Source organism: Mytilus galloprovincialis, chromosome 5 (assembly GCF_965363235.1).
Source record: "Mytilus galloprovincialis chromosome 5, xbMytGall1.hap1.1, whole genome shotgun sequence".
Classification (NCBI taxonomy): Eukaryota; Metazoa; Mollusca; class Bivalvia; order Mytilida; family Mytilidae; genus Mytilus; species Mytilus galloprovincialis.
The window spans coordinates 81,295,077-81,439,255 of record NC_134842.1 but is presented as its reverse complement, the minus strand read 5'-3'; the positions used below and the strand labels follow the sequence as shown (position 1 = coordinate 81,439,255).

Below are 144,179 nucleotides of genomic sequence, written 5' to 3'. Positions count from 1 at the left end.
AATTAAACACAATAATAACATATTTACCTCCATTACCAGTCGCACATACAAATATGACCCAGGCTAGAGCAATACTCCAACCAAATCTAGTACAGCCGATGTAAATTATACTTTCTGATTTATTTCCGAGATGTGTGACTGGGAAATCTTTGTAAAATCCATACAACCCGTAGATAATAGAAATTCCTATTGTTATGGCTACACACCATCCTACCAGTAACTTCAGCTGAAATGGTTAATAGTATTGATTGATTGTTGGTGCTTAACACCACTTTCAGCACTCTAATATATAAGTTTTTATTGTTTGTGCCTTTGTAACAGTAAGAGAGAACAATAAAACTTGATAAGGGAAATTGCAATCCTAGTCAATTCAGTTCAAGATGAATGTAGGCTGCAATAAGTTGAGTTAAAACTCAAATCTTGTAAATTTTAAATGGCCCAGTAAATATTCGGTGTTTTAGTTATCAATAGATATAAGAAGATATGAACTGAGTGAACGAGGCAACTCTCCATTCAAGTCACAACTTGTAAAAGTAAACCTTTATAGGTCAAAGTACGGCCTTCAACACAAAGCCTTGGCTCACACCATACAGCAAACTATAATATAAAGGGCCCTAAAAATTACTAATGTAAAACCATTCAAGCATCATAGAAATTCTTTTCTGGCATTTTAGCATTGATGATACATACGGTAAATATAAATATTTGTAAATTTATCTTTCTTGCTTCTGATGAAAATTTCTATTTACAAATTTTAATTTTTTTTTAATTGGATTTATCATAAATAATCTATTTGACATGATGTCAATGCTCTTGTACAATTTGGAAATTAGTATGGCGTTCATTGTCACTGAACTGGTGTATATTTGTTTAGGGGCCAGCTGAGGGACGCCTCCGGGTGCAGGAATTTCTCGCTACATTGAAGACCTGTTGGTGACCTTCTGCTGTTGTTTTTTCTATGGTCGGGTTGTTGTCTCTTTGGCACATTCCCCATTTCCATTCTCAATTTTATCTTCAATTTTGTGATTTAATGGGATTTTTAGCTTTTTTGAATCAAGCATCACTGATTACGCTTTATGTATAGAACTAGTTCATTTTTGTATTGGTATCTCTGATTGTTTTGAAAATCAGCTGAAAACATCCTTAAAATAAGTAATATGCAAGACACATTTAATATATATATACCTTCCCTAATCTGACTCTGTTGCTGTTAATCACCAGTAAATATCCCAGCCACATGCCCACTAGATATGGTGCTATTCTGGTGTAGGGTTTGTTATACAACGGGGACGAATCAGCCCAAGCCTCATGGGTGTGGTTCAATGGTGTGTTACTGCAAAAATCATAATAATGTTCATTTCGGAATAACCAACTTTAAAGCTATTCAACAATATCATAAATACATAAATAATATTTATTTTTTAACTTAATTGCCTTTTTCAAAAACAGTGCTATGTGAAGCATTAGTTTTGCAGAAATTTTGGGGAAGAGGAAACATTAAATGTCAAAAAATGTAATTTATTGCACAAATGTATACATCTGTTAAAATACTCTGCAACTCCAGGTTCTTACAGTTTAGTTTAAACATATTTATTTATATTGGATTGGGAAACAAGTTTTGCAACTTATAATAATCCCTTTCCACTTTGCGGATGTGAGTGCTGCCTTGTAGCGGCATTAGCCTGCTCTTTTTCAAAATCTACAAGGGTGTCTTTAATGAGCAAGAGATATGACTCTCTCTTAACTCGGGTCAGCCATTTATCGTCCCCATCTGACGAACTATCATCCTTTCCTCAAGACCATAGTCGCAAATGGTGTCAAGGGACGCCGAAAATTCAGTCCCTTAAATTTTCATACCGAAACGGGAATCGAACCATGAACCTTTGTGTTTTAACTACTACACCACGGCTCTTCTTACAGTTTGAAACATTATTGGATTGGTAGATGTATTTTGCTTCTTTTTTTGTGTTGATGGGTAACAGTCTCTTTAACATTGAGGTAAAGTACAAATATAAAACCAATCCTAAATGCTACATGTTGTCAGGAGATTCTCAAACCATCAATTTCAAAGCCTGTTGTTTGACCCTTGCAGTGATTGACCTTGTGAATAATAACTTTTATTGTGGAGAATCTCAAAATACCAATTTTAAAGTCTATTATTTGACATTTGCAGGTATTGACCTGTGTGATTATTGACTTACATTCCTGGTAATCTCATCCCATAGTAATCAGCTGTAATCATTCTTGATGTCAGACACCCAGTAAGGAAAAACAACATAGCACCATGTCCAACATATTTCATTCTGAATTAAAAACTACATCATTACATATTGAATAACATTTTTAACCTGCATTGGATATTTATTAAGATAGTAATTGTAAGATCACCCTATGCTCATGACACATCCAAGGTTATTCTTATGAGTCTATATTACATTAAAAAGGCCATTCACCACTTGCTTTACAAAAGGCGGCTCGGCTGTCTTCCTCTATCATGGATATTGAAAAAACAGATAACAATCCGTCTAAATCTTTAATGAAATGTGCCAATTTATACCCTTACTTTTACATTTTGCAAAAATTTAAATAGCTAGGTAAACAACTGATTCTGGGGAAATGTTTTATTTCCTTTACAATATATGTCATATTGTTAACTCAGAAATGAAAAAATAAGAAGATTGATCAGTTTTAAAATATAAAAAACATCCCAACTATATTACAGAAATTATGGGCTAACACTCATACAAGTGAGAGATTTAGCTAGCTATAAAACCAGGTTTAATCCACCATTGTATACTTAAGAAAATGCCTGTACCAAGTCAGGAATATGACATTTGTTATCCATTCGTTTTTGATGTGTTTGAACTTTTGATTTTGCCATTTGATTAGGGACTTTCTGTATTCAATGTTCCTTGGAGTTAGGTATTTCTTGTGCTTTGACTTTTCATTGCCTGCCTACATGACTAAGATTTCTAATTCTAACTCTTTGTAAAAATTCAGATCTAGCCAGGTAAACACCAACTGATTCTAGGTAAAGGTTTTATTCTTCCTAACTATACTACTTACTTGTGTAAAAGTATCAGGAACAATGGACTCAAAATGTAAAACTGCATGTCATTAGCCAAGTACCATCCCCACCCCATACACTGAAATAAATAGATACATAGGTTTGTCATTAGCCAAGTACCATCCCCACCCCATACACTGAAATAAATAGATACATAGGTTTGTCATTAGCCAAGTACCATCCCCACCCCATACACTGAAATAAATAGATACATAGGTTTGTCATTAGTCAAGTACCATCCCCACCCCATACACTGAAATAAATAGATACATAGGTTTGTCATTAGCCAAGTATCATCCCCATCCCATACACTGAAATAAATAGATAGGTTTGTCATTAGCCAAGTACCATCCCCACCCCATACACTAAAAAAATAGATACAGTTAGCTTACTTAACTTCATTTTATGTTAGAGTACATTTGACATGATTTTTTGTGCCCTACCATATGTCAGTCTATGTCTGTCACCTCAAATTTGTTGCTTTTTCTTTAAAATTATTGAATTCAAACATTAATGAAGTTTTCTAATGTTAAGTTGTCAAGTAAACTCTCATGATAAAAGAAAAGAAAAATAATGTGAAATCTATAAGATAGGCACATGGGACTGTCTACAGAAGGCGGTAAAGGGTTATTTTCGTGCAACATGTTTTGCCATTTTTATTTCACTTGCAGCCAGGAAAAAGGTATGTTATTCACCGTGTTTCATGAAATCAGTAAAAAGATCAACGTGCAAGAAATGTTTAATTGTTAGTTTTGTTCTTAAATTGTGAAATGGCAATTTTATTTTGCTTTCTTCCACGCAGATACCCCCACTTTTACACCCTTCTCTACATGTTTTCATCCATGCTTTGGCCACTACAACTGTGTACATGTGAAAATGACTTTTTTTTTAATTTCGTGATGTCGGGATTTAAATTTCTTTAAATTCAGGACCTCAGGATTTTCTGTTTTTCACCCTGGGATTTCGGATTCAGGACCCCTCCAAACCCACTAGTGCTGTGAAAGTGACATTACACACCAATCAATCAATACTTTGGTGGTTTGAGAAATGAAAGCCAAATTTGAAAGATAATTTAGTGTACTATGAGTTCAGAGTATTATTTTTATATTGTAATACCTGTTTATTTAGGTTTCCATAATTTGGATGGAAATTGTTGATATAAATAATATTTGTCCACCAATAGTCATCACAGGGATCAGTTTGTCTCATGGACATTGCAAATGTCCCATTCCATATCCAATGTTTATATAATGTTGTCCATATCAGAATAGCAAAGGCATATACTGGAGTTAATCTACAAAACACAATGTTTATATAACGTTGTCCATATCAGAATAGCAAAGGCATATAATGGAGTAAGTCTACAAAACACAATGTTTATATAACATTGTCCATATCAGAATAGCAAAGGCATATACTGGAGTTAGTCTACAAAACACAATGTTTATATAACGTTGTCCATATCAGAATAGCAAAGGCATATACTGGAGTTAGTCTACAAAACACAATGTTTATATAACGTTGTCCACATCAGAATAGCGAAGGCATATACTGGAGTCAGTCTACAAAACATTATGTTTATATAATGTTGTCCATATCAGAATAGCGAAGGCATATACTGGAGTCAGTCTACAAAACACAATGTTTATATAACATTGTCCATATCAGAATAGCAAAGGCATATACTGGAGTTAGTCTACAAAACACAATGTTTATATAACGTTGTCCATATCAGAATAGCAAAGGCATATACTGGAGTTAGTCTACAAAACACAATGTTTATATAACGTTGTCCATATCAGAATAGCAAAGGCATATACTGGAGTTAGTCTACAAAACACAATGTTTATATAACGTTGTCCACATCAGAATAGCGAAGGCATATACTGGAGTTAGTCTACAAAACACAATGTTTATATAACGTTGTCCACATCAGAATAGCGAAGGCATATACTGGAGTTAGTCTACAAAACACAATGTTTATATAACGTTGTCCATATCAGAATAGCAAAGGCATATACTGGAGTTAGTCTACAAAACACAATGTTTATATAACGTTGTCCACATCAGAATAGCGAAGGCATATACTGGAGTTAGTCTACAAAACACAATGTTTATATAACGTTGTCCATATCAGAATAGCAAAGGCATATACTGGAGTTAGTCTACAAAACACAATGTTTATATAACGTTGTCCATATCAGAATAGCAAAGGCATATACTGGAGTTAGTCTACAAAACACAATGTTTATATAACGTTGTCCACATCAGAATAGCGAAGGCATATACTGGAGTTAGTCTACAAAACACAATGTTTATATAACGTTGTCCACATCAGAATAGCGAAGGCATATACTGGAGTTAGTCTACAAAACACAATGTTTATATAATGTTGTCCATATCAGAATAGCAAAGGCATATACTGGAGTCAATCTACAAAACATTATGTTTATATAATGTTGTCCATATCAGAATAGCAAAGGCATATACTGGAGTTAGTCTACAAAACACACAGTTGCTGTACATTTACTGTATGGAAATACAAAGAAGAATATTTTTTAAAATGACTGTGTCAAAATTAAAATTCTAATATGACGTTCTTCTTTAGCTTTGGGTACAAAGCCATGTTCTAATTCGAATAGAACATGGGCTGCACGTGATTGACGTCACAATTGAAATTGCAACGTCAGGTGAATTTTTGAACAACACCAGAGATCAAAATGGACATTTTTGTTGGTGTTGTTCGCTAGGAAATTAAAAAAAATAATTCTAAAAGTAAGTTTAAATGTTTCTGATCTTTTTTTATTGACAAACTGTTGATTTTTCTTTAACGTTTTTGTTCATCAAATCAAAATGGCGACATTTTGAGCGTCAACTATAGGTCCGCTTCGAAGTACAAAAGTTCAAAATATTCCTATTAGAATCGAAATAATTCTATCATGCCATGCTCTATGCTCATTTTAACATTGGTAGGCATTATATTTGTAAACATTTAATACCTCGCTAACGCTCTGTATTAAGATATTAACAAATATAATGCCTACCCATGTTAAAATGAGCATAGAGCATGACATGAAAGAATTATTTCTTAATTGAACATGGGGTATGTGTCAAAGAGACAACAACCCGACCAAAGAGCAGAAAACAGCCGAAAGGCCACCAATAGGTCTTCAACATAGGGGAAAAATCGAATAAAGTGGCACCCGGAGGCGTGCTTCAGCTGGCCCTTAAACAAAAATGTGTATTAGTTCAATGATAAGAACACATTAATTTAATAATATTCTTAAATTTCATAAATGCATAATGTTCATAAGTTTTTCTAGTTTTTCCATATATATTAGACCGTTGGTTTTCCTGTTTAAAAGGTTTTACACTAGTTATTTGGGGGGATCTTCATAACTTGCTGTTCGATGTAAGGCAAGGCTCCGTGTTTAAGACTATACTTTGACCTATAATAGTTTACTTTTACAAATAGTGACTTGGATGGATAGTTGACGCATTGGCACTCATACAACATCTTGTTATATAGATAGATAGATAGATAGATAGATAGATAGATAGATAGATAGATAGATAGATAGATAGATAATTTTATTAACCAATCATGGTGCCCAAAATTTGAGCTCTACAATCAAATGAATTACAAAATAAAGCACAGAAAATGATTAGAATGATTAAAGTACATTTAAACAAAAAACCACATGAATACACATTTACACTAATTAACCTGATATAAACCAAGTTATTGACAAAACATAGTTGTTATGGGTGCCACTGTGACCTGGAGAAATTACATAAATCTTTATAGTTCTAGGTCTATGGGAGACAACTCCTGATCAATTTTATTTCCTATATATATATCTATGTATATTTTTCTTCTATTTTTTTTTCAAACAACAATATCATATATTTATCAAAGTCTTACCTCCAAAATCTATGAATATAAAACATAGCCCAGTTGATATTTGCTCCATCCCGTAGCTTTTTCATCACAGTATATGCCACAAGTAATCCACTCATGAAGAAGAAAGTATCCACAGAATATGTGGCATTCATTATTCCTTGAAAGGAGAACCTTTTAAGTAACTCCACGAAGTCCAGCACATTATCTGTAAAGAAATAAAAAGTTTAGTGTACAAGTTTATTTTTTATTCTGAGAATTCTTGTGATGAAGCATACCTACCAACATTTCCAAATGCCAATGGGGGTTTTTAAGTGCAAAATCACTCTCTTTGTCCTACAAAACCTATGAAAGGGCCTCCAAATTTATCTTAATGTGTTTGGTTTTTTTAGCTTCTATATAGTTTTTCAACCCTAATGCCATGGAAAATTGATTGTTTTGTTTTAAATTGTTGACAAAATTGTTCTTTCAAAATTTCCATTTGAGAGCTTTCATGGGTGAAACCGCCCAACTTAAAAAAAAATAGTGACAGTTGGTAGGTATGATGAAGTCAAAATAATTTTATAATCTAGCTGTGAATTATTGTCATTAATATGCAAGTAAGATTTACCACTATGTATCTATGTATAAGAAACCCCAATAAAATTAATCAATTGTTTTTGCAGATCCATTAAAGATCCATTAAAGCGTGTACTTATAAAAAAAAAAAAAAAAAAAATTGTGAATATATTTAGTATAAGGATATTCATTTAAAATCTGCTAATTCTCATTTATTCAGTTCTTTTACCTTACCTAACAGTCCTATGTTAAAAACATAGGTGTGGCCTAAAATGACCCACCACATGCTTATAACTCTCATGCCATTGATCGCTGTAAGGTTGCCTGATGATGTTGATGTACTGAGCAATTTTCTGGTATTCGTGATCAGGGAAAATGCAATCAAAATCTGTTTGGGAACGGAACCACCTGCAAATATGACAGGTGATAAAAATTTAAAATTCTAAAATAAAATTGACATGACTTACCTAGAGAAAGGAAAGGTAGAAATCCATAGACATGACCTAAGATCACCCACCACATGCTAAGGACTCGCATTCCGTTGATAGCTGTGAGTGATCCAGAGGCTGTGGACGTGTTTAGGAGTTTTCTGGTGTTAGTTATTAACGAGAGAGAAAGAAGGATCTGTTTCAGTACAGAGTTACCTGTAATTAAATGTAGTTTCAAAACAAAGTAAGTTTACCTAAGTACTTCTTTAAAACTTAAATAAAAATAAATAGACATGACAAAATCTATGTATTATAGAAAAATTATTACATCAGGGATTTTGATATCACAATCTAGTCAAAACATTATCTGTATTTCATCATCTGTACAAGGAAATCAATCATAAATATAAATCGACATACAGACATCTTATACGTTCAGGTATTTCACATTGAATCTTTTATGGTTTATTCTTTACAAAGCACAAAAATGTCAGCAATCACCTCAAAACCTAACAAAACCTTTAAGCAGTCAACGAATAATATATTTTCTATAGGTTTGTATGCAGACTTTGCCAAAACCACGAAATTAAATATCAACGAACATGTGATTTTTTCTCTATCCACGAAAATTGGTACCCACGAAAATAAATGAATCCACAGTAATTAAAGATGGCATATTTTGGCTTTAAATTTGATTTGCCTATAGGGTCTTTGCATCGGAAATAAACACATTTTTTCAAAACAAGTTGTTGGCATGATATGGGTTATGTTCTTCGCATATATTTTATGATAGTATGATACTTAACCTCTAACAGGAGGGATTGTGCTTGATATTCATATGATGAAGACATAATCTTTCAATCAGTTTAATTGAGGTTTGTAGCTAACATGTCAGTCAGTGTTAGTAGTTCTTTGTTAATTTATGTATCATTGTCATTTTGTTGGTTTCTATTGTTACCTATTCTGACATTGTCATTGGACTCAGACTTCTTTTAAACTGAGTTTTACTGTGCGTATTGCTGTGTGTTTTTTTTTTTCTATAGGTTTGTATGCAGGCTTGTAGTAATGGAGGAGGGTTGAGATCTAAAAAAAAAAAACATATTTAACACCACTGCATTTTTGCACCTGTCCCAAGTCAGGAGCCTCTGGCCTTTGTTAGTCTTGCATGATTTTTAATTTTAGTTCTTTCATATATTTTCAAGTTTAGTATGACGTTCATTTTCACTGAACTACTACACTTTTATGATACGGGGCCAGCTGAGACACGCCTCCATGTGCAGGATTTTCTTGTTGTATTGAAGACCCATTGGTTGCCTTCGGCTGTTTTCTGTTCTTTGGTCAGGTTGTTGTCTCTTTGACACATTCCCCATTTCCATTTTCAATTCTATGACAAAAGTGATGCAAAAAACACTAACAAAAATTTGGATTACATTACACATTCTAAAGATTTTTTTGTTATCCCTTGTTTTCATGGTTATCAGACAGTAAATTATAGTTTGGTAGTAATAATACATAGGTCTATTCTAGTAGAGGGAATATGGCAATGTGGGAACAAATATATATTTTAGACAAAGGTTCTTGGTCGTTAATCGTTGTATTTCCATTGGATAAAAGCAAAATAACTCCAAGAAAGAAACATTCACAGCATTTGGTTGGGGTAAACTAAAAGTTATAGAATGAAAACCAATTTTTGGACGTAGGTTGGTACAGACAGAAAGAGGGATGGTAATTGGACGAAGTAACACTTAATTTCCTCTATAGTGATGGCTGGGGCATAAAAATTAAAAGCATTTCCCCAACAAACAGACGCTAAGGTTTGTATGTTTACATTGCCTGGGGCACCTATATTGAGGTCTTCAAAGAAGTTTTGTAACAAACTGTGTAACCCAATTCAAAAAAAGATTTATTATTTTTATTGTCAATATCATAATGCTTACATGAACTTTGTGGATTTTCTCCATAAAGAACTTCATTTTTGGGTATATTTGATAGAAGTCCTAATCTCTCTGTAGTATCGTTTACACTAGAGGCAGGTATACTGTTGTAATTCGGTGGACTATCAGATCTTCCTTGGATGTTGTCTTTGTCACCACTACTGTCTAAATAAATGTAAACAATGTCTGCCAATGTTCCCATGACAACAGCAAAGGCTATGATACTGGAAACTACTCTGAAATGTAATTAACTAGAAATGTTAAGTAGGGTTCTAAATGCTTGCAGGTATGCAACTCTTTTTAAGGAGGTTTCTAAATGCTTGCAGGTATGCAACTCTTTTTAAGGAGGGTTCTAAATGCTCGCAGGTATGCAACTCTTTTTAAGGAGGGTTCTAAATGCTTGCAGGTATGCAACTCTTTTTTAAGGAGAGTTCTAAATGTTTGCAGGTATGCAACTCTTTTTTAAGGAGGGTTCTAAATGTTTGCGGGTATGCAACTCTTTTTTAAGGAGGTTTCTAAATGCTTGCAGGTATGGAACTCTTTTAAGGAGGTTTCTAAATGCTTGCAGGTATGGAACTCTTTTTAAGGAGGGTTCTAAATGCTCGCAGGTATGCAACTCTTTTTAAGGAGGATTCTAAATGCTTGCAGGTATGCAACTCTTTTTTAAGGAGAGTTCTAAATGTTTGCAGGTATGCAACTCTTTTTTAAGGAGGGTTCTAAATGTTTGCGGGTATGCAACTCTTTTTTAAGGAGGGTTCTAAATGCTTGCCGGTATGCAACTCTTTTTAAGGAAAGTTCTAAATGCTTGCAGGTATGCAACTCTTTTTAAGAAGGATTCTAAATGCTTGCAGGTATGCAACTCTTTTTAAGGAGGTTTCTAAATGCTTGCAGGTATGCAACTCTTTTTAAGGAGGGTTCTAAATGCTTGCAGGTATGCAACTCTTTTTTAAGGAGGGTTCTAAATGTTTGCAGGTATGCAACTCTTTTAATAGGAGGGTTCTAAATGTTTGCAGGTATGCAACTCTTTTTTAAGGAGGGTTCTAAATGCTTGCAGGTATGCAACTCTTTTTTAAGGAGGGTTCTAAATGTTTGCAGGTATGCAACTCTTTTTAAGGAGGTTTTTAATGTTTGCAGGTATGCAACTCTATTTAAGGAGGGTTCTAAATGCTTGTAGGTATGCAACTCTTTTTTAAGGAGGGTTTTAAATGCTTGCAGGTATGCAACTCTTTTTTTAAGGAGGGTTCTAAATGTTTGCAGGTATGCAACTCTTTTTAAGGAGGGTTCTAAATGCTTGCAGGTATGCAACTCTTTTTAAGGAGGTTTCTAAATGCTTGCAGGTATGCAACTCTTTTTAAGGAGGGTTCTAAATGCTTGCAGGTATGCAACTCTTTTTTAAGGAGGGTTCTAAATGCTTGCAGGTATGCAACTCTTTTTTAAGGAGGGTTCTAAATGTTTGCAGGTATGCAACTCTTTTTTGTAACATATCAGTTAACTTACATGGCTACTATATCTTTCCTAGCATATTTCAGATCTTGTGGACATGACACTCCGATAGGGTATATTAACACTTTTAACTGGGCATCAATTACTTTCAATGCTGCAAAAAAAAAAGATCAAACCATAAGAAAATAAAGAGAAATAACAATAAAACATTTTTGTGACTGACTATGCTGTATGGGTTTTATTCATTGATGAAGGCTGTAGGTGACCTATAGTTGTTAATTTCTGTGTCATATGGTCTTTTGTAGAAAGTTGCCTGTTGTAAACTATACCACATCTTCTTATTTTTATATTTGTATATTTATTGCCTTATTAGTGACTGTAATTATAAATAGATTAGAAAACAAATGTGTGTTGCAATTTGTTCTTCAATGTTGAAGAAATGCATAGTCAAACTCCATCAATAAACAAATAAAATATTTAAATATTCTTTTGTTTAAAACATGAAAATGTTAAATATGTGTCTTTTGGTTTTATTGTGTGAATGCATCACATTGTTATCTTCTAATTAAGGTGGTACTTAACACTACAGGGAGATAACTCTGTAATATCAGCTTAACGTTTTAATCACATTGAATAGTTAAGGAAATATTAAGCTTCTCAATGATGAAATAAGTGTTTTTTAAACTGCTATATATCCAACCAAATTTTTCTGAGAAAATGATTGGTTGAAGTTTTTTGAAATTTTATATTTTTGTCAAAAGATCAAAGTAAATAATTTGTCAAAATTTTTTGAAAATTAAACAAGCCAAATTAATTTTAGTCAAGGTGTTAATAGGTACCATCTTAATTACTGTCAAATTTCATCTTTCTTATCCAAGGCATAGATAACCTTAGCTGCATTCAGCACAACTTTTTGGAATTTTGGGTCATCAACGCTTTTCAACTTTGTACTTTCTTACTATTTTGATCTGAGCATCACTGATGAGTCTTATGCAGAAGAAACACGCTTCCTGTTGTATCAAATTAATTCTGGTACCTTTGATAACCATATAATACATATATCCATCATATATCAAAATATTGTGCCAAAATTCCAGCCTAGCTGGAACATTGTTCAAACAAATATTCTCATTTTAAGTTCTTTAGACAACCAGCTACTAAAAATTCATAAATAATCTATTATTTTTGGTGGGATATCAGTTTTCATGGATATCAATTTACATGGATATCGTGAGTACAAAAGAACCACAAATTTTATGTTTAATGAAGATAGAAAAATTATAGAGGGGCCTGATGGGTTATTTTCATGATCAGCACATTTTCTCTATCGTGATCCTTTTTTCTTCAGATTTTTTTTCATATATTTTCGAGATCCGTGATCATGGATATTTATTTTCTGTGAATTGTGATTGACAAAAAAATCAACCCGTGAATCGTGATGAGACCCCATCAGGCCCCTCATTATAGGCTTTCACACAGTCTGTACAAAATTAAAGTTTAGCAGACTGAAAGAGAAATTTGAACATTTCTACTGTACAATCAACCAAAAATTGGCAAAAAATCTTAAAACTTCTGTCTGACCAAATGATTTTTTGGTCTGACATTTTGTCGCTCAGACAGAGTTCAGACAGACTTTATGATACACTTCTTCCATGCAGACTAGTAAAATCATGAAATCAAATATAATGTAAAATCATTTTTCCCTTAATCCCCTTAATTGGTCCCCACTATAATAAATGAATACACAGTAGTTATTTATAGATTCCACAACTGCAACAAGTGTGTTACAATATTTCTACACTCGAGACAGTTTAATTTTAAATTTTAAAGCGCGAGGCTTGCCAAGAGTGGAGAAATATCGTAATACACGAGTTATAGTGGTGGAATCTGTTTCTCTTATGATTTTTATTCTTCTGTTTCAAAGATTTGAAGAAAGTTGTGTACTTTTTATGTGACGTCATCAGACATGGTCGCCTTTTTTCATGATGTCACAATAGGAAAATTCAGAAGAAACCACAAGAAAATTTAACGTCACAACTTAGATTCGACCAATCATTTGCCGAGAACAGATTTTTTACTAGTGATGAGAAATATTTTTCTCCCACTGGTCAAGAAATGTGAAAACAGCACAAAAATTAGAGAAAATCTTATAATTTTTATTATAATAACTACATTACCATCCCAAACGATTAGTCCAACATCTGTCTGAGAACAAGAGTCTGGTAGGCATGCTCCAAAACTTAAATGCAAATTCAACTGTAAAAATAGAAATAACAACTATAAATAACTTTGGGAATTAATAAATAAAGTAAAAAAAACATACTTTAATAATTTAATTCTGAATGTAACGCGTCTTCTGATTGGCTGAAGTCATTTTGTTTATCAGCTTATAGACATGATTTTGTCATGAACTTTTTTCATGATTTACTCCGGTTAAAAATGGAATAAAGGATTTACACAAGTTATTTTAAAGTGTGCACTATTCTTTATGTTATTTAAAATAGGCAGAAAAAACATTACAGTCATTTCTTAAATAATGTTTGGAGATAACAAGAAAAAAAAGTATAAACATGAAAAATGTAAGTTTTGAAATTTAAAAAAATTGGAACTAGACAACTATAGATAACTTTTAAAGAAAATACTAATATCTTTAGAGATCTTGGAACTTTCAACAATTTTGTTTTAAGAAACATAAAAGGCAGACATGATCTGTAGCTCACATAATACACTGAACAATTATATCAGTTAACTATCCACAGGTTAACCCAAAAAGTCTATAGAAATAAAATTTCTAACATGTCTAAAGGATTTATTTTTGTGAATGTTAGGGCGTCTGAAAAAAAAACGTTTGCTGCAGAATTACATGAATTAATCATTACGAGGATATCCTGAAGATTTTGTTATTGATGGTCAGTTTGTTTAGAATATCTTTTGTCAAAAGACTCATCAGTGACGCTCATATGAAAATATTTATAAAGTCAAACAAGTACAATGTTTAAGAGCATTGAGGATCCAAAATTCCAAAAAGTTGTGCCAAATACGTCTAAGGTAATCTATGCCTGGGATAAGAAAATCCATAGTATACACTTTAATCACACTAGCAACTTTTTTCATAGACAACAAAAGCCAAAGGACGATAACCATGAGGGGGTGTCGGAGGGGTCTGGGGTTGGAGGGTTCGTGAAATCCCGAGATCACTAAATTTTTAAAAAATGAATAACGACATCCTGAAATTGGAAAAAGAAATCCCGAATCCCAAAAGGGTCAATCCCAAAATCCTGAAATTTAAAACACCTGATCCTGATGTCCCGGAAAAAAGTCCTGCCCCCCTTGGATAACCTAGTCTTCAGACCATTTACCTGGCTGTAGCCTGCATTAGTGACAACAGAACACATCTGCCCATTAAAACCTGGTCCCCTGGCTTGTTTACACTGTGGATGGTTACCAGTCCATATCAGGTTTCCATGCTTTATACCACTTCCAGGTTTCCCATCAGAGTCCAGCACTTAAAGAACAAAGTAATAATTAGATAGATAATAACAAGAATGTGTCCATAATACATGGATGCCCCACTCGCACTATCATTTTCTATGTTTAGTAGATCATGAAATTGGAATGAAAACTCTAATTTGACTTTAAAATTAGAAAGATCATATCATATGTTTAAACTAAAACTACCTTGACCAAAAACTTGAACCAAAAACTGTAACCTAAAACTCGCACTATCATTTTCAATATTCAGTGGACCACAAAATTGGGGTCAAAACTCGAAATTTGGCATTAACATAAGAAAGATCATATCATAGGGCACATGTGTACTTAGTTTCAAGTTGTTTGGACTTCAACTTCATCAAAAACTATCTTGACCAAAAACTTTAACCAGCAGCGGGACAGAGGGACAGGCAAATGATGGAATGGACGAACGAACGGAGGGAAGGACTAACGGATGGAAGAACGGACGCACAGACCAGAAAACATAATGCCCCTCTACTATTGTAGGAGGGCCATAAAAATGTTCAAGGAGTCCACATTATCAGATTATGGGAATAAACGAATAGCTTACATGTAGATAAATAATAATGATCATGTTCAGGAGTCTATACACTGTAACATCATTTCCAATCATTAACGTAACTAAACAGTAACCATGGTAACCTTCCTACTATCTTTAATTCAGCTTTGGCTTCAGATCTTGCTTAGAACTTCTGAGATAGCAATATATAGTGAACTGGACTTCTAATTGAATTATTATTTTTTTTTATTTTAATTTTCTTTTTTACTTTACATATTTTTTTCAATTTTACCTTTAATTCATTTTAAAGTGCGAGGTCTGGCATGCCACAAAACCAGGTTCAACCCACCATTTTTTTCTATAAAAATGTCCTGTACAAAGTCAGGAAAATGGCCATTGTTATATTATAGTTCGTTTCTGTGTGTGTAACATTTTAACGATGTGTTTCCATTGTGTCGTTTGTTTACTCTTACATGTATATTTGAGTGTGAATTCACATTACTATAAGACGTGTCACGGTACTTTTCTATCCCAAATTCATGTATTTGGTTTTGATGTTATATTTGTTATTAAGTCTTTCCACTTTTCTGTGGAAAGACTTATTGTTTTTCTTCTGATTATTTTTTTTTTTTTTCTTCCGCCAAATTTTGTTCTTGCGATAAATGTTTGTTTCGCAATATCTTGCTTAGATATTTCTCATATGGTATTTATAGTTTATGCGCTTTTAAATTTCACCCTGCTAAGGGGAACTTTCTTTCTTTGTAAGAGTTATCTCCCTATTCACTGTTTATCATGTGTGTGCATCTCCTTCGTAACAAAAAAAGATAGCGATAAAATTCCTTTTACAAATTGTTCGTTACATCCTTTGGAATTTTTGGCTAATTTGGATTGAAGCGATTCGATGAAATTTGATAGGAGTTATCTACCTTTACAAAATAAATTTGTCGGTATGTTTTTTTAACTCATAAACAGTTAACCGTATAACCCTGGAATGTTTTTATTAGAGGCCCCTAGGTCCTAACTTAGAAAATGAGGTCAAGGTCGAAGGTCAAGGTCAAGTTCTCAAATGTGACTTTTGCTTGTATTTGCATTTTCTCCGACACTTTGAAAGATACACATAAAAGAACAAGTGCAAAATGTCTGCTTTATTGTAATGAAGATATGCTACATTTAGTCTTATACAATTTAATGGCATCTTATAGGAGTTAGTGCCCTTGAAATGTCTTGATATGAGGTTATTTGATTATAACTTCAACTAAGTTCATTATAAAGGCATTTGACCTTGTACAAAAGGTTAGGTGACAAATGACCTTGAAAAATGACTACCGGAAGTGGCCTTGAGAAAACCGGAAGTAGCTATTTTTGCAACTTTTTTTCATATAAAAGTACTCAGAATCCATATATTTTGTCATATAGATACATAAACTGATTACTGAAGACTAAAAATGACTTCCAACAAACCAGAAGTGGCCAATTATCTCCCATTCTACATACAAAGTATATAGAAACTATATATTTTTGGAATCAGTGTGAAAGAAGCTATCATATGAGACCGGAAGTGACATTCATTTCACCGGAAGTAGCATATTATCTCCCTTACATCACCATGATCACACAAAAATAAACTTAAACCATTATTTATTGCATTAGAATGAACAAACTATCTTCTTATCAAAATTTCTTTAATGTGGAAAGACTTTCAATTGTTCTCTGAACAATTGGTTTTTAATTCTCATTGGATTTTGTCTAATGCTTAGTCCGTTTCTGTGTGTGTTACATTTTAATATTGTGTTGTTGTTCTCCTCTTACATTTAATGCATTTCCCTCAGTTTTAGTTTGTTACCCCTATTTTGTTTTATGTCCATAGATTTACGAGTTTTGAACAGCGGTATACTATTGTTGCCTTTATTTAACATACAACTGTGTACTATACAATGTACATGGCTAAATACAGTATTCCCAAATTACACATAGATATATATGAGACAATGGCTCAAGTAATGAGCAAAAGGATATTTCGTCAACTTCACGGTTGTTTAACAAGCACATTTTGCCTATACCATGTATACCGGTAATTCACAGTTTTATTAAACGAAAAGGCCATAAAAGACACAAAACCCCATTCATATTCATAATATTGAAAGTGATTAAATGTTCATCGAGCTTAGCTTAAATGATTATGATGATGCAAATTTTCATTAATATTTTTTTACCATATACGAGGATAGTAATCATGGTAATGGGGGTGCCTTCATGACATACATGCATATCGGTAAAAATTCTTGCCAAATGACGGTAACGGTAATTTTTAGAGCATGATGATAAAATGTGCACTTTCTTTCATTTTGAATTTTAGACAACAAGAATGTGTCCATAGTAGACGGATGCCCCACTCGCACTATCATTTTACATGTTCACTGGACCGTGAAATTGGGGTCAATACTTTAATTTGGCATTAAAATTAGAAAGATCATATCATAGGGAACACGTGTACTAAGTTTCAAGTTGATTGGACGTCAACTTCATCAAAAACTACCTTGACCAAAAACTTTAACCTGAGCTTCACACTAATGACTATCTTCTTCTTTGTTCAGTGGACCATGAAATTGGGGTCAATACTTTAATTTGACATTAAAATTAGAAAGATCATATCATAGGGAACATGTGTACTAAGTTTCAAGTTGATTGGACTTCAACTTCATCAAAAACTACCTTGACCAAAAACTTTAACCTAGCTGAGCTTCACACTGACTATCTTCTTCTTTGTTCAGTGGACCATGAAATTGGGGTCAATACTTTAATTTGACATTAAAATTAGAAAGATCATATCATAGGGAACATGTGTACTAAATTTCAAATTGATTGGACTTCAACTTCATCAAAAACTACCTCGACCAAAAACTACCTCGACCAAAAACTTTAACCTGAAGCGGGACGAACGAACGGACGAAAGAACGGACAAACGGAGGCACAGACCAGAAAACATAATGCCCCTCTACTACATGTATCGTAGGTGGGGCATAATAAAAAAAATTCAGCTGAATTTGTCAAATCACGCTATCTTTTTCGCAAATATGACAGTAACAATAATTATTTGAGACCTCTGACCAATCATGATAAGGATATTTTGACGAATCACAGTAAAATTTTAACCAATTTGACGCTAACGGCAGCCAAAAATGACTGTTTGACGCCTGACGGTAAAGGGCATTATAATTACCACCCTCATATACCTACTATCAAATGCATAGGTTGTTCCATTGATTATATCCTGAATCATCGTTAATGTGTCGTTCATACAGACTGCAGATACTGTCATGTTTGGATCCGTAGCGAAGTCACCTTTCAGGTATTGAGATTTCTTCACAGCAAAGTCACCTGCGACGTATTGAGATTTCTTCCCAGCAAAGTCACCTGTTAGGTATTGAGATTTCTTCATTAGGAGAGATTTTATTCCATTTCTAAGTAACAGATCTATAGCATCATTATATTCCACTGTCTTTTGCTGAGATTCTGGTTGATATTTCAAACCATAGCCAAACTGATGATAAGTATTCCTCCAAATCAGGTTTTCTTCACCTGCACTGACATATGCAGAAAATGGTGCAAGGATCAGCAGGCAAAATATGTAGTAATCTGTCATTTTGGTCATTGTTAGATGTACATTGTTCCAAATATCCAAATAAAACTGCAGTTAAAAATACTGTCTATGGCAATGACAAAACAAACATGTGATATTGAATCACTATTAATAGATTTGTTTGTACATGGTTAATCAACTTTGGGTCTAGATAAAATAAGTATCATGTTGTTCTTATCACTTGAGTGTGGTCTTGTTATCTGAAAAAAAAATAACAAAGTAACAATGTAATAGTTGTTTTCAATATTATAATTTATTATTTATCTAGTCAGATCCTATTATAGGCAATTTACTTCACTTGTATTTTTATTTAATATTTGAGAAGTTTCTCTAGTGGAAAATTTTAAAACTTAACATTAGTAATTATTTTGGGCCCTTTATAAATTGCTGTTCAGAGTGAGCCTAGGCTCCGTGTTGAAGACAATACTGTGACCTACCATGGTTTACTTTTATAAATTAAGACTTTGATGAAGAGTTGTCTTATTGGCACTCATAAAAAGTACAGGTTCCAGCTCCAGGAGGTTGATTTTCGAGGCACTTTATTAATAATATTACATATATATTTCATAAATTCATTATTTTTGGCATAGACTATGGGGGATTCACTATATATGAGTGGAATAACTTCCCTTAGAAATGTTTTGAGTGTGAGAGACCTTAATTAAAGACTGAAAATCCCTCAAAAACTTGCTGTCCTGCTTTCAAACCGTAGAAGTTTTGCCATAAATAATTCATTTAAGCAGAATTTATAAAATTACTATCTTACTAATAACTGGTTTAGTAAAAATTTGTGTTCATTGTATAGGGAATCACTAAAGCATGACTGAGCACCCCCCCCCCTTTTTTTAGGTCAGTCAGTGCCCCCCCCCTTCTTTATGAAAAATTCTGGATTTGCCACTGATAATCTAATGTTACTGGTCTGTTTTAATGATAGAAACTACCAAAAACAAAGCCATAAAAGGCGGTTATATGTATTAACCATAAAAATAAAACTTTCTTTTTCTTAATGGTTTTGAAAAGGGGGGCTCATAAAAATAAAATCAACTAAATAAACAACTAAATGTTTTATCTATATTGAGCGTATATGAAAGGGTAACCTTTTGAAAACACAGACAACATAAGTTATTACAATTTTCACAGATATCAAAAACATGGTTCATACTCAGTCCACAGTGGCGTAGCCAGGGTTGGAACGATGTGGATGCGAACTGTCGCCGAGCGGAACGATGCGAAAAACTTTTGGGACTTTTTTATGCAGAAAAGTAAATTTTCCTGTATGCATGTCAGTGTATTCCCCTAGAATCTGACACTGGTTAGATTTTCGTTTAATTTCAAAATACCCATTAGTATAAATTATATTTCCAACAGAATTTTATGAACAATACTACCATCACTAAATTCAGAAATATTTAATGTAAAGTTTCACACCAAATCTTATATTTGACATCTCAAAAACAAACCCATTTAATACAGCGGCACTTTCGTATATGGAACTTCGGGATATAGGAACCGAAGTGACACCCCCTCATTTCCTGGAATTTGAGCTTCTCAAAGAGGTTTTTGATTACTTGTCTTAACTCATTGCTGCGAGAGGATATGGAAATACCGGGCGTCCGTCCGTCCAGTCTTGTTAGCGCTGTCCTTTGTACAATTCTTGCCAGATTTTTGTGAAACTTACATCATCACGCAGCAATGTCTTTCACACATGCGAGTATAAACCTGATCAAATATTTTTAACCAATACATGCCCGTTGGAAATATAAATTATAAATGCAAATCTCATTGTATTTGTTTGGAAGCTTTTTCTCTCGAGATATAAATTTAAAAAAGAATAAGTGCTTTGTTTAGTTTTTGCCCTCTTGTACATAAAAATGTATCTTGGATGCAGGGGACATTGGATCTCTGATCTTTTATTGAAAACAACATTAATATTTGTACCTAGATGTAAAAGGGTATTTGTGAATCCTGGAATAAAATAACTTCATTACAAATAGAGTCGTCGTCTTTCGTGCCAAAGAAAAAAGTAAAATAACAAAAATACTGAACTCCAAGGAAAATTCAAAAAGGAAAGTCCCCAATCAAATAGGGAAAACGATATTAGGATATGATGTTTCAGATTATTTTTATCCATCTTGTTTACATAAGGGAAACCCCACGCATACGGCTTCGGAAATGATTGGAAGCTATTCTCATATTCTCATATATACATTCGGATACCATCATGTGTATATGCTGTCAACTGTCATTATATAATTATTAAACAAAAAACTTTTTTTTTGTCAAATTGATGTGGATGCTTGAGCATCTGAGCATACATGCAAGCTACGCCACTGGTCCACTGTGACTCAGTCTTATACTCATAGAAAATGATAGAAAAATTCTCAGTGCAATTTTTTTTTTTTTTTTCAATAACACAAAATTGGTGATCCTCGTGGAAATTTCTGAAATTTTTTAATACTATTATGAGTCTATTATTTGCCTATTCTAACTCCCTGACACTGTAAACAGAGAATCAACATTAAATGCTCAACTTCGGACAACTCTTTTTGTTCTCCCAAAAGTGTAAAAGAATAATCTAGACTTTTGTGCGAAACGAACAATACAATTATGGTACTGGCTACGGTTACATGGAAATGTAACAATAATAAAAATATTATTGCTACATCGGAGACTATAGTTGCCGGAAAGCAAAGTTGGGTAAGGAACCGATTAATTACGAATGTAACAATAATTATTGAGGCTACGGTTACATTGTGTTATTGTTACATGAAAAACAGCAATGTACACTAGATTTAATAATTAAAAATCTAAATCTTCTATAGTTGTGTTGCTTATAATTCTTTCATATGTACTAAATACTACTTGTAATATTATACACAAAATATTATACTATTATACACCGTTAACTTAAAAGTTTAACATCGAAGTTATATTTTTTTTAACATTCAAAACTGTTAAATGTGTTATCAAATTTATATTGAGAGTAGTTCTATTACGTGTTCGATCATGTTTAGAATTCAATCCTTAGAGGAAAAGATGCATCTGTCAGAACATGTACCGGGGCCTTTTAAAGTTCCTTATATCAGAGACATTTAATACCAATTTTGTATTGTAAGTCTCTAATTCTATGCACGTCAATGAGATAGTAAACCATCAACACAAATAACAAAACGACGCTTGTAATCTTGAACTCTGCACACGATCTCTGTCAAACAATGAGAAAATCAATTCGAAAACTTTTGAGGTGTGTCGTACAAGTGAGAGATTTAGCGCTATAAAAGCAGGTTCAATCCATCATTTTTTACATTTGAAAATGCTTGTTTAAGTCAGGAATGTGACAGTTGTTGTTGTCCATTAGTTTGATGTGCCAGTGATTTGATAAGGGACTTTCCGTTTTGAATTTTCCTCTGAGTTCAGTATTTTTGAGATTTTACTTTTTAGATATACATTGAGGACGATAGCCCGAATATACATGTATATCTAGACCTATTGGTGACCTTCTGTTGTTGTCTGTTCTGTGGTTGGGTTGTTGTCTCTTTGACACATTCCCCAATTCCAATCTCAATTTTATGTTAACTAGTTAACACCGAGACGATAATTTTCAATGGAGAATGAAAGTTTTCAATAATTTAGGAAAGGGGTCATTCGCTAATTTGATCATAGATATTACGGAAAAGCAGGATAACTGCAGGGTATACAATTTCATATAACGAAAAGTCCCTAATCAAATGGCAAAATCAAATGATAAAACACATTAAACGAATTAACAACTCCCATATTCCTAAGAGGAATGAAATATACCAAAAGGGCATACAAACTCATAAGTCACAATAAACTGGCAATTCCATGTAAAAAAGGCAAACAGACAAAAAACGGCATCAAAAACACAAAATAGAATAAAATTGAGAATGGGGAAATGGGATATGTGTCAAAGAGACAAAAACCCGACCAAAGAACAGACAACAGCCGAAATCCACCAATGGGTCTTCAATACAGCATGCTTCAGCTGGACCCTAAACAAAAATGTTTACTATAGTTCAGTGATTATAGACATCATACTAAACTCCGAAATATATAAAAAGAAACTAAAATTAAAAAGAATACAAGACTAACAAAGGTCACAGGCTCCTGACTTAGGACAGGCCCAAGAATGCGGAGGGGTTTAACATGTTGTTTTTTTTTTTTGTTTTTTTTTTTTTTATATATCTGAACCATCCTCCTATACCTCTAGACGAAGTAGAAAAACAAGCACACAACAATGCGCACAGTAAAACTCGGGTTAAAAGAAGTTCGAGTCCGATGTAAGAATAGATATTCTAATATGACGTGCTTCTTTCGCTTGATAAATAAACCCATGCTCTATATCCAATAAAATTTGCTCGCACATGCGTATATTGACTACTGCAGAATAATGAATTTTACCAAATTGATATAGGAAGATGTGGTGTGAGTGCCAATGTGACAACTATTCATCCAAATAACAATTTAAAAAAGTAAACCATTATAGGTCAATGTGCCCGCATTTAATATATTTCATTAACTTAAACACTTCCTCCCTCCCTCTGAAAAATTACATTGCTAATCGTTCGCTTTTTTACAAACAAAAAAGGGAGGTTCACGGAAGCGCTTATACATACGCTATACACTTATATACATCGGACATAGATATTACCCTAATTGTCCTAATCAGAATCGAAATAATTGATGCAAGCAATTCTTTATTGTAGTTTTAACATGTGTAGGCATACTAATCGTGGTATTTTAGCCCTCACTATCGCTCGGGCAAAAATAATCACAAATATAATGCCTATCCATGTTAAAAACTACAATAAACTATAGCTTGCATCAATTATTTCTTAAACCAAAGAAACTATTAAACAAAATAACAATGATTCATAAATGACCAAAGGACTACAAGAATTAATAACAAAAATCTCTAGTTTTTGTATCGTAGATTTTTTTTATCGTAGATCTTTTTTATCATTGAAGTCTGTTTAGTTTCTCAAGATCTGTTATTTATATTTTGCTCTAAACACAGAAGAAAGTACACAAAATTCTTAATTTAAGGGAAATAACTCCAGAAAGAGTAACAGTCTACTTATTTATATCACTGAGCAGAATTTGACTTATTAGTAGGTCTTGTCTTGCATATAGTAGTTTATTTTTATCTTGTATATATAAGTTTTAAGATATAAGACAAAAACGACAAATATATATATATATATATATATATATATATATAAATCGTCATCAAAGGGCAATTACTCTAATAAGGAGTCAACTAACGATTTCAGCCATAAGATTTATTTGTATAGAACTTGTCCTTCTGGTAATTTTTTATTCTAAAGTTTCTCTGTATCTATTATATTTTTCAAGACAAGATGCAAAAATCGAAGAAGTGGTAAAATTTGTCATTTTAGAGCAATAACTCCAACAAGAAATCGTCTGACAGTTTTGACGTTAAATAGAATTGGTATAGCTTAGCAAATTCTGAACAATTTTACTTTTTTCAGATTTCCTCTATTTATAACGGTTATATCAGAATAATAGATTCAACTTGCATTTTACCTCATATGTCCTTTTCTAAGCCACATCGGTCATCTTTGTTGGCAGGCGACTCATTTTTTTTTAAACAAATATACCGTAATGATGATTGTGTCCAAGTTTAAGTCTATTTTGCCCATAAGATTCAGAGGCGAAGATTTGTGTAAATGTTAACGACGGATGACGGACGACGGACGCCAAGTAATTAGAAAAGCCTAAAAAGAATTATACAAAAATTATACCGTGAGTGAAAGGCCTAACTTAAGCGCAAAATTATTTGGATTTTAATGCCACCTCTAGCACAACTGGTCACAATGCTCTGAGACACAAAAGTCCGTGTCTATTGTTACGGCTCTGTTTAAGTTAAAGGATCTGATATTTCATTCTTATTCATACATAGATATACTTATTTTTGTCTTATTCTGTTTTTTGATTTCTCGATATATCGCCTTATTGTTCGCTGGCTTATTGTTCGCTAGCTTCAGCCTGGTCACTCATACCACATGTCTTTCTTCTTCTTATTCCGAATACGGGAGTAGACTCCACATGTATGTCTTCTTATATCTTTGTCGTGCTTGTAGCATTATAGATTGTGACTGTTCTACTGTATGTTTTAGATGATTTAATTGCTACAAATGGTGCTGACTATTTTCATTTTTCACGTTGAATGATACTTTTATATGGCCTCGCAACGAAGTTGTCGGTGCCATATAGTTTTACCCTTGTCCAAAATTCCGTAATTCCGTCATTCCGCAACAAACCATTATACGGAGTTTTTTTCTAAATACCTTCAGAAATTTGGGCTTATTTTTGGTATGTGAGTTAACCATGATGAGTTACAGATCAAGTTCAATTTTCGTTCCGCTCCGCTAATTTTTGCCGAAATTACGGGCTTTGGACTGATAGATTGTAAAAAATCCCAGTTGTACGGACTGCCTCCAGATTTTGAATATCTGAGACTACCATCATGTTTGTGTTCATATGTGTTACTGTATAATTGCAGATTTTTCAACTTTGTGGGAAGGGGCCATTCCGTTGTCGCTTTGACACATCTAGTTTTTATATATTGTTATTGTTAACTTATGTAACTAGTATAAATGAGTAATAATTGGATTTTTTATGCCAAGTTGACAATGTACATTTTCGTAGTGCTAAGAACCAGCAAATATACAAATTCACAATATTTCTGGCGCCGGCAATATAGCCCGGCATTATTCAAGAAATATGCAATTTTCCGGCTATAATTAAGATATTTTGATGACAGAGCCGACAAAGTAGATGCTGCCGAAAAAATCACCGTAGGCCCTTAATTGGAACACCGTGGGCCAAATAACTTTATTTGTATTAGATGGAATTGATTGAATATTAATCAATCAAATAAAAAAATTATCACACATCATATACATGATATGCTAGCATTTATATACTGAGCACTGGCTACGGTTTCATGGAAATGTAACAATAATAAAAGTATTATTGTTACATTGGAGACTAATTGCCGGAATGCAAAGTTGGGCGAGGAACCGATTAATTGTGAATGTAACAATAATTACTGAGGCTACGGTTACATAACGTTATTGTTACATAAAATACAGCAATGTACGCTAGATTTATTAAACACAAATCTTCTATAGATGTATTGCTTAATTCTTTCATATGTACTAAACAATACTTGTAATACTGATAAACAATAAATATTATTTTTCAACAAATGGTGTATAACTTGAATAGTTTTACGTATTAATGGTTTTGATGTTCTTAATTAAAGATACTACTCAAGATTAGGAGTGTCAAAGGCGAACATATAGTTCAATGGTTCCACTTTTTAAAAGTATTTAACTGCACACCTACTCTTATTACTGTCTTTATACTTTGAACCAATTTCGTTTTCCATCGTACACAATTTCTACATTGCTGTTTTTCATTTAACAATAAGGCAATGTAACCGCAGCCTAAAAAAATATTGTTACCGTGATTCGTAATTAAACAGGTCCTTACCCAACCATGTATTCCGGCATTTATTCTCCAATGTAACAATAATATTTTTATTATTGTTACATTTCCATGTAGCCGTAGCCAGTGCCATTTATATATTAGTTCGAGAAATACTTCGATTATTCTACTGAAAAAAAAAATCAGAGTATTTTTGTGTTTGAATATTGATTGCATGATTTCGATCATTGTATGAATCGTGAGTAAATGGCGAATTCACGTCCTTTTTTGTATAATAAATGTTAAGTATGATAGTTTTTGTTAATACTCTCAAGTGTCCATTGAATTGTCGATTAATTAATTATTTCGTTTTGTCCGATATTCTTAAAGATTTTACTGACCTTGACCCGTTAGTCATATGATTACATGACGTCACCGTCTGTTGACATTCTCCGCCATGTTAAGGTTTAGCCGGGACACAGGGCTTTGTTTACTTGTTTTCATTTCTTAAAATCATAGATAATTAACAAATGCAATCTATAAGCATACAAAAGATCGAAGATTCGTTTATATAATTACCTAAAAAAGAAGAAACAGAAAAGAAGGAGTGAGTAGATTTACTCTAAAACATATGATGCACTTCAAAATTTGGTTTTGACACTTTCGCTTTTATTTCCCCCTTTAGCTACAGTGTCATTGTATTTCTTGAATGTCGTTTTGATTGTTACTGTTGTTTTCTTTATAACGTTTTGTTTGCCTACAAGGTCAACACCAAAGTAGATCATCCCAAAAAAAAATTAACAGGAAATCTGTCAAGTGTGCATGAGTGTTGTCTGTTGACAGAACTTTGTGACCAATAAACTCGTCATAGATACCAGGACTTAATTTTGTATATACGCCAGACGCGCGTTTTGTCTACAAAAGACTCATCAGTGACGCTCAAATCCAAAAAAGTTAAAAGGCCAAATAAAGTACGAAGTTAAAGAACATTGAGGACCAAAATTCCTAAAAGTTTTGCCAAATCCAGATAAGGTTATCTATGCCTGAGGTAGAAAAGCCTTAGTATTTCAAAAATTTTAAATTTGGTAAACAGTTAATTTATGAATATAACCATATCAATGATAATTCATGTCAGCACAAAAAGTGCTGACTATTGGGCTGGTGATACCCTCGGGGAAATAAATCTCCACCAGTAGTGGCATCGACCCAGTGGTAGTAAATAAACTCATCATAGATACCAGGACTAAATTTGTATATACGCCAGACACGCATTTCGTCCACAAAAGACTCATCAGTGATGCTCGAATCCAAAAAAAGTTTAAATGACAATATGTGAGGTTATCATGGTTATCCTAAACTCAAAGTCATCATTAAAATCAAACATGTTCATAAACTTGCCTGTTTTATTTGTGAATTTCAATTATTTGATGTGAAGTGTTATAAAGGTTTGTAAAATTCGTAGTTACTGGGAATGCCATCAGCAGACAGCACCAATTTTAGTATTACCTGGTATGTATTCTGTACCCTTCTGTGATTTAAAAATGAATGCTATTATGACAAATTTGAGGTGACAGATGACAAGTTTGATACACTGGCATCACTTATTACTTAGTTTGAATTTCATTGATAAATATTATCAGAAATGATTAAGATAATTGCGAGTATTTATAGATACTGGTTCTGTATCATATTATGTCATTTATTAACTCTGCCGCAAGTATAAAATCGGCTAGGATTTGAAAGTGTCAAGTCCCGTCAATATATATTTTCCTGCATTACCTAAATGTAAGTTACCGGATATAAATATTGATATAAATAAATAGTGAGCATGTGTAATTTGTTTTAATACATCCACAAAAATATTTTTGAGATCGTATAATGGTGTGAGGTCATCGTCCAAAGACACATTTGGTTTCCGGACAATTACTTAAGTTTAAGGCTATGTATCACTATGAAATTTAAGAAGAAGGTTCAATACCACGAAAGGAAGGTTGGGATTAATTTTTGGGTTGGTGGTCCCAACCATTTAGGAATTTGGGGCCCAAAAGGGGCCAAAACAAGCATTTTTCTACTTTCTGGTTAATAACTTGTGTATAAGTATTTCAATTGCTCTGAAATTGTACCACAATTTTTAATACCACAAGTAGAAGGTTTGGATACATTTTTGGGGTTATGGTGCAGTGTTCTAGGATTCCCATTACCCGTTACCCGGGGTAAGTGGATTAGGACAACGGGTAAGTCATTTTTAGCCTTTGTCACCCGGTGGTAAGTCAATTTTCAAGTTCGGGGAAGCCGAAAAACTCTTGAAATTTCCCGGTCCTCTTCAATTTTCCCATATCTGCTTTTTATTTTTATTAAATCACGAGAAAAAACTTTGATAAAAGATCGAAGATTTTGTCGATGTCTATCGGCACTTTTATTCAAGCACTCGTTTACTAGGTGTAATCAAGCGCAAAAGAGACCACATTCTTCTCCTATCATTCTAAAAGTCGGTCACGGTGTCGGTAAAATCGGAAAATCCGGATTGATAACTGGTGCTTAAATCGGGACATAAACGATTTTTTTTCTTGTCATCGGAGGAAAATAAACTTACAGTTGCATTTATTATAGCTTTTAATAAATGACATAGTAATAACTATAACATATTTGTCAAATTTAGTAAGAAATCGTTTTTTTTTAAATTTTGTACAAAATTCAATCGTATCCAGCTTTGTTCAGTAAATTACAATATTCAAAGTTATTATGGCGGAAAATTCAAACTGAATCTGTAGATCATGAGTTTGCATAAGTTTGGATTTACTTCAAAAAGGCTAAACGATATAAATCAAGCATCACCCCCACCAAAAAAGCCCAAACTTGACAAAAAGCAGAGAGACAAACTGTATGATGTTGAAAAAAGGACCAGGGGGTATGTGCCCTCCTGGAAGGATGAATTTCAATGGGTAGATTATGACTCCGAGAAACAGCTTTTGACCTGTTTATACTGCAGGGACTACCCATTTTTGGCCGGGTAAGTAATTTTTTTATTGATCTTACCCTTGGTAAGTCAAGGTGCCAAAAAAATCCTAGAACACTGTGGTGCTAACAGTTTAGGATTTAAAAGGACCAAAAAGGGGCCAAAAACAAGCATTTTTGTAGTTTCTGGACAATAAGTTGTGTGTAAGTATATGGATCTCTCTGACATTGTACCACAAGGTTCCATATCACAAAAGGAAGGCTCAGAATGAGTTTGAAGGTAATTGCCCAATTCATGCAGGGGCCGATAAAAAAGGGCCAAAAACAAGCATTTTTCTAGTTCCGAGACACTAACTTTTGTTCAAGAGTATGGATCTCTCTAAAATTGTACTACAAGGTTCCATACTTCAAAGGAAAGGCTGGGATTCAGTGTGGGGGTAATTGCTTCAAGGGGGACTCTAGGTTTGGGGAATTCTAATTTATTTAAGGTGTTCAAATTTTTTTTTCAAAATTTCAAATTTTTGAAAATTTTCAAGAAGAATCTTTAATTGCACAGTACTACGCAATAGATTTGTAAGATCTTGACACTTATTTTGTGTCAGAAACCTAAACTATGTCAAAAATTTGATCACAATCCAAATTCAGACAGTATAAAATTTGAAAGCTTGAATATTGTGTTCAAATTTGCCCCATCTGTTCAGGGTTTTACATCTGCAGTTGTATCAGGCTGCGTTCAACGAACCAATTTATTCCACTTTGGTTTTAATTCATATGATAGGTTAGAAAAATATGTGAATCATTGTTCAGACTTCTTACTAAGGATTTTTTGAAGGAGATTCATCGTTTTTGGCCAATTCAAGTCCCAAAAGTAAGAAGTTTAGTTTCTTTTGCTATATAATGTATGTTATTTATTACATGTATTTCAGTCCCCATGACATGAATAACAAAACCAATCAAGGAAACTTTGGTCTAACTGCTCATTTGATACAACATTAACAATGTTGATGAATCTTTGAAGTTTGGACTCACCAGTTCTGAAAAATGATATGTCCAGGACTCATGCTTATAGTCACTTCCTGTTTACATATTATATAAAGAATTTTTTTGTGGATGGCAGTGTTCTCCCCAGGCCGTTTTAGCGCCGCGATTTTCAGCGCTATTTCAATTTCCCGCTGTCCTATTGCACTGACCGCGTCGCTATCCCGTTCAACCGCGTCGCTATATTTTTTTCCGTATTTTTTAAAAATTTCCCGCTTATTTTTCTTTTTGGATCACGTGATTGACTGGTTAACGATTTTTGAAAGAATTATTTCCGTTGTATTAAAGTAACTCCGCGGGACCAGTCTAATAAATTTTACAAAATGGCGTCGTTGAGAGATCAAAATAAACAAAGATTTCAACATTGACATCTATTTAATGAATATATAGAGGCATATATGAATGAAATGAGAAGAAATAAATTGACCGCATTTCCCAACGACATTCACAAACTTGTTTAACGAACTTTGAACAAACACTGATTTTAACAACGATCAAATTGGCTTCAATGAGCTAGTCTTTGAAGTATTAATTATCACCCAATCGAACTAATACCTGTTTAATCAGCAATTCTACAGTAATGAATTTTACCCTTTGAAAACAATTAAGAGGATATGATTAGAAAAACAAACCCCAAGCTGATACTAGACTTGAGAAATTCACTTTCTCGATGTCCAGCTTGGGTGAAGCCAAGTTAAACGTCGTAAGGTTAACAGAACACTGCTACATTTTTTCGCTTTATAAAGATGCCGAAACGTATGAAAGGAATGGACAGTGCTAACAGAGACATATAATACATGTCTCGGGTGCTGAAAAGTTCATTTCTAAATTTATAAGGGAAGTTTTACCCCCTTCTCTGACAACGTTGTCTCGACCATTTTTTGAACCATCTACGATTATATCATTACTTTTTTTGCGTTTACAACCGAACTGTCGAACCTGTATTGCTTGAAAAAAGCATCCCTGTTATCAAGGGATTCATTATAAGTCCGTAATTTACGATTACTTGACCATACATGGCTCTTTTTCAAATGGATAAGGGAATAAAACAAAACGAAAATTTTGTGTAAATATATATAAAATATCGATATTTGTCAACCAATCATCAATATATCTTAATTAAATATTGCTTTAAATTTAATGTAAACAGAGGATGGCTTGGATAAGGAATAGTATTTAATGCTAAAAAAAGACACAGGTGTAAACAGGAAGTTATGTCAGCCAGTAAGGGAGATAATATGGGAGGGAAAGACCTAAAAGAAGTATTGTCAAATCTTGACAAACTTATCTGGTGGCATGTATTCAAATGTTTATAAAATTATCAAACAAAACCTTTAAAGGTGGTAGTTGTTTCAATTGGCATACATAATGTATTTGATTGGTAATTCACCTTTGAAATAAAAAAATATCTTTAAAATAGTTTTAAAGGATTTCTTTCATATTCATAATTGGAATATTTTAGCCTTTTTTTTAAGCAAGTCTTTGATAAGATTTGAATATTATTAAAAGGGCAATTTCATTTCTTCCTTTGAAATACTATACTCATTTTTATTGAAAAGTTGTACTTTGCTAGAAATGTTAATAAAAGTAAATGTAAAAAAAACTGATCTTGTCATTGAAAACTTTCTCACAGAAGCTGACAATGACTTTATTGTTGGTCCTACATGTTCTGCAACATCACCTGTTAGTGATAAGAAATCTTCACATCTAGGCAGTCTGGTATAGACCCACCATGGAAAAGACTTCTCCTTGGGTTTTATAGACAGATAATATGAGGATTATATGTATTTACAATGGAGACAAAATGACTTTTCTTCTATCATGTCTATATCCAGACAATAACATTAGCAAACAAAGGGGTAACTTCCATGAGCATGATGAGGACATCATTACAAGAGAAAACATCAATAGCATTATATAAGAAAAACACATAACAAATCAATTACAAACCAACCGCGCGCCGCGACAAAGTTACTGAGAATTGTCGAAAATCACGCGCTTACCACAGCGCTATCCAAAAATCCTGGGGAGAACACTGGATGGAATCAGCCTCATTTCCTTTTCAATGTTGACATTCTTTTCCTATTGCAGCTTTCACTAACTAAGCTGAACGCACTAGAAATGAGTAATCCATTATTGTAATGCAAATTCTTCCATAACTGAAAATTGAACAGAAATAATCAATTGTTTGAATTTTTCAAAAGAAACTACAAAGATTCTGACAGAAAATTTCTCTCACATGTCAAATATCCATATTTATTCAAAATGTTTTGGGAAATTGGATGCGTGGGTATGTATTTTGAAACACAGACTTAAGGGGGCACTAGCAACAAAATTTATTCAAAATTAAAATTATTTTTTTTTGTTCAATCATCATAATCATTAATGCAAGTGAAATAATAATTCACTTTTAGCAGCCAGTGACAGTGTATGGTTCAACTTTGTCAAAACAAGTGAAGAAACATCGATAATGAATTATTCACTTGCAAGTGATTAATATGACCTCAATGAATCCGTATTCATGTGACCTGATATTATTCACTTGCAAGTGAATATATATGAACTCATTGAATCCTTATTCATGTGACCTTCAATTTAACCTCTTAGCTAGAGATGGTTTATGAATCATGTGACAGTGTTAGGTCATTGAAGCATCTGTTATAAGATAGGGATTATATTTTCTCAGATTAAGGTATTTAAGTTATACCCTTGCATTGATCAGTGATCAGGAAGGACGTGCGCCCTGCACCTATAGCGCATATCGACCAGAAATGGTGCATTATAGAGTGACTTATGTAAGCGCCAACGTGGCGCACGATATTTTTCACTTAGTTTCGATACGTTTAGATATCGTCAAATGGATTTCCGATTGTGTTCCGTGCTGCCATGTGTGTGTACACAACTGTGTAATGTTCCTCCAATGATAGGAGCACCTATATATTTTTGGGACGTCTCAGGTGTTTTCCTATGGAAATAATAGAACCATGGGGTGTAACCGACTACCCAAAAAACGTTATTTACCATTATTCATGATATGATTTTTTTACAAAGTTCTTTAAATTTGTGAAATTTGGTTATACTGACGAGATTTGTCTCTATTTAACATTTTGTAAACATGCCTTCAGTGAATTGTTGTTTTGTTTTATCAATTAATGATACTCTCTACTGTTATTGTTGTCATCATGATGAAGTAATAATAATACAAGAAGTGCAGAGGAAATGCCAGAAACGTCCTCTAATACGGAACGTCAGGAATAAGTATGGTATCGACGAAGACCCAAATTTAATGTAAAAAAAAACATGAACATGAACAAGACAACAGTACCAGTAGAAACATTGTAAATTATTTTACATTATTTGAAATTGAAATAACAAAATCATAAGGGTAAGTACCACCATCTCTTTGCAGAGATATACACTTTTTTTCCACTGTAGTCAATTCAAATGGCCCATTCATTTGACAACATGGCCCATTATTTTTTAAAGTGGCCCCTTGAATTTAATTTTGAGGGGCCCTGGGCCCACAGATCACTGATTGATTGAACAAATTTCCATCAAACATTTGTAGAACAGTCAAAAAGGAATTTCCCTTATATTACAGATGCATTTATTGAAAATTTCAAAGGTGTAATTAATCACACCGGAGGACGATTTCATATATGCGAACCATTACGATTTTTGCGTAGTTTTTCCGATTTTGCGATAAAAACTACGCTGTTACGGTCAAAGTCGAATAGTTACGGATTACCAATCATTGCCGTTCAATTTTGTAAAACGCGGATTAGTATCATTACTTTTCCGTCCTCGTCCGGTATTTAGAAAACGCCAATGTAATGCTTCCGGTTCCTCGGGAGTTATCAACCTATTGTTGAGTAACTAACTGACTTCCGAAAAGGCAAACTTGCATTTTATGAAGGAGCTTTCCCCCTTTCTCTACTTCTCCTTGACAAAACGAAAATGTACGAGTCGAGAACATCTGAACAATTAATGAATGGAATACATACTACAGACAACATTTTAAACGACAAATTTTAGGGCACATCACTTTGCAACCACTCGTCAGTAATTTTTATTGGTAAATGCACGTTTATAGATGATTACTGAAAACTTTTCAAAAATACGGAAAATTTGATAGTTTGTTACTGATTGTGTCAAAAGGGGGTTGGCATCTATGCGATTTCATGAAATTAAAGTATGCCATGCATTTTTTCACAAAATATTAATTGATAATGCTGCTATTTTAGTATGTTAAAAAAATTAGGAGTGCAAAATTATTCAATGAAAAAGTTTACAATTCTTTAAAAGTCTTTAACAGAAATATAAGATAAACTTAAACCTTGGAATCAGATAAATACATATTCAAAATAGAACAGAGTTCTGTGAGATGTGTTATAATACTGTTATTGAACATTTTACTATAAACTCTACCTGATTTGGGCCCATACATATGGTTACCAGCCAAACATATGATTATTTGATGGGATGTCAAATCACAATTTTTTAACAGATCATGGTATTGGTTATTTCAACTATCGAATATTTTCTAAACTTAAAATAAATTCCTAAATTAGGATCAAATGTAGCAGTGTTCCAGCTAAACCATTTTACGTTATGTAGAACCAGGCCTGTATAATCTCTTGGAATGACACCCCAATCTTTTACTTATTATTTTACTACAAAACTTAAATAAAATGATTTTAGGTCCAGTTTGTCATTAAATTTAAATTCATACAAAATCAACTTGGACAATTGAATGGCTATGCATTTCAGTTTAGACATCAAACTGTCCATAAATTAACATCTATTAGTATTACCTCATCGTTTGTTAGACTAATATTAAATAAACCCCTGATCATCTTATGTCTTCTGATGCTTAGTACTACATGTATATAGACATTTTCCCCTCCATTGGACCAAGATAAAAGAGGAAAATAAATCATCTAGCAAATTAATTTAGAAATATGCATTATAAACTGATAGTCAGGTTAAGGTGGTACCCAACACTTTCACTAGAATTAATTTGGCTCGTTTAATTTTCATAAAATTTTGTCAAAGTATTTATTTTGACCCTTTAACAAAAATATAAATATTTCAAAAATTTTGAACCAACCATTTTGTCAGAAAAATTACACTGGTGATATAGCAGTTTGACAAACCCCAATTTTAATCGTTGAGAAGCTTAATATTCCTTCTACAACACAACATAATTAAAACGTTTAGCTGACTTTACAGAGTTATCTCCCTGTAGTGTTAGGTACCACCTTAATAAACAATTTGATAAGGCATTAATATCTTGTTTATCCTTCCATATTTGATTTTACTTGTGCTTATTAAGTGAATCTTCTTTGGTGTTAAGTTCTTCATTTGTATGTCCTTTTCAAATTGTGTTCGGAAACACTGTGTTGTGTATATGGATATGTGATAATTGTTTAATGTGGCTGTCAAGGCCATTCATTAGGAGGCGGTACCCGGTACTTTTACCCTCCTATGCTATTGACAAGTACCGCCTAAATGTAGCAATTTTTATATAAGATATTCATGGAATAAATTGAAAAGTACCACCTAGATTAACGTGGAAAGTACCAGTCAACATGAAAGATAATGAAACCCCTGGGCTGTGGCAGTATGTCCTATATAGTATATGTGGACACACATATATATTCTTATTTCATTTTACAGTCAGACAAGATAATTGTCATTTCCTTTATTTATACATGTAGGTGTATGAAACAAGGAACAAATTTAAACTTAAGATATAGTCAAGATAATAAACAGATCAATTTACAGGACTTTTGTTTCAGTATTGTGTTGTTATTATTAAATTTGTGGGTGCTTTTTACTCAAAGTTAGGGAAGAGAGTTTAAAACAACTGCAAAAAGTGAAATTAGATTAAGTGTAGAACGTACTACAAATGTAGTCGATGGTAGTAGATACATGCATATAGGTCAAGACAAGTGGGAACATACTATTATTCTTCTTAAATTGCAATATATATGCATACTTATGCATGAAGTGACCTTGGAAAAATAGATTATCTTTATTACATACATGAAGTTGTCTACCTAGTCATGTATTGATTTTTAGTGACAGGAAATTGAATATTTGTTGTAAGCTAAGTTTATAAGGACACAATGGATATTATATAACGAAACCTGCATGTCATCTCACTATAATCATACCTTGATTAGAACTCAAGGCTCGCTGAGTCAATATTGTCTACGATATAGACATTATGTCACGTCAGCAATAATTTTTAAATGAGTTTAAAAATACGAATCCATTGATATAATACCTGGGAACGGCTTCGAACCGTCCAAGTAAATCAATATCTAGTGTGGAAAGATAAGTGCAATAAATGACTGTTTGTATACTTATATCTCAACCTTGGTAATAAAAAATAAATAGGTGAATGACTATCTGGTTTTAAATTTCTTCATAGACATAATAGATATTGCACACCAAGTCTATACTACATGTACTACTGGTGCTTGAGGTTTTGCAATTATTTACAGATACATGTACTATTGCACATAAAATTTGACAATACAGTTTGAACTTGTTTTAACGGATTGCATCATTCAGTTGAAGAATACAAGGTAATCTTGTAAGTTAAGTTTTATCATTTCAAAGAAAAAGTTATAGAATGATGTTGCCGTAGTATAACTAATCATCTGACCTGTGTACTTATTTTTTTTACTATAACATCATTACATGTATTATGTACACATGTTTATTGATCAAATTTTGTCATGTTTCTTATAACTTTAAAAATTCTACTAACATAGATGTTGCTAATTTAATGTCTACTGGCATATATTTCATGCATGTTCAGGTCCAGAACAAATAAAATAATAAATGCAATGAAAAGGAAAGTTCTTAGCAATAATTTGACTAGTTCGAAGCACTGGAAGTTTGAAGTGCCACTGGAAATGAGGGCATGTTAGATAGGGGGTTAAGGTTTTCTCCTGCAACAGATCTGATTCTGTAAAGATGAATATGTGTGAAAGGTATGTCTGCATCAAGATCTTTTCCATCTACTAGTCCAAAGACCAATATTTAGACATTTTCTTTATGTGTCTAACTGTCTAAATAAAGTTTTGCAAAATATAACTAGTCCAATTAAAATTTTACTAGTCCAATTAAAATTTTACTAGTCTGTGTCATTGGAATAGTAGCTAACTGTAAAGGCGGTTGATTGAAAGTGATTTTTGAGGCCAAAGTTGTTTCCTTCAGAGTGTTTTAATAATCAAATGCATTTAATTTTTACTTATAATTCAAAATGTGAAGAGGACTAGAAAAAAAACATGGCCTTTCTGCATGTACTTTTCTTACAAATGCATTTCACACTGATCAACCTAATATTGATTTAGATTGATTGATTGTTGGTTGCTTTACGCCGCATTAGCACAAAAAGGCTATATCGCGGCGAAATATTGATTAAGAATATATTTTAAAAGTTCATTTGAACTATACTCTTGCTAGACAACCCTATAAGTATTTTACATGCTTCACAGAGACTCTATTGATCAAGAGACTTACTTTGTATAATACCCTAGATTTTTATCTGACAAGTTGCATGTTTTTAAAAGCTTTAATGATTTTACATTGTTTCATATGTATACATGTATTTGAAATTATATATTGAAATTAGAATAGACAGACCTTAACAATATTACTATAAAAAGGTGTGAAAATTAAATAGTTGTATCAATTATTAAAAAAACTTCTATATAATCAATGGCCATCTGGAAAGAAATAGTCTCTTTTTTCAATAGATTACATAGAAGTACAAAAAGACACCTTTTTTGGCATCCATTCAAACAATTTAAAAAATTAGAATTTTTAAGAAATATTTTTAGCCATATATATGCACTGGTATGTAATTATATTCAACATGTAACCTTATTTCCAAGGAAGTAGGTAGGGTTTAGATATTTGTATATGTCAGCATTTTTCTTTTTGTTTGCAAGAGTACAATAACTAATTTTTTAAAGTCATTCTTTTCTCAGAAAAAGTTGTATATATCATGTAAATATTCACGTGATTCATAAAACGAAAGTAGTATCAAAAAACCTTATTTGATATGATAAAACTGAAGATAAGCTAAACATTGTATTTTCTGTCAGTCGTTTGAAGGTACTATACACCTGTCAAGTTAGGTTAATGCTCATAATATGGATTAAGACTTGTAAATTTGATTACTGAGTAAATGATTTATTGGTCATTTCTGTAGTGGGTTGTCTCATTGACCATGTTGACATTTACATTGTTGAGTTGCAGTTCTAAAGGACATATTTTGGGTGCACACACATTTCTCGATGCTCCTGATATATACCTCGTCTTTCCTTTTATTCACATGTTAAGTGACTAGATTTTCAAGAAAACACAGTTATAGGTATACATATTACATTGTATATATATTGAATAGAATTATATGTAGTATTCATTAGATTATGACCAGTTAATTGAAAATCTATGATTTGGTGTCAGAGGTTGTCTGGAGAATCAATTGTCTATTACAAGACGTTAAAGAACACATTAGGCCTATAATTCATATATAATTCTGGAACAAATGCTATTACAGTTAGAAGATCAATTCAACATTTGAAAATTTATTTTTCAGGTGATTAAGGAAGTAAATTGGTAAATAGACAACACGTATAGAAGTTTTGAGACAAACTCGTTAGCTAGGGAAGTTACACAGTAAGGTAGTGATACCAGTTGTTGCATACTCTCTCCTAGATAGGATACCAGTTCTGGTGTTGTGAACAGTTTTCCTGGCTGGTTTGTGGTCAGTCTGTGAGCCAAATGCATGACAATATGGTATGTATCACATATTGTTATTATAAAAAATACCAAGTTAATATGAAAAAGAAGATGTGGTATGATTGCCGATGAGACAACTCTCCACAAGAGACCAAATGACACAGAAATTAACAAATATAGGTCACCGTACAGCCTTCAACAATGAGCAAAGTCCATTCTGCATAGTCAGCTTTAAAAGGCCCCGAATTGACAATGTAAAACTATCAAGGAGAAAACTAACTTAAGTTCATGTTTGGCTAATTATATGTGTTTTGTTGATATAGTCTCCACACTGGATTTCAGGCCCTGCAGCCCAGGCTTGTAAAATGTACTGGGGCCTTGAAAAAAAACTATCTACAGATCAACAGAATCTTCATATCTCAACCAAAATTTTCCCAAAATTCAGCATCAGGAGTCGGTTTTCACATAAAAAAAACTTCCAACTAAGATTGGTCTTCAGTCATGAACAAATCAGTATACTTACGATCAATTTTAGTCGAAAAGTTTTTTTTGTGAAATTGACTCCAGGTCTGTATACATGGTATAGTAGATATATAGTTCATCGTGCAGACTGAAATCTGTATGATTTTTGTTTTGGCTTTTCTATATTTGCGATTTAATATTTGTTCTTTTTCTCTTCCTTTTAGTGGACTTTTTTTTGTGATTTCATTTCAGAGTCTCTCCATCTAAAACTATATTTACCATGTACATGTAATTTTCCCTTTATGGTGTTGTTTATTAACAGAAACAAATATCATGTTAACAAGATCAAATTTCTATTTCAACTTTATTGTATATTCAGTGATGTACGCACATTAAGCTCTCCTACAACCATTAATTTGACGGAATAGTAAACACCAAAAGTTTACATATTATTATTAAATTGTGTATTTATGTTGTACAATACTTTATCCCTGGAGGTAATTTTCTGTGATAAATAGATGGGTCACAATTTCTTGTTATCTATGTCCAAACATTTGATTTAGGTCTTATTTCATAACCCGGTCAGTGACCTTGAGCAGATATAATATAGTTTTTAACAAGATTTAAAAATATTTTAAATACTTTGTAATAATTCAAGCATGGATTATTTATGTATACTTAGTTAAGGATATACCTACTTACACAACACAAACATTTTAAGATTATTATATGGTAATAATATAATGTATGTTAGGATATATATACAAATGTTACAATACAGAAAGGAAGTGTGCAATACTTATAATAAACATATTTTGTTAACCAATTGAATTACACTACTTAAATATTTCATTAAAACACGTACAAGTTAAAAAGATACTATTGCAAATTTACATATATATAGGTATCATCGGATATTTGTGGAATTTACTGAACAGTTTGCATAAAAACTGCAAAAAGGGTTGGAAAAAGATTTTTTTTCCAGTACAAAAGTTACTCATTCTTCATGGTTGTATTCCCATTTGACAAATCTTTTTCCAGATAGGTTGTTCTGAGCGACGCTCTTTAAAATTTATTAATTCTTGATATTGTTGATTTAGATTGTTGCAGTCAATGCAGGTTTACTCCAAGGATTTTTTTTAATGCACTAAGTGATGTTTTTTTTTTACATTGCTCCATAATTGTATGAAATTGAATTAGAAATTAACTTTTATAAGTCTAAAAGGACAAACTAAATGTAGATTATAAAGTATGAAAGGAATTCCCAGCTGTTTCATTACATACAAGTATACAATGAGTATTGATCGTATATATGTAAATGTAGGCATGTCCTTGATTGCATTGTTGTCTTTTGACCGATAAACAAAGATAGTATATTAACGTAATGCATCTCATTGTCTGTGTCTATATAAAGTCTGGTGTATGTATTGACAAAGATGAGGGGTTTAAATGAGTTTTGAATTACTATACACTGGTTACACTCGAAGGGTGACAAATGTATATTGTATAGGTTTGATCATTTCCCATTTACTGCCAGTTTATGATCTTTTACCTATGTAGAGTAAGAATAATAAGGACATCTACAGTAAATTCAGAAATTATTCTGATGTTTTTAATTAAGGGGGAATAAAGCAAGTGAGTGAGTATCGCAAGAATAAGAATTTGCATTTGGGTAACTGAAACATAGACCTGTATGCAGTTGTTTTTGGGATACGATTGCTTTCAAGCAATCTGTAGACTTATACCGGTGGCTCAGGACAATGCCCTCACGTCAACCGTTTTATTCTAAACATTAAGGACCATCTCAGATTGTTATGATTGTCTTGGTTTAAAAGGTAAAAAAAAACAAAGGGATTGAACTTAAACAACTTTCCTATAATGTTCTTTTTATAATCTTCTTGTTTGATATAGGGATACTAGGTTAAATGATTGCTCTGGATCCCCACTCAATTGATTGATTTAAAACTTATGGGATCCTGTCTATGTATGTCTGCTATTTAGGGTTGTTGTTGTTGCATAATTTTAAATCATATGCATCATTTAAATTAAAATAAATGTAGTCCACATCGTGAAGGTTTACTTTCAACACCCCTTCAGGCGAAATGGAGTCTTCCATATTATCGTTTCGAGTTGTCTCCCTTCCGGAAGTCACTTCCGTAAATTCTGAATCAAAATTACACATTGAGAAATATTAACTCATTCTGTCAATAAACGTCGTATTTTATTAAAAACGGTCGCAATTTAAACCAATGAATGTGTAAGGAAAGGAGTCATGATCACTGACCCAAAGGAAATTAAATATTTAAAGAGTTAGGAATGGGGTTCCTCCTAGAATTAACGTAGGAAATTTTTCCGAAAATAGGTGATAAGATATGAAGTGAAATACTTCTCTCACTCTGAGTCTCAGTGACTGCTGTGGAAAGTAAACTTGGAACTGATAGTATAAAAATAAAACACAATAGACCTAAGTACATTGTTCATACACATTTAACTGGGATTGGCTATTTTGTAACTATTCAGATTACGTAAATTACATTTTACATGTGCAGTTGAATTTAATAGTTTTGAAAATAATATTATCCAGCTACATGTATACATGTGTCAATGAAAACAATGGCAATCGTATCCCTCAGAGCAATCTGCTCTTTGATTTGAAATAGCAATAATTGAACACACATTTTTGTCCATTCTTGAAAAACGGCAATACTTAAAATGCACGCAATAATTTCTAAATTTGCAGTATGAAAAGATTTTTTATGTCCCATTTATGGGCATTATGTTTTCTGGTCTGTGTGTCCTTCTGTCTGTCCATCTTCAGGTTAAAGTTTTTGGTCGAGGTAGTTTTTGATGAAGTTGGAGTCCAATCAACTTGAAACTTAGTTCAGATGTTCCTTATGATACGATCTTTCTAATTTTTATGCCAAATTAGAGATTTTACCCCATTTTCACGGTCCACTGAACATAGAAAATGATAGTGCGAATGGGGCATTAGTGTACTTATGACACATTCTTGTTTGACCTTAGAAAGACATACGATAACATATATTTTCTGATGTAACTCTTACTAACCCATTAAGATAGTCAGATTATGACAATTTTTAAAACTGCATATTTCATTTACAAAAAATGAAAATGATCATACATTAAAAACAAAAAAAAATAACAAATTCACTTCCTCACTGTATGAGAATTCAGAAAAATGACTGAAGCTTGCTTTAATCCATATTTATATTTATATTTCTCAACAATTTAGTCCTTACAATTAACCACAATGACAGCGCAAGCCTATGGCAATAAAAATATTCTTGAACCAGTGAAATTTTCTGAAATAAAGCCTCCCCAAGTCATTTGAAATTTAATGATCAGGATATTTTATAAATAAAAGACCAATTTTAAGGCTGGTATTAGAGTCAAAAAGTTTTGTGTTGAGACTGCACACATGTATGATGATACATGTATACTTTATTATTAGATATTATAAAATTAATGTTTGAATCAATCTTCTTGACCTAGCTACTTATAAGTTGTAAATACTATTTCCTTCCTTAAATCTTAGTCAAAACAAAACATCATTGTGATAATTGTCGTAGACATTGTAAGTGGATCAATAGTATGTTATTTATAGATTATCTACAACATGTACAAGTGTCTCTTTTCCTTATATATACATTATCTATAAGTGTCTTTTGTACTAGGCACTAAATCTGCTGTGTAAGGATTTTATAACTAAAAAATGTATTTATGTGTCCTTCGAAATTTATTTATTGGTTCCAGGTATGTCTATAAAATAAATATGTGTATATGCTTATGCCAAATAGTTATAGATTTTGGGCAGTTAGTCCTTCAGTATATTTTGCTGAAAATATATTTTACGTGTATACATGTAAAAGACAAAAATTTGAAGTCAAGGTTACTAATTTTATTAGATGGTGGTTTACTGATTGTAAAAAGAACTTGTTTTTGTCGTACAACTGAATTTCTATATTCTTCATGTTCTTCAATCTCTGAAACTTTTTGTCTTTAGCACTACAGATTCAAAGCATGTTAAATGTTATGTACCATCATCTGTCTTTTTCTTATATATTTTCTTCAAGCATTGTAGAGATGGCAGAAGAAAAAGCCTTAATCCATCCTTGCTTGGGTATATAAGGATACTTATACACTTCATATTGTACTTGAAGGAACAATATGAAACTGAATATAGTTTTTTTCTAAATCAAGTTATTAATTTCAGGCCTCAGCTGACGAACCAGCCAGTATGGAGTGTATACTGAAGTCTGAGTTGTTCCCAAAGAAATCTTTGGTGTGTGAGGATGATTCTCTACAGGTACCCTTCCCTCTGCTGTGTGGAGAGGCTGTGGAGTACCTAGGGAGGACAGCTGATGGGGTCATTGCTCTCTCCAACTTCAGGCTATTGGTCAGGTCTAAGGACAGCTTTATCAACATACCTCTAGGGATGGTGGAGTTGGTTGAGTGTAGGGAAATATTCTCTGTTAATATCTACTGCAAGGATGCCACCGTTGTCAGGTAAGCCTATAACCATATCCACCAGTTATTAGTGCTGGTGATATACATGTACAGCCTGACAGAATGAGAAGGCTGACAAAATTTCAATCAGTCAGTTAGGAACAAATTATTGGCACTTTCCATTGGTGAAGTGGAATAAAATTGCTGTTCTCTCTGTTTACTCATGATAAAAAAAATATACCTTTAGTGAATAAAGAATTCCTAGCCACAATTTTCTTAATAAGGAAACCCTCAAAAAAGTCACATGTTTTTTTTATCATGAAGATAGAAACAATTTGAAATGTAGATCTACAAGGATATAAACTCCTATACTACAATACAATGCACAACTATTTGTTAAGCTGATTTATATCTGTCAGTTTAATTTCATGTAATAAAACATTTATTATCTGTTGATCTGTAGGCTGTGTCCTTGTAAGGTTTATTTTTAGAAGACAGAGATATGATATTACATAAAATACAAGAGAAAAATTTAAATCTTCCTGTATCATACAAATTTCTTTTGCTTACTTTACATAAAAGTGCTGAATATTCAATGCAAAGTCTAAGATTTAAGTTTAGCCAACAGTATATTCTAACTATTCATAAATTATATATAACTGCCATTTTGATGATGGTCCTAATAACCATAACATAAAATGTCTATTTAAGTAGAGGGGACTGGTAACAATTAAAAAACCTGGAGTCTTGATTGTTTAAGAATTGTGAATGAAATTTAGATGATGGTCTGATTACTGCTATGATTTTTTTTATTTTTCTTGGAAAAGCTATTGTCTCCTACAATAATGGCCGACAGGTTTTGAGTAACGATCACCAAGTCAAAATTTAGTGAAATCTTGGCTGGATTGCTAGTTAAACATTTTGTAAGATAAGATAACTGTCAATTATGTCTGATCGTAAAAGTTTATTAAATTGATTTGAGAAATATAACCAGAGGCCACAGACAGATATATAACAAGTGATATCAATTTTGTGGCTTTCTTTTTAATTGCCTGACATTTTTAGACGTTTAAAGAAAGGTATAAAATATTTAGCTTGATATGCTGTAAATTCAGAAATTGATGTGAGGTTTTTATTTTTGCCAAAGATGCGACAGAGTTGTTAATGCTATAATTCTTAACCCGCATTTAAAAAAAATTCATATGATTTACAGCTAATTTCCTAATGCATGTAAAGCAAAACTTTGGTTGGCTTGCTTGCTTTGTTTGTATAATTGTTTATACAAGCTTTGTAAATAAGATTGACATTTTTAAACAAGTTTAACCTGTATATATAATATTTGAATTGAATGGGGTGTTATCCTAATGATTGTACAATATAAAAAAAAGCAAGAAAGCTAACTAAAGTCTTGCTCTACATGCTGTAGGAAATTAGCTGTAAACAGAATTTTTCTCAAAATCGTAAAAATTGAAATCGCATTTAAGTCTAAAATGACAAAATCGCAATAATAAATGCATGCAATAATCTCTGAATTTACAGTACTTTATTGAGGATTGCCCTAAGTTCATGAAGTTACCATTGGTCACAATTTGGGATAACTATAAAATATGTTGCATAATTAACACTTTTACATGTATATAAAATGGGGGGGTGGTGAGTCAATCTTAGTCATTTGATTCAAATGAAAGAGTACAACATATATATATCATGTACCCTTCATCTCCTTTTAGAAAACAAAGAATGTCTGCTCTTGTTCTCATGAAATCACTAAATGATATAAGATGAAAGAATTTTCCTGATTCAACATTCTTACTATCAACTTGATCAACTTGAATTTAATATGATTGTATTGTATAAATTTACATGTATGCGTTACACCAGACTGATCTAGTGTAGATAATTACCTATTCACCAATCATTTCTTACTTTCTGTTATAAGATCGGATTAAAGTTATAGGACTAATTTTTGACTTTATATTTATTTGAACAGATTAAATCAATTATAAAATGTCTTTGTTGTTTTATCTTTAAAAGTAGATCTCTCGTCTCTATTAAAGGAAAGTAATTCAGAAATCCTTCATTAAAATATTATGTAATATGAATAGATATACATGGTCTTGTTGGTTTTTTTTTTTTTTAAATCAAATTATATTAGTATATAATAAGGAAAATACAGCCCTAGTTATTAAAAGGAAATCTTTAAAGTATTTTGAATTGGCAATTTGCAAGGACAAATTCTTTTCAACATATTGAAGAAAGAATTATTCAATAGTAATTGGGTGGAGTTTATACTTTATAACATAGAAAAATGGAATGCGATATGAAAACCTGGATATCTAATTGCTTGACTGCTTAACAAATTAATTGCTCGAAAGAGACCAATGTACACAATATAAGTTATATGGTTCGCTACTAACTCCCTTACGGATCCATAGAGGGTTAGTAAAATCCATAGGAGGTGAGGCCGAAAAAATAAACAATGAAACAGAACAACATTAATAGATGACGTCACAATTAACGCTTCATGAACCCCCTATGAAATTTACTAACCCCCTACGGCCTCATAGGGGGGTCACCATATGACGGCTTTAAGCCAATCACAAAGTGATAATTTACCCATGGTGCGATGATTGACAAATATGCTGACAGTAGCAAAAGAGTTTATTTAATTTTGTACACTACTTGCTCCTATATGTGATAACCAACTTGTAGTAAACAGAGACATTTATCCCTATTCTACAAGTGCATTATTATCTTGTCTATCCATTCTTTTGTCCAATTAATATTTTCATCGCATTTTTTCTTCAAATCAACTAAATAGAATAATTTCATATTCGATCAGCAACTTGACACAGAGAAAAATTCAATATAGTTGGGAAATAAAATGTTGTCTGGTTTAACTCCATGCCCATATTATCCTTTACCCCAAATGTACTAAGTGGTTGTCATTTATTTATGAGTTACATATTTGGTTTTTTTTTGGTTTATTTTTTTAAAATAAATAAGGTTGTTAGTTTTCTCGTTTGAATTAAGTTTTACATTGTCATTACAGGGCCTTTTATAACTTACTATGCCGTATGGGCTTTGCTCATTGTTAAAGGCCGTACAGTGACCTATAGTTGTTTATTTTTGTGTCATTTTGGTCTCTTGTGGAGATTTGTCTCATTGGCAATCATACCACATCTTCTTTTTTATATAAATGTATGAATTAGAATTTCTGTAGTTCAGAGTTATTCATGTTATCAATCTTTGATGTTTATTTTTCAGGTGTGACTTCAGTACCAACGATTCTTGCCAAGACTGGTTCAAAAGGATTACACAAAGGACCAGTATACCTAAGGAATTAAGTGGCCTGTTTGCCTTTGCCTTCTTTGCCTGGTGCCAAGACAGAAGTCCATGTCCATCTGAACATGAAGTCTGTTACCAACTATGTCAGCAAGGTGAGAATAGCATAAATAGATAATATATGTAAATCCAGAAAAGGAGGAATTTTCATTGGTTCTGTTCAAACAAACATATACCAATTTATTAAAAATATGTTAGTATTAGTACATAGGCAAAACTTGCTCATGTGAATTTTCAGATTGACCTCTAACAAGCTTATGCATGAAATTCACATCAAAATTTCCATGTGCATTCCGTAGGAATTTTATGAAAAAACTTGATATAGTCATGATTTTAGAAATCTGATTGATTATGAAAACTAAGATGTTATTTGAATTACTATATAATTAAAAAATTCATGTGCAACTCAAATGAAAAAAAATCATGAAATGGTAGCATGAAACTCACATGAACTGATTTCACATGAGTTTGAGGTGAAATTCATGTACAATTGATATGAGTGAAAGGAGTAGGTCCTGTAAGGGCCAATTTTGGCCTCAAATTTCAGGTCCATCGGACAAAAGATTTTGGACACTTTTTAAACACTTAAGTGTCTATTTCAGTTGATTCAAGTAGTTTATGTGAAAGATTTTAACTGATTTACTCATTGAAAACGCTCTGATTCAAGCTTAAATATGAAAAATTTATCAAATTATGCCAAAAAACATCACTTTTCAGATAGTTTTTGTCAAAATTGAAAGTGGCCGCATCCGTGTTCATTCTCAACCTCAACAGCCCATATTTATGTAGCAGAAGCATTCTACTTTCCAATAAAGAACTAAAAGTTTACATCAAAAACTCTGATTTTAGTGAACTTCATTCGTGCGTTTAGTGGCATCCTCACTTCTGTTCCAATGTTGAGCCAGTGGTTGGCAAATTATAATACTATATTGCAGGATTTATTCACCAAACTAAATTCTCATAATTGACAATCAAGCATTGCTGTCATAAAGGAATTGTGATTAAGTACTTTCAAAACAAAAAATATTTCTAGTTTATCCTGCACAATGACGATCAATAAGACGCTTGATGAACGTTAATAGTGCAGGGATACAGGCGATCCCCTTTATCTGGTAAACGACATCACTAAGGCGTGCCTAATTGACAAGTTTTTTTGGTGACGGATGAACTCGATTATGTTCTATTTTCATCAATTTAATATGAATGACAGAAGATAAGGTATAAATAGATGTCAATGAGACAGAAACTTAACAACACAAAACAGCAATAACACATCAGTTTTAAAAAAAACACATTTCAGATCTATAGACTTATAACTGTATCTTTTCAGATTAAATTTATATTATATTGTATACATGTCAAGGTATTAATGTAATCATGAAAATGGTCTTCAACATAATATAATGTACATTATTATAATATTTAAAATGTAAATTTTAATTTATTTTTAGTAGAAAGATTCACTTTTAGCTTTGGGAAAGAAGTGGAAAGGATGAAATTTGATCTGAAGAGTAAATCTTCCTGGAGGATAACTTATATCAATGAAGATTTCAGGTAAGCTAATCAAGAAGGTAGAAAATAAAAACATTATTTAAAAATGCACCTAATAATTTCCCTAAAAATGATCCATGGGACTGTCTGGAATACTCTAATATCATAGTTTTAATAAGGAAGTAGCGAAATTTCTTATCTTTCTAGATACAGTAATGAAATCAAGTTGTATAAAGAAATGTTTACTCTGTAACAAAACAACGTAGTGTAAAAGTTTGAAATAATCTTGTTAGAATGGTTCAAGCCAAAGAATTTCAAAAATTTCTTGAAAGTTGAAAAACAAATAAATTTAATAGAATGTAAATCACCTTGTGCATTTCTGAAATAAATCTACATTTTTTATTCAGTATATACTTTTTATAATGTTTAGAATTGTTATACTTTTAGTGTGTGTTCCTCCTATCCTAAGTGTCATATAGTACCAGCCTGTATTACAGATAAACATTTAAGGGATGTGGCAGGATTTAGAGCTCAGAGGAGGTTTCCATCTGTTGTATGGAGGTATGTTTTAATACTGGGTTTAATTAGTACTGTCAAGTGATTTAAGCAAGTATTTATGGAACTTGTATTTCCTAAAACGCTCAAAATAATTTCAATGCAATTCACATCTGTGCACTCAATTTAAATAATTATAGAACTTTTGTTTCCTCATGCACTCCAACTAATTGAAATTCACATTAGTGCACTGAAAAGGTAAATTTTAGATATAAGTCAGATGCACTATTGAGTTAAATACTGCAAAATTAGAAGTTAGGCAAACAAAGTTAATTAAAGTGACGAAGTTTTAACAATACGTCTAAAATTTAAAACATGGAATAACTAAATAAATTAGTGGTGTTTTTTTTTGTCCATATAAATTTGTAAACATGCATTCATATCTTGCATTATTAAAGTTAACTTTTTCCAAATATTGTAGAGACCAAAGAAATGGTGCAGTGTTAGTAAGATGTAGCCAGCCTGAATTAGGTTGGCTAGGATGGAGGAGTACAGAGGACGAGAAAATGTTAGAATCTGTTCCTATAGCTTGTTCACAGAACCCAGGAACTTATACCAAATATCTTGGTATAAATGATGATTCATCTGGCTCAGAGTCTGGTTCACAGAACGGTGGTAGGTAGTTTGTTAAAAGTACCCATGAACTTAATCAAATATCTTTCAGAATCTAATTTAAATTCACATTATGGAGGCCTTTATTAATCACAGAACATAGTATTATCTTGCAAATATCCTGTTATAAGTAGTGATTAGAAACCCTCTTAGATAGGTTCACATATTAATGAAGAATTTAGCGTAATTGTTCAGGGTTTTAATCATGTTCACATAAGGAAGATGCATATCAGTCGACTTCTACACATATTTCTATCTTGTTCACAGAATGGAAATATAAGTACATGTATGTGTTTGGATCTTATACCTGTTTGTTAACAAAGCTGACTAGCTAAAGAATTTATTTTATTTTATATTATGAAAAGATAATGGAAGATATAAATTGGTGGGCAATCCAATCATATGCATCTGGTATTTACTGCAAAATACATTAAACATTTGAGTAACATCACTATAAAGATGAAAACGTAATTTGCAACATATATAAAATATAATTATAGATTATCGTTGATCATCTCAACGAGATTAATTTTCTCGCTTGAGCTGGTACAGCGAAAGTGAGAAAAGCATCGAGTTGAGATGACCAATGATATTTTGTTTATCGCTATTTTACCTATGACGACGTTGTCAATTTCATGTCGATTTGGCTAGCAACGCCACGTGGCCTCCTTAGTTTCTAGCGATAACTTTTCCATCTCAAGCGAGAAGCATGATATGAAAATTATCACAAAAAAAGATCAAAAGAAAAATACACAAAATAGCGATAAAATAGAATATTGAATATGTACTGTACATGTAATATTATTATTAAAGCATGTATTGTTTTGATTGCAGATGTAGGAAATGACATTAATACAGAGAATAAAAAGATGATTATAATGGACTGTAGATCTTACAGTGCGGCTGTGGCAAACAGGGCAAAAGGGGGAGGTGTGGAGTGTGCAGGTAATGTCCTAACTTAAACACTAAAAGTCATATACATTTGATGACAGATTTATATAAGACCACTGCTCTTTTTTCTTATCCCAATTAGGGCTGTTCCAGAAAATACTGTTTCCTCCCAGGGAAGACACTTTTTTTACCCCCACCACCCACAGAAATAAAAATAAGTTAGAACAACACTCCCTTGGCATTTTGGTATTTCAAATACAACCACCCACATAAAATTTTAAAAAATTGCCTTCCCTGGGGAGACCTAGTATTTTCTAGAACAGCCCTTTTTAAATTTCTTGTATATTTATTATTTATTTACACATAATTTAATTTTGGATGTAACACGTCTTCTAATTGGCTGACGTTATTTTGTTATGAGCCCATAGACATAATTTAGTCATGTGACCGTGATGTCATCAACGTTTTTTCATGGTTTTCTACGATTTAAAATGGAATTTAGAATTAAATTATAAGAAATGACTTTAATATTTTTTCTGTCTATTTGAAATAACATAAAAAAAGTGGTGCACACTGTTAAATAACCCGCTAAGCACGTTATTCAGTGTGCACCAAATTTTTTATGTTATTTCTTCATAGACAGAAAAAATAATACAGTCATTGCTTAATTGTAGCTATACATACAAAAATTTCAATAAAATATGTTCACACATTTTCACTTTGTAACATTTATAATGTGATGGTCAGAATTGTACTAATGTTACAAACTTAACAATAAAGAGCATAAAAGTACAAAAATTCAATAAATATTAGAAAATAGATTATTACCCTTCTGGAGCACCTGAGATCACCCCTAGTTTTTTGGTGGGGTTCGTGTTGTTTATTCTTTAGTTTTCTATGTTGTGTCGTGTGTGCTGTTGTCTGTTTGTCTTTTTCATTTTTAGCCATGGCATTGTCAGTTTCTTTTAGATTAATGAGTTTGACTGTCCCTTTGGTATCTTTCGTCCCTCTTTTATTGATAGAACTAAATTCCATTAAACACTTCAGCATAATATACCATATACTGTGGATTCATTTATTTATGGGGATACCAATTTTCGTTTGTGTTAGGTTTATACCAAAATTTAAATGTTCAGTGAAATACAAATTTTCTATAGGCCTGTTTGCAGATTGTTGAAAAATCAGGAAATCGAATGTCCATGAAAATGCAATTTTTTTTAGTCTTATAACCAGACTTGAGCAAATCCAGGAAATCAAATATCTATAAAAATACATATCTTCCTCAATCCATGAAAAATAAATGAATTCTCCATATTATATTTGAATTATCGTAAGTAAGAAAATGTTTATATAATTGAAAGACATATAAATTTTGTATTATATCTGAACGGGCGAAAGTAAATAAATGTTTATAAAATTGAAAGACATATATTCCAATAAATTGGGTAATATCTTTAAAATTAGGTAGCATTATTCAAAGTCATCAGTATATCATATTTATTTATTTTCAGAGTATTACCAGAATTCAGAGATACAGTTTATGAATTTGGCCAACATCCATACTATACGTAAAAGTTACGTAGCGTTGAGAGCATTGTGCAGTGGTGGTGCTGATCAACCAGCGTAAGTCAAACTCATTTTATACCAAATTTTTATAAATAGATGGTAGTATAATTTAATTTTTGGTTGTAACACGTCTTGATTGGCTGACATTGTTTTGTTTATCAGCCCATAGACATAACTTGGTCATGTGACCGTGACGTCATCAACGTTTTTCATAGTTTTCTCTGATTTAAAAGTATTTGGAATTAAATTATAAGAAATAACTAATATTTTTTCTGTCTATTCGAAATAACATAAAACATGTATGTTTAATGATATTGAATGCAATATGATTAAATTAAATCTCTACTAAGAAGGCTTGGAATTGCTAAACATAAATAAAAGTAAGTATCTGAAAATAATAGAAAAACAAAGGATATGGGGTATCTATTCATGACCCAAAATCAGCACAACAGCAGCAACAAAAAACACACAAAAAGCTAAGAAACAAATAAGTTTGTTTACAGTAACTGATTTTAGAATTCTGATTAAATGATGTACCATCTATTTTATGTTTCTGTTTTTATTACAGTTGGTTATCAACATTAGAAACTACGAAATGGTTTACCTATCTAAGTGCCATACTGAAGTCAGCTCTTGTGGCAGTTAACTCTATAGACAAGGAAGGGAAACCTGTACTGGTTCACTGTTCTGATGGTTGGGATAGAACTACACAGATTATAGCCTTAACAGAATTACTACTGGATCCTTATTATAGGACCTTAGAGGTTTGTTAAATAATAAAGGGTTTGGTTGGATTTATAGATGGATGTCTTTGAATCTAATGAATATCTTGCTGTGAGATTCATAAAGTAGCTTGAGCTGTCTCATGTTAAAATTGTATTCACAATGCTTAAATTGAAATATAACTGAATGATGAAAAAATACCACAAATTGGACAATAAAAAGACTTTTTATGCCCCCATGGTAGCAGAGAGGGCATTAAGTTTTGCCCTTGTCCGTCCATACACTTGAACGTCACTTAGTTGGTTTCTGTTCTCTAACTCTAGTTTGCCTCAACCTAATGTTATAAAACTTTGCTCATTACCACTAAATCCAGATCAAGTTTGAATTTTGGTGACATCACTTTAACCCATCTAGAGTCATGTCCCTTTACAAATGTTCCGTTCACTAACATAAGTCTTCCTCAACCAAATGTTATGAAGGTTATACATAGAACTTATAACCGCAAAACTCAGATAAAGTACAAATTTGGGGAGCGTCACTATTACCGTTCCTCAGTTATGTCCCTTTATTACTTTATATGTTATGCAAGAGGTGGCATCACCTTTAGTCATGGACACATTTCCCACTTAATTTTAAGTGAAAAAAAAACAGAAAAAAAAGTGTAATAAAAGCTAAAATACAACTGCACCCAAAGTTTAAAATACTAGTTATTTCCATTCACAAGTTATTATTAAAAAATTTGAAAATGAAAAAATATTCCCATATTTTCAAAAATATGGTGTGTACATTGTCATAATGAATTAAATTATAAAATGAAATTATTGTATTGTTTTAGGGATTTCAAGTATTAGTAGAGAGAGAATGGTTAGATTATGGACATAAGTTTGGTGATAGATGTGGTAACGGTATCAATACAGAAGATTTAAATGAAAGATGTCCTGTGTTTCTACAATGGTTAGACTGTGTTTATCAACTGTATCATCAGTTCCCTTGTGCATTCCAGTTCAATGAAGCATATCTGGTAAGATTATAGATAAAAAATGCATGATTTAAGTTTTTGTTTTGTACCCCACCAAAAAAAGAGTTAATAGACATAAGAAGATCTGGTATGAGTGCCAATGAGACAACTGTCCATCCAAGTCACAATTTGTAAAAGTAAATCGTTACAGGAAAAAGTATGGGTTCCAACACAGAAATGACTCACACCAAACAGCAAGCTATATAGGGCCCCAAAATTGATTAGTGTAAAACAATCAACCAGGAAAACCAAGGTTCAAATCTATATAAAAAAGAGAATTTACTGGTTTACCCTTTGAATTTTGGTGACTTGAGTTATGTCCCTTTGTAAATTGAAAAAATGCAGAATTTGCTGTATATATTTTCAAACATGAACATTTGTTTCTCATGGACATATTCTTCAATTACTTAAATATCAATCATTGTATCATTAACAATATATTACTTTTACAGGTGAAGTTGATGCAGCATACCTATTCTCATTTGTTTGGTACATTCCTCTGTAACAACACACGGGAAAGAGAGTCAAACCAGCTCAACCTTAGAACAGCTTCTGTATGGTCGCTACTCAACAACAAAAATAATAAATTTACAAATCATCTATACTGCCCATCACTAGAACAACAGGTAAGAACAACTTCTGTATGGTCCCTACTCAACAACAAAGATAATAAATTTACAAATCATCTATACTGCCCATCACTAGAACAACAAGTAAGAACAGCTTCTGTATGGTCGCTACTCAACAACAAAGATAATAAATTTACAAATCATCTATACTGCCCATCACTAGAACAACAACCAAGAAATACAGTTATATCATTAAAAAAAAACACCATCTCCATTATCACTTCTCTATTACTAAAATTATCAATTTTCAAATTTCATTTACCTATATTCTTTTTTGTCCTTCTCCTCAAATCTCTATCAAAATATGAAAATACAAATGAAAGGACATCTGGAGTTAATGTTAGTAAGACAGTAAGTCAATAATACAACACAATTTTAAAGATTTAAAGATTAATTTAGTTGTAACGGTTCAATGTTTCCATCAGTGAACTCCACTTCTTTCTCATTAGTTACTTTACAACGTCTCAGTGCATGGCCAATCAAATTGTTTAAGAGTAATTCCAATACTACAAAATGAATGGACTGGCAGCAGTTACAAACCATTTGAAAAAGAAAACCCAGATAAATAAAATGAAAAACAGTACAACAGATCATATATACCAACAACCAACACCAGACTCCTTAGTAAGTGGCCTACCACTTCAGTTTTGCCTTGCTTTAACATATGTTGTAAATTTAATTCTATTCAATGTGATTGAGTAACAAAGTTTAAAAAAGAACCAAATACAAGATACAAACTCGAAAAGGACTGAATTATAATGATGTGTCCCTTAAAAATTGCTGCAACCCATAAAAACAATGATAATTTGTGTTTTCTTTTCAGGTGTTGTATCCATCATACAATGTGAGAAGTCTACAGCTTTGGGCATCAGTATATCTATCAAATAATTTATCAAGGACAAGTTCTGAAGATTTATCTGCAGACAAACAGGAACAAGAGCCTTCTTGTATGACTTGTAATTTACATAAAACTAGGTCATGTGAAAATCTTTTGGCCAATCAGGAGGCTCCAGTTCCAAGTCCAAGTCGACGCAAAAGTGATCCTAGCATTGCGCTAGAAAACTTTGATCAGGCTGTTCATCAGACCAAAGACACAAGTCATCACGTCCTGTCAGACTTCAAAGACATTGTTGACAGGCGGGACGTCAACGATTCCAAAATACCAAAAAGTATTCCACTAGAAAATGGACATGGACCTTTAATGGGAAATGGAGTGGTCCAAAACGGGAATAGTAATGACCTTAATAAAAGTGATAATTTAGATAATCAGATTTTAGTGAATGGACATTCTGAATTGACTCCTGACTGTGATGATAAACTAGGTAAAAACAGTGTTCAGAATGGACATATGAATGGGAATACTTCCGATTCAGACAACGAAAGTGGCGGGAGTCCAGTTAAGACATTAGGCAAAACAAATAGTGAAAAAACATTATGTGATAAAAATGGAATTGAAAGCTCAACAGATACTTTAGTTGATGAAAACGATTTGTCAAAAATTAATGGACGACTTAAAATAGTGTCGAGGAGTGTAGAAAACTTAATCCCTGCCAAAACAGCGATAGACAAATTAAAATCTTTAGAAAGCAGTTCTACGATCAGCACCAGTACAAGTGAAATAAGTAATTCCAGTATTGAATTATCAGGTTCGACTTCTGATGGAGACAATCTGCGTAATCTGACGTGTTTACTGCACCAATCAAATGCTCTGAAGTTGTCGTATAAAACCAATGGCTGTGTTAAACAATTAACAAACGGGTCGTTGTCTCCGAACAGATTATATCCTACTCCAGCTAGTTCAAGAACTCCTAATTCTACATGTCCGCCTACACCTGGAGCTGATAGTAAGGTAAAATACTTGTGTGAGCTTCTAGTTATTATGGGAGATAGTTTTTTTTGTAAATCTGAGATATTTAATATGTGTAGTATTAAGACTATTTTAAAAATGGCAAAATCGATCACAATGGATGGGATTGGGCTCTTAAATTAGTTAATTGTACTGTGTGGTTGCATTATCGTTAAAATTTTGTACAAATTGAAGTGTAATGAAATTTTCTGTAATGGCCGTTTGGGGTCTCTTAAAAGTGCCTTACATGCCACTTATGCAAAATTTAGTTCTTGAACAGCCTATGTTTAATATTGCAAATATCACTGAGTTCTAGAAAAGTGTCGGTTGATAGAATTCGACCACCAAAACAGATCTAGACCAATAAAATGTAGTTACAGTTAACTCTTGTTGTCTCGAACTCGGTTGACTCGAAATTTCGGATGAGTCGAAGTTTTCACGTGGTCCCGAGTTTTGTTCCATATAACATGCAGTGCTCTAGCTAGAAATCAAAAGGGGCAGGGTGCCAGTGGAGGGCAGGGCACTTTTTATGATAAGAAAAGGCACTGCTAATTTTTTGGTCTACGTTTCTGTGTGTATCACGAGTTAACAAATCTCTTTTGTTTTTACTGTATATGTTGGTTTTTTTTAAATAAAGATGCATTTTAACTATAGTCTTTATTTCATTGTTTGTGTAGTTATGAATTATATAGTACATCTTCATCAACATATTATGTTTTTATAGCTTAATTTCACTCTACCCATTGTCAAAGAATATTTTTTTTTATCTATATGCAAATGTATTAACAATTTCAGCTTTTTATACCCCCGCTTTAAAAAAGGGGGGGTATACTGTTTTACCTCTGTCTGTCAGTCCGTCCGTCCGTCCGTCCATCAGTCCGTCAGTCCGTCAGTCCGTCAGTCCGTCAGTCAGTCCGTCCCATGAAACTTTCGTCACATTTTTCTCAGGAACTACACATCCACCCTTTCTGTAATTTGGTATCAACATTTATATATGTCAGCCATACCGTGTGATGCGTTTTCATATTCATCACTTGACAACTTCCTGTTTACCGAACACTTGTCTGATTTTACACATGATAACCAAGTTGAAAATTTTCGTCACATTTTTCTCAGGAACTACAATACAAGGATTTCTGAAATTTGGTTTCAGGATTTATATAAGTCAGCTATACCGTGTGATGCGTTTTCAGATTCATCACTCGACAACTTCCTGTTTACCGAACACTTGTATGATTTTACACATGATAGCCAAGTTGAAAATTTTCGTCACATTTTTCTCAGGAACTACAATACAATGATTTCTGAAATTTGGTTTCAGGATTTATATAAGTCAGCTATACCGTGTGATGCGTTTTCAGATTCATCACTCAACAACTTCCTGTTTACCGAACACTTGTATGATTTTACACATGATAGCCAAGTTGAAAATTTTCGTCACATTTTTCTCAGGAACTACAATACAATGATTTCTGAAATTTGGTTTCAGGATTTATATAAGTCAGGTATACCGTGTGATGTGTTTTCAGATTCATCACTCGACAACTTCCTGTTTACCGAACACTTCCATATTTTTACACTATTAACACAGTCCGTCAGTCCGTCAGTCCGTCAGTCAGTCCGTCCCATGAAACTTTCGTCACATTTTTCTCAGGAACTACACATCCACCCTTTCTGTAATTTGGTATCAACATTTATATATGTCAGCCATACCGTGTGATGCGTTTTCATATTCATCACTTGACAACTTCCTGTTTACCGAACACTTGTCTGATTTTACACATGATAACCAAGTTGAAAATTTTCGTCACATTTTTCTCAGGAACTACAATACAAGGATTTCTGAAATTTGGTTTCAGGATTTATATAAGTCAGCTATACCGTGTGATGCGTTTTCAGATTCATCACTCGACAACTTCCTGTTTACCGAACACTTGTATGATTTTACACATGATAGCCAAGTTGAAAATTTTCGTCACATTTTTCTCAGGAACTACAATACAATGATTTCTGAAATTTGGTTTCAGGATTTATATAAGTCAGCTATACCGTGTGATGCGTTTTCAGATTCATCACTCAACAACTTCCTGTTTACCGAACACTTGTATGATTTTACACATGATAGCCAAGTTGAAAATTTTCGTCACATTTTTCTCAGGAACTACAATACAATGATTTCTGAAATTTGGTTTCAGGATTTATATAAGTCAGGTATACCGTGTGATGTGTTTTCAGATTCATCACTCGACAACTTCCTGTTTACCGAACACTTCCATATTTTTACACTATTAATATTATCCACTTGCGGCGGGGGTATCATCAGTGAGCAGTAGCTCGCAGTTTCACTTGTTATACATAATGTCTCTAAGACAACAAATGGAAGTTTTTAACGACCTTGACTGGCTATACAGCCCTTGCACGGTCAGCCCTGGCTTGCGCCTTTTTGGGCATTAAATAATTTATATTTTTACCATGTGGTAATTTAAATAATTTATGTCTCTAAGTTAGTGTGTATTACTAATTTATCAATGTTTAGAACATGGATTGCTAAAAGTATAATTATCAAACAGAAATTGCAATATATTTTTTTTTAATATGTTCAAAGACAGTTAATATCCTTAAGGTAACATTATTATGTTATTATATATTCAATTGATTCTTTATTCCTTTTTTTGGTACTAGATAATATTTTTAGAGCACAAATTTGTAATAAGCTAAAACAGGGGAAGTAACTCCAAAATTAATTTCCAACACGTTTCCGTTAATTAAAAACTGTGCTTGTCGCTAACAAGTTGAGATGGAAGGCATTTCTGTGAAGGCATAGTTTTATTTTGATTACTTAAATTCAATTCTAAAGTCATGAAAGTCTTCATTTATACACTCTTCCATTGTGACTTGGAAATCGAAAATACCGACCCAAGCTAAACACACTCGCTGACACATTCATCAAATGTATGACAAAAAGATACATTGTCCTAATTAAATTACCTAGATATTAACACCTTTGAAGTCTTTATCATTGTAATTGATTGTAATGACATGATTAACCTGGGGGCAATCACACAGGTGTCATATATGTAATTAACTTGGAGATCAGAAATCGATGAAACAAAAGGCAATTTTACCAAAACGGCACAAGAGAATTTTGGAAAAAGACGTCAGGGCAGAAGGGCGCGGATGAAGGCACCCAGGGCGCGGCTGAGGGCACCCAGGGCGCGGCGCCCTTCTATTTTGGGCTAGCGAGACCACTGACATGTATGAATGTACGTAATTCAACTCCTGATGAGTCGAAATTGGATGAGTCGAAATTTCGGTTGAGTCGAACTAAATTAACGATCCCAAGGTTAACAAAAGCATTCAAAATTCATTATTTATCTCGAACAAATACAGATATGTCAAAACATAACCTCCAGCATTTAAATGGATTGAAGAGTTAATCTGACAATACACGTGTAATTAAATTTCCAGTCACTGACCACTGTATTGATTTATGACATGCTATTTCCACGAGTGTTTACCTAAGATTATCTTTTATAGAATTTTTATTAATAATTAGTGATACATTGTTAATGTTCATGAAAAAGTATTTAAAATGTTTAGAAAACAATTAAATGTGATTTACACTAATGAGCTTGGGTGTGTATAAAGTAAGGATGACTTCCGTTGATGATCACCTAAAAACTACTCAATCGGCGTCTTTAATCTTGTTGTATTTTCTTTTGAAAAGAAAGAGTGAGATAAAACAAAATGAAGAGGAATATAAATTTTCTAAAGTCTCTTGTATCCGAGAATAAACAATTTTGTCAACAATAAACCGACCTGAATAACGAAACTATCGATTGGAAATTACTCTCTCGGATAAACGCCATAGAAAAAAATTGTAACTGAAACAATTGAATAAGTAAAAATAATGTTATTATAATGATGAAAGACCATGACATACAAATACATCGATCTGATACCAGAATATCGATCCCCTTCCCATATTCATCCGGATTTATTTTAGCTTTACCAAGCTAAGCAAGAGTTGTGTCCCTTGTTCTGTCAAACTTTCGGTTATCGTTTGAGTCGAACTACGTGTATCTCGGAATATTTCTCTGGTCCGGCTGACTTCGAGACAACGAGAGTCGACTGTATTTTGCAAAACAATTAAAAGTGAGGACCAGCATGTTTTCTTTCAAGAACCACCAGGGAAAAAAACATTTTGAGAACCGAAATCTTGACAGAATAATAAAAACAAATTTTATATTTTAAATTATGTTCATGTTGGTAACACTATTTCGATGCACCATTTTCTCAGTTTTCTGACATTGCAATATTTAAATCAATCTCATATTTTTGTCAATTGTTCTATAATCAAAATAAAAAAAGTTCAGCTATACTACACGTAAGCAATGGTACACCAACATATACATGATATACATATAAGCAATGTTTTTACGTTATATAATTCTCTAGAGTTGTGATATAAAACTAATTTGACCCATTTACCACTGAATATCTGAATTTATGCTAATTAAGTATTATTTGAATGTTTTATTTTTAGTCAACAACAGAATCACACATCCATAGACAGTTAAATGGTATCAGTCGCTATCTTGACGTTGATGGATTGACAATCTTCAATGAACCTGTACAGCAACGAATGTTACAGGTGAAGTCTGACTACGAAAGACAGATTCAGCTTCTGAAATCACAGCTAGAGGAGACAAGAGCAGCATTGATACACCATGCCTCAGCATGTAATGGGGCAGGCAGATGTTTGTTAGATAACTTAAGAGATGACTTGGTGAGTATAAATGTCATGTAAGTTAAGGCTGGTATGAAGCAGGGAGAGTATTATTATGATTTTAATGTTTTCTTTTTTGGTAGAGAGGGCTTTATCAAGGACTATGTATGCTCATGACCAAAAGTTTGAAAGCTTAGAATACAAAGAGTTGGATAGCACAAAAAACTAAAAGATCAAAACTAGAACAGGCCAAACCCAAGATTTTAATTTAAGCTTCCTGTATTTTAAATTCAGAGATAAAATACATCATTGAAATTATGAAACTATAACATGAATGAGTTAGAATTTGACTGGTCACATTTACAACATAATATTTGCCTCACACTTTTCTAAAAAATAAAAAAAAAATAAAAAATAAAAATGACTTTATATTTGGTAATAAGCTTGGCATATAATGTGGGAGAACTTTCTTTGAATCTGTCAGACACCTACTTCCTGTTGTCTGATACCAAAAAATACCATTATTACGATTATGGGTTCTCACTATTATTTCTATTGCAAATATCAAAACAAAATCAATGCTAACATGCTCGTTATATTTTAGAGTGAATTTATGTTCACATTATATTTGCATCTTGTACTATTTTTACCTATGCCAATGATTTATATTGAATTGTAGTTGATGTCACCTGATTCCAATGGAGAGATGAATTCCTTAGGAGGGTGTAGTAATGCATCAGACGTTAGCTGGGAACAGCTGGACGAATCCGATGCTAAGATTGTTAAGTGGGTTCCTGACTATGTGGCTACACATTGTGCGGGATGTAATAGTGGGTTTAATCTCGTGAAGAGGAAACATCATTGCAGGTATACATTGGCATTTTTGTCCCCTGCATAACAGGTTGCAAATGACATGAAAATACCTGGCATCTTTCTGTCCGTCCGTGTTTCAGTTTGTCTATCCGGTCTTGTTAATAGTGGTCTCAAGGGTACAATTCTTGGTATATTTTTATAAAACTTATACTGTAGGTTGATATCAGCAATATCTCGGACAAGTTACATAATGATGGACGATCAACTTTTTTTAAAAGAGTTATGTCCTTTGTAAATATTAAATAGGTCCAACACGGTGGACATTGGAACTCTGTTCTTTTATATAATTTAAAGATTGATATTATTAAATAGGTATTGTAAGATTTACTGTTGAGGGATCTTCCATTAAAACACACATGGTTTAAAACTGACATATTTACACTTGTATGGAAATTTGTTTTAAAGTAATTATTTCTTAAAATCAGACACAAGTTCCCACACAATCCTATCACAAAAATATCTTAAGGTCATTGAGAGACCAATTTCAGCTGAATACCAAAACCGTAAATACATTTATTAATTTATTTATTGGTCTAATGATTTTGTGCAGAGTTATTGTCCTTGTACTTGAATTTATTAGAAAATCATTGAAGTATAATCAAATATTTTAAAAATAATATGAAAATAAAATTTAAGATAGTTGTTTGTATATTTATTAAAAAATTAATAATCATGATAAAAAAAAATTGTTCTTATCATTGGCTGTTAATTTTGTCCATATGAAATAGAGACATAATAAAGCAGCTGATATTAAAAAGGATTAAAAAAAATGATGCAAATACAAAGTATATTATATTATACAGACTCATAAACACTGCATAATAAATGTAAGTAAGAAAGAGTGATGTCACATTAGCTTTTAATAGCTTAAGGTATTCTTGAATTCTATGCTAGAATATCCAAATTATCTCCCCTTCCACAAATAAAACCTTTTTAGATTAGGTGTTTCAGTGCCTTATTTGATATATACATTGGCAGCTTAAAATTCCATTAAATTCAAATATTTTTGCCATGCTTTTATGGTGCATTGGTATAGCAATAATTAGAATTATTTAAAAATAAATGTCTTATTTCTTAGCTATACTGTCTGAAGTTTTAATAATTAGTATTAGTTTAAACATATTTATTTATAGTGGATTGGGAAACAAGTTTTGCAACTTATATTAATCCCTTTCCACTTTGTAATAGTTAGTATTGCTTTTTTCTTGTGATACTAACACAATCAGTATAAAGAAGCAATATCTAAAAAAATCAAATATGGTTGTCGTGTTTTAGATGTAATAATGTAGAGGTTAGATTAGACACTTTATGTTAATTTGGGGTAGTTGAGTGGTAAAGAGTAAAAAAAATATGACAAACAGTATGAAATTTACATTTTCTTGTATATTGCTGTATATTTGATCCTTTATAAGTCTTGTATTATATAGAGACTACACTACACAAATTATTACAAGATATGTAGTAAGACATGTTTTTTAATTTCCTTTTTAATTTGTTTCAGGAATTGTGGAAATATTTTCTGTCATGAATGTAGTAATAACTACACGCCTATCCCTCATCAGAACTTAGCGGGAGAGGAAAGGGTCTGTTTTAAGTGCTTCAGTTTTCTTCAAAAACTGCCATTTAATGGAATGATAGATGAAAGACCATTGGCTGCTGCTGCTTCCAACTGACAAATCAGAAACATTGGTACTAAAAGATGAAAAAGTCACACTGTGAAAGCAAGAAAGATAACTTTCAGTTTCAATTTTTCTTGTACAGATATTCAGTAACTTGTACTTATCTTTTGGGTTCAGCTATCAATTAATTTTTTTCAATTTGTATATTATTTATTTATTTTTATGTAAAAATAATTTATTTAATTACTTTTCTAAAATATGTTTGTATTCCACCAAGTTTTGTTTTTTCATAAATTGATTTCAATGAGAATAGGACAGTGGGGATAACTCTTGTTTCTACTTGTACTAATTAACTATTAAAGTCTGCAGATTTCTGTTAAAACAGCTTTAATTTATGGATTCTGAACCCATAGATATAGTATACATTACTGTATATCACATCTAGTCTTTTTAAGTTATATAAAAAAAAATTGAGAATTATTTTTTTGAATTTTATGTCTACTTTTGTTAACAAGGGCAAATTTGAATTTTGTATTTCCCTTGGTTTTTTTGATTCCATGTAATGGATCTGTGGACTTTAAAAGGATTGGATTACGTAGCTCAAACTTATAATTAATTAAATCATTGTTGATGCCTCAATGTAGGCTTTTAATTTAATGAATGTCATGCTTACAAAAAGAGGTGGTTAGCCAGTCATTATTTTCTGTGAGAATGTTTTATAGATTTTTGATTTTAAATAATTTTGATATCATATGATGGTGTTTTGAAATTTTCACATAAGGGGGTATACCTTGTCCAAGGATATAACTCTTTAAATCAGTTTGTAAAAGTCAAGTTTCATCAATGTATTTTAAGCATTTACCTGAAACAGTTTGAAGAATAATCAATGTAACCTAGAAGCTTAGAATATATTTATGAAAATGGTTGACACAAACATACACATGATTTTAATAGTTCTTTCCCTTGACCTAGGTTTACTTCTTCAAGACCATTCCATAATTTAAAGTATGTTGGTTTGTTGGGCCTCATTCAGAATTTCAAAAACGTTATTTTTGCTTTAAACTTCTGTAAAATGATTAATAGATTTCTTGAAAACCACCCCTCATCACTTATTTATTTTCAGCTCCACTTGACCTCCCAATAGTTTCTGGAATACTATTTGTTTAGGGTACACCAAATACACAGTTTGTCATATTTTTGTTTGAAAAAATATCCAAATAGCATTGAAGGAAAATATTCTGTATATTTTCATAAAATTTCACCAGTTGCTTAAACATAGTTTGATCATGATAAACATTTTATTTTATTTCAAAGAACTTTAGAAGATTATGGGACATCTTCATGGGGCTTGAATCACTTAAAAATGATAGCTCCTAGAAATTGTTTAAAACTGAAACAAACTGTTGTTTACATGTTTTGTATGCTCAAACTTAACGAATAACGGTAAAAACTGAAAACTCACTTGTATACAAAATAGATTCGTGATAAAATGATTGAAAAATAACTAAATGCTTTTAATGTCAGTTAAAGGGTTGTTTTTTTTTTATAGTAAAGGTAGAAAATGTATGTGTGGATGAACAAAAATCCAAAGTAATTCTTTAAAATAAATGATTAAAAAAAAACACCTTCAGAGACTGATACTCCTTGGTTTAAATTGGAATTCCCAACAAAACATTACATGTATCTCAAGTTTTCATTGCAATGACTGTAATATTATAGCAAGACCTAAAACATAGAATGTACCAAAGTTTGAATATTATATTTCTAATCATAATGCAGTAGAACAGTAGTTCACTTGAAATTTCAAGAAAAAAATAAAAAGCAAATGGGGACAAATTTGGAAGAAAATCAAAATTCAATAAAAAAAAAAAAAGTAGGGGAATCGAGAATGAAAAAAATCCTGTTATTGCAGTGAAAAGAGATTCTTTTATGTATGTAATCTTTTGCTCAAATAGCATTAAAAGAGTACATATATTTGAAGTATTCGAAATTTGCAACAATTTTTTGGGTAAAATTTAAAAAAAAAAAGTTAAGCTTTTGGTCTATTAAAACTTCATGTGGTTCCGGATTTGTCTCTGAAAAGTTTTATTAACTCTTAAATATTCCTAAAACATAATACTATACTTCTTTTACCTATGAAATGCAAATTGTTAAAGATTGAATGTGAAAGAAAATATATGATAAGGCAAAAAGGGGCTTTTATGAACACCTTCTTTGTCAAAGACTGTTTACCTCAAGCATGTCTAGATGTGTTTTGCTTATGTGTGTCATCGGGTTCAATTTCATTGATGTAAAACTCTTTCAATTATAATATTTAAAAAAAAATGACCACCTAATTTTTTATGCACAATTTTAACAGCATAATTTTACACCTTCGTATAAAAAAAGCCTTTAATATGAATTACAGATGCAAATATATTTATAATAAAGATTAATTGCTTAATTTTGGATTAAACCCTAATTGTAAATAACATATATCCACTTACAAACATTCCTTTTCCATGTTTTTGTTTGTTTGTTAAATTCAAGTGCTACATATACATATACATAAATGTTTTCATTGACTTTATTTTATGTGTTTTATATATTCTACAAAGACAAGCACCTGCTGTTTTTATAAGTGCATCTATAGTATTGAAATTATATTTATATTTTGATATCTACTCAGAATGACATTAAAAAACGTTTGTTTGCTTCCTATAGGTTCCATTATGTTTTTTTAAAAAGCAAAGCTTACAGTAATTTTTAAAAGACTAAAGGGTAAAAATTCTACACATTTTCATTTTTTTTCTGGCACAGTCTTCTTTGATTGAAAACAATAACAATGAAAGTGAAAGTGAAAGTAGAGTTATGATTGACACAGTAATGATTTGTGATATGATTTTGTAAGCTGACAAATCTTGTTATTAAATGTTATAAACAGCTGATGTCTTTCTTATTGCCAAATTCTATGTTAATAGATATAGGAAGATGTGGTGTGAGTGCCAATGAGACAACTCTCCATCCAAATAACAATTTAAAAAATGTAAACCATTATAGATCAATGTACGGCCTTCAACACAGAGCCTTGGCTCACACCGAACAACAAGCTACAAAGGGCCCCACAATTACTAGTGTAAAACCTTTTAAACGGGAAAACCAACGGTCTAATCTATATAAAAAAACGAGAAACACGAATAAATTACATAAACTAACGACAACTACTGTACATCAGATTCCTGACTTAGGACAGGTGCAAACATTTGCAATGGAATTAAACGTTTTAATGGTACCAAACCTTCTCCCTTTTTAAACTTTAAAAAAAAAGTAAACCAGTTTTTAAACTTCTTGTACCCCTACAAAGAGGGGGTGTTAAAAGTGGGGTATATCTATTTGCATGGAAGAATTTCATTTCACATTGAAAGAACAATTAAAAGATTTGTGCACATTGATCTTTTTACTTATTTCACAAAACACGGTGAATAACAAACTTTTTTCACAGTTGCACGTGAAATAAGAAAATGGCAAAACATGTTGCACGAAAGCAACCTTTAACCACTCTCTGCAAACAAAGTTTCAGGGGTAAATCACCTTGTCTTGTCAGTCTATCTGTCTTTCATTCTCAATTCTTGTCTCAGCATCACTTTCATATTGTAGAACTTAGGCTAGGGTGTGGCACATACTAAAATTAGGTCCCTTTTACCTTCACTTTGACCTCTATGGTTGTTAAACCTTGGTGGATTCATTTAAGGGGCAGTACTGTTGTAACATAGAATTTAGGTTGACCAGAACTGGTATGTAGATGCATAAGGGGAAGGTGGTGTGTCCATATCAAAATCAGGTCCCTGTTAACTTTGACCTTTTACCATAAAGATAGTAAAACCTAGTCTGTTGTGCAATAGAACTTAGGTCAACTAAATTTGGAATGTTGATTCATCATGTGATGGCAGTTTGCCAAATAAAAAAAATCGGGTAACTGTGACTGGTTTCTCCCTTTTATCCCTATGATAGTAAAACCTTGTCTGATTCATGTTCACAGGAATTGGGGCATTCAAACTCATAGATCGAAAACAAACTGATAATGCCATGGCTAAAAGGGAAAAAGACTAACAGACAAATAATAGTACACAAGACACAACATAGAAAACTAAAGACTAAGCAACACGAACCCCAACAAAAACTGGGGTAATCTCAGGTGCGCAAAAGGGTAAGCAGATCCTGCTCCACATATGTGTTGTACTATAAAACTTTGGTTGATCAAACTTGGTATGTGCATGCATCAAGGGAAGGCCAATCAGGTCACTGTGACCTCTACTGATAGTTCACCCCATGATAGATATACCATTTCTGGTTCATGTCCTAGGCATAACTGTTGTTCTGGAGAACTGAGGTTGACGAACCTTATTATATGGATGATTTGTGGGAAGTCATCACAGCACTTAAATCGTGTCACTGTTCCTGCATCAATTATATTAATTCATATTGACTTACTTGTACTAGTAACCATGTGACGAACCAACACAAAACCAATTACTATAGAATGAACGTGCTATTGCTGTCAAAATCCATTTGTTCTCATTGATGAAAGTAGAAAAAGACATGGAATCTCACAGTATATTGACTTTTTTTTTTGTTCAGTTAACACACGATCTCACAGTATCTTGACTGGTGGTCTGTTCAGTTGACACACGATCTCAAAGTATATGGACTGCTTTTCTGATCAGTTGACACAAGATCTCACAGTATTTTTACTGGTTGTCTTTTCGGTTAATACACGATCTCACAGTACATTGACTGTTTTTTTGTTCAGTTGTCACACGATCTCACAGTATATTGACTGGTTGTCTGTTCAGTTGATACACGATCTCACAGTATATGGACTGTTTGTCTGCTCATGTGATACACGATCTCGCAGTATAATGACTGGTTGTCTGTTCAGTAGACACAAGAACTCGCAGTATATTGACTGTTTGTCTAGCTGTTCATTTGATACACGATCTCACAGTTTATTGACTGGTTGTCTGTTCAGTTGATATACGATCTTACAGTATATTGACTGGTTGTCTGTTCAGTTGATACACGATCTCACAGCATGTGGACTGGTTGTCCGTTCAGTTGACACACGATCTCACAGTATATGGACTGGTTGTCTTTTCGGTTGATACACGATCTTACAGTATATTGACTGTTTGTCTGTTCATTTGATACACGATCTCATAGTATTTTGACTGGTTGTCTGTTCAGTTGACACACTATCTCACAGTATATAGACTGGTTGTCAGTTCAGTTAACACACGATCTCACAGTATATTGACTGGTTGTCTGTTCAGTTGACACAACATATCACAGTATATTGACTGGTTGTCCGTTAATTTGATACAAGATCTCACAGTATATTGACTGGTTGTCTGTTCGGTTGATACACGATCTCGCAGTATATTGACTGGTTGTCCGTTCAGTTGACACAAGATCTCACAGTATATTGACTGTTTATCTGTTCATTTGATACACGATCTCACCGTATATTGACTGGTTGTCTGTTCAGTTGACACACGATCTTGCAGTTTATTGACTGGTTCTTTAAACGGTTGATACACGATCTCACAGTATATTGACTGGTTGTCTGGACAGTTGGTTCACGATCTCACAGTATATTGACTGTTTTTTTTGTTCAGTTGACACACGATCTCACCGTATCTTGACTGGTGATCTATTCAGTTGACACACGATCTAAAAGTATATGGACTGCTTTTCTGTTCAGTTGACACATGATCTCAAAGTATATGTACTGCTTTTCTGTTCGGTTGATACACGATCTCACAGTATATGGACTGGTTGTCTGTTCAGTTGACACACGATCTCACAGTATATGGACTGGTTGTCTGTTTGGTTGATACACGATCTCACAGTATATTGACTAGTTGTCTGTTCAGTTGACACACGATCTCACAGTATATTGACTGGCTGTCTGTTTAGTTGACACGATCTCACAGTACATTGACTGGTTGTCTGTTCAGTTGGAACACGATCTCACAGTATATGTACTGCTGTTCTGGTCAGTTGACACAAGATCTCACAGTATATTGACTGGTTGTCTTTTTGGTTAAAACACGATCTCACAGTATATGGACTGGTTGTCTGAACGGTTGATACACGATCTCACAGTATATGGACTGGTTGTCTGTTCAGTTGATACACGATCTCACAGTATATTGAATGCTCGTCTGTTCAGTTGATACACGATATCACAGTATATTGACTGTTTGTCTAGCTGTTCATTTGATACACGATCTCACAGTATATTGACTGGCTGTCTGTTCAGTTGATACACGATCTCACAGTATATGGACTGGTTGTCCGTTCAGTGGACACACGATCTCGTAGTATATGGACTGGTTGTCTGTACGGTTGATACACGATCTCACAGTATGTAGACTGGTTGTCTGTTCAGTTGATACACGATCTCACAGTATATGGACTGGTTGTCTGAACGGTTGATACACGATCTCACAGTATATGGACTGGTTGTCTGTTCGATTGATACACGATCTCTAAGTATACAGACTGGTTTTCGTTCAGTTGATACACGAAGATATTGACTGGTTGTCTGTTCATTCTACACGATCTCACGTGACATTGACTGCTTGTCTGTTTGATTGACACTAGATCTCACACTAGCATGAACTGGTTGTCTGTTCGTTTTACACTCGATCTCAAACTACGTACTAGTATATGAATGGTTGTCGGTTCGATTGACAAACGATATCACACTTTATGGACTGGTCTGTTTGATTGACGCTAGTTCCACTACTTGAATGTGTCTGTCACCATGAATGCTGTTTGGTATTTCACGATAAGATAACATTTTCATTGTTAGGATTTAATGTTTCCCTATGGGATTTCATTTGTCAGTTCTTTGTGCATTTAATCTACCATTATATTCATTGTTCTCAATTTTCAAGAGATATTCTTAGCTTAGTGTAGTTCGAGTGCATACTATTTATTGCAGTTTCGTAATTTATGACTTCTATTACAGTAATTAGTGAAGATAGTGTGAGATTCGCTATCTACTATACGTTTTTCTCAAATACCAAATAAACCGAACATTAAATTGGCTGTATTTATATTGGAAAGTTATCAAAAGTAATGCAGATTAGACTATTTTGATGATTAGTTCGTAGGTTTTGCTGTTACCTCGGGAAGGGGTAGACTTCCTATATACAAGATGATAGGACGTGCCACTGGAATAGGTCACATTTTTTCAGGCTAAAATATACGTCAGTGGCAGATCCAGAAATGTTCATAAGTGGGGGCACACTGACTGCCTAAGAGGGGGCCGCTCCAGTTACGCTTCAGTGATTCCCTATATAAGCAACCAAATTTTTTTTCCCAAAAAAAGGGGGGCGGGCCTCCTGCCCCCTCCCCTAAATCCGCCTCTGTATGTGATGATAGGTCGGGAAAACTATCAGAAATATATGTTATCAAAAGTCAATAAGGTTCCCAAAACTTCTTCGTCTGTCATCTTTCTTGGTATTTCCGGCTGTGGTTCATCAACCTATTTTTATGGCCCCGCAACGAAGTTGTCGATGCCATATAGTTTTACCATTGTAAGTTTCGTTTTTTCGTTCCGTTCCACTACTTTCTGCCGAAATTACGGGCTTTGGACTTTGAGAGATTGTTGAAAATCACCGTTATACGGACTTTTTTCTAAACACCTTCAGATATTGGGCTGATTTTCAGTATATGAGTTAACCATGAAGAGTTACCGGTCAAGTTTAAGTTTTGTTCCGCTCCACTAATGTTTGCCAAAATTACGGGCTTTGGACTTTGAGAAATTGTAGAAAATCACAGTTATACGGACTTTTTTTTCTAAACACCTTCAGATATTGGGCTGATTTATGGTATGTCAGTTAACCATGATGAGTTACAGGTCAAGTTTAAGTTTCGTTCCACTCCGCTAATTTTTGCTGAAATTACGGGCTTTGGACTTTGAAAAATTATTGAAAATCACAGTTATACGGATTATTTTTCTATACGCCTTCAGATGTTAGACCACCATCATGTTTGTGTCCACATGTGTTTATATTGAAATTGCAGATTTTTCAACTTTTTGGGACGGGGCCATTCGTGTCGCTTTGACACATCTAGTTCTTTTTTGACACATTGGTGCTGCATTTGTACATTACACACCACATGAAACCCAAACAATATGGGAAAATGTTACTTTTTATTATCTAAAAAAGAGGGTACTTTTTATATGGCCTTCCAAATACCGTTTCGATCCCTAACATCACTGAAGAGACATTTATTGTCGAAATCCGGATCTGGTGTACTAAAAACATATTGACACCGTATGTTTGTGGCATAACATCGTGGCCACAAGTTAAAAAAAAAATTCTGTTTAGTATCAAATTTATATTAAGATCCATTTTGTTACATCTTGTGATCAATTTTATTTGGCAATCGCCAATGGCAGTCAGCAGGGTTAAAGAACATCAGTTGTTCGACCTGTTAGTCGAATGCGTTTTGTTTAAATATACTTTTTCACTTTTTTGGTCTTTTGGAAAATGTTGTTTGTGCTGTTTTTAGACCCTTCTACAACGAAATCTGTTTTACATGCACACGTATAAAAATTGCGGTTTTTATCCAACGCAATCATAGGTTTGAACGTAGTTTTCAATTTAGACTCGTTTATATTTTTTTGTTTGGGCTTGTATCATATTTTCCCTCCGGTTTATATGATCCGTTCATCCTACATTGACTCTTAAAATTCAAGAGTCTATCTAAAAATGAGGGTACTTTTTATATGGCCTTCCAAATACCGTTTCGATCCCTAACATCACTGAAGAGACATTTATTGTCGAAATCCGGATCTGGTGTACTAAAAACATATTGACACCATATGTTTGTAGCATAACATCGTGGCCACAAGTTAAAAAAAAAATTCTGTTTAGTATCAAATTTATATTAAGATCCATTTTGTTACATCTTGTGATCAATTTTATTTGGCAATCGCCAATGGCAGTCAGCAGGGTTAAAGAACATCAGTTGTTCGACCTGTTAGTCAAATGCGTTTTGTTTAAATATACTTTTTCACTTTTTTGGTCTTTTGGAAAATGTTGTTTGTGCTGTTTTTAGACCCTTCTACAACGAAATTTGTTTTACATGCACACGTATAAAAATTGCGGTTTTTATCCAACGCAATCATAGGTTTGAACGTAGTTTTCAATTTAGACTCGTTTATATTTTTTCGTTTGGGCTTGTATCATATTTTCCCTCCGGTTTATATGATCCGTTCATCCTACATTGACTCTTAAAATTCAAGAGTCTATCTAAAAATGAGGGTACTTTTTATATGGCCTTCCAAATACCGTTTCGATTCCTAACATCACTGAAGAGACATTTATTGTCGAAATCCGGATCTGGTGTACTAAAAACATATTGACACCGTATGTTTGTGGCATAACATCGTGGCCACAAGTTAAAAAAAAAATTCTGTTTAGTATCAAATTTATATTAAGATCCATGTTGTTACATCTTGTGATCAATTTTATTTGGCAATCGCCAATGGCAGTCAGCAGGGTTAAAGAACATCAGTTGTTCGACCTGTTAGTCAAATGCGTTTTGTTTAAATATACTTTTTCACTTTTTTGGTCTTTTGGAAAATGTTGTTTGTGCTGTTTTTAGACCCTTCTACAACGAAATTTGTTTTACATGCACACGTATAAAAATTGCGGTTTTTATCCAACGCAATCATAGGTCTGAACGTAGTTTTCAATTTAGACTCGTTTATATATATATATATATATTATATATATATATATATATATATATATATATATATATATATATATATACTGTATATAATGAAAAATAAACCGACATTTCCGATTTTCAATAAAAAAAAAATTTTGCGATTGACATTTTTTTTAAAAGAATTTCAAATATTTATATATGCATCAAAATAATAATAGTTTATAAAGTCAACAGATAGTATATCAATACCGTATTTACTTCCTTCTGAAGTCCAAGGATCAGATAAAACTTTACGATGACCTTACTAAAACACTCAAATAGATCACTTTTATCTTTATTAAGTAAATATTTATTGTATTCGTATGATATATAGATAAAATATTTGATTTTTACTGAATAAACACATAACAACCGTGTTAACTTTTATCAACTGTTGCGTACATTTTGATAAATGAGCATCTATTAAAAATTTATGATGAAAATGTTTAGATCCAAATGTGTGGACTATGAACACATTTTAAAGATATTATAAATAGATAATCATAGATGAGATCGTCAAAGGCAAGGCGATAGTAGAAAATAATTAAAAAGCTGTTTAAAATTCTGTGACATGTAATATGTCAATAATATGCAATAAAAATACCATAAAATGAACAATTTTCACATTTTTGTATTTTGGCACTAATTCAAGTTAGCTATCAATAAGACATCGAACAATAGGAAATGAAAGAAGAAAAAAAAAACATTTATGGAAGTGATTCAGAAGTTTCATGGCAATTGCAAGTCTTCATTTTTATCCCATGATCAGTTTGGAGGAAACTCAACATATACCCTCACGACACTTGCCAAAGAGGAAATCCTGGATAATCATAGGTCTATTCTATGTTCCTTTTGGAATTTCAACCAAAGATGAAGGACTGGATCTTCCATCACTGTATTGTATACCTAAACTACATGCATTAGTGTCCTTACAAACATTGGTATATTGCTGGTTCTTCTAAGTGCACCACGAAACCTCTTTATAAATTATTAAAATCTATTTTATCAGCAATCAAATCCGGGCTCCAAAGTTATTGTGAAACTGCCTATTCTAAAGGTGATGTGAATCAGATGTGGATACTAAAAGAACCAAAGATCTTTTAAAGTACATACAATCTAAGACTTTCTCATATTGCAATAGTATTAAAACATTTGACTTTTCTACACTTTGCACAAACTAAAATACAAATTGAAAGAGTTGTTATTACTTTGTTTTATTAAAAAGAATGGCGAACGTAATTACAAGTATCTTGTCCTGGGGTGGGATAAATCCTACTTTGTAAATAACCACTCTGATTCAAACAAAAAATTCTCTGAAACGGACATTATCAAGATGCTTGATTGTTTTATTGACAACATATTTATTACGTTCGGAGGACGTGTTTTTCAACAGACTGTCGGAATTCCAATGGGAACCAAGTGTGCCCCTCTTCTTGCCGACTTTTTTCTTTATTATTGTGAGGCTGACTTCATACAGGAGCTTCTGCGGAAGAAAGATAAGAAATTAGCAATATCCTTTAACTTTACGTTCCGCTTATCCTATATAGATGATTTTCTCTTACTAAATAATACAAAATTTGGTGACTACTAGAGATAAAGGATATTACAGATTCAGCTATGTATGCCTCATATCTTGGCTTATATCTAAAACTTGACAATGAGGGTCGGTTGAATACAAAACTTTACGACAAAAGAGATGATTTCAGCTTCCAATTTGTGAACTTTCCATTTCTATGTAGCAACATTCCAGCAGCGCCTGCATGTATATAGGTTCAACTATGTCTTTCAACACGGAGCTTAATTATATTAAGGGGATTATATTATGATAGTAACAGAAACCAAATTATGACAAAGAACGATGTTTAGGTTTATGGTTCAATCAACTGCAAATGTCCTGAGACGACTTTAACAGTATTAATAAAGTATAATCTCTGAACTGTGCAAAAAAAATAATTAATAACTGCAAATTGGTATAGTTCATACCTCTCCAAAAAAATAATGTTTTTGTTTTTGTTTTATAATTTACTTCATTCTTTACAAAGCACATTGTAGACTTTAATGAGAGTAAGCCCCCAATCAACATCTTGGGCCTCTTTCAAAAATTTAAACCCCATGTCGGACCTCCTTTTCCTATTTTTAGATAGTTTCTGACTGTCTCGATTTCCGGTGACGTCATACAATTTTATGAACCTGGAAAAGGTGCGACTATACCAATTTGTAAAGACAACAGATAAATACAAACTGGTATATACATTGAATCCTTCATTTGAAAAATAATTATTGTGATCTGTTTCCCGAAAAAGTCTTGTGTTCAGTGTTTCATTGAATACACAAGGCGCATGCGTAGGCGTAGCCATATTGGAGAGGAAAAGAAATCTTTTGATATTTGATGTTGTAAACATTCGCAGATATTCAATAGAAACAAATAATTTCACAGAAATTTAATGTTGGTAAGTACAACCAGTGCTTAGGCTTGCCAATGACCTGTTTCTTATTTCCATCTTTTGCGTGAAAAAGAAGAAAATTTGACCCGAACAAAGCACCTACTTGCCCTATCTGATCCAAACAAACTTAAAATTGTTACAGTTTTCAAGAAAGGGCACACCAAAAGAACTCCTAATGCAGACATGTTATTCTTAGACGTTCAGATATTAAGGGTCTAAACTCCAGCTTGAAGTGGTACATTCAGTATGATTGAATTCTCGATAACATCTTCCATTCTCTACCGAGTCTGCATAAATTACAATTTTTTGGACTTGTGCAAATTTGTACATATTTGAGAGAAACATATTATTGGGAGTTCCACCTTGCAGATTGAGGGCACAACTAATCAATTTCCTCCTAAGTGTTACATAATTATAAGTCCATAATTGCTTTGTTTACAGGAAAAAAAGTAACCCCAAATACAGACAAACCTGTGCAACAGAAAATGTTTTATAGTCGCCGGTCAGCTAAAACTCGTAGGGGTTATCAGTAAGGCTTAAATTAAAATATTGTTTGTTTGCAGTTTACCGACCGACCCTTGAAAATCCTCCCGACTGTGAAAATTTTATTGCTTTAAATTTGAAGAAATTTTTTTTAATACTTCTATTGACGCGATCTGGAACTTTGGGTCCTTTCCGGAAATGATTTAAAGTCTGGGTCAATTACGCATTTCAAGTTCGGTTTTTCTTAGCTTCCCGTCAAGCGTTCATGTGACCATTAAATGATAAAGAACATGGAAATTGTTTACAGGTATCCATGAAGTCACGGAGGAGTACTTTACGCTGTCGTCATGTCTCAATTTTAAGACAAATAACAAACAAAAAAGTTTATTAGTAAACTGTTTATACAGATTCAGGCACATGTAATGATGTGTGATGATATCATTGACGATGATGCAGCAGATATTCATAACTGACACGATAACCATTCTGTCTCAAACAAAGCGGGTACAGAATCTGTGGAGCCTGACTTTATGGAACCAATTTCAGTGGTTAAATAATTCGATAGCAGCTTGAAGTATGGCATATTTTCTACAAATCGTTGTGAAGACGACAAAGATGAAACCACTCCTCCGTGACTTAAATCTTCATGGATATCTGTAAACACGCCTGTACGGAGGAAGGGCTCATTTGAAATGTTAATGGATATAGATCATGCCAAATCAAGAAGCAACCCTAACTACACAAAGATGTAGAGAAAATGAATGGTTAGCTTGAAAAATAAATATACTCTCTCTATATTAAATCTATCTTCGATTGCAATGAGTATGCTCCTTTAGGAAAAGGGGGGCTGCCCCACTCATTGCAATTATTCTCTTTCTTACAATATTAAATATACCCAAACTGTGTGGCATGTGTGAATTCAATTTAAACATGTCCTTAGGAGCTATGCTGCCAATTTTTTTTATGCATTAAAAAACATTTCAGTACAGACCATTTACTTTAAATGGGGTGCTATGGATTTCACCCCAAACTTTAGATTTCTTTGGTTTTCATTAAAGCCTGGCAAAAATATAACCTTATCACATATAATTAAATATTGTTAGAAATATGAAAACAGTCGAATGTCTTAATACTTTTTTTTCAAGTTGCCTTTTTTCAATTGAGGAAGATTCAATGGTTATTTTTTTTTTATTAAAAATACACTCTTTAATAAATTGTCTTATAAATCTTTAATATCTACATTTTTCTGATGAAAATACTCTACTCATGAAAACATTCTAGTCAAGAAGCATACATGTCTGAATATATATATATATTTCTTTAAAACAGTTCTAGTCATAATGACATTCCTTCATTTGATGTTGGTTTTCAGCATGTCCAGTGTTTGTTGTTTTAAATTATTTTTTTTTCTTCACAAGAAACTTGGTTTAGTGTAACTGCTTGTTTAAACTGTATTTTGGCTGATAAAATAAAATATTTTTCCTACCTACCGACCCTTCAGTCTGAAGGTACAGTCGGAAAACTGCAAACAAACATATTTTTAAGGTTTGCCTAAAAATAATCTAAACTATCAATCACGTTCACTTGAGATATAGTTTTTCACATTCCATTCATAATTCGCAAAAAGAAAAACCACTACTGATCTACCTTTAAAGTGATCACACTGTAAATTAATCCTGACCTTCACATTTTCCAGAATGTTTTCCATTGTAATTCCGCCATCTTAGTTTCTGTCTATGAGGATCATTCGTCATGTTTGTTTACATATGACATTCATCACTTACACAGTTTTCTGAAATATTCTTTTCATTGATGTGATAAGGTTTCCCCGCGCTTTATGCAAATTTTATGAAATTGAACTCCACATAAACACTTCCGGTAAAAACAGTGGCGGATTCCACCATTCAAAATCGTCTTGGAAAATGTGAAGGTCAGGATTATCACAGTGCAATCATTTGAATGGTAGGTCAGTAGTGGTTTTTCTTACGGCGATTTATGAATAGAATGTGAAAAACTATATCATGAGTTAACGTGGTTGATAGTTTAGATTATTTTTACCGATAACCGCTACGAATTTCAGCTGACAACAACTATAGGTCTGGTGACACCTACATGTATATCATATCAAAACCTATCTGCATATAGAACTTCTCTACTTAAACGTCATTGTTTCTCCTGTAAGGATGAAATTTTATATTATGTCTCAAAATTATATATAAATGGTTAGTTGACCCAAAATTTATGAAATTATCTGAGATATTTATAAATGTTTTTTAAAGTTTTAGCTGAAATAACCATGTATGTCGACAGCAAAATACTTCCTTAGATCTAGACAACTGCGTTGATTCTTTAGTTTCATTGAATGACGTCTTAGTCTTGTTGAATTACATGGACTTGTGTTGTGTATCTCTAATTAATCACTGGTTACTCTCTTGTCATTAGCATGTTAATTTCTATTATTTTACTTTGCAAACAGCGTTAACAGAGTTTGAAGTTATCAGAGAGTTTGAATGAAGAAACTGGAGTTTTTGAAGACGGTCTTCACATGACAAATCTTTAATTGTTGGCAACATTCTGGTCAATTTCTCTTGCACATTTTTGATACTAGTAATGTCAGACTCCCTGTAGGGTGACCATACAGTGTTTGCAAACTCTCAATGTGGTCTTGCAATTGCCTTAACCCTTTCACTGATTGCTGCCCAGAAAGAAGCTACTCTGAGACAATGGCTTCCCTGGCTACCATTACTCAAGTGGGAGATCTTCATAATATTAAATAAATGTCAATAAAATCTTGTTTGTAGTTATTGTGTATTTACTTCATTCACTAACACCATGTTCACAGTTTTGTTCATATTTTGATAATTTTTTCCTCATAAAATATTCAAATTTTCAAATTTTTGGCACTATCTAGGTGAAATTCTCAAAATTCTACTCTTTGACCCAAAATCGTAATTTGTTTACCCAAAACGGCAAAATTTTGAAAAATTTTATGAGGCTGTACAAATTCCTCACACTGAACGATTACCATTCCAAGTTTTTTGTACATAAAACGACATTTTATGTCAAAAAAGTATACTAGTTTGGCTTCAATTCTTCCATATTCTTTCAAAAAAAATGTTCCCTCATTTCAAATTCTCGTAAATTCCGTAAATTTCCTCTGATTTTGACACGATTTTCAACAAATGGAAGCGCCATGTTTACACTTTCATCTGGGTATTCATCAAAGAAAGATAACTCATGTTTGCACTGTTTTGAAGGGGAAATATAAAACAGGTATTCCGATCCTGGTAAAACGGGACTCATTGTCAGCTGCCTGAAGCGTGAATCATGGTAAACCGGGACTCATCGGCTAAAGGGTTAAATACTTAGTGTAAATATACAATTGTTCAGGTGGACAAAGAAACGGGAGTGAGACCTACATTTTGATAAATTTTTCTTCACTAGATTTGTGATGTGATTGTCTGCATGAAAAAATCTGGTATTATCTTGTCCTTGATAAAATAAACAAATAAAATAGGTTTTAATACTAAGCCTTGATGAATTCCACAGATTAGTACTGTTACATTCCCCAAACTTGAAATTAACTCATTGACCTGTACGCAGTGTCATGAGTGTTGTCTGTTGCTAATAAGGAAACATTGTGAGTAGTCTGCTCATTGATACCATAATCATGGGAAGTAATCTCATGTTTGTCAATAAGCACCTTGTCAAAACTTTCATAAAGCCCGTATATACAGAGTGTTATTACCACCATCCTCTTATAATGCCTTGTCCACTTGTCCAGGGTTCTCGCTAAGGATTTTTGACTCGCCTTAGTGAGAACCCTGAACTTGTCTAGGCCTAGGACTTTCAACAGCTGAAATGAAGTTGATCTACCACCCAGAAAGCCAAACTTTTGGTTGCTGAATATTCAATAAATTCTGTCTGTGCTTAATACTGCGCTTACAGATAAGTTTCTCTTCAATTTTACACAGGATCATCCATGCTTGTTAGACTGCAATGTATCTTTATTTGGATTTTGAGATTGATATGGTCTCAAGTAAAAGTTCCATTGCTCCTAGAAGAGTGTAAACAAAATAACTCCAGAATTGCAGGGTTCACCACACTTCTGAATTATAGGGTGAAATGATTTCTTTCTTCCCTGCAGCCAATTAAGGAAAACTGAATGATAACATTGAAGCTTCTTGTTGCAAATAATCAAGGTCAATGCAAAAATTCTGACCTGTAGATCATTGCAAGTTTGAATTTTGGTGTTGTCACTTTCAAAGGTGTTGAGTTGATGTCCCTTTATAAATTGAAAAAAAAGAAGATTAATTTGCTTTTCCGCACTCTGAATTTTGTTTTGCCACATCCAAATATTCTTAAATTATACACTATGCTTATTACCACCACACACAGATCCAGTATGAATTTGTACGGCCTCACCTTTTAAAAGGGTGATTTTCCTATGTTCAAACAAAAAAGTTCTCAATAATTCTTTCACCAACTTGCAAGAAATTTTGATAATTTGTTTACATCTATTGACATGAGCTATAAATTTTAGATTTTACATTTCTGAGTTACAGGGTTTCATTCATAAAAAAGGGGGATTTACCAGTTTTTGGACAATAACCCAAAAATGCTTTCAGCAGTTCTCATGAAATTTTGGTGTATTCTTTATAATAATTGATGTAAATATAACATTCCTTTAGAATTTTATAAATTTTTTATCTTACTTTTCCGATTTAAAGAGATTAATTCATTAAAAAGGGGGATTTTTCAGTTTTCAAACAATTACCAAGAAATGCTTTCAAGTTTCAGTAATTTTCATGAAACTTTGTTGATATGACAATTAGAAGTAATTGAAATTTATTCTTTGAAAATGTCATGCGCACATGGCGCAGCTGTTTATTGTATTATGTCCCATTATTAATTAGGTTTAAAAGTAAAAGTACTTTTATAGGTTTGAATAAGCATATTTTTGTCTGCAGTGCTCTATGGTCGAGTTGTTGTCGTATTGACACATTCCCCATTTCCATTCTCAATTTTAATTTTACAAACAGGGTCATCTATATTTGTGTCACATGGACAATGACCAGAGTTCGTGAAAACATTTTTTGACCTGTCTGTCATGGAAGATTATTTGTTAGTCCCACAAAATATTAGTCAGTCCTAAAAAATCTGTCAATTTTATCCTAGATTAAAAATAATAAAATATTTTATCAAAAATAATTTATTGTTAGGCCAAATAAAAATATATGTGTGGTTCCAGTAACCCTACCGTCCCTACTTTTTCAGCTTAAAAATAGCCTACCTTAAAGATTTTATTGTCATTTTTCATTACAGCAAGCACTGTTAAAGTCAGAATGTTGCTCCCATAGACTCAATGTAAAAAAAAAACATAAAATAAAAAAAAATCCCTACCTACCTACCCTAACTTTTTTTCAGATGTATCTGGAACCACACATACTTTTTTATTTGGCCTTATTAGTTTTATTTTTCACGGACAAATTAACAATAAAGCCAAGGACCAGTTCTGTTCTTCTGATTGTTCTTATTTAAAGTCCTCTTCACTATCCGTTTCATCCTCTGAATCACTTTCTCAGTATTTGTTATCTCCATTGAAGGGTTCAATCGCCTATTGATTCCCTGGGATGGCTACATGAACAAATTTAGCAGGCCACGTGTAGATCAGCACTTTGGTTTCAGTTTGTTTATAATAGGAAAACAATACCGGAAATTAGCAGCGGGTACATCTGATGACCGATGTAAACAAGTACTGGAATTAGTTGCGTTACGACTAATTACCGTGAAAAAGGCACTGCAACGGCCATTTTTACATCGGTCATCGAGACCGACACTAGCCTTCAAAATACTGGTCCAAGCATCATTTTGACAGACAGGACCGACCATTTTCGCAAACTCTGACAAGGACACATTCTTCTTTTGTTTTCAATTGGTTAAATTATTTTTCAACGTACATGTAGATGCTCTAACATATCTAATGTTTAAAGATTTTGACAGTCATGTATACTATTTCTGTTTTTAACTGGAGAAATGGATTTGCCACTGTTAATTGATAATGATGAATCATCATTTACAGTTCTGTTTTTCCTTTGATTATTAATCATGTTAGTTAATGGATAAATACTCCACTCACTTAGAATGTTAAAGTGGGTGGTGCAGTGTATTCAGCTTCTTTGTGTCATTCCTTCCTTCCATATTGTCATGGTAGTAGACTTGTGTAATGAAAGGCTTTAATATTTGGTTTAAAGATATATGAACTCTTTAATGCAGCTATCTTTAAACCAAATATCAAAGACTTCCATAACACAAACACAGAGTGGGACTACCAAAAAACCAACTACCCTTATACAATCAATGTATACTATTTATATACACATGTAACATTCAGTGATTCCAACCCCTAACCCCAATTCAAAGTTTTATTTAGAGTCGATATTTAATAAACTACATAAACACTCTAGTGAGCTTTTCAAATCGAAATTAATTCTTGAATAGCCTCAAGACATGTAAAAAAGAAAGCAATGACATTCACTATTACATGTAATAATTATCTTTTAAAAAATCAATGTTGTCTTTTAAAAGTTCTCACAGTATCAAAACACAAGCACCTTTGACAAAGGCCAGAGACATTTGCTTATTTGGAAATTCAAAGCTGGATTTCAACTTTTTTGAAGTTCTTTTTTGTTGTTGAAATCCTTAAGAATTTTTTTATGAAACGGAAAAGAAGAACAGAATTAAGAATTCTCTGAATGAGATGGGAAGCATATACTTCATATTTATAGACGTGATTAATGATCCTTTGAAATGCAGTTTATTTAGATGTGATTCACATCTTAAATATTGCCAAAAATGTTTTTTTCTAAATTAAATACAGTATTCCACTCTTTTTAAAAGAACAATGAAATTATTATAAAGAATTAGGATTAAAAGAGCAAAAAAATCTAAAAGAATAAATTTGAACTGTTGACATTTTGTTGCTGACTATTTATTAAGTATGATTGCTGAAGCAGGTACAATGATATCCTATTAGAGTGATGGATGGTTTATTTACATTGTAGTAGGTGTATTTCATGGTCCAGTGGAGATACATTACACATTCCAAATTAAAATAGTGTGACCTTAGGGTTGGATGTAAACACCAAAATAAACGAACAGCTTTACACATTATTTATTACACAATATATATATATATATTTGATTATTTGATAAAATTCTATTTCTTAAGTGTTAAAATTATTAAAAAAAACCTCATTAATATTGCCGATTTTTTTTCTCATTTTGTACGTGACATTATATTAACATGATTATTAAATATGTATGTTGTTTAAAAATGGACAGTTTAATTTTTTGGGTGTAAGCATTAAGTATGTTGAGAATTAAAGTGAAGTAGTATTGTTGTGAATAAAAATTTTCAGGGATGACATATTTGGTGTTAAATGTATTACAATCACTCCGGGACAAGAAGAAAGTAACTGTGTCAAATTATATGTCTAGTTTGGGTGTATCAGATTCAAATGTTTCATGCATTCATCATGATGATATAGATTCCAAATTGTGATGATAAAAATAAACCAGCAGATATATATACTGAATTTGAATAATGTATTGCAATGGCAGAAATAGTCTTAATAGAGGAGACTTTTGACAAAGGGTCCTGGGAAAGGAAGGATTTTGACATGTTAGCTTATAAGTAATGTGTGCATGGTGTAAGCTGATTATAGTAGAGTCAACATCCAATTTTATGCTTAAGTAAGAACAAAGAATTGTTTGTATTTTAGAGGGTTCTTTATGAGGGTTTGGATGGGGTTAAATGATTAAAGAATAATGCCCTTAAAAAATGACTATTAGAGATTATAATGCAACAACGTTTGTAACGTTCATTTTGATTGGATTATAACGTCACTTTCTTACATGGCATCATTTGAAAAAAAATGCTATGAGACGTACGCGCAAGCGCAGACGGCATATGACAGATTTTAAATACATGTTTTAACATTGTTTTCTGTCAGTTTCATTAGAATGGAGATAACAATATTGTATTTTAAGCTCCGACAGCATCAGTTGGGGAAACGCGGAGACAGTAAACGAGTATTTGCGACCATCAAATCCCCAATTGATGCCGTCGGAGCTTAAAATACAATACAGTTATCTCCTAAATAATGGGCAAAAAGATTGAAGATTAGAGAAAAAAAGGGGTTAAAATTAAATGTTTACAGAATAACAGACCCCCATCCAGACCCTCCTTTATTTCATGGTTGAGTAAATCTGCATGTAATCATGCTTGTAGTAAACTGTATAGAACTTAAATTCTTCAATCACCTTAACCCAGGAATTATAATAGAATCACAGAAACAAAAATACCTTTGACAGCATGAAATTTAACTACATGAACCAGTCTGCACAGTTAGCCACTTGTCTGATGCCCCAGACTAGTAAATATTGATTTGGACTAGTGAAAATATAGTCATATAGGCAAAATTTTTGCTATTGAGGGTCTGGACTAGTAGATCAAAAAGTTTTTGGCGCAGACTGAATGAACACTAATTGCATTCTATAATAGGTCATTGCAGGTTAACTATGATTATTTCTGTTTGATAATACTTTTCATGTTTATTTACAGAAATGTGATATCTATGATACACCAAATGAGTAAAAGAATATTGATGAAATGCCAGCATTACCCAAGCCCGGAAAATTAAATGATCCTGAAATAGCAGCACTCTTTTCAACAGAGGATCCAGAACGGATATTTTCAGATCTAAGAGAAATTGGCCATGGAAGTTTTGGTGCTGTATACTACGTAAGTTGATATCATGAGAAATGATAAGATGATAGAAAACTTAAGGAGATTGGGTATAATTACAGCTCTCCTATAAAAGCATGCAAAGCAAACCTTTGATCAACTTGCTTGTTATGTTTGTAAACACCAGGTAGGTAGTCTGTTTCAGTCTACTATATACTGGAATTTGATTGTACAATTAACATTTACTTCATTTTATTTCAATTTTCATTGTCCTTTCAAATCCCAGTATATATAAATCAGATTGAAACTCAATCATACCACATCTTCTTTTGTATAGCAAGCAAGTTGATCATGTATGCTTTTATAGAAGAGCTGTAATAATTAGTCAACCTTTGGTCATAGACACAAGGATGTAAACACTTATAAATCACTGTAAGGCCATCACTGATGAGTAAAACCCATGGATACTATATATTTAATTAGCTACAGTGTTCTCTGTATGGCCTTAAAGCATTGTGGAACCCTGGTGCAATATTTTCTACCATGGTGCTATCTTGGATGATTTCCTAATTCAATGTATAGGGGCCATGGTGTTATAATCTGTTGGAAAGCCAGTGTTATATTAATTTCCATGGTGCTATTTGAAAATTCTAGGGAAAACACAGCTATAAAAGTTCCCTGCATGTTTTAAAGGTCAAAACAAGAAATACCAACACCCTTCAACAATGAACAACAATGAAATTGTATAGTAAGGTAGTGTAAGATTCTGAACATGTTGTCCCTTAGACCTGGGTTGTGTGTTTAATATCGTAGCAGCTACGTAGCTGCTATCAATATCTATTGTATAAACTAAAGGCTAGCTACATGTTCAATAGACAAAAATCTACGTAGCAGCTACCTGAGCTACGATATTGAACATGTTCCTGTTCCCTGCATGTACAAATGATGTATAAAAGGTCAAAACAAGAAATACCAACACCCTTCAACAATGAACAAAAATGAAATTGTATAGTAAGGTTGTACAGATTCTGAACATGCTGTCCCTTAGACCTGTTCTCCTTGTTATATATTTTTTGTATTTCAGGCGAGAAATGTTGTTACCAAAGAGATTGTTGCCATCAAGAAGATGTCCTACAATGGCAAACAGGCAGGCGAGGTAAGCTGTAGAAATATTTGTGACTATATGATATTGATAGATTACAGCTAATTTCCTAATGCTTGTAGAGTAAAACTTTCGTTGGCCTGCTTGCTTTGTATTTATAAATGTTTATTCAATCTTTGTAATTAAGATTGACATCTTCAAACAATATATATAGATATAGGAAGATGGGGTGTGAGTGCCAATGAGACAACACTCCATCCAAATAACAATTTAAAAAAGTAAACTATTATAGGTCAATGTACTGCCTTCAACAACAAGCTATAAAGGGCCCCAAAATTACTAGTGTAAAATCATTCATACAGGAAAACCAACGGTCTAATCTATATAAAAAAAAATATATATATATATTATTGCTTTCGCAAATTTTTGGTTCTTCCAGCGAGGTAAGAACCAAAAATTTGCGAAAGCAAATTTACAGATCTAACATTGTTGGGTTGATATATATATACAACTCGTCTAAACATCAACCCAACAATGTTAGATCTGTAAATTTGCTTTCGCAAATTTTTGGTTCTTACCTCGCTGGAAGAACCAAAAATTTGCGAAAGCAAATTTACAGATCTAACATTGTTGGGTTGATGTTTAGACGAGTTGTATATACATTATGTACACAGCCATGTATCACCATCATTGATGGCGATCCGATGGATACATCTGTTGTAGAGTTGTCACTGACTCAGACGTACTTATATATATATATAGACATAGTTAAACTTGTATATATTATATTTAAATCTAATTGGATGTTATGATTAAGAAGGGATATAATTACGATACTGTTGTCAAGTCATTAAAGATTGCATATTTTGGCGTTAATATTGAGTCACTGATAAGGTCTTTGCATCGGAACTAAACACATTTATTCTAAAAACAGTTGTTGGCATGACACGGGTTATGTTCTTCTCATATATGTTATGATGGTATGATACTAAACCCCTAACGGGAAGGATTGTGCCTGATGTTCATATGATGAAATCATAATCTTTCAGTCAGTTTAGTTGAAGTCTGGAGCTGGCATGACAGTTAACTGCTAGTAGTCTGTTGTTATTTATGTATTATTGTCATTTTGTTTATTTTCTTTGGTTACATCTTCTGACATCAGACTCGGATTTCTCTTGAACTGAATTTTAATGTGCGTATTGTTATGCGTTTACTTTACTACATTGGTTAGAGGTATAGGGGGAGGGTTGAGATCTCACAAACATGTTTAACCCCGCCGCATTTTTGCGCCTGTCCCAAGTCAGGAGCCTCTGGCCTTTGTTAGTCTTGTATTATTTTAATTTTAGTTTCTTGTGTACAATTTGGAAATTAGTATGGCGTTCATTATCACTGGACTAGTATATATTTGTTTAGGGGCCAGCTGAAGGACGCCTCCGGGTGCGGGAATTTCTCGCTACATTGAAGACCTGTTGGTGACCCTCTGCTGTTGTTTTTTATTTGGGCGGGTTGTTGTCTCTTTGACACATTCCCCATTTCCATTCTCAATTTTATCCCAATATAATTGTACAATATACAAACTAAGCAAGCAAGCTAACCAAAGTCTTGCTCTACATACATTAGGAAATAAGCTGTAATTATTGGTGTTTAATCCCATTTTCAGAACACTTGGTTATATCATGGCAGCCTCTTGTTTGAGGGAAGCATGCTGAAGAGAACTGCAACGTTTTGACAAGAAAACTCTCAAATCTTTTAAATTAAGATCAGAGTCAAATGCAAAATTAAAACTCGCTAAACATGCTTAATATTAATCACATTCTTGATGGCCGTCTCATGAAATATTAAAACTAGAGATCCTATTATTTAAAGTGTAACAAAACTTAAAAACATTTCGTAACAGGGGAAAAAGTTTCTATAAGTAAGGAAGTTCATAAGATTACATAAGTTTTATATGGTGATTACATTTCCTTATGTGGTATTTTATTTGTTTGTATCTTTCCTGTGCACGATTACTGTAATTTGAATATTCAGTGTGGTGTCAGATGTTATGAGATGTTTTCTGGGAAATATGTACTGTAAATTCAGAAATTATTGAGATGTTTTTTTTTTATTGTGAAAAATTCGGCAGGGTTATTTTCGCAATAATTTAAACTCACATTTTGAAACTATTTATATGAATTAAACAGGATTTTTCTTAATATCGCAAAATCTGAAATGGCATTCAAGTTTAAAATGACAAAATCACAATAATTTCTGAATTTACAGTTGAAGGTGCGCTTTTTCTATTTTGAACATTTTTTTTGTTCCTATGACTATAAGAAATTTTCAGCAGTTGCTAACGACAGCTGCAATGTCGTATCCTAATAAAATGTAAACTTTTAAATAATAGATTGAGTTATTTTACGAATTAGACTATAATCTATTTGTCAACAAATTGTCTTTGGGCTTTCAGACATATGTAAAAAGTGATTCAACAAGATGACTTGAAAATAAACAAATAAACATGATGGGGTGAAAAGATTATTTTACTAAACAGAACTTAAAATTGGTTGTTGATATTGATACTGCTCAATTAAAACAGGACATTCATAAAGAATATAAAGTTTTAAACACATTATAGATTCTTTTTTATTCTTCTGTATCAATTTTTATGGATTTTGAAGGAATAGGTGAACCACAAATTAAAAAGTACACATACTATAGGCTTAATTGCAGACTAAGTAATAACCACCGAATCAAATATCCATGAAAAGACATATTTTTCTCAATTAAAGAAAATTGGGAACCTGCTTAGATAAATGGATCCTCAGTACATGACAAAATCCCTGGATTTAAACCACATCAGTCGTTGAAACATATGGCATAATGTTCAAATAATGAAATGAAATAAACTTTCTTGTCATTACAGAAATGGCAGGACATAATCAAAGAAGTGAAGTTCTTGCGGCAAGTCAAACATGAGAACACCATAGACTATAAAGGATGTTTTCTCAAAGAACACACAGCATGGGTAATGTATTTACTATAATCTATTTCAAATTTATATACCACAAATACAATATCTTTGTTTTTTAAAGGCTGATTGGGAGATTCAGAATAAATAAAATAAACTGTAAAAAAACCATCTTCTTATTTCTATGTAGTGGTATTAAACAAATGTTTTTATACGACCGAAAAATTAAAAAAATTTGGTCGTATATTGGTATCACGTAGTCGTTGTCGTCGTCCGAAAGATGGATTGTTTCCGGACAATTACTTTTGAATAAGTAAAATGAAATCAATCAAATTTTAACACAATGTTTATAACCACTAAAGGAAGCTTGGGATTGATTTTGGGGGTTATGGTTCCAAAGGTTTAGGAATTAGGGGCCCAAAGGGGCCAAAAACAAGCATTTTTATAGTTTCAAGACAATAACGTGTGTGTAACTGTATGGATCTTTCTGACATTGTACCTGAAGTTTTCATATAACACAGGGAAGGCTGAGATTCAGTTTGAGGTAAATTTTCTGGAATATGTAGGAAGAAGGGGCAAAAAAAGGGACAAAAGAAGCATTTTTCTAATTTACAGACAATAACTTGTCCATACTTCCCCCAACTGTTCAGGGATTGACTTTACGGTCGTATAAAGCTGCGCCCTGTGGAGCACCTGGTTTGAAGAGCTTCAAAGAAATTCAATAAACCACAGTAATCCTAACAGTAATTTTTGGTGAAAACAATTTCATTTTAGTTTCGACTCTATGAAGCCTCAATAAACATAACTTAGGCACGCTGTTTCAGGGAACAACAATTTGTTAAAAGTTTATAATCAGTCTTACCGTAATGATAATTTGGTGAAAACTGTACAATGGAAACAAACATTTTAGATGCCATTCTACAGATTTTTTAAATGCTTTTGATATGAAATTATTTTTTGCACCATTTAATATATTTTGTTGTCATTTAATTTTGTTTAATGAAGGGGAAAAAGAAACAAAATTCATTAATTATTATATTCTCTTTCAGATGGTTATGGAATACTGCCTTGGTTCAGCTTCAGATATCATTGAAGGTTGGTATTATAAATAATAAGTGAAAAGCATTGATGAAGATTTTGATGAAAGATTCACTACAGTTATAAAACTTGTGAGTGCTTTGAGTGGGTAAAATGTGCCTGTAACAGAGTTTTCAAAATCTTATCTTCCCTGGTGGTCTTTGAGGAAAAATTGCTCATCATTACTACTAGTTCTATTACAAAATACCAAATTGTGTCAGTCATTTGTAAATGTTGTTGTCCTATCCTTCGGACCACCATTTTTCGAGAACTCTACCTGTAATAGTAGAATAATCATGCAGATCATTCTGATTAAAACAAGGTGTAAAAAAAAAGTCACACTAAACTTCTCTGTTCTTCATGATAAGGTCTCTTATTCTATTGGACTGACTGCAGTGTCATTCTGAAGTTCCCTTGTTTGAGAACAGTAAGAGTGTTTTGCTATGGTATGCCATTCAAGTAAACAGTTATCTTGTAATAATTATACCCCCGCTTTAAAAAAGGGGGGGTATACTGTTTTACCTCTGTCTGTCAGTCCGTCCGTCCGTCCATCAGTTATACAGTTTTTACTCATGCTTATATTATTTATTTACAGTTCACAAGAAGCCATTGAAAGAAGATGAAATAGGAGAAATCTGTCATCAGTGTTTGAAAGGTTTAGAATATCTACATAGCTTTGGTAAAATACACAGGGATGTTAAAGCTGGCAATATATTACTTACAGAAAACGGAACAGTCAAATTAGGTAAGACATTTAAATGGTCAGTGCTATTTATAAGTAAATTCACCAAAATACTGAATTCCAAGGAAATTTTTATACTGCAAGTCCTTTATAAAACACCAAAATCAAAAGCTCAAACACATCAAATGATTGGAAAACAACTGTTGTATCCCTGACTTGGTACAAACATTTCCTTGGTGGATTAAACCTGGTTTTACACCTAGTTAAACCTCTCACATGAATGACAGTCACATAGTTATACCCCTGTTCGAAGTTGGGAGGTATACTGTTCAACGCTAGTCTATTTATCTCTAAATGTGCCAACAACATGAAATTCTTGTCATATTTAAAAAAAAACAAAAAAACCTACAAATCCTAAACCTGAAAATGCTATACTTTTATAAATTTATGAATATATATGTATCTAAATACATGATTTAGCTGGTTTTTCGATAACTGTAACATAAATTCTTCCTCTAAATATTTCAGCTGACTTTGGTTCTGCTTCCATTGTGTGTCCTGCTAACTCCTTTGTTGGAACACCATACTGGATGGCACCTGAAGTCATTCTTGCCATGGATGAAGGCCAGTATGAAGGGAATGCAGATATATGGTCCCTTGGTATCACTTGTATAGAGCTAGGTTTGTATTCATTTCATAATTATACCCCCGCTTTAAAAAAGGGGGGGTATACTGTTTTACCTCTGTCTGTCCTTCCGTCAGTCCGTCCATCCCATGAATATTTTTCGTCGCATTTTTCTCAGGAACTACAATACAAGGATTTCTGAAATTTCGTTTCAGGGTTTATCTAAGTCAGCTATACCGTGTGATGTGTTTTCAGATTGATCACATGACAACTTCCTGTTTACCGAACACTTGTATAATTTTACACAAGATAGCCAAGTTGAAAATTTTCGTCACATTTTTCTCAGGAACTACAATACAAGGATTTCTGAAATTTGGTTTCAGGATTTATATAAGTCAGCTATACCGTGTGATGCGTTTTTAGATTCATCACTCGACAACTTCCGGTTTACCGAACACTTGCATATTTTTACACTATTAATATTATCCACTTGCGGCGGGGGTATCATCAGTGAGCAGTAGCTCGCAGTTTCACTTGTTTATCTTATAAAACACTTATTACTACAAAGGTATCAGTTGCATCTAGTCTTACTATGACTATATATGACAGTGACTGACAGTGACAATTTTACCACTTACTTGATCCATTTATAACATAAACTTTGGTGGCACCAGGGCTGCCATGGTATTTCAGAAGCATGAGTTATAATCCATCTGAGAGAAGGAACAAATATTTGGTACCACAAATTTTTAAATTCAAATTTATCATTACCTTAACAGTCATAAAGTCATAAATGAGTGATAGATTTCACTTAAAACATTGTAAAAGAAATTTAAAGGTCTCGTTGAGTAAACTACACAGAGAACGATAGCTATTGTATTTATTCAAAATTTTAAATACTTTGACCAGATAGAGATGACTTTGTGGAAAACTTTCATTGGCTTCGCAATAAACAGAGAGAGATAACTTGTGTTTGCATATTTTTTTATTAATGGGAAATATAAAAGAGCTATTCTGATCCCGGTAAACCAGGACTCATTGTCAGCTGGTGGAGGCCTGAATCCTACTAAAGGCGTGATTCTGGTAAAAACCAGAATTCATCAGTGAAATGGTTAAGGAAGATTATAATTGGGGATCAGAAAAAGTGTGAAAATGAAACAATGCATACAGGCTTGGCTTAAGAAATTGTAAAATTTAATGTCAGGTAAATATTGCATATAATCAGTATTGGTTTTGTTTTTCAGCTGAAAGGAAGCCTTCTCTGCCCAATATGACAATATTGATTTTGTTTTTTCAGCTGAAAGAAAGCCTCCATTGTTCAGTATGAATGCTATGAGTGCCTTCCTTTTGTTTTTCAGCTGAAAGAAAGCCTCCCTTGTTTAATATGAATGCTATGAGTGCCCTTTATCACATAGCTCAAAACGATCCTCCTACTCTAGCGGGTGGAGATTGGTCAGATGAATTCCGTCAGTTTGTAGATTCCTGTTTGTCTAAAAGTCCCTGTGATAGACCCTCAGCTAGTATTTTAATTAAGGTAAGTCAGGCGTGAAGAAATTCATACTGTGGATTCATTTATTTTTCATGAGTATAACACATGTGGTTTAGCAATCTCTATAAAAAGCCTATATCAAATTTGTAATTCGTTTAACATTCAAATTCGTAGTTCACCAGTACCCATGAAACCTGAAAAAATTGGTATCCAAAGTCTTGAAAGAATAATGATCATGATAATGTATTGTCAGTGGATTGAGGAAAACTTGCGTTTTTCATGGATATTTGATTTTGTGGTTTAGCAATCTCTCAGTCTCTGTATACAAAGTCTATTAAAAATTTGTAATTCATTGAACATTTGAATTCGGGGATCACCAGTACCCTCAAAACGCATGAAAATTGGTATTTAAAGAATAATAATAAATCAACAGTAATTCATTTAATTTATGATCTAGGTGATGGTAACTTTGGTTATAGTGATATCTGTTATGGATGGATTTCGACTCTCACCGGTTAATTTCTGCTTTTACACATGCTTTTTAAACTTCTTGTTTAAACATACACAAGTTTCTGAATTGTTTTTTTTAAGTGAATTAAACTTATTTTAACAAACATGAAGCGTTCTAGAATCATTTACAACCAGTTTCAGCTTCTGTTTGATGATGGAAAACAGTTTTTTCCATGAAAATACTGCAAACGACTGCACAGGATTTGAAATAACTGGAGTTTCATTAGACCTTTTCTAACTTTTTTTTTACCTAAAATTTTGTGGGGAGAAGGGGGTGCGGACTATGTAGCAGTGCGAACTATACAAAGCCTTTTCTATAAAAAAGGAGAAACAAGAAATACCTTTTAACCACACCAACAAATAACAAAATTGAACAACAGGCTCCTGACTTATTTGTAAGGATTTTTTGTTCTCTCTTCAGTACACTGTGAATCCCCCCAAAAAACTATATCTGGAATATCTTTTTTGCACTTAGGTAATGTGAGCTAACATCTTGATACAATTTGAGTCATAATCAGTAAGCACAAGAAAAGTAGGTTGCAGTCACTTTGTAAGTTAATGGTAACTATCACCATATAATCTAAATGTTTGATATATATGTAACACTCAGAAACGTGTCCTTCCCCCGAAACGTGTCCGATTCCCCCAAACGTGTCCACGTAACGTCACTGAACTGTAAAACATGTATAGTTGCAAAAGGGCGCCAAAGGGTGGCATTTATATAGACGCCCAAACGTGTCCATTTTTCAATTAACCCACAAACGTGTCCGATCCCCAAAACGTGTCCATGTCAAGCGTTATTTGGTTATTGCAATTTCAATAACGTATACTAGTTTTACTATGTCATTAAAAATATAGATAAGGTACGTAATTTAAGTACTTTTATAAACAAGCAGTATAAACTGTGTAAAAGTGGGGTGTCATTCCGGCTATGTCGTATGTAAATTGTAAGCACACATGTTCAGTTAAACTGTATAGGTACCGGGTAATAATGTCCCTTTCTCTACGCGTTAAAACTTTTACGTTCTGTCATAGTATGCATTAAACACTTGCATCTGGACAATACGCAATCAACAGTCTAAAGTTAATTTATATAGTACAAATGTAAAAACTTTTAAAAAAACTTGTAGCCTATGTTCTCTCTAAATATGCATGAAACACTTGCAACTGGACATTATACGCAATCAACAGTCTAAAGTTAATTTAAACAGTAGAAATGTAAAAACATTTAAACTTGTATGTTCTCTCTAAATATGCATGAAATACTTGCAACTGGAAATACGCCATAAACAGTGTAAAGTTAATATATACAGCAAATGTAAAAACATTAAAACTTGAAAATACATATAATTCAAATTGAGAACTGTTGACAAAAGTGAAAAAAAATCCTGCTGAAAGCCTGTCGTGCAATATTCGGATAAATATATAAAGCATCATCGGAGTTTATTAGTACAAAATAATTTACAAAGTTAACGATTTATCCAACTCTAGAATTATTTGCATGTTCGCTCTAAATGAGTAAGAAATACTTGCAACTGGACAATAAGCAATTTTAGTCAAAAGTTTATTCACAATTACAGATTAAATTTGGAATTATGATAATCATTATAAACCGGCATTGCACTAACTAATGATAATAAATGACAACTTTATCACCAATAGAATTGCCATAAACGTTATCAGCGGTTTCATTTAGGAGATACATGTATTAGCGCTAAAAGACGTGAGACGTTCTGGCGTTAAATAGTGGACACGTTTTGGCGAATTACAATATTATTGGACACGTTTGGGGTTATGAAATCGGACACGTTTGGGGAACATTGAATATTATAGACACGTTTGGGGAGAATAGACACGTTTGGGGGAATCGGACACGTTTGGGGGGAAGGACACGTTTGGGAGTGTTACATATATGATGTGCTTCAACTGTTACTTTCTATTTTCAGGGTCCATTTATTGATAAAACACGACCACCTAATGTTATATTAGATTTAATACTAAGAACAAAGGATGCTGTAAGAGAATTAGATAATTTACAATACAGACGAATGAAAAAGATACTCATGGTTGATGTGATAGATGGGGAGAATGGTCCTAATGGGCGGTCAGATGTGACCGAGGATGATTCTTCTCAGGTAAGCTATTGTCATGGTTGATGTAATAGACAGGGAGAATGGTCCTAATTGGCGGTCAGATGTGACTGAGGATGATTCTTCTCAGGTAAGATATTGTCATGGTTGATGTTATAGATGGGGAGTATGGTCCTAACGGGCGGTCAGATGTGATGGATGATTCTTCTCAGGTAAGCTATTGTCATGGTTGATGTGATAGATGGGGAGAATGGTCCTAATGGGCCGTCAGATGTGACGGATGTTTCTTCTCAGGTAAGCTATTGTCATGGTTGATGTGATAAATGAGGAGAATGGTCTTAACGGGCAGTCAGATGTGACTGAGGATAATTCTTCTCAGGTAAGATGTCGTAAGGGTTTGTGGTCCCAATGGACGGTCAGATGTGACAGAGGATGAGCCTTTTCAGGTAATTATAAGCAATCTGTTAATATCGACAATGCAATTTCCCATAGGAGCTCGTTTTACGGCTAAACTGTACAACTTCTACTATGAACTTTTGAAAAATATCATATCCTAGAATTTAAAGTTCATATGCACTACTATTTTATCAAAGGTCAAAATATAGGGCTGTGCCGCATATTTTAAGTTGTGATTTCTGCGAAGATTTACAAAAAATAGAAAAATATGCGCTTGATCTTCTGGTATTCAAAAAGGTTTCTTGTTACTTGTCAAATAGTGGTATTTTTTCACCACTCACCATTTAAACTTTTCACCATGAAATTATACAGTTGTATAAAAATACATTTTGTACAATAGAGATTTAAATTAATTCAGGTTTAAACCCCAAAAAAAAGTGAATAGAAGACATTGCAAATTACTTGCACAAAAAAGAAGTTGCATAATCAGTCTGTAAATAACTGTAATCAAATTTGTTTTAATAATGTTTGATACACTTCAATTAGAAAATACTGATGTTCTTCTTATTTAAAGGATAAGATGTATGGGAGTGTTGGACATCACATGCATTTTTTTCTGTGGGTTACGTAGGTGGAAAAAATAGGGGTTTTTACAATTGAATTAAAAAAAAATTATGTGTGGTTTGGTGTAAAAAAAATTGTTGTCCTACACCCATCCCTTATTACATTTTCCCCCTGGTAAAATCCATAAAAGGAAATTGTCTTTCAAATGTCTAAGTCAATTTTGTTTCTATTTTATAGGACGGTGATAATGTAGACAGCAGTAAATCCAGCAGCATAGCTAGTCAACAAAGCTCTCATTCAATTAGTATGAGTAGTAAAAGTAGTAGTCAAAACAGCATTCACAGTGCCACTAACGATGATTTAGTAGGATTTAGTAGTTTCTCAAGGGAAAGAAGTGTAAGTGTAAAGAATCTTCTCATGTCCGTATTGGATTGACAAAAAAAAAAACTTTTGGAAGGGAGATAATTTAATTTTTGAAAGGGAGATAATTTAGAATAAGAAAAAATTCTGCTATTTTTGAAACTGAAAAATTCTTTGCATCATGAATCAAACATCTGAATGAGAATTGGTTGTCTGTCTGTAATTTTGTTTTGTTTATGTATGATAAAATACAATGATTGTATAGATAACAGCGGTAAAGATATGGAAAGGCATGCAATGATATTCAAGAAAGGATACAATGATAATAGCTTTAAGGAATCATGGTTACGGGTATTAATTTTCCGCTAAAATTAATTTTCAAAGCACATTCCTAATTTAGAATAATCGCCAACATTTTGTGTGTACATAATTGTAAAATAATTTTTCCCCTCATTTGTGTCATGCATGCTATCATTTGTACGTCTATTTATATAACTGTTCACAGTTCAATTAAAGCATGAAAAATAATCATCTAAAATTCTGCAAAGAATTGGGAAAAAAATAGAGCTAACTTTTTCAAAATCTATTTTTTATCCCATTGCAACAAGAATTCAAGAAAAGAACTGATCATTGAAATCTCCTTTTATTCATCACATGACGCATTGGCTTTTTCTTTATTCATTAGTTTCAGTCCACGGCAGGACGTCCAAAGGTACATTAATCTACTAGAGCATGGGTATCAAGACTATATATCATGAGATATCTCACTTGGTGTCATAATGCTAGTGTGAGATATCTCAAATTATATGCATTGTACTCTAGAGGCAAATGTGTACCACATATAGAAGGATAGCAAATTAAATAACTTTCAATTATTTGAATTAGGATTTAGGTAGCACTGTGACCGTTTGGTTTCGTTTGTCAACATGTAAATTTTCATTTTGATATAAAGTTGGTACCCATTTGCTGGTCAGATATTCTTTACTTTCATTATATTTTAAAATACACATATTTTGTTAATCTTTTCAATTTAGGCTGTTTTCAAACACAGAAACTTTAAATATCTTGTAAAGCTTTTTATCAGTATAAACTTTAGTAATTTAGTTCACTTTTGGAATAAGAGTATTTTTATTTATTTCATGACTGGAAGAATTTAAAAAAAAGATTGTAAATATGTTAAAACATATTTTTTTTTATCTATTGAAAATCTTTTCCATCTCCAATTATTTTCAATTTTGCAGGAGCAATAATGCATTGTTGTAATGCTTCAATACTAAATGAATCTAACTCAACAAACATAATCTGATAATATGAATTGAAAAGATTAACACTTTACAGAATATATGATTTAATCTGTCTTGTCTTAACTTATAAAGGATTGGTCAAATCCCAGAACGAGTATTGCTGAACATGCACACACAAATAAGGTATATCTCCGCATGGTGTGATACAGCATGTCAACAATATCTTCATTAACAACAAAGCAACATTGTTTCATTAATCCAGTCTCTGAATTTTTTTGGTCATTTCTACTTTTGTGACAGTTCCACAAGTTTACATCATGAATATTGTAAAACTATACAAACATATTTGCATTAGGACTCGTGATTATGAATAAAAACCCACATCTTGATATAAAAGGAAAATTTAAATAGGTTTGTTTTGAACTGTTTTAACTAACATACAAACCGGTCATAAAATTTGAATATTTCTATACACAATGAGTTATAGCACTTGTTTGTGTGTCATTCATTAGCCAAGGATCTAGATTTTTGAATTGAGAAAAAATTGTGTCTGAATTACGAACAAACTTAATAAATTGTTTTTACAGTTTTCCAAATTTTAGGTCAATATGATGTAAACTTAAGGTTGTAGTTACAGGTAGACATAGAAGAGATATATGATTAATGCTTTATATTTATGATACATGAAACAATTGATTTGACCACAAGTATAGATAGAGTGCATGCAGGTTTAGTTGCTCCAAACTTTATTATTATTGTAGACAAAACTCTAAATACAATCCTAATCAAAATTCTATGTGTATTCAGAATACTTTAAGAATATTTTGTTATCTCAAATTCATAGCTGAAAATGTTGTAGTCAAGATAGATCCTCGTGACAAAATTATCATTTTTATCGGTCAAAGGTATTTACTTTACATGTGGATACATTCATTTTCATTGGTACCAGTTTTTGGTGGATTTACGGAAGATTGTATTTCTGTGGATACTGGATCTATTATGTTTAACAATCTAATACAACTTATTTTAAATAATATATGTTTGCCACATAAACATGATGGAGGACATTGCAAACATTCAAGTTTACTTTCAGTGTACTTTTCTCTCCAAATGTGGTTAATATAACCTGAAATGACAATATTTTGAAATATTACTGTAATGATTAATATGGATTGGCTGTGGAATGTTGCATGTCATTTTATTGGTGCTTTTATTTTGTCTAATAATTACAGCATTCGTTCAGAACGGCCATAGCATCATGACATTTATATCGTTCTGTGTTCTGAAGTGTAGTACCAAAAAGAGTCTCTTAGAACATAAGAAAGATTCAGAAGAAGTCTTGCATTTCACAATCATTTTATTTTGCTTTTTTTGTAGTATTTTTTTTAAAACTAAAAATCAGAACTTCTTCCTCTTGTGAAATCATTTACAGTTACATCTGTTAATTAAATACAACAAAGATTGTCCTTGTTTTTGAACTGGGCAGGTGTTCTAATGTAAGTCAAGATATACAAAATTAAATAGGTGTTGAAAATTAAAAAAATATAAGATAAATTCTACAAAGGTGGAATTGAAAATCGAATGTTTTTCAGGTTTCCCCTCCTATTTAGAAATTAATAGATGTGCTGTGAGAAACTATCCCCCATAGATAAAAGACGAGGATGAAAACAATTATACAGAATATGTCCAAACCAATTTTATATCATATAAACTTTTATGTTTTCAGTCGTCCAATGCTAGTAATAGAAGTCTTGAACCTGGTGCTAATAATTTCGCTACAATAAGAACGACATCGATAGTTACAAAACAGATCAAAGATCATGAAGTGTCCAATGAACTGAGAGAACAGTTTGCTGGATATAAACGACTCAGAAAACAACACCAAAAACAACTTTTATCTGTAAGTATCCATTAAAAGATATCATATATCACATTGAAATAAAAATGAGAATTGTATGTTTTTAAATCTTTGCAAAAAAATGTATTTTTAAAACAACAGGGAGCATCTTGACAACATGAAGAACAATAATTTCTAATTCTTCCAACTTTTAAACTCCTTCATCAATCTAGTTAGATCACAAGGCAAGAAAACAAAACCTTAACATTTGTTCTGAAAAAGGATTCTTAAAAAAACAAGGTGTGATGCTAGAAAATTACCACATGAAAAGCATCAAAAGAGAGCCTTGGTGTAGTGGTTAGTGCATTGAACTACTATCACAAAGGTTCCTGGTTCGATTCCCGTTTGGGATGAAAATTTCAGGGACTGAATTTTCGGCTCTCTCTTGACACCATTTGAGAGTATGGTCTTGAGGAAACGATGGTAGTCCATCGGAAGGGGACGATAAATGGCTGACCCGTGTTTAGAGAGAGCCATTTCTCTTGCACGTTAAAGACAACCTTGTACATGTTGTAGATTTCGAAAAGAGTAGGCTAATGCCGCTACAAGGCAGCACTCGCACCCGCAAAGTGGAAAGGGATTAGTATAAGTTGCAAAACTTGTTTCCCAATCCACTATAAATAAATAAATATGTTTAAACTATTAATGCATCACTCACTTCACACTGAGGTCAGTTGGATAGGTCTTCACTGATCCTTGTTTGGCTGCCACAGAGAGGTGTTGAAATCATCACCATGACTTAGATAATAAATCTTTCCTTTCTATTCTATAATGTTCTGATATTTGATTTATTTTGCAGCTTGAAAGTAAATATAAACAAGAGATGGAGGAACACAAACAGAGATTAGACAAAGAGTATGATAATCTGAAACAACAGTTTGGTATGGAATTAGAAAGATTAAAGAAGAAACAGCAGCAAGATCTAGATAAACGGGTAGGTATACTAACGATTGTTGTGTCCATTCTTATATAAATTGTCATTATAGTACAATTGTTAAAAGACCTGTACAAATTGATTGAAACTTAAAGCTTCAGATCAATGAAAAAGTTTAAATTAGAAAATCACTAATCATTGGTTAGTTTGACTCAAAGGAAATAGAACAGATGTTAAAAAAAGTTATTAGTGACTAATTCCATATAAGGGTGTTTCAAAAAATACTATGTCATTTATAATTGTGACCACAACAAACACAATGATGAAAAGTTATGTCTAATATTCAAATATTCATTCATTGTAGCAAAAGACGAATCAAGCCATGGAAAAGAAGTTAATACGACAGATTTCAGCAACTCAAGATACAGAAAGGAAAACTTTTGGAGCTATGCAGAAAAAAGAATACAAGCTCAACAAAGAACAAATGAAAAGAGTAAACTTATTATTGAAATACATGATATCAAATTTGAAAATTAAAAAAAAGTTGGCATGTCTACACATAAATAACAAGCAAAAATTATCAAAGTTTTCTTGGCTTCTTTGAAAAGTTAAAAATTTTAAGAATGGAAATGAGGAATCTGTCGAAGAAACAATTACCCAATCAATAAAAAAATAACAAAAAGGCCACCAATGGGTTTTCTATGAAAGGTTCTTTTTTTCTCCAAGAAAAGTTAGTACAATATATGCACATCTGCTTTATGATTTTAATATGGTGTACTGTGGATTTACTATTATTCGTTGGATACCAATTTTCGTGGATTTTGTGGGTAGAGGTGAACCACAAATTCAAATGTTCAACAAATAGCATATAATCAATAGGCTTTGTATACAGAGATCGGCAAAACCATGAAATCAAATATCCAGGAAAATGAAAGTTTTCATCAATCCACCAAAATTGGTATCCACGAAAATAAATGAATCCACAGTATTACATATCAAGGAAAACAGAATTCACAAAAAAAACTTGTCTGGAAGTACAGCAAACGACAGCAACTTTCATCTCCTGACTTCTCTTTCAAAATGGAGAACAAAGACAAAGCAATAATGGAATAACGTGGTTGAGATAGCCTGACTTGGAATAGGCACACCATTTGGTAGGTAAACCAGTTCTATGTGGGCTAAAACCTCCACTATCTAGAAACACTAGATCATGTGTCCTATAAATAAAGCATACAACATGTACAAGTACAAAAAAATTGAGTGTGGAATAGATAGCTTATATATTTGGTACCCATAATCAAAGAATTCCCTGTGTACCATGTATGTATTAATAAAAAAGCTCTTGCTGCATGTTAAAAAGGTATGTATTACCAGTGAAACGTATTGATAAATGAATTGAATTTGACAGGAAATAGATAGTGGAACCCCTAAAAAGGAAAGAGAAGACACATTAAAATTACACAAGGATAGATTGATGTCCCGTCAAAAAGAGGCAGAAACTAGACTTGAAAAACAACACAAAGACTCTATAGAATTTGAAATCCGTAAATTTAGACGACGGAAAGTTGTACAATATCATACTTTAGAGAAAGATCAGATCCAGGAGGTATTTATGTTATCTGTAAAAATGATATTTTAATGTAGAGATATTTTTGTGCTTTTACCAACAAAGACCTGGTTTAATTTCTGTTTGTCAAATTTAAGCATTTGTGTATTTCAATTTTCTGAACATAGAATTAATTGTTAAGGGATATGTGGGTATGTAAAAGTGAAAGTAAACAAAATTAAAAAAAAAGCATGAAAGACAACACCATTATGATAGTAAGAAGAAAGAATTTGTCTAAAAATGAATTATGATCATATTAAATTGACACTAAATTACAACAAAACAATTCATGAAAAGCAAATATGACTGTCATGAACCAACATAATAACTGAAAAATAGGCTCCTAACTTGGGACAGGCACTTAAAGAATGTGAAGGAGTTAATATTTCTTTTAATTTACAGCAATGTTTTAAATTGCTCTTAAACCTGTGTGATTCAGTTATATTCAGTGGAGTCATGTACCTTGGAAATATACTTCTATGGACAATTTGATTGAAAATGGTCTTCAGCTTTCATTTCTTGGAATATTTTTGAAATATGTGCAGAAGTTTTTGTCAGCAATTTTTTGGACAAATTTCAGATATATCAGTTCCAATCACTTTTTACAGACATTTACAAAATTATATGGAAAATTGCTATGTAAGCATTCTGATGCATATTTTCTTGTCAGACTTTTAAGAAATTCATATTAAAGGTTTATGTCAGCATGGTTTTGGATAATTCTGATAATCTGCATTATATGGATAATTGCTGTGTATTAAAGCCATCTTACACATTTTAGGATATCAAAAAAGGTTTAATATTACAATTTTTTTTTTTTTAAATGGAGTTGTTTCCCTTTGACAAATATAAAAAATGTTCACTCGTTGGAATGTTTTTTTAAAAATTTATATACATTGTGGACTATCAGCTGTCAAATGATTTGTTTATCAATTATAATATGTCGGTTTAAGGGACATATGGTATACCATTATCTGTCTACTCATTTGTCCGTCGTCAACACTTAAAAAATTAAATGTATGTATTAATTTAATGAGTTACGACATAATATCTAACAATTAAGAATATTTTTACAGGAATTAACAAAACTACAAGAACAGCAAGAAAAGGAACACAGTATGTTATTACGACATCATGAGTCAACGCAGGAATTAGAATATAAACAATTGTTAGCAATTCAAAATTTACGGGATGAACATTTACGGAAACAACATATTACTGAACGTGAAAATCAAAAGGAATATAATAGTCGTGAAGAATCCAATTTAAGGAAAAAACATTTAATGGAACATAAGCAGCAGCCGAGGAGTTTGAAGGTAAATTTATTTTAAAAGGTGGCATTTTTTCTTTTTTTTTTTACTTCTTTTATTTTGGCTTGTATATTTCAACTAGTAAAATCCATCACAGATATATAATTTTTAGAACAGAAATGACTTGTAATTTGAAGTTAACCAAACAATTTTCAAAAATATAGGGGGAAAAAAGGTTTGTATTGGGATAATAGAAATTAATAAAATTAGGAAATCTGAATACAAAGCATTTATCAGTCTTCATAAACTGTACTTGAGGTTTATTCTCAATTTTTTTTCATGTCATTGTTTAGTTCATAGGATTATGTATCTAATAGATGACAAAACAGTAATTTCTACTCAAATAAAACCTAAGAAACCATAATGTCAAAAATCATAGTAAGGATCATAACACACAGGTACAACACGTCCAAACTTTGAAATATTAAAGTTAAAAATTATCATAGTGATAAATAAGTGTAAAGGCACAATACAGTTTACCTGGAATTGTTATGAAAGGCAACTGATTTATACATGTACACTATAAAAAAATGATTATTAAATTTTAACATGTTATTTTTCAGCAAAAAGAGGTGCTAATTCGTAAACAATTTCATGAAGCTGTGCAAACACAAAGAAAACAATATAGAGCTCTTAAAGATCATATTGTACAAAATACACCTAAAAATGAACAAAAAGCTGTTGTGAAAAAATTAAAGGAAGAACAAGTGAGGAAATTAAATATTCTTGGAGAGCAGTACGAGGCCAGTATAGCAGAAATGTTACAGCAGCAAAATGTAAGTAGCAGTTATCTCCCTTGTTTCAATTGTTTAACAGTGGTGAAAAATAATCTGAAGTGTGAATGTTTACATTTATGTGTTGTGTGAAATCACTGCTGATAGACATTTAAAAGCTAGCAGACAATTAAGACAAACAAAGATAAGCATATGAGATAAACCTTGTGATACTACCATTTAGAAAAATTACTCTAAACAACTTGAGCCTTACACAACTTCATGTAAATTTTATTATGCAGCTATGCTCATCTTGCATCATGTACATTGCTATTTGTCATTTAGATATTGTGTAAAATATCAAATCTTCAGAAAATACTTTTAAATTGTTCTAAATCCAGCTTCAGCTTTTTATTTTCTGGCTACTTGACATTGATGTTGTGGGTTAACAAAATGCTTACTGGAATTTTGCAACAATTATGAATACATTTTAAATCCTGCAAATATGGAGATGTGGTATGATTTCCAACGAGACAAAAGTTCAATTGACATGAAATTAAGTAACCATAGGTCACAGTACTTCAATAATTAGTTCAACCGGCACTGAATAATCCGTAATAAAAAACCTTTCATGACAAAATACGAAACATTTCAAAGGAATAAACCAGCTTAGGAGGAAATATTCAATCAAAATCAAAATCAGATTTGAAAGAAAGAAACCAGTTTGTAGTTTGTAATTCAATGAATGTATGCGATAAACTTGCGACACATTAAGGATTTTTATGATCATAAATGTATTTTCTGTGCAAAAGGAATTCTGAAATATACATACATTTAAAAGAATACCTAATGCATTAACTGATTGATTGTTGGTTGCTTAAGGCCAAATAAAAATATATGTGTGGTTCCAGTAACCCGACCGACCCTAGAACTTTTTTTTCATTTCTGAAAAATAAATTTTCAAACGATCAAATTTGAGGATTGTGAATTAAAATAATTAAATTCATAGATTTCTGTCATCTGAATTTCCATCACAAGTATCTGTTATGGCTAAAATGCAACAATTCATAACAGAATGCAACAAAATTAACTAAAAACGTATCATGACTGTTTATTTTACAACCAAACACATGTAAAAATGGTGGACTTCCGGTTGGGGCGTGTATAATACCGGAAACAATTTCGGTAAACACACGATTTTTTTCCGGATTTTGACATTCAAAAATTAAAAAAAAAAAAAAAAAAAAAAATTTGCCGACCTACCGACCCTATTTTTTAAAAGTATGTAACTGGAACCACACATATATTTTTATTTGGCCTAAGGTCTGCTTCTCAATACAAATTATAAGAATCTGGATATGTAATTTGCCAGTGTTGAAACAAAACCACAAAGAAATACCAGGAAGATTCAGACATTGATAAATTGGTGTGGCAGAATAAGCAAAAAATTATCTCTGTGGTAAACTCCAAAGGGTGTTAAATTAGGTGCCAAACATTCAAAAGAAATAACGATGGTTGCTTACATTTATATTATTAAAAAAAGAAGAAACTACAATAAAACAATTTATTCAAAGAGACAAACAGTTATTTTGATTTATAGTTAATACTATTAAAAACCTTCTAAAATGATCAACTTAATTATTTGTATGTAAAGAAGTAACTTATTACAATTGTTTTGAAAACAGATGAGATTAGATGACGCCCAGTTAACGGAGGCACAGGAGTTGAAACAACGACTGCAGCAAGAGTTAGAACTCCTGATGGCATATCAGAGTAAAATTAAAATGCAGATGGAGGCCCAGCATCATAGGGAGAGAAAACAGTTAGAGGAGAGAGTGTCGTTACGACGAGCTCTCCTCGAACAAAAGGTAAATAGAATGAAACTTACAAGACAGTTAACTTAAATTTAACTAATGCACACTTTTAGAAACATATATATATATATTCATTTAGAAAACTGCCTGCAAAAATGGATTTTAGGGTTGCATTTTGTCCAAGCTTTTGTGGTACCCATTGTGTATCCGCAACTCCACTTAAAATCACTTATTAAAATTTGTTAATGTTAAAAAATCAGATTCTTAATCTTTGTGCACCATCTATGTTGTTTTATACTCTTTTTGTCTCCTTTGCTCAAGGAACCTGAAGTTATAATCAACTTTAGGAACATAGAATTGTTAAACAAATAACACAAATAAAATTGAATCTCGATAACAGACTACATAGCTGTATGTAATAATACAAATTCCTATAAGCTGTTGTGCTTAAAAATAACATACGCTTCAGTGAGACAGCACACACTAAAACAAAAGATGAATAAAGTATTAGCAGACACAAATCAGTTAAAATTTACAAAATAATATCTATTTATTAATTTACTCTGAACAGAGTTTAACTGTTAAAAATATCATTGTAAACTTATTGGTGGCCCTTGGCTGTTTCTGTTCTTTGGTTGGGTTGTTGTTTCTTTGACACATTCCTCGTTTCCATTCTCAATTAATACTATTCTATTCACCACATATATTCATCATACAGTTAATCCACAAACTTATAGATGATTCTTGTATTGTTTCATAGTAAGATTCTGCATCTTTATATCTTGTTTGCTTTATAATGAAGAATATACTCAAATGTATCCATCTGTTATCATACACCTATTTTATACTGTATCCATTGTTTACCATATACCTTAATCCTATTTTACAGATGGACGACGACAGAACAAAACTTTCAAGTGCTAAAACAGAAATGGTAAAAGCTTTAAATGAACGACAAGTGAAAGAAATAGAGGAATTCGATGAGGAGACTATAAGTTTAGGTATGAATGCCATGGAAGTGTTGGAAGCCTCTACGATGGCTCAGAATTACGATGATGACGTTAGTTTACGAGGAAGTATGATAAGTCTGACTCCTAGTAATAGTAGTAGTTCTTTTACTTCCACCTCGTATCGGGATTAACCCTCATCATGTTCGGCGTTTTACTCAGGTGTTCAGAACACCAATAGTTATTACCACACACTCAGTGAATTTCCCCTTTATAGAGGATTTCATACTCCATCACTGTTCAGTTCTGATCCAGGAAAATAATGTGCTTAATATAGAAAATGTTAACCATGTATTCTGAATGTTCAAGTGCCTGCTGGCAGAGTATAGAACCGCAGTGATGGTTACCAAGGCAACCAAATGAATGTCCTTGGAACAGGAGTAGTTTACTACAAGTGTGATTAAAATGGAGAGGATATACTCTTCACTATGAATGAAGTGCTTTCATTATTTAAGTTATCTCACTACAAGTCTTAGAGCGGGTTGCAAGATTCATATTACTTGTTTTGATGATGTTAATTTCTGTCAACCCCATATTTTCTATTCTTTATTTTGATTTTTGACGAAATTGACACAAATGCCAAATTAATCCATGTGATCATTGTGTGTTTATTAAATACTGCAGTCAAATGTATGAATGACAATGAATGATGTTATCAGAATTTAAATTTAAGTTTTTCTTTACTTGTGAAATAAAATATTATACAATTTTATCACATTGATATGATAATAAGAATAGATTAAAAAAAAAGAAATAACTCAATTCAAATAAGAAATAAAAATAAAAACTTTATTAATCCAGTCTTGTCTTTTAACTTCCTATGTATATGAAAAATGTGAAGTCTTGCATCCCACTAAGCTTGTTTGAATAACTTTAATATGTTTTACTATGCTTAATTATTTTGTTAAGTGTATACCAATTTATGATATATATATTATTTTGTATTGTATGAAACTTAGAAAATATGATAATCTAAGAATTATTAATATTTATGGTACTTAAAAAATTAGAATGAGAGAAAACACACAATAAAATTACATCATGGAGGAATAGTTAATCAAAATGACATATCATTTCTGTTGAACAGAGTAGGTCAAACTTAGGCGAAGGGATAAATATAAACAATAATATTCTGTAAATTTAGAAATTATGGCATGTATTTATTATTGGGATTTTTCAAAGACGGACAAAAGTGTGAGTTAAATTATTGTGAATTTAGAAAAATCTACATACAGATTAATGGTTTAGTTTTCAAAAATGTGAGTTCTTATTATTATGATACTCACTGAATTGCATTATTTGTATTAATAAAAAACAATAAATAATTTCTAAATTTACAGTATCATGAGTATGGGGCATAGCTTTTCTATAGTGTTTGAACATTTTTGATGCTGATTCTTTTCTATAAATTTAGTTAACAGACTAATAATAAGATACATACAAAGGATGATTGTATATTAAAATTTGAATTACCCCATTGAGACAAAAGTTACATCCTAATGACTTCCTACAGTAAAACTTAAGTTTTGCTGATGTTTTTTGGAAAACAGATATGACCGTCCACATCAAAGAATTAAAAATGGAACTGTATAGTTCCTAGAAAGTATGGACTGGTATGTTTCTTACAAGAAACACCTACAAGTTTTATGGCTGGTCCCTTAAAACTTGTAAGAAAGAACCAAGGCACTTATAAATAACTGCTTATAATTGTTGACCATTGAGAACATACATTTCTAAATTATTTAAAGGGAAATGCAAGTTGTTTGAGTGTTAATATACATTATATATATATATATCAATGTCATGAGTGTATATATGGCTAATTTAATACTCAAGTTAGATATCAAAATTGATTTTTATATAATTATAGGAAAGCTATGCTGCCATATGAAATTTACATTTGAATCCAAGTTTCGTAAGATTTAAACAATATGGTATATTTTAGTTACTGCATACATTGTATTATTTAATAACATCCACTTATAAATATTTTACTCCATCTGTTTATTTATTTTGCTTTGTCTGGTAATTCCATTACTGTATACCAATTTTAAAGATACACCTTTAATCAAAGTACCTGTACATTTTTGTACCTATGATTATGGTAATTTTTGTTTACCTTCTGTTATATAAGTGCCAACTGCAGTGCTCTGTTATTATGCTATAAGGAATGCCTTTCATTTGTTTTCATTTCATACACATTAGGAATGAATGATGAACATTTTGTTACAAAATAAGAACAATTAAAACATATTCCTCTCTAATAAACTTGTCATATGTAAACTACTAAGCACTTTCCAGTTATGGTGCCCAATTTTTTGAAATGGGTGAATATGCCTGTAAATTTGAACATGACAGAAAACAGTAAGCTTTCTGATTCAGTTTGATTGAAATGAGGTAGACATTTCTTTCATACAGCTATTTATCATGTTTTTGAAGTAATTTTTGCTGGACATTTGTTATTGGTTTCCAACTATTTCTAAACTTTAAATCAACAATATAGGAATGAAAAACCAACATAAGAGGTATCTAAACGCAGTATATCCAAATGGATCTTGTTGTTATTGGAAGCCATTTATTAATTATGAGAATCAGCTGAAAAAAATGTGTAGCATAAAATATAAGATGTTTCTAAACTTTTAACCTTTGAATTTCTATGAAAAATTAATTGAAAAAATAATTCTCTAAAAATCACCAGTATGACAATGGAGCACTGTACAAGTACATGTGTATTACTTCATTGTCATTAATATAACCATGTGTCACATGCTCATTTAACTACGCTGCAATGTCAATCCCATATATATTCCCTCAGTCTAATAATCCAGGTGAAAATTTAGTATCAGTGTTAAATTATATTTTAGTTAGAAACACCTTTGGTGCTACTCTTTGTAAAAATAACATGTATAACAAACATGCTAGGCCAAAAAAAGATACATGTGATTTCTGCTAACCCTACCTACCCTTATTTTTAGTGCTAACACTTTTTATGCCATTTTGGAACAATAAAATTGAGAATGGAAATGAGGAATGTGTCAAAGTGACAACAAACCGACCATAGAGCATAGACCACAAAGGGGCTTCAATGTAGCAAGAAACTTCCACTCCCGGGGGAGACCCTCTGTTCAAGTCAGACTGATCCCTTAGTAGTAACCAGCTAAAAAATGTTCGTAAAATAAAATGATATTGCTTGCCTACCTACCCTATTTTTATTTCCAGCACATTAGTGGAAACACATGTATTATTTGTTGGGCCCTATGTCTTGTTTTTCATCATTTGCAGCATTTTATTCAATCTCTGAAACGCAGCCCTGTGTCATTCTTTTGTCAAACTTACTCTGTCACACCAATTACAATCAGGGTTAGGGCATGGAGTGATTGAGGTTGTTTGACAAAGGATGACATGAGCCTCTTTCTGAGATTTTATTACTTACTGATAATCAGGAATAAATAAGATACTCTTCAGTCTTTCTATATAAGTATATTGTACATGTGTATTTAAGCTTCTGAAACAATAAGACATGAAGGATTGTTCTACATGTAATGTGGAGTGTTCTACATGTAATGTGGATTGTTCTACATGAAATGTGGATTCATTTATTTTCGTGGACACCAAATTTGTGTATTAAGGAAAACTTGCATTTTCAAGGATACTTGATTTTGTGGTTTTACAAATATTTTCATACAAGCCTACAGAGAAATTGTTAAACACAAAAATCCAAATTTATGTGTATCCATGAAACCAACAAAAATTTGTATCCAGCAAATAATTATAAATCCACAGTTTATGAAAGGAAAGAGCTTAGTAAGACTCTGTAAAATATTTTATTCTCCTTTGGTTTTAGAATAATCCATGGGAAATACTTAAATTTTGGGGTATGCCAATAGATATTGGTCAATGGCTATAATATTTGTTAAAAATTTACACAAGGCTCTCATGTAGGTTATAGTCAATACTTTACATACTGTGAATTTATTATTATTTGTGGGAAACTAGAAGTTATAATAGGAATTTGGTTTGCGATCCAAGAATATTAAAAATAAATGCTTGTATGAAAAATATGTAAAAATTCTGCAATAGAGTATATATCATGTTTCTGAAATTGTAAGTTTTTCTCAGTTCACAAAGATTGGTACCCAATAAAATTAACAAATCCACATTAAACATGTTAATGACTACTTGATGTGTAAATGAAAATAATAAAAAGATCATTGCATTCATTGCATTTTTCGGATTCTTATACTGCAGATCTATATAAACAAATTTTATATACAAGCCAGTTAAAAATTAGAACTTTTGATGAATGCTATAATTTATGATTCCCTCAATTCCACACAATCCATGAAAATAAGTAGCCCACAAATGATAATGAATTTACATTACCCCCCATCCCCCCTTTCCCATATTTGTATACATCCATCCATTAGGCCAGGTTTTATATACCTCATCTGTTCTAATACTCTTTCTGCTTATTTATAGGTTTACGTACGCTTCCCAGTTTGTTTATTTCAGTTGTTTTTGGAATAATTGTAACACTACAGCACACCAACATGACATCTTGATATTTATGGCCATGTTTACCTAAACAAATTACAGGATTTGTGAAATTTATTTAAAAAAAATTCCAATAGATTATGAATGAATTAATTTGGACCTGAACAAGATAAATCCTATTTTACCTACCAAAATGACATTGTAGAAAAAAACATCTACCTCAGTAAGAACTGCAGCTTTTCTACAAATCATTCCCCATTTTTGCTTTATTATTAGATTACTGCTGTTGGTTTTTAGTAACTTCATTTCAAATACTCTTAAAACAATCACAAAAAGCACAAAAAACGTAAAAAATCATTACGTTAGATGTTTTGATAACAAATGTTTAATAAGAGAATGGGGAATCATTGAACACTTGAAAGGTTTATTTAATATCTCAAAAGCATTTACCAACTTGATATAACCATAAAATTAAATTCTGTGCCAGCAGTTTTCATTATGGATATAATATTTCTTTGTTTAATAAAATATTATTTGGATTGATATTCATTTTTACAGACTCAATTGCAAACTTAGTTTTCAATAAAGGTTTTGTTGAGACTAAATTTTATGCTTTGACGGTTTAAGGAATCCATGAAATTTGTAGGTTATGACGTAAGTTGGAAAACAATCCAGTCAGTTATACATCTTTAAACTTAATCATTTGTTTCTCAAACTGTTTACCAAGAGAATAAGGCCCCAAGAATGTTTTGAATCTTTGCAAAAGCGAATGCTTAGAATTTAAAAAATAATTTAGAGTGAATTAAATGGGAAATCTGTATCATTTTATTTTTATCATAACACAGTGTTAAGTTACATGTAATTGTTTATTGTAAGGTTGATTGTAAGTTTCCATTATAATCAGATCATGATTTAAGTATTGCCCTGGTGAGTCTGGTTCTTAAATCAATACTACAACTTCCATCAATATGCCATGTAAATAGATACCACTTGTTATATGATCAAATATAAGTGCCACATTACCTGTCCTCAAGTGTCTGATTTATATCTGTATTTTGCTTTTATCCTAAGTTATACAGTCAAACCAAATCTCTGTTATTAGTACATTTGTACTGTTTGGTATTGCAGCCATTAATATACTTTATATTTGTATCCTTAGCATTAATTACTAGTTAAAATGAATGTTTAAATTTCGTTTTCATTGTTAGAAAGTACATCAAGGAAATAGTTGACTGTGCACTGTCCTAAGGCCTTATTATCTGAAGTCCCCAAGCTCATTCTCAGATTCAGCCTAATATCTGTGTGTTTATCAAAATTTAAAGGAACATGATTTAAAAAATAGCAAAAATTTTACAGAGTGGACTCTTTGATAATTGTAATTGTTCACAGAAATGGAAAATCACATAAGCTGTTAAAATGCTTGATGTGCAAATCCCTGATGTTCATGAAATAAATGTTTTATATAAACAAAGAACTACTCATGATATTCCAATCATACTTGTAATACTGTGGATTTTTTTAATTTCGTGAATACCAATTTTTGTGGGAAAAGGAAAATTGTATTTTTCATGGATATTGATTTTGTGATTTTTACAAAATTTTACATAAAGGCATAAGACAATTTGCACTTGGCCAATGTTCACCTGTACCGATGAGATCCATGAGAATAGGTATCTCAAGAATAATAATAGAATCCAAAGTAATTAAACTCAATTGTAAGTTGAAAATGTGTATTAAAGTACTTGATCATTTTCTGTTGGTTCAATTTGAATGGTACTACTTACCAACAGTAATAATTTCTACAAATTATAATTTTAACTGATTAATAGAGTGCTTTAGAAAAAAGTTAAAAATCTTGTAAATATATTGATAACAACACTAACAAAGCATAAGTAACTATATTAAGTGTCTGATCAATCAATACACATATCTTACTAAAATAAATTTATGTTTGTATTTAAAAACGAGGGATACATAACATTGCAATGTTATTTAATAAAATCCTAAAATTCCCCTTTGATAAAGGTTCTATGATTTGCATAATTCAATTCTGTCTTTATACCCTGTTTGTAAACTTTATTCTAGCACAGCTTGAAATACCTTTTGTAATTTTTAACCTGAAAGTTTAATGAATTCTTGTGGTGTAATAGACTTAAGATATGGTGCCCTGACCAGGACTTTGTATGCTGATACTTACAAATCATCTGGAAAACTGTTATATTTATGAAATTAACACAGAAAAAAAATATTATGAGTGGCTTTGTACTAATTTCTTATTTTGAATAGTATTTTGGTGCTAAAACAGATTTGTTGCAGATGCTTTTATAAAGTGATGAGTCATAAATGTGTTGACTTCTAGTAAACATTTGAGGATTCTTTATGCAGAAATAACAATATATATATACAAATACGTCATTGATAATAGTGTGGGTAGTATGTTAAATATGGTATTGATGAATACCAATGTGATTAGTCAGTTAGACAAGATATTTAACTTTTTAAATGACTGTATTTTCAAATGAATAAGAATGAAAAATTTAATAATACACATTAATTGTAACAACCTTTGTTTGTCTCTTTATTACTAAGAACTCTTGAAATAGATGATTGTTACTTTTCTCAACAACAGTATTTGTCTTTGTTTATACCAAATCCTCTGACAGCATACTGAACATTAACTGTAATTTTGCTAAAATTTAAAAGGTTACTAATCAGACAGATGAGGCTGACGTTATGTGGTTTTTGATGTTATTATTATTTGTCATTTAAAACTTCACAAATAAAGGCCACAGTAGTATACCTCTGTTCAAAAATCATAAATCAATGTGAGAGAAAACAAATCAGAGTTACAAACTAGAACTGAGGAAAACACATCAACTATAAGAGGAAAACAATAGAACAAAAGAAGCGCTGAACTGCAACAAAAACAAATGACAATGCAACATACATAAAAACGAACTATTATATTAATAACTGACACATTCCTGACTTGGTACTTGACATTATAAGTAAAATGGTAGGCTGAACCCAGTCTTATGACCAGCCAAACCTCGTGTTTAATGGCAATGCTAAAATGGCAACATCACATGACAGAAATACAGTACAAATAAATGCAACAACACTTACAAGTGTGACAAATATTTTTTATCAATGTGGCCATGTTCAATGTCACTGACCAGATGTTTTGTTGATGTTTTGTTGATAATCTTTCAAGCAGACCTTTAGAAGTTTGTCACAGTTCATTAGATTTATGACTGACACGTTCCTGACTTGGTACAGGACGTTATAAGAAAAATGGTAGGCTGAACCTAGTCTTGTGACTAGCCAAACCTCATGTTTTATGGCAATGCTAAAATGGCAACATTACATGATAGGAATGCAGTACAAATAACAAGTGTGACAAATAATTTTTTATCAAAGAGTACATGTTCGTTTACTTTTCTACATTGGGTAGAGGTATAGGGGGAGAGTTGAGATCTCACAAACATGTTTAACCCCGCCGCATTTTTGCGCCTGTCCCAAGTCAGGAGCCTCTGGCTTTTGTTAGTCTTGTATTATTACAATTTTAGTTTCTTGTGTACAATTTGGAAATTAGTATAGCGTTCATTATCACTGAACTAGTATATATTTGTTTAGGGGCCAACTGAAGGACGCCTCTGGGTGCGGGAATTTCTCGCTACATTGAAGACCTGTTGGTGACCTTCTGCTGTTGTTTTTTTCTATGGTCGGGTTGTTGTCTCTTTGGCACATTTCCCATTTCCATTCTCAATTTTATCAATGTCACTGACCAGATGTTTTGTTGATAATCTTACAAGCAGACCTTTAAAAGTTTGTCACAGTTCAACAAAACATGACAAATGCTCTTCCTAGCTTGCAAAGATATGGTGGCTAAAACCCTTAAAACATCTAGAAAATTTCTTGTCATTTTCCAATCATTTATTATATATGATGCAGCCTATTTTATTTAAGATCATTAAAAACATACTCAGTCTGGTAAAAAAAAACACTTTTGTCTCTACAAGGGCATTCCTCATTGATAAATCATACAAAAACATGAAGGTTTAGTTCTTTAAAAGGGAACTCCATAGATTATGGTAGAAAAAATAGAACATCATAAGTTCGAATGTCACTTTATATCTCATTGGTACACTTCACGAACCTGATGTTAAAAAGAAATTAGCTGCTATTTGTGATGTTCCCATTTAAAAATATTTAGATACTCCTTGATTCTTCATTGTAGAATATAGATGGGGATATATTTAGATCAAGTTTTTGATGACATGAATATCAATAATTAAAAAAAATTTGGTCGTATATTGGTATCACGTTGGCGTCGATGTCGTCCTTAGTCGTCATTGTCCTTAGCCATCATCATCGTCGTCCGAAGACATTTGGTTTTTGCACTCTTAACTTTAGTAAAAGTAAATAGAAATCTTATAAAATTTAAACACAAGGTTTAGGACCATAAAAGGAAGGTTGGTATTGATTTTGGGGGTTTTGGTCCCAACAGTTAAGGAATTAGGGGCAATAAGGGCCCAAATAAGCATTTTAAATGGTTTTTGCACAATAACTTTAGTATAAGTTAATAGAAATCTATGAAATTTTAACACAAGGTTTATTAGGGGCCAAAAGGGTCCAAAATTAATTTTTAATTGTTTGATTTCATCAAAAATTGAACTATTGAGGTTCTTTGATATACCGAATCTAACTGTGTATTTAGATTCTCAATTTTTGGTCCCGTTTTCAAATTAGTCTACATTAAGGTCGAAAGGGTCCAAAATCAAGCTTGATTTAAAGAAAAATTGAATTCTTGGGGTTCTTCGTTTTGCTGAATCTAAACATGTACTTTTTTTTTTTTTTATTATGGGCCAATTTTGCAAGTTGGTCCAAATCAGGGTCCAAAATTAAACTTTGTTTGATTTCAACAAAAATTCAATATATGGGGTTATTCCATATGCTGAATCTAACCATGTATTTAGATTTTTAATATTTAGAACCGGTTATCAAATTGGTCCACATTGAGGTCTAAAGGGTCCAATAACATTAACAGTACCAATTTTCCTGAACCAGATGTGCATTTCGACAATACATGTCTCTTCAGTCATATCAAAATTGAACTTTATTTGATTTCACCAAAAATTGAATTCTTGGGGTTCTTTGATATGATGACTCTAACCATGTATTTAGATTTTGGATATTGGAATACAACAAAGGGATGGTAGGAATTGACTTTGGGAGTTATGGCTCAAACCATTAAGGAATAAGGTTAAAAAAAGGGGGAAAAGGGTTTCCAGGTTAATGGACAATTACTTAAGTACAAAACATAATTTAAAAGCAGTATAAGGTTGGTAATTGAAACACATTTTAATAGCTCACCTAAACTGCTCTTAAATTATGTATATTGGAAAATTGCCAAAACCTTTATTAATAAATTCCATTGGAAATTTGCCAAAAAACTTTAGTTTAATGAACTTCATTGGAAATTTGCAAATATAAAATGTTGCATTGGAGTTATCTTTCTTTGTCCAGAATAGTAGTCAAATCAATTTAAATCATGACTGACATTTTATATTTTATGATGTATTTAAATGAGTAGTTTTTGTTGAAAACTCCATTAGAAATTTAAATTGAGATCATTTTTGGAATAAGGGAAAGGGGGAGGTGAAAAAAATTGGTGGGGTTCAATTTTTCTTATTTCAGATTTCAGAAATGAAAATGAAAATTTCTTCAAAAATCAAAAGATTAATAATCAACAGCATAGTGAATTGCTCAAAAGCAAACAAAAAACATTTTAGTTCATTAGACCACATTCATTCTGTGTCAGAAACCTATGCTGTGTCAACTATTTAATCACAATCCAAATTCAGAGCTGTATCCAGTTTGAATGTTGTGTCCATACTAGCCCAAACCGTTCAGGGTTCGACCTATGCGGTCATATAAAGCTGCGCCCCGCAGAGCATCTGGTTGATTATGGGCCCAGTTTTAAACTTGGTTGAAATCGGGGTCCAAAATTTTTAAGTAAATAGCAAGAAATTTTCAATTGCACAATATTCCGCAATAGCAAGTAATCTTCAATTGCACAGTATTGTGCAATAGCAAGAAATTTTCAATTGCCCAGTATTGTGCAATAGCAAGAAATATCTAATTGGACAATATTGCGCAATAGCAAGAAAGTTTCAATTGCACAGTATTGTCCCGTTTTCAAATTGGTCTACATTAAAGTCCAAAGGATCAAATATTAAACTTTGTTTGATTTCAACAAAAATTGAATATATGGCGTTCTTCAATATGCTGAATCTAACCATGTATTTAGATTTTTTATACTTGGGCCTGGTTATCAAATTGGTCCACATTGAGGTCTAAAGGGTCTAAAATTGAACATTATTTGATTTCATAAAAATTGAATTCTTGGGATTCTATGATATGCTGAATCTAACCATGTACTTAGATTTTGGATATTTGACCATAATAGGTAAATGTTCAATTTAAAATTTTTAAGTTTTTAAGTTTAAGTTCTTAGAACACATTCATTCTGTGTCAGAGACCTATATTGTGTCAACTTTTAATCACAATCTAAATTCAGAGCTGTATCAAGCTTAAATGTTGTGTCCATACTTGTCCCAACTGTTCAGGGTTTGACCTCTGCGATCGTATAAAGCTGCGCCCTGTGGAGCATCTGGTTGTATAAAGCTTTATATTTCTTATGGTAGAAGACATAAATGCTTCATACCGTGTATGCAGATACCATAAGTTATAAAGTGTCTGTCATTTGTCCATTGCCCTTCACCTCATTTTCATTTTTTATTTATTAATAGTACTTTTACTGTTAACCAACTTTTTTGTGATATACATTTGACGTGACTCTGTACTCATGTATCCCGTCATACTTTGAACCACACTATTATTTTATTTATTATTAATTTATACTGTTTAGTCAGTTTTTGTTATATCTATTTTGCGTGACTGTATTTATGCATCCCGTCATACTTTGAACGACAAAATTATTTCATGTCGTCGTCGTCGTCGTCCTGCGTCGTTCTGCGTCGTCTTGCGTCGTCGTCGTCGTCCGAATACTTTTAGTTTTCGCACTCTAACTTTAGTAAAAGTGAATAGAAATCAATGAAATTTTAACACAAAATTTATGACCACAAAAGGAAGGTTGGGATTGATTTTGGGAGTTTTGGTCCCAACATTTTAGGAATTAGGGGCCAAAAAGGGCCCAAATAAGCATTTTCTTGGTTTTCGCACTATAACTTTAGTTTAAATGAATAGAAATCTATGAAATTTTGACACAAGGTTTATGACCACAAAAGGACGGTTGGGATTGATTTTGGGAGTTTTGATTCTAACAGTTTAGGAATTAAGGGCCAAAAAAGGGCCCAAATAAGCATTATTCTTGGTTTTCGCACAATTACTTTAGTATAAGTAAATAGAAATCAATGAAATTTAAACACAAGGTTTATGACCACAAAAGGAAGGTTGGGATTGATTTTTGGAGTTGAGGTCACAACAGTTTATGAATTAGGGGCCAAAAAGGGGCCCAAATAAGCATTATTTTTGGTTTTTCACTATAACTTTAGTATAAGTAAATAGAAATCTATGAAATTTAAACACAAGGTTTATGACCAAAAAGGAAGGTTGGGTTTAATTTTAGAAGTTTTGGTCCCAACAGTTTAGGAATAAGGGGCCCAAAGGGTTCAAAATTGAACTTTGTGTGATTTCATCAAAAATTGAATAATTGGGGTTCTTTGATATGCCGAATCTAACTATGTATGAAGATTCTTAATTTTTGGTCCCGTTTTCAAATTGGTCTACATTAAGGTCTAAAGGATCCAAAATTAAACTTAGTTTGATTTTAACAAAAATTGAATCCTTGGGGTTCTTTGATATGCTGAATTTAAAAATGTACTTCGATTTTTAATTATTGGCCTAGTTTTCAAGTTGGTTCAAATGGGAGTCCAAAATTAAACTTTGTTTGATTTCATCAAAAATTGAATAAATGGGTTCTTTGATATGCCAAATCTTACTGTGTATGTAGATTCTTAATTTTTGGTCCAGTTTTCAAATTGGTCTACATTAAGGTCCAAAGGGTCCAAAATTAAACTAAGTTTGATTTTAACAAAAATTAAATTATTGGGCTTATTTGATATGCTTTATCTAAACATGTACTTTGATTTTTGATTATGGGCCCAGTTTTCAAGTTGGTCCAAATCAGGATTCCATATCAAGTATTGTGCAATAGCAAGAAATTTTCAATTGCACAGTATTGCACAATAGCAAGAAATATCTAATTGCACAATATTGTGCAATAGCAATTTTCAATTGGAGTTATCTTTCTTTGTATAGAATAGTAGTTGATAATATATGTTGGAAATTTGCCAGACATGACTATGATGTCATTTTCTATTTTTATTTGCCAATAACTTTTTGTAAATAACTTCATTGGAAATTTGCCAATATAAAATGCTGCTGATGAAGTTTTTTTTCCTCATCTTATCTAAAATATTTTTAGCTTAAAAGTTGTGTCCATACTTGTTCTCATTTCAGATTTCATAAATAAAAAGAAAATTTCTTCAAACATTTTTTTGACAGGATTAATATTCAACAGGATAGTGAATTGCTCAAAGGCAAAAAAAATTTTAAGTTCATTAGACCACATTCATTCTGTGTCAGAAACCTATGCTGTGTCAACTATTTAATTTTAGATTTAAATAAGTTTGAAGAAGAAATCTTTAATTGATTTGTAAAATCTTGACATTTGTTTTGTGTAAAAAAACCCATATAATGTCAAAAATTTGATCACAATCCAAATTCAGAGCTGTATCACGCTTAAATGTTTTGTCCATACCTGCCCCAACTGTTCCGGGATCGACCTCTGTGGTCGTATAAAGCTGCGCCTTGCGGAGCACCTGGTTGACTATTGTGTCTGTTTGTTTTGTTCAAGCATCGGTGACAATATAATAGAATGTGATACGACTGTCATACAAGTGAGAGGTTTAGCTAGCTATAAAACCAGGTTCAATCCACCATTTTCTACATTTGAAAATGCCTGTACCAAGTCAGGAATATGACAGTTCTTGTCCATTCGTTTTTGATGCGTTTTGTTATTTGATTTTGCCATGTGATTATGGACTTTCCGAATTGATTTTCTCTGAGTTCAGTATTTTTGTGATTTTACTTTTTTTTCATGGTTCAGTAATGGCTTGAAAAAATATCATATTTTTTGTGATGCGACTTTCAGATACTATAGGCAATAGGTTAAATATAGTTTGCATATAGACAGATTGTAATGTGCAAAATGTCTAACACACTGGTTTATCTGACCTTAACCTTTATTTCATGGTTCTTTGAACAATGTTTAGTTTTTGCGGTTTGGTCTTTTTCTAGTGTACTTCAAGCAATGGAATTGTTGTTAGGTGTACATGTATGTCTGGCAGGTTTCATATGACCTTGACCTCATTTTTATTGTTCAGTGGTAAATATTACTTTTTCATGTTTTTTCCCCCAGTTTATCAGATATATTAAGCAATTGGTCATATATATTTGGTGTACGATTTTTTTTTTAAATTTCTGCTTCATCTGACCTTGACCTCATTTTCATGGATCATTGGTCAATTTTCAGTTTTCATTATTTTCTCAGTTAATCAGATACTATAAGCAGTAGGTAAACAATATCTTGTGTATATGAATATTGTTAAGTGTAAATCTCTGTCTAGCAGGGTTTATATGATCTTGACCTCGTTTTCATGGTTTGTTTGTCATTAATTTTTTTTTTCAGTTTTTTTCATTTCTTATTTTTCAGTTTATCAGGTAGTTTAAGCAATTGGTCAACTATATTTGGTGTATGGAATTATTAGATCTAACAGGACGGAAGTGGTGTTATTTTTAATCAACGCCATTGTCCTACATTATTCATATTTAACATTGAATCCTTTGGTTCTCTGTTTTAACATCATACTAGCTATCAAATTGTACCTCAATATTTTAGAAGTATAGATGTTTAAAATTATGAACATGATTGAGTGATCTAACACAGGATATGTTCCAAAATAATTGATACCAGACTCAACTTATATAATTTTTTTTTAGATATGAGACAACTCTCCACAAGAGACCAAAATAACAAAGAATTTAACAACAATAGGTTACCGTACGGCCTTCAACAATGAGCAAAGCCCATACCGCATAGTTAGCTATAAAAGGCCCCTAAAGACAATGTAAAATAATATTTTTATGTATTCGTATTATATAGTCATCTGATTCAGTCATGAATGCAATTGTAAGGTGCACAGTTTCCTATGCTTTCAAACTATTTATATTTTAATCCATCCTGGTTTTCTAACTACAACTGAAAACTTCATGTGACATATACCATGTAAACTATTGGTGACATATAGAAAATTGAACTCCGTAAAATTTGAACCTGGGTGAAACTTCCAACTGGGGGTCAAATGTGGAAAATAACAGGACGGGAGTGGTGTTATTTTTAATCAACGCCATTGTCCTACATTATTCATATTTAACATTGAATCCTTTGGTTCTCTGTTTTAACATCATACTAGCTATCAAATTGTACCTCAATATTTTAGAAGTATAGAAATTTAAAATTATGAACATGATTGAGTGATCTAACACAGGATATGTTCCAAAATAATTGATACCAGACTCAACTTATATAAAAAAAAATTAGATGATTGCCAATGAGACAAATCTCCACAAGAGACCAAAATAACACCGAAATTAACAACTATAGGTCACCATACGGCCTTCAACAATGAGAAAAGCCCATACCGCATAGTCAGCTAAAAAAGGCCCCGAAATGACAATTCTAATAAATTCAAACGAGAAAACTAGGGCCTAATTTATGTAAAAATTGAACAAAAAACAAATAAGTTTAATGATTCTGTATGATACTAAATAAATAGACATAGCAAGTTGTTAGTTGTAGTACATGTATCAAAGTCGGGTAAAATCATTTGACTTCTTAGTGTATATTTTATCCAGAAGATAAATTGAATTTTGCAAGGTCTTTGCCAAAGTAATCACATATAAAACCTGAAAACTCATTTTGTTTCAAACAAATACATGTAGGATACTCCAATCCATCACTAAGCAGTACTTTACTCTCCTTTCCATCTTTTGATATAACTATTATTCTATGAGATTCCCAGTCTGCTACAATAATGTTACCATAAGTATCTGTACAAAGTCCGCTTGGTCCTGATAAATCCTGTTTATATTGCCAGATCTGTTTACCTGTTTGATCCACACTGTATACTGCATTACCTCCATAGTCACTATAGATTACTCTGTCATTACAATAAACAAGGTAACCCAGGAGTGATTCACACTTAACTTTTATTGACTTCAGTGTATTTCCTTCCAATTCTATAATACGGATTTCATCATTATCCAAACCTACAACAAGAGAATTATCTGATGATGATAATCCAAAGCATTTTTTGTCTAATGTGATAAATTTGGTTACTATTTCATTCTCCATATTGAAGATCTTAATGGCCTTCTCCCAGGGATAAGTTACGACAATAGTGTCCTGATTGATCTGTGTAACACCGAAGGCTTTACCAGGTATAGGTAACTTTTTCAGTAGTTTGCCATCAGGAGTAAGTAGGTTAATTTTGGCACCCCATTCGACTAATAAAAGTCTTCCATCCATCAGACAAATCATGTCGCTTATGGCCTTCCTAATGTTGATCTTTATCTTTTTCTCAATGTTGATGGTCATGTTGTTTATGTTTGATTGTTCTTGTGTTTCTACTTGTGCTTCCCTTCTCACACTTGTCTCTTTCTTCAAATCCATATCTGTTTTAACAACAGTTAATTCTCCTAAGGATCCTAACTTTTTTATTATCTTTTCTACTTCATTATTTTCCTTCATTTTGATGGTAAATTCTTTTGCCCTGTCGTCTTTGTCCAGATCATCTATGTATCGTTGACATTGATGTACGTTTTGTTCAATCTGATGTACACCTAAAAATGATTGGAGTTTTGAGGCATGTGGTATGACTGAATGTAACTGGTCTTGCATTTTCTTTAAGTTTTTCTGTTTTTCTTCAATTTCAGTGATTAAATCTGTTGCCTTTGATTTTTCTTCATTTAGGATGGTATCTGCCTCACTGCATATCTTCTTCTCTAGGTGGGTTAAATGTTTATCTATTTCATTGCGTATTTTCACAATGAATTCTTTAATGCTTTCATATTCTTGTTCTCCCCTTTTAATGTTTTGTGATTTGTTATTTACAATTTTACCTAAGAGTAATAAGATGGAGTTAATTTCTTTCTCTACAGATTCTTTAGATTTTTCAATCTTGGTTTTCTCAACAACGCTAGCTAAACTTTTTATTCCGGTACACTTTGAATGACTTTTGGAAATACATTGATCACAGAAAGGCATTAAATGACTGGGACAATACAGGTTGAGTTGTTCACCATGTTTGTCACATTGTGTTTCAATAACTTGGACAGATGGTTTATAACTTTTGATACCAATAATCTTATGATCACGTGTTCCTTTGGATCTTTTGTGGTGACCAGAACATGTTGAACACAATCCTTCATCACAGTTGTAACACCAGAAGTCAGCTTTAGTGTTTACGTTTCCTTCTATACAAGGTCCACATGGAATAGATTTACTGGATGCCATGACCTGGAAATATCAAAAAGTTATTTTGTTTTATTGTCAAGGTCCAAATAGTTAATGGTGAATGAATGGTGATATTTGGCCAGAAATGAAAAAAGTACAAAATTCAAAGGAGAAAATTAACACCCTGATTTATCATGTGTTGAACAAGACAATGAATGAAAGCAAATATAATGTACAACAAACTACAGTCACTGAATGACAGGCTCCTGACTTAGGACAGGCACGTGTTGGATTCTTCAATGATTGTCTTTAGTTGTTGCTTATTGTATTTGATTATCATGCATTACCCTGTTGTATTGGTCACTTCTTGTGCTTCTTGATTATTACATACGACAAAAATAATTTGAATATATTATTCTAAATCTCAAGGATTACATTTTTAATTATAAAGGAGTTAGTTCGGTAAGGGCCATATTTGGCCCTGATTATAAAGTTCAATTTTACAAGACAAAAAAATGTTTTAAGTTGACTTTAAGACTCAGACATGTGAGAAAGTTAAATAGAACTATTTGTGTCAAAGTTTAATTCTAACACGTTGATTTGTACATCCATTAAAGGTTAAGATAAGAGATTTTGGTGAAATTTGTTGTCGAGGTATGCGCTCTATGTTTCCTGTCCAAAAATCTATAGAAATTTACCTATTTTCATTGATTTTTTCGTGGAAAATCAATATGAGTACAACTTGTGACGTCATAATGAATCGCAGGAACGTAAATTGCATGATGACATATCACAACGCAATCTTGGACTAATGGCAAGACTTAAAAACACTGAAAAATTTGAAAATGTATGGTTTTATAACTGTAATGTGTATGCCAAAACTGAAACTAGTAGCAGAATAAGATTTGATCTATTTGACAATGTAGAAGAAAAAATGAAAAAGAAATTAAAAGATGGAAATTAATTAATTTTCATATTAGTCTGTTACACTTGTTAATATTTTTTGGAAAATGTACAGTTTTTATCAGTATAAATAGATAGATATAAATGTGAAAGATAAATACTGAAGTGTGTCATGTCAACTCCAAATTACAAAATCCTGGATATATATATAGTAAATAGTAGAAGAGATTTTTTTATTATTTTTTTTATTAATATAAATTATACTGTCACTATAGAGTATAGGGGAAATAACTCTAACATTTATTATGAAATTAATATAATCTTATCTCCCCTTAAAACATCTATTCCTTTGCTAGATTTATTCATAACTATATAATGCCATACTGTAAATTAGTTTATACATTCAATGTTGAATGAAGAAAATAATATGCGACATCTTATGTTTGTATGTGTGTATGTTTGTGTATGTCTTATTTGTTACAATTGTATATTTGTACTTATGAACTTGCTTATATGTTTTATACTTCATCACTTCAGATATAATCATGGATAATAATGTAACGATATTATCAATGAATGTGAGGGGTCTTTTTTCAAACTCCAAAAAGAGGGCAGATGTTTTTGATTGGGCTAGGAGTAAAAATACTTCCATAGTGTGTTTTCAGGAAACTCATAGCAATAAAGACATTGAAAAATACTGGGAGGATGAATGGGGAAATAAGTCCTTTTTCAGTCATAAAGACAGTAAAAGTGCAGGTGTCTCTGTTATGTTTAAAAAGGGTCTGGATTTTGTTGTGCATAATTCTATTATTGATGATAATGGTCGTTACATTATTTTAGATATAACAATTTTTTCACAAAGATTAAGTTTTGCATGTTTGTATGGTTATAATACAGATGAACCTTCATTCTTTGACACAATAATGCAGAATATTTCAATCTTTAAAAACACCAGTGTTTTACTATGTGGTGACTGGAATGTTGTATTAGATAAATTTATGGATACATATAATATCAAACATAATAGAAACCCTAACTCCCGTAAAAAAATTGATGAAATCATTGATGTTTTTGAACTACTTGATCCTTGGCGTACATGCTATCCAGAAGATAGGAAATATACCTGGCGTCAGTCCTCACCAATAAAACAAAGTCGCCTTGATTATTTTTTAATTTCAGAAGACCTTTTTTCACTTATGAAGAATACCATTATCATTCCTGGTTATAGAACAGACCATTCGGCAATTCTTTTCACCTTCTCAGCTTGTTTAGAGAAACGGGGCAAAAGTTATTGGAAATTTAACTCTCAGTTACTTAGAGATGCAGATTATACAAAAATGGTTAAATCATGTATTAATGATACTATTTTGGAATACCATCTGTCAGGTGATATGGAAAATCTTCTTTCTGTTGAGTTGTCATGTAATGATCAAACATTTTTTGAAATATTAAAAATGAAGATTAGATCCTTGTCAATAAATTACAGCATTAATAAATCCAGAGAGGAAAAAAATGTCACTCTCAAACTTGAAAATGATATTTTATATTTTGAAAGTATTATGAATCATTCTCCAAATGATGAGGTTCAAAAATCTTTATTTGAAAAAAAACTTGAACTAGAAAATTGTAGACAAAAGAAAGTTGAAGGCTTGCTTCTTAGATCCCGAGCTAACTGGCATGAGAATGGTGAAAAGTGTACAAATTATTTTTGTAAATTAGAAAAGAAAAATTTTATTAAGAAAACCATAACAGAACTTATTGATGATAAAGGTCAGCATATTTCAGAGCAATCAAAAATTCTGATGGAACAACAAAATTTTTATAAAAATTTGTACTCAAGCAAAAAATTAGATTGCAATGATACATCATTTTTTAATCATAACATTAAGCTTACAGAAGAACAAAGTGATCTTTGTGAAGGAAATTTAACTTATAAAGAATGTGCTGAATCTTTAAAATTTATGACAAATGGTAAAAGTCCTGGTTCTGATGGGTATTCTGTAGATTTTTATAAATTTTTTTGGAAAGATATTGGCCCTTTTGTCTTTCGATCTCTTCACTTTGGATATGCGGGGGGTAAATTTTCTGATTTTCAGTATCAAAGTATAATAACTTGCATTCCTAAAGAGGGAAAAGACAGACAGTATATTAGTTACTGGCGTCCTATTAGTCTTTTGAATACTGATATGAAAATAGCTTCTGCTGTTATAGCTAATAGACTTAAACCCGTTTTACCATTTATCATAAGTGACACACAAAAAGGTTTCATTAAAGACAGATTTATGGGTGAGAACACACGCCTTTTATATGATTTGATGCACTATCTTGAGGAAAATAATAAGACAGGTCTTTTATTACTTGTTGATTTTGAAAAGGCATTTGATTCCTTGGAATGGTTATTTTTAAAAAATACTTTGAAAAGCTTTAATTTTGGGCCTTCTTTATGTAGATGGTTTGAAACTTTATACTCAGGGGCATCAAGTTGTGTTATAAATAATGGACACATGTCTAAGTTTTTTCATTTAGAAAGAGGTTGCAGACAAGGAGATCCTCTTTCTCCCTATTTATTTATAATTGGGGTTGAATTATTATCTTTGAAATTAAAAGGTAATCCTGACATAAGGGGAATTACTATCAATGATGATGAATCACTTTTAAGCATGTACGCAGATGACACATTCCTTATGTTAGATGGAAGGGAAATATCGTTGAGGGAAACACTTTCATGTTTTGAATCTTTTTATAAAATTTCAGGTTTGAAAATAAATGCTTCAAAGACAAAAGCACTATGGGTTGGAAGTAAAAAATATTCTGATCTTATTTTATGTCCAGACTTAAAACTTCATTGGTCATATTCAAATTTTAAACTTTTGGGGATTGAATTTTCTTTAGATTTAAGCTGTATCACAGAAATTAATTTTGCTAAGAAAATTAAAGAGGTCTCTGCAATTCTGAAGAGCTGGCAACATCGAAAACTCACATTATTAGGAAAAATTACAGTAATTAAATCACTTGCTCTTTCAAAGTTGGTCCATTTATTGACTGCATTACCAAACCTATCACACTCCAGGTTAACAGAGCTCACTTCATTATTTTATGATTTCATATGGAATGGAAAACCAGACAGAATTAAGCGAAACACACTTGTTGGTAATATTTCACAAGGTGGACTTAATATGGTACATCTTCATTCATTTAATATCTATTTGAAAATTAGTTGGATAAAAAGACTGCTGGCAAACCCTAGCGGTGGCTGGCAGCAGTTGTTACTGGCAGACCTTATGCAGTATGGGGGTGAAAGGGTTTTAAATCTTCAGAAAGAAAAGCTGATTGAGATTGCTAAAAGATGTAAAAATTCTTTCTGGAAGGATGTTTTACTATGCTTTTCTGCTGCAAAACCTATTACTGAGATTTCTGTCAGTGACATTTTATCCTTAGATATTTTGAACTTTTCTTCTTTGGATGATTTCCCATATTACATTCAATGGGAAAAGGGGGGTGTGCAGTCAGTAAGTGACCTTATTAATCGTGAAAATATGATTTTTTATAAATTTGAGCAATTTCAAGAAAAAGTACAAACCAACAATTTTATTAAATATTATGGTTTGATATCAAAAATCCCTAACGCTATGAAAAAATGCCTTAAAGATAACTGTCAAAATCAAGATTTAGATAAGTCTAACACTGGTGATACTTTCTTAAAAAAAATCAGGTGTAATGTGAAAGCCAAATTTGTATATAAAAACTTAGTAGATGAAGTTATTCAACTACCAACAATTAAATTTTTGAAATGGGCAGAGCTGTTAGTTATTGATACTACAGAATGGTCAGAGTATTTCATGATAACAAAAAAGTCTTGTAGAGATGCTTATTTAAGAACCTTTCAATATAAATTTTTGCATAGAATTATAGCAACTAATACCTTTTTGTACAAAATCAAATTAAAAGATACCAAGTTATGTACTTTTTGTAAACTTGGAGAAGAAACCATTGAACACCTGTTTTTTGAATGCCCAATAACTTTTCAATTGTGGCAGTCTTTTTCCAATATTGTGAAACTTTTTTTTGTAAATTTTGATCTCAACAAAGAGAATGTGTTTCTTGGTTGCAAACATGAAAGTTTATTATTGAATCTGCTAATCATAATTACAAAGAATTATATATACAAATGTAAATTAAATGAAACAAAACCAAATATGATCGAGTTAAAGAATAAAATAAAGAAATACCAATTTCTTGAAAATCATATTGCAAAGAAAAATGATAAAGTCCAAGTTTGTGAAAAATTTTGGTCTCCTTTACATGTAATATTTAACTAAGTGTTGTTTTCATATTATCTATGTTTAGTTCAGAGAAAAGAAATAATTTATAAACTATGAGCAAATTTGTTTCTTTAAAAAAACTTGTATTAAAAAGTAAGTCATGATACATATTGTAGCAAAACAGATGAGTGAAAGTATTAGTGTTGTATGTGAGTAAGTCAGAGAGAGAGAGAGGAGAGATAAATCAAATACAATTTATAAGTAACCTAAAATATTTTTATTGTTAAAAATTAATTAGTCAGAGATTCTTTTTGTATATATTGCTATATTTTTTTCTTATATATTCTGTATTTACCCCTTGATACCATTGTCAGGTGGTAGTGTAATGGGGTGTGTAAAATCCTGACTATTGAAAAACAAATAAAAGATAAAAAAAAAGGAACGTAAATTGTCAACAAAATATCTTAATTCCTTGCTAATCACTGTATAAGCTATAATTTATTGCGATATTGCTCAATAATTTCTAACTAAAAAAGGGGGTACGCACTGAAACCCGGACCGGACCGGACTCCGGACTTTGGTCTGAAACCCGGACCCGGACTGGACGCCGGACCCGGACTGGACGACAGACCCGGACTGGATACCGGACCCGGACTGTGGGTTTTTACTACTTTGTCGTTATTAAGATGACTGTCATGATAAACAGAACAAATTAAAAAAAAAAGCCCAAAAAACACACACACACACATTCATGACATTCAGAATGCAAAATTAAACAAAAATGGATAACACAATAAATGATTATTTGTTCGAAATTATTCAAAATTTCCCCAAGAGTTTGATATTTTGTGGTCTGCTTTTGTATATATAATGATAATAAGTGGTTTTATATTACTGAATTGTGAGAGACACTTTATTACTTTGTACGTTCCTTGAATTTGTGTCATGTTTATATAGAAGTTTTTGGAAGGATTCGTGTTGCTTTGTTTTTTACTAGTTTTCTATGTTGTGTCTTGTGTACTAATATTTGTCTGTTCGTTTTTTTTTCTTTGTAAGCCATGGCTTTGTCAGCTTATTTTCTATCTATTTGAGTTTGAGTGACCCTCTGGTATCTTTCGTCCCTCTTTTACAGTTGAATGGACAAGAAATGTGATTTATTGTTTTAACTGTCTAATCACTTTTATTATTTGTTTCCTGTTAAGAAAAAATCAATTGGGGCTGTTGTTATGTCACTGTGTAATAAAAGTCTCATGTTTATTGGGCGTTTGACATTTGTGCCGATTTTAAAAAGTTTCGATCTTTCCTTTGCGCCGATTGTGCACAGGTAAATTACAGGTGAACGTCATTTTCAATATATCAATATAAACCTCTTCCGTTAACCAGTTGTACATATGTTAGGAATTGTCAATGAACATCATAATTATTGTTCCTCAGAATTCGTATGATATCTTCTTTTTACCCGAATTCGTATGACTTTTTATTGCTCCTCCGAATATTAATGATTTTATTGTTATTGACAAAGGTTTACACTCGCTTTAGGATATAGCTAGGTTACTTAAAAAAAGAAAAAGAAGAAGACACAACCAGGAATTGCTAGCAAAATACCGTTAAGCCATGGTAATTGTTTAAATAACCTTAGTGTATAAACAAGTTACTTAAAAGACTGTAGTTTAAGATGGCTGAATTTTTTCCATTATTTATTGGCCTTGCACTAGCTGTGATTTCAGTAATTTAACCCGGCAACATTCTCTATGTGACTGTCCCAAGTCAGGAGCCTGTAATTCAGTGATTGTTGTTTGTTGATGTGTAACATATTTGTTTATTGTTCATTATTAGGTATTTCTACCTTTCCGTGTGGAAAGACCTATTGAATTTCTTCTGATTAGGTCTTTCCACCTTTCCGTGTGGAAAGACCTATTGAATTTCTTCTGATTATTTTTTTTCTTCCGCCTTATTTTTTTCTTGCGGTGTAAAAATGTTTTAAAAGATGTCGCTTAGTTTTTTTTGTATATGATATCATACAGTCTATACGCTTTTGAAACTCACCCTATTTAACCGTTAACACTTTTCTTTGTAAGAGTTATCTCCCCAAACACTGTTTTTCTTGTTATCAGATCTCCTCCGCAACTGTCAAAGAAACCAGCAAATTTATTTTTCCAAATTGCTCAATATATCCTCAGGATGTTAGGTTTTATTTTGACCGAAGCTTTACGAAGACCCCATATGAGAGTAATTACCCCTTTTGTATTGAAATAAGTGAAATAAATTTGTAACTGGAAAACCATAAGTGATAGAGGCCTAGGGTCTTCTAGACTATACAAGAGTAAGAGCAAAATTTGATTATCTCATCATTATTATAATGTACTGTGTTACAGTTCTCAAAAAAGTATCTTCCTTCTCCTGAATAAAAAAAAAAGAAAAGGTGATTCTAAGAAAATTCATAATTTTTACCCAGTCCGGGTCCGGCGTCCGGTTCAGGTCCGGATTTCATACCAAAGTCCGGGTCCGGAGTTGTCCGGTCCGGTCCGGGTTTCAGTACGTACCAAAAAAAGGGGGGCCATTTTAAGAACTTACGGAACCTACTAAACTGGAATCCGCTTGTATTCGCTTCACTCAAACGTCTACTCAAACGTCTATGACAAAGTGTTGTAGTCAGCCGAGAACCAGCTTAGGAACCTACTCCTTTGAACAATAAGACATTTTTTTTTTACAATATATGAATAAAGGTTACATACACATTACTCTGCATTTTATACATAGTCATAAAATAGAATAACTAATATTTTAATCAAATACCTGTTGCTTTTGTTATGACAAAAGTTTAGGTCTCTTTCACCGTGTGTTCAATGTCAACCAACCTGGAAGTTATTTAGGACATGTCTATACCTGATTCAACTTATCAGTAAATATTTAAACCACAGAGAAAATAACTGACCCAAATAATAAAAGTTCAAAATATTTTTTTATCATTTGAATTACATCCATGACATCAGTGGGATTTAAATTTTCTATTAGAGGTTTGTTTTGTTATTCTTATTGTTTCTAAAAAGGGAAACATTCTTTTGAAGAATCTGGATATATTTTGTTTCCTTTTTATATGCTGACAAACTATTAGCTATTTTCTATTAAAGTGTTTTGTTAGTCCTATAACCATGATAACATATGAACTCAGGGGCATTATTTACTATTTCTATTTACTATTTCTGATAAAAAAAAATTAAATCAATGTGTCAACGCATAAAAAAAAGAAAAGAAAAGAAAAAATCAGTATAAAAAAATTGAAGTCATCGGATTTGCTCTGCCTGAGACAAAAGTCATTGTATGCAAGCCAAGGGATTAATATCGGGAGGCGCCATAAACTATTTGTATGAAGCTAAATATTTTAGAATGTAGAAGACCTGGATGCTTTATACATTGTATGCAGATTCCATATTTTACAAAGATTATGTCTTTCGTTTGTCCATTGTCCTTGACCTCATTTTCAAGATTTAGTGACTGCTTGAAATATCAGTGATTAAGGTTAAAGTAACATGACTAGGTAAACTATATGTGGTGTATGGATTGATTTTATATTAAAAAAAGTGTGATAATTTATGGTCATTGTTAAGGGTCTTGCTCCTTCAGGGGCACATCCAGCCATTTAAAAAACGGGGTTGGGGGTTCCAACTATATGCCCCCATTCAAATGCATTGATCGTCCAAAAAAGGGGGGTTCCAACTCCAGGACACCCCCCCACTGGATCTACCACTGATCTGGCTAGATGACACCATACTGCTTGAAGTATGGATCAACTAAAGTTGTTTATTATTTCTTTGTATTGGTAGGTCGGACAAGTGGAGATGACACAAAGGCACTTGTCTCAGAAAAAACAGTCCTATATAACTTATATTAAGTTATATAGGGGGGAAAATTCTGAGAAAAGTGCCTTTGAGATAACACCAAACTGCTTGATGCATGGATCAACTTAGGTTGTTTATTATTTCTTTGTACGTCAGACAAGTGGATTGGGTGGACACAGAATGACCACGACACTACAAAGATTGTCAGACATAATCCACTAACATAATTGACCAGATGAAATACCCAAAAGTTCAAAAGTGATATAAATTGGAGGTAGTCCAAATAATCAAGCCGTCTGCTGTGGGTATTTTTCGATTTTGACTTTTTAGCTCACCTTGCCCAAATGGCCAAGTGAGCTTTTCTCATCACTTGGCGTCCGTCGTCCGTCGTCGTCCGTCGTCCGTCATCGTCCGTCGTCGTCCGTCGTCCGTCATCGTCCGTCGTCCGTCGTCCGTCGTCGGTAAACTTTTACAAAAATCTTCTCCTCTGAAACTACTGGACCAAATTTAACCAAACATGGCTAACCAACCAAGATGGCCGCCATGGCTAAAAATAGAACATAGGGGTAAAAAGCAGTTTTTAGCTAATAACTCAAAATCCAAAGCATTTAGAGCAAATCTGACGGAATAAAATTGTTTATCAGGTCAAGATCTATCTGCCCTGAAATTTTCAGATGAATCGGACAACCCGTTGTTAGGTTGCTGCCCCTGAATTGGTAATTTTAAGGAAATTTTGCTGTTTTTGGTTTTTATCATGAATATTATTATAGATAGAGATAAACTATCAACAGTAATAATGTACAGCAAAGTAAAACCTAAAGTAAGATTTACAAATAAGTCAACATGACCGAAATGGTCAGTTGACCCCTTTAGGAGTTATGGCCCTTTATAGTCAATTTTTAACCATTTTCCGTAAATCTTAGTTATCTTTTACAAAAATCTTCTCTGAAACTACTGGGCCAAATTAAACCAAACTTAGCAACAATCATCATTGGGGTATCTAGTTTAAAAATTGTGTTTATCAGGTCAAAATCTATCTGCCCTGAAATTTTCAGATGAATCAGACAACCCATTGTTAGGTTGCTGCCTCTGAATTGGTTATTTAAGGACATTTTGCTGTTTTTGGTTATTATCATGAATATTATTATAGATAGAGATAAACTGTAAGCAGCAAAACTGTTCAGCAAAGTAAGATTTACAAATAAGTCAACATGACCGAAATAGTCAATTGACCTCTTTAAGAGTTATGGCCCTTTATAGTCAATTTTTAACCATTTTCCGTAAATCTTAGTTATCTTTTACAAAAATCTTCTCCTCTGAAACTACTGGGTCAAATTATTCCAAACTTGGCCACAATCATCATTGGGGTATCTAGTTAAAAAATTGTGTCCGGTGACCCGGTAAACCAACCAAGATGGCCACCATGGCTAAAAATAGAACATAGGGGTAAAATCAGTTTTTTGGCTTATAACTCAAAAACCAAAGCATTTAGAGCAAATCTGACAGAGGTTAAATGGTTTATCAGGTCAAGATCTATCTGCCCTGAAATTTTCAGATGAATCGGACAACCCATTGTTGGGTTGCTGCCCCTGAATTGGTAATATCAAGGAAATGTTGCTGTTTTTGGTTATTATCTTGAATATTATTATAGATAAAGATAAACTATCAACAGTAATAATGTACAGCAAAGTAAAACCTAAATAAGTCATCATGACCAAAAAGGTCAATTGACCCCTTAAGGAGTTATTGCCCTTTATAGTCAATTTTTAACAATTTCAAATTTGAAAATTTTCACTAACATTACCTACTGTAACTACTGGGCCAAGTTCATTATAGAGATAATTGCAAGCAGCAAGAATGATCAGTAAAGTAAGATCTACAAACATATCACCATCACAAAAACACAATTTTGTTATGAATCCATCTGCGTCCTTTGTTAAGTATTCACATAGACCAAGGTGAGCGACACAGGCTCTTTAGAGCCTCTAGTTTTTATCCCACATTCCAGAAAAAAATTAAATAGCCTTACCAGACGTCATAATTATTTGGCCTAAATTTGAGGCAGCTTTTCTACTATCGAGAATTCAGTATATGACATTAAGTCATCTAGTGTTCTGATGAACGGCTAGACTAGCTGCTCTGTGTTGTTGCATTTTACCGAAAATGCATTACAATGTTATTTATAGCGACAAAAAGAGAAGTTGGATTTCCAGCATCACAAAAAATATTATCATTAGGGACATTAGGTTTTGCATTTTCCTCATAGTTTAGTATATTTTATCATAGATATAAGCAGATATGGAATGAGTGCCAATGAGACACCTCTCCATCCAAGTCATAGTTTATAAAAGTAAACCATTATAGGTCAAAATACATGTATAAGTTTGTGATTAGGTCACTTCAAGGGGGAACCATTAGTGGTAGGCCAATGTTGATTATTAAACAGTTTCATAAGCATTAACACATTTTAGTTTCATGGCTAATATTTGGCCCTACCCTCTCAGTCATGGTCTATTGACTTTAAATTTTTTGCTTAGTTTTCATGTATTAGTTTGTGATTGGAATAGTTTAAAATGAAATGCTAATGTTAAGTGAATGATATTTGGTACTTGCAAGTATCATTTCCATGGGGATCATATAGCCTCAACCCCTCATCATTGTTCATTGACTGAAACTTTTACATAGTAAATAAGTTTGTGTTTAGGGTTGGTTAAAGGAAACAGCTTACGATAAGTCAAAGCTTTTTGGTATGCAGTTGTATTGGCATTGACATATGTTCATTTCTATGGAGATTGTGTAGCCATGTACCTTCAGTCATGGTTTATCGACTTTGATATTCGCAAAACTTACATGTTAGAGTATTGCAATGCTATTATAATTTCAACATTTGCAATATTAAAATAACAAGGTGGGACATACGTCTGTGATAATATTTTATATTATATATATTAACATTTTTTATCATGATTTTAGGTATTGTTTAATGAGTGTGAAGGGATGGTATACAGATTTCCATGTAGACTTTAGTGGTACATTTGTATGATATCATATACTACGCGGGAAAAAAGTAAGTGCTATTTATATAAACCAAAGAAGATGTGGTATGAGTGCTAATGAGACATCTCTCAATCCGAGTCACAATTTGTAAAAGTAAATCAATATAGGTCAATGTACGGTCTTTAATACGGAACCTTGTTTCATATTAAACAGCAAGTTATAAAGGGCCCCAAAATGATGTGTAAAACCATTCAAACAGGAAAACCAACGGTCTACTCTACACAAAAACTGAGAAACACTTATGAACCACATTAACGCACAACAACTACTGAATACCAGATTACTGACTTAGGACCGGTGCAAACAAATGAAGTAGTTTTAAACGTTTTAATAGGTACCAATCATATGCTTTATCTAGATACCATAATATTCATAATATTGTAAATTAAAAAAAAAGTCTTATTTTCTTTTGAAAGCCCATGATCAGTGTTATAAAAACAATTACTGATCCAAAAAATCGAATATAGAATAAAAATGTTCAATGCAGTTTATATTGTTGGCTTTTTTTTAGAACTACCAGTACCCTTTTTTATTGTGAAAATATGCTTCATTTTTTACTTTTGGGTAGATTCTAAAAGTCCAAACCAAAGGCCATTGCATTAGGGTAGAAATATTCCAAAGAAAATAACCATGGTCTCTTTTACACATACATTAATCAAAAGGAATAAAAAAACAATAAAAATTTATTCAAAGAGACAAACAGTTACTTTGATTTAAATTGATACTACTAAAAACCTTCTAAAAGATTAACTTATTACAATTGTTTATAAAACAGATGAGATTAGATGACGCCCAGTTAACGGAGGCATAGGAGTTGAAACAACGACTGCAGCAAGAGTTTGAACTACTGATGGCATATCAGAGTAAAATTAAGATGCAGATAGAGGCCCAGCATCACAGAGAGAGGAAACAATTAGAGGAGAGAGTGTCGTTACGACGAGCTCTCCTTGAACAAAAGGTAGGTAGATTGTAAATAGACAGTTGACGTATATAATGAATTTTAATTAGATTTAACCAATGCACATTTTTAGAAACATATATATATTCATTTCATTTACAGAACTGCCTGTAAAAATTGTTTTTAGGGTTACCTATATGCCAATGAGACAACAATTTAATAAAAATTAGTTATCTACACAACACAGAGTTTAACTCTCAAAGATATCATTGTAAACTCTTGATGGACTCGGGCTGTTTTCAGTTCTTCAGTTGGATTGTTGTCTCTTTGACTCATTCCTTGTTTTCATTCTCAATTCTATTCTCTTTACGACATATATAAAAACAGTTAATGTTCAAACTTATAAATGCTTCTTGAACTGTTTCATCATGAGGTTCTGTAACTATACACTCTAGTCGTTTTTGTTTAGAAGAATATGCTCAAATATAATATAACCATTTGTTTATCATGCACCTTTATCATACTTTACAGATGGATGATGACAGAACAAAACTTTCAAGTGCTAAAACAGAAATAGTAAAAGCTTTAAATGAACGACAAGTGAAAGAAATAGAGGAATTCGATGAGGAGACTATAAGTTTAGGTATGAATGCCATGGAAGCGTTGGAAGCCTCTACGATGGCTCAGAATTACGATGATGACGTTAGTTTACGAGGAAGTATGATAAGTCTGACTCCTAGTAATAGTAGTAGTTCTTTTACTTCCACCTCGTATCGGGATTAACCCTCATCATGTTCGGCGTTTTACTCAGGTGTTCAGAACACCAATAGTTATTACCACACACTCAGTGAATTTCCCCTTTATGGAGGATTTCATACTCCATCACTGTTCAGTTCTGATCCAGGAAAAATAATGTGCTTAATATAGAAAATGTTAACCATGTATTCTGAATGTTCAAGTGCCTACTGGCAGAGTGTAGAACCGCAGTGATGGTTACCAAGGCAACCAAATGAATGTCCTTGGAACAGGAGTAGTTTACTACAAGTGTGATTAAAATGGAGAGGATATACTCTTCATTATGAATGAAGTGCTTTCATTATTTAAGTTATCTCACTACAAGTCTTAGAGCGGGATGCAAGATTCATATTACTTGTTTTGATGATGTTAATTTCTGTCAACCCCATATTTTCTATTCTTTATTTTGATTTTTGATGAGATTGACACAAATGCCAAATTAATCCATGTGATCATTGTGTGTTTATTAAATACTGCAGTCAAATGACAATGAATGATGTTATCAGAATTTAAATTTAAGTTTTTGTTTACTTGTGAAATAAAATATTATACAATTTTATCACATTAATATGATAATTAGAATAGATTAAAAAAGAGAAATGACACAATTCAAATAAGAAATAAAAATAAGAACCTTAATAATCCAGTCTTGTCTTTTAACTTCCTATGTATATGAATAATGTGAAGTCTTGCATCCCACTAAGCTTGTTTGAATAACTTTAATATGTTTTACTATGCTTAATTATTTTGTTAAGTGTATACCAATTTTTGATATATATATTATTTTGTATTGTATGAAACTTAGAAAATATGATAATCTAAGAATTATTAATATTTATGGTACTTAAAAAATTAGAATGAGAGAAAACACACAATAAAATTACATCATGGAGGAATAGTTAATCAAAATGACATATCATTTCTGTTGAACAGAGTAGGTCAAACTTAGACGAAGGGATAGATATAAATAATAATATTCTGTAAATTTAGAAATTATGGCATGCATTTATTATTGGGATTTTTCAAAGACGGACAAAAGTGTGAGTTAAATTATTGTGAATTTAGAAAAATCTACATACAGATTAATGGTTTAGTTTTCAAAAATGTGAGTTCTTATTATTATGATACTCACTGAATTGCATTATTTGTATTAATAAAAAACAATAAATAATTTCTAAATTTACAGTATCATGAGTATGGGGCATAGCTTTTCTATAGTGTTTGAACATTTTTGATGCTGATTCTTTTCTGTAAATTTAGTTAACAGACTAATAATAAGATACATACAAAGGATGATTGTATATTAAAATTTGAATTACCCCATTGAGACAAAAGTTACATCCTAATGACTTCCTACAGTAAAATTTAAGTTTTGCTGATGTTTTTTGGAAAACAGATATGACCATCCACATCAAAGAATTAAAAATGGAACTGTATAGTTCCTAGAAAGTATGGACTGGTATGTTTCTTACAAGAAAAACCTACAAGTTTTATGGCTGGTCCCTTAAAACTTGTAAGAAAGAACCAAGGCACTTATACATGTAAATAACTGCTTATAATTGTTGACCATTGAGAACATACATTTCTAAATTATTTAAAGGGAAATGCAAGTTATTTGAGTGTTAATATACATTATATATATATATATATCAATGTCATGAGTGTATATATGGCTAATTTAATACTCAAGTTAGATATCAAAATTGATTTTTATATAATTATAGGAAAGCTATGCTCCCGTATGAAATTTACATTTGAATCCAAGTTTCGTAAGATTTAAACAATATGGTATATTTTAGTTACTGCATACATTGTATTATTTAATAACATCCACTTATAAATATTTTACTCCATCTGTTTATTTATTTTGCTTTGTCTGGTAATTCCATTACTGTATACCAATTTTAAAGACACACCTTTAAAGTACCTGTACATTTTTGTACCTACGATTATGGTAATTTTTGTATACCTTCTGTTATATAAGTGCCAACTGCAGTGCTCTGTTTTTATGCTATAAGGAATGCCTTTCATTTGTTTTCATTTCATAAACATTAGGAATGAATGATGAACATTTTGTTACAAAATAAGAACAAATAAAAAACATATTCCTCTCTAATAAACTTGTCATATGTAAACTACTAATCACTTTCTAATTATTGTGCCGACCTTTTTGAAATCGGTGAATCTGCCTGGAAATTTAAACATGACAGAAAAAAGTTAGCTAATAATTCAGAGACTTTCTGATTCAGGTTGATTGAAATATGGCACACATTTATTTCATACAGCTATTTATTATGTTTTTGAAGTAATTTTTGATGGACATTTGTCATTGGTATCTATCTATTTCTAAACTTGAAATGAACAATATAGGAATGAAAACCAACATAAGAGAGGTATGTGAACACCGTAGAGCTCCAAATGAAACTTGTTGTTATTGGAAGCCATATATTAATTATGTGAATCAGCTGAAAAAAATATGTAGCATATAAAATATAGGATGTTTCTAAACTTTTAACCTTTAGTTTCTGTAAAAAATTCATTCTCTAAAATTCACTGGTTTGACAATGGAGCACTGTACAACTATTACTTCATTGTCATTAATATAACCATATGTCACATGATCATTTCACTACGCTGCAGTGTCAATCCCATAATCCCTCAGTCTAATAATCCAGGTGAAAATTTAGTATCAGTGTTATATTATATTTTAGTTGGAAACACCTTTGGTGCTACTCTTTGTAAAAATAACATGTATAACAAACATGCTAGGCCAAAAAAGATACATGTGTTTTCTGCTAACCCTACCTATCCTTATTTTTAGTGCCTATGCTAACACTTTTTATGCCATTTTGGAACAATAAAATTGAGAATGGAAATGGGGAATGTGTCAAAGTAACAACAACCCGACCATAGAGCAGGCCATCAATGGGTCTTCAATGTAACAGGACACTCCCGCACCCGGAGGAGGCCCTCTGTTCAAGTCAGACTGATCCTCTGGTAGTAACCAGCTAAAAAATGTTTGTAAAATAAAATGAAATTGCCTGCCTACCTACCCTATTTTTTTCCCCAGCAGGTTAGTGGAAACGCATGTATTATTTGTTGGGCCCTATGTCTTGTTTTTCATCATTTGCAGCATTTTATTCAATCTCTGAAACACAGGCCTGTATCAATCTTTTGTCAAACTTACTCTGTCACACCAATAACAATCAGGGTTAGGGCATGGAGTGATTGAGGTTGTTTGACAAAGGATGACATGAGCCTCTTTCTGAGATTTTATTACTTACTGATAATCAGGAATAAATAAGATACTCTTCAGTCTTTCTATATAAGTATATTGTACATGTGTATTTAAGCTTCTGAAACAATAAGACATGAAGGATTGTTCTACGTGTAATGTGGAGTGTTCTACATGTAATGTGGAGTGTTCTACATGTAATGTGGATTGTTCTACATGTAATGTGGATTCATTTATTTTCGTGGACACGGAATTCGTGCATTAAGGAAAACTTGCATTTTCAAGGATACTTGATTTTGTGGTTTTACAAATATTTGCATACAAGCCTACAGAGAAATTGTTGAACACAAAAATCCAAATTTATCTGTATCCATGAAACCAACAAAATTTGTATCCAGCAAATAATAATAAATCCACAGTGTATGAAAGGAAAGAGCTTAGTAAGACTCTGTTAAATATTTTGTTCTCCTTTGGTTTTATAAGAATTCATGAGAAATACTTAAATTTTGGGGTATGCCAATAGATATTGGTCAATGGCTATAATATTTGTTAAAAATTTACACAAGGCTCTCAAGTAGGTTAAAGTCATTACTTTACATACTGTGAATTTATTATTATTTGTGAGAAACTAGAAGTTATAATAGGAATTTGGTTTGGGATCCACAAATATTAAAAGTAAATGCTTGTATGAAAAATATGTAAAAATTCTGCAATAGAGTATATATCATGTTTCTGAAATTGTAAGTTTTTCTCAATTCACAAAGATTGGTACCCAATAAAATTAACAAATCCACATTAAACATGTTAATGACTACTTGATGTGTAAATACAAAAAATGAAAAAGATCATTGCATATATTGCTTTTCTTTGGATACTTATACTGCAGACCTATATAAACAAATTTTATATACAAGCCAGTTAAAAATTAGAACTTTTGATGAATGCTATAATTTGTGATTCTCTCGATCCCACACAATCCATAAAAATTAGTAGCCCACAAATGATAACATTAATTTAAGTTACCCTCCATCCCCCCTTTCCCACATTTGTATACATCCATCCATTAGGCCAGGTTTTATTTACCTCATCTGTTCTAATACTCTTTCTGCTTATTTATAGGTTTACATACGCTTCCAAGTTTGTTTATTTTAGTTGTTTTTGGAATAATTGTAGCACTACAGCACACCGACATGACATCTTGATATTTATGGCCATTTTCACCTAAACAAATTACAGGGTTTGTGAAATTTATAGAAAAAAAATTCCAATAGACTATGAATAAATTAATTTGGACCTGAATAAGATAAATCCTATTTTACCTACCAAGATGACATTGTAGAAAAAAACATCTACCTCAGTAAGAACTGCAGCTTTTCTACAAATCATTCCCCATTTTTGCTTTATTATTAGATTGCTGCTGTTGGTTTTTAGTAACTTCATTTCAAATACTCTTAAAACAATCACAAAAAGCACAAAAAACGTAAAAAATCATTACGTTAGATGTTTTGATAACAAATGTTTAATAAGAGAATGGGGAATCATTGAACACTTGAAAGGTTTATTTAATATCTCAAAAGCATTTACCAACTTGATATAACCATAAAATTAAATTCTGTGCCAGCAGTTTTCATTATCGATATAATATTTCTTTGTTTACTAAAATATTATTTGGATTGATATTCATTTTTACAGACTCAATTGCAAACTTGGTTTTCAATAAAGGTTTTGTTGAGACTAAATTTTATGCTTTGAGGGTTTTAGGAATCCATGAAATTTGTAGGTTATGACATAAGTTGGAAAACAATCCAGTCAGTTATACATCTTTAAACTTAATCATTTGTTTCTCAAACTGTTTACCAAGAGAATAAGGCCCCAAGAATGTTTTGAATCTTTGCAAAAGCGAATGCTTAGAATTTAAAAAATAATTTAGAGTGAATTAAATGGGAAATCTGTATCATTTTATTTTTATCATAACACAGTGTTAAGTTACATGTAATTGTTTATTGTAAGGTTGATTGTAAGTTTCCATTATAATCGGATCATGATTTAAGTATTGCCCTGGTGAGTCTGGTTCTTAAATCAATACTACAACTTTCATCAATATGCCATGTAAATAGATACCACTTGTTATATGATCAAATATAAGTGCCACATTACCTGTCCTCAAGTGTCTGATTTATATCTGTATTTTGCTTTTATCCTAAGTTATACAGTCAAACCAAATCTCTGTTATTAGTACATTTGTACTGTTTGGTATTGCAGCCATTAATATACTTTATATTTGTATC

General features: G+C 32.2%; 4 protein-coding genes and 1 long non-coding RNA gene across 15 annotated transcripts in view; 3 read left to right on the top strand and 2 right to left on the bottom strand.

Annotated features, from left to right (window-relative positions):
* LOC143076497 (nose resistant to fluoxetine protein 6-like) overlaps window positions 1–19,150 on the bottom strand; it is a 22,161-nt gene extending 3,011 nt beyond the window's left edge. Inside the window, exons 1-13 of one of the 4 annotated variants that reach the window (XM_076252312.1) lie at window positions 18,758–19,150; window positions 18,581–18,721; window positions 14,691–14,836; window positions 13,509–13,587; window positions 11,386–11,485; window positions 9,892–10,124; window positions 7,994–8,170; window positions 6,993–7,176; window positions 4,184–4,361; window positions 3,067–3,146; window positions 2,202–2,303; window positions 1,186–1,333; window positions 28–226 (exon numbers count right to left, since the gene is read on the bottom strand). In XM_076252312.1, the coding sequence (XP_076108427.1) occupies window positions 28–226; window positions 1,186–1,333; window positions 2,202–2,303; window positions 3,067–3,146; window positions 4,184–4,361; window positions 6,993–7,176; window positions 7,994–8,170; window positions 9,892–10,124; window positions 11,386–11,485; window positions 13,509–13,587; window positions 14,691–14,836; window positions 18,581–18,721; window positions 18,758–18,995 (2,005 nt within the window). In that variant the 5' untranslated portion in view covers window positions 18,996–19,150. Of the gene's footprint in view, window positions 1–27; window positions 227–1,185; window positions 1,334–2,201; window positions 2,304–3,066; window positions 3,147–4,183; window positions 4,362–6,992; window positions 7,177–7,760; window positions 7,935–7,993; window positions 8,171–9,891; window positions 10,125–11,385; window positions 11,486–13,508; window positions 13,588–14,690; window positions 14,837–18,580 lie in introns of all 4 variants that reach the window. The other 3 variants (XM_076252310.1, XM_076252311.1, XM_076252313.1) reach the window with 3 other exon arrangements.
* Window positions 19,151–26,898: 7,748 nt separating this feature from the next.
* LOC143076496 (phosphatidylinositol-3,5-bisphosphate 3-phosphatase MTMR3-like) lies at window positions 26,899–66,967 on the top strand. Of its 3 annotated transcripts, none has more exons than XM_076252309.1 (16): window positions 26,899–27,066; window positions 39,076–39,275; window positions 43,915–44,207; window positions 47,415–47,587; window positions 48,947–49,046; window positions 49,431–49,544; window positions 49,960–50,153; window positions 50,985–51,095; window positions 52,553–52,664; window positions 53,176–53,371; window positions 54,166–54,351; window positions 54,801–54,974; window positions 55,801–56,826; window positions 61,370–61,612; window positions 62,232–62,419; window positions 63,927–66,967. In XM_076252309.1, exons 2-16 carry the CDS (start codon window positions 39,261–39,263, stop codon window positions 64,096–64,098), a joined length of 3,297 nt encoding a protein of 1,098 aa, XP_076108424.1. In that variant the 5' UTR covers window positions 26,899–27,066; window positions 39,076–39,260; the 3' UTR covers window positions 64,099–66,967. The 3 variants fall into 3 exon arrangements, with proteins under 3 accessions (XP_076108424.1, XP_076108421.1, XP_076108422.1); XM_076252306.1 differs by having other exon boundaries at window positions 48,944–49,046; XM_076252307.1 differs by lacking the exon at window positions 26,899–27,066 and adding an exon at window positions 36,924–37,048 and having other exon boundaries at window positions 48,944–49,046.
* Window positions 66,968–75,973: 9,006 nt separating this feature from the next.
* LOC143076495 (serine/threonine-protein kinase TAO1-like) lies at window positions 75,974–108,381 on the top strand. 5 transcript variants are annotated; one of them, XM_076252302.1, is made up of 20 exons: window positions 75,974–76,062; window positions 85,372–85,551; window positions 86,579–86,650; window positions 89,502–89,603; window positions 90,596–90,641; window positions 91,219–91,368; window positions 91,834–91,986; window positions 93,289–93,464; window positions 95,876–96,064; window positions 97,217–97,375; window positions 98,025–98,051; window positions 98,716–98,766; window positions 100,310–100,483; window positions 101,280–101,414; window positions 101,719–101,847; window positions 102,763–102,960; window positions 104,037–104,276; window positions 104,834–105,046; window positions 106,669–106,851; window positions 107,687–108,381. In XM_076252302.1, exons 2-20 carry the CDS (start codon window positions 85,420–85,422, stop codon window positions 107,936–107,938), a joined length of 2,781 nt encoding a protein of 926 aa, XP_076108417.1. In that variant the 5' UTR covers window positions 75,974–76,062; window positions 85,372–85,419; the 3' UTR covers window positions 107,939–108,381. The 5 variants fall into 5 exon arrangements, with proteins under 5 accessions (XP_076108417.1, XP_076108416.1, XP_076108418.1 ...); XM_076252301.1 differs by lacking the exon at window positions 75,974–76,062 and adding an exon at window positions 76,134–76,268; XM_076252303.1 differs by lacking the exons at window positions 75,974–76,062; window positions 98,025–98,051 and adding an exon at window positions 76,134–76,268.
* Window positions 108,382–123,176: 14,795 nt separating this feature from the next.
* On the bottom strand, window positions 123,177–132,956 carry LOC143076494 (uncharacterized). Of its 2 annotated transcripts, none has more exons than XR_012978672.1 (2): window positions 132,864–132,956; window positions 123,177–124,965 (listed from the first exon to the last, which is right to left on the bottom strand). It is a non-coding gene; the product is annotated as an uncharacterized LOC143076494 (long non-coding RNA). The 2 variants fall into 2 exon arrangements; XR_012978671.1 differs by lacking the exon at window positions 132,864–132,956 and adding an exon at window positions 132,114–132,190.
* Window positions 132,957–137,822: 4,866 nt separating this feature from the next.
* Window positions 137,823–140,157, top strand: LOC143076491 (serine/threonine-protein kinase TAO1-like). The gene is made up of 2 exons (XM_076252298.1): window positions 137,823–137,921; window positions 138,393–140,157. The coding sequence occupies exons 1-2, from the start codon at window positions 137,838–137,840 to the stop codon at window positions 138,642–138,644; spliced, it is 336 nt and encodes a 111-aa protein (XP_076108413.1). The 5' UTR covers window positions 137,823–137,837; the 3' UTR covers window positions 138,645–140,157.
* The last annotated feature ends 4,022 nt before the right edge of the window (window positions 140,158–144,179 follow it).

What these genes read in the sequence shown, in the direction of transcription:
- LOC143076496 (XM_076252306.1), top strand. An exon ending in GGGAGGTGTGGAGTGTGCAG is followed by an intron (nt 51,096 to 52,552) that starts GTAATGTCCTAA and finishes ATTTATTTTCAG; the next exon opens with AGTATTACCAGAATTCAGAG. An exon ending in GGTGGTGCTGATCAACCAGC is followed by an intron (nt 52,665 to 53,175) that starts GTAAGTCAAACT and finishes TTTTTATTACAG; the next exon opens with TTGGTTATCAACATTAGAAA.
- LOC143076495 (XM_076252302.1), top strand. Translation starts at nt 85,420, where the DNA reads ATGCCAGCATTACCCAAGCCCGGAAAATTAAATGATCCTGAAATAGCA. An exon ending in ATGGCAAACAGGCAGGCGAG is followed by an intron (nt 86,651 to 89,501) that starts GTAAGCTGTAGA and finishes TTGTCATTACAG; the next exon opens with AAATGGCAGGACATAATCAA. An exon ending in TCAAAGAACACACAGCATGG is followed by an intron (nt 89,604 to 90,595) that starts GTAATGTATTTA and finishes ATTCTCTTTCAG; the next exon opens with ATGGTTATGGAATACTGCCT.
- LOC143076491 (XM_076252298.1), top strand. Translation starts at nt 137,838, where the DNA reads ATGCAGATAGAGGCCCAGCATCACAGAGAGAGGAAACAATTAGAGGAG. An exon ending in GAGCTCTCCTTGAACAAAAG is followed by an intron (nt 137,922 to 138,392) that starts GTAGGTAGATTG and finishes CATACTTTACAG; the next exon opens with ATGGATGATGACAGAACAAA.